Below are 121896 nucleotides of genomic sequence, written 5' to 3'. Positions count from 1 at the left end.
CTGATGTTACTTCCGCCACAGTTCGTTGACTGTTTTTTTTTACCATTCTGCCCAGCTTACAACATATGAAATGAGGGGTGGTAGCCCAATCCCACGACGTCTGGCATTGTCTCACCTTGGTTTCTGCAAGTGTTGGAGAGACTCACCACAGCACTCCCGACAAGTCGTACAGTTTCTGGAATGCTCGTACCAAGCGTCCAGGCCATCACAATCCGCCCTCGGTCAAACTCAGGTAGTTCGCGCGTTTCCCCGTTCTACACACGCTCACTGATACTACACAAAATGTGCGTGTGACTGACTGGCAGTCATTCCTCGCCAGGTGACGATGCTAGCACCTGGACGGGTTTATGTCGATACTAGGTCGGTGGTCATAAAGTTCTGGCTATCAGTGCACACAGCTCTCACACGTTTTTGCATGATGAAGGAATTTCTGCTGTTTTATTCTCGGATGGTATGGATTGAATTGGATCGTTTGAGGGAAGAGACCAAACAGCGAGGTCATCACTCTCATCAGATTAGGGAAGGGCAGGGAAGGAAGTCGGCCGCGCCCTTCAAAGGAGCCACCCCGGCATTTGCCTGGAGCAATTTTGGGAAATCACGGAAAACCTAATCAGGATGGCCGGACGCGGGATTGAACCATCGTCCTCCCAAATGTGAGTCCAGTGTGCTAACCACTACACCACCTCGCTCAGTCAGATGGTTTACCCTCAATTCAAATAACTTTTCACTTTATGAGTTTACAGGCCAAGAAATTATTCAGGTGAAAAGCTGGCTGCTTCTTATGTCAGGAAAAGATTCTGCCCAGTAGAAAAAAAGTAAAGAAAACTCTTCGAAATGTTCTGAAAGCTTTTATTTAATGAAATCATAGAATCTCCATAGTTCCACATTGGAGACTTTCGTAAATGTACAGCAACAAACTAAATTATGGGAGTATAAAGTCTACACAAATTCTGTCTTGACATAACAGGATGAAGTATTTTATTTAGAAAATTGTCTACAAACATAAAAAAGTTGCTGATTGAAACACACGTAAAAGATATTTTGGTTTTTAGAACCAGCCACTCAACCTAAAACTGTAGTTTAAATTACAGCAATGTCAATGAAGTTCACAATCGCAGTTTTTCCCACTCATAACATTATATAAATGAGATTTAAAATTTATATACATTGTATTGCACATGATACAATCATGAAAAGAGTTTTACAGATACATGTATCTGCTCCACCATTCCACTCGAGATACTCACGCAGTTTCTCAATAAATTAAAATTTAATGACACTTCTGCATAACAGAAGATTAGGTTCTCAATTACTTTTCAGTTTCTTAGATTTAAACACTTTGGAGATCATAAACCTAGCAATACTGTAGAGAGCTATACAAAAGATCACTACTACAGCCACAACGAAGGCAATGACATCTAGCAGCAGGTATTGGTACCAGGTCAGGTCTTTTGCGGCACTGCGCAGATGTGGTGCTCCGTTGTGGCGAAGTACGTATTCGATCCACCAGATGGCTTTAGGCAGGCTCTCTTCCTTATGCTCACGATAGACAGCTGAGAACTGCTTCATTTTCTCGCTGAACCTGTAGAAGGAAGGACGATAGATGGCAACGCTTTTTTTCGAAGCCTAAAAAGTGGTAACAGTAAAGAATAAATACAAGAATCAACACAACTAAGTATTGGTAAATTAGAATGAGAATTATTGAGTTTGAACGTTGCTGTGCAAACGGATAATACGAAACAGAAGATGGGTAGGAAAATATTAGAAGCTATAAGGATTTATGAATAAAACCGGGAAAACTTGTTATGGTAGAGCAATCACCATACCATGACATAACTGGGTAAGAGATGACGGAAAGCCTATGAAGACCTATTAGTTTTTACAATGACCTATCAACAACTAACGATGGAACTGGTTTTCTAGAAACCGAAGGGAGAATGTTCTAAAGTAAACAAGTACAAAAACGTATGTCCATTTTATTTAACTCACAATCATTCAAGGAACTTGGGGAGCATTCCAGGTTCCGCGATACCAATTTTGAGGAAACATGAAGTGATTTTTCATTTCCACGTAATTCTTTCATTATCAAACCTACTGAACAACATAAATTCCAGTGAAAATGAGGTGACATCATAAAGCATAAGCTACGTGAGATGGTTCTTATACAGGGTGGTCCATTGATAGTGACCAGGCCAAATATCTAACGAAATAAGCATCAAACGATGAAACTACAAAGTACGAAACTTGTCTAGCTTGAAGGGGGAAACAAGTTGGCGCTATGGTTGGCGCGCTAGACGGTGCTGCCATAGGTCAAACGGATATCAACTGCGTTTTTTTTAAGGGTATACAGAATAAGTTTTTCGATGAAAAAAGCGATTTTTGGGTAAATGCATTTTCGAAAAATTTAGACTCTCCCGTTTAATACCATGTATAAAATATTTGGATGACGTGAATAGAACTATTTTAAATAATTTTTTTAAAATAATTTCGACACACGATGTTCCGCACCTTGTATATGAGATGCGAAATATACCTGATATAGACAGCCTTGCCAGAGATATAATTGAGCACAAGAGAGTTAGCTTTTCTGTTGGCTACACTGCTAGACAGTTGACAATAGATTCTGCACCATTTGTATTGTTTCCTTTGTGAGTACATCCATGTCATCGTTGTGAAAGTCGTATGTGGAGAAGTCATTGAGTTTTCTTTCCTTCAACATGCCAAGACCTAGTCTGAAGGTATTTAGAAAGCGTGTAAATTGGCGCAAGAAAGTAAAGTGTACTAAAAATTCGTCTGATTCATCTTCATCAGTATCTAATGTCCCAGTAGCGACTAACCTCAACACTGGTAGTGATACATTGAGTGATGCTGCTGCCACTACACTGGAAAGTGCTTCAAGAAGAAAACTAGCTGGAATTGAAGAAGAATACAAGAAACTAAATGCTGGGACTACAGAATATGAGGTAATTAACGTCTCTTTGTTATCAGACGTTTTGGAGAACAATGTGTGCTGCAAACAATGTGGAAAATGTGGTGTTTCATTGAAAACAAACTTACATGTAGGACTTGCTTGTGAATTAGAGTTGATGTGCAGTTATTGCAAACACAGTATTACTTTCTTCAATTCCTCACATGTTACTGCAGATACAGGTAAACTATACGATATAAACATTATACTGGTTTATGGATTACGGTGTATAGGAAAGGGCAGGGCTGCAGGTGCCATGTTGTGGGGTGTGATGAACCTCCCTCCTCCACCTTCAAAATTTAACAAACATATAACTGCAATAGGCTCTGCTCTAGAAGATGTGGCACAGGAAAACATGAAAGATGCTGTTGAGGAAGCAGTTGTTGAAAATAATAATAGCAGAGACTTGTCCATAGCTTTTGATGGAAGCTGGCAGAAGAGAGGCCACACATTTCTGAATGGTGTAGTAACAGCTACAAGTGTGGACCCTGGTAAGGTAGTTGATGTGGCAATACTTTCCAAGCATTGCAGATGCAAGGAGAAAATGAAAAATAAACATGAAGAGGAGTTCATGGCAAATTACTGTGGGTCAAGTGGTGGTATGGAAGTTGCTGGTGTAAGAAGTATTTACCAACACTCAGTAAAATGGTACAACGTTAGATACATAAATTATGTGGTGTCACCGCCAGACACCACACTTGCTAGGTGGTAGCCTTTAAATCGGCCGCGGTCCGGTAGTATACGTCGGACCCGCGTGTCGCCACTATCAGTGATTGCAGACCGAGCGCCGCCTCACGGCAGGTCTAGAGAGACGTCCTAGCACTCGCCCCAGTTGTACAGCCGACTTTGCTATCAATGGTTCACTGACAAATGACGCTGTCATTTGCCGAGACGATAGTTAGCATAGCTTTCAGCTACGTCATTTGCTACGACCTAGCAAGGCGCCATTATCATTTGCTATTTATCTTGTGATGCATGTACCATCAGACCGATGTTTACCAATTATGGATTAAAGTTAAGTATTCCAAAAGCTACGTACTTTTCTTGCTAGTATAATTACTTTACCTGTTCCAGACCTCACGCCAGCCTGCATAAGCTTAAACGCGTGCCTTTCGGCTACCTCCTAGTGGCTTGGCTGTCTTGCCAAGTCAGAACAAATTATCTTGGAGATGGTGACTCAATGGCTTTCAAAGAAATTGAGGAACTGAGACCCTATGGTAACGATGTGAAAATTTCCAAACTGGAGTGTGTTGGCCATGTTCAGAAAAGGATGGGATCAAGACTCCGATGGCTCAAGGCTAGCATGAAAGGCAAGAAATTGAGCGATGGAAAAACTTTAGATGGGAAAAATAGACTGACAGATGATACAATAGATCATATTCAGAAGTGCTATGGTCTAGCAATAAGACAGAATACAGGAGATGCAGAATTAATGAGAAGAGCGGTCTGGGCTCTGTTTTTCCGTACAGCTTCAAACAATGAGAATCCCCAACATGGGCTATGTCCAAAAGGAGACGATAGTTGGAGCAAGTACAACAGAGGCAAGGTAACTAAGAAACAATACAATCACCCTCATCGCCTGCCACCAGCCATAATGGATGAAATAAAACCAATATTCCGAGACCTCGCAGATATTAGTCTACTAAAGAAATGTCTTCATGGCCGGACTCAAAAGCCAAATGAGTGTGTGAACCATGTGATATGGAATAGACTACCTAAAACTGTGTTTGTGGGTATAAACACACTTCACTTTGGCGTTTATGGTGCTGTTTCATCATTCAATCAGGTTAATATAACAAAGTGCAAAGTTCTGCAGAAGTTGGGGCTCTGTGTAGGACTACGAACTGCCACAGCTATGCTTTGTTTGGACAAGGAACGGCTCAGGTCTTCAGATAATGCGATAAAAGTATATTCAAAGATGGCTAGACAGCATAGCAGAGCCATCAAGAGGAAGCTGTTGGACGATTCTGATGATACAAGCTATGGAGCAGGCTTGTACTGAAGTAAAAACTTTGAAGCTAATTTCTCGTAACTTTAGTTTTTTTGTGTATAAGATACATTTTCTCAGGGCCTATTTATAGTAGAAAGATGAAATTTTCTGTAGTTGTTCCTTAAGACCTTCTAATATATCTGAATTAAAAGATATGTGGAATTATTTTGTATTAATGGATGTAAATTTTAAAATACTTGTTAAAATGTATAACTTTTTTAACATTTACAAAAAATAAAATATCTGAAAAACTATACATTATTTTTTCAAAATTAATAATTCAGCATAAAGGCAGAACATATCTCGGCGTTCTGTGAAAAAATCAAGAGTATCGTCCAAATAACAAATGAGAAAACGTTCCTAACTTTTAGCTCAATTTAACATTGTAAGCATTGGGCGTTCCGTATACCCTTAAATAGGAACCCCCATTTTTATTACATATTCGTGTAGTACGTAAAGAAATATGAATGTTTTAGTTGGACAACTTTTTTCGCTTTGTGATAGATGGCACTGTAATAGTCACTAACGTATAAGTACGTGGTATCACGTAACATTCCGCCAGTGCGGACGGTATTTGCTTCGTGATACATTACCTGTGTTAAAATGGACCGTTTACCAATTGCGGAAAAGGTCGATATCGTGTTGATGTATGGCTATCGTAATCAAAATGCCCAACGGGCGTGTGCTATGTATGCTGCTTGGTATCCTGGACGACATCATCCAAGTGTCCGGACCGTTCGCCGCATAATTACGTTATTTAAGGAAACAGGCAGTGTTCAGCCACATGTGAAACGTCAACCACGAGCTGCAACAAATGATGATGCCCAAGTAGGTGTTTTAGCTGCTGTCGCGGCTAATCCGCACTTCAGTAGCAGACAAACTGCGCGAGAATCGGGAATCTCAAAAACATCGGTTTTGAGAATGCTACATCAACATCGATTGCAAAAAAATGGCTCTGAGCACTATGGGACTTTACATCTATGGTCATCAGTCCCCTATAACTTAGAACTACTTAAACCTAACTAACCTAAGGTCATCTCACAACACCCAGTCATCACAAGGCAGAGAAAATCCCTGACCCCGCCGGGAATCGAACCCGGGAACCCGGGCGCGGGAAGCGAGAACGCTTCCGCATGACCTACTACAAGATGTGTCACTGCATGACAGAATGGCGATGTATTCGAACATGATGGATGTCCGGCACATAGGTCGCGTGCGGTTGAAGCGGTATTGAATAGCCTATTTCACGACGGGTGGATTGGTCGTCGAAGCACCATACCATGGCCCGCACGTTCACCGGATCCGACGTTCCCTGATTTCTTTCTGTAGGGAAAGTTGAAGGATATTTGCTATCGTGATCCACCGACAACGCCTGACAACATGCGTCAGCGCATTGTCAATGCATGTGCGAACATTACGGAAGGCGAATTACTCACTGTTGAGAGGAATGTCGTTATACGTATTGCCAAATGCATTGAGGTTGACGGACATCATTTTGAACATTTATTGCATTAATGTGGTATTTACAGGTAATCACGCTGTAACAGCACGCGTTCTCAGAAATGATAAGTTCACTAAGGTACATGTATCACATTGGAACAACCGAAATAAAATGTTCAAACGTACCTACGTTCGTTATTTTAATTTAAAAAACCTACCTGTTACCAACTGTTGGTGTAAAATTGAGAGCCATATGTTTGTGACTATTACAGCGCCATCTATCACAAAACGAAAAACGTGGTCCATCTAAAACATTCGTATTTCTTTACGTACTACACGAATATGTAATAAAAAAATGGGGGTTCCTATTTTAAAAAAAACGCAGTTGATATCCGTTTGACCTATGGCAGCGCCATCTAGCGGGCCAACCATAGCGCCTCCTGGTTTCCCTCTTCAAGCTAGACAAGTTTCGTTCTTTGTAGTTTTTACGTTTGACGCTTATTGCGTGAGGTATTTGGCCTGGTCACGATCAATGGACCACCCTGTACATGGTACACTAAACATATTTTGTGTCTACGCTAGAGTGTAGCTAGAGATCGCACAAAGAGGACAATCCTGGCGTTACTGGAGTTTACCTGTGACGCTTGGTATCGCTGAAGCAAAAATAGCTTCACGAGTCACAGGGCAACCCGCGACTAGACATCCTGGCAAATACGATTCTCGATATGGTAGCTACCTGTCTAGAATGATAATAAGACAATTTTGTTTTTGAGTTTTAACCAGAAATGGTGAAGATGCTGTGGGATACAAATTTCATCAGTCCATACCACCAGCCGGAGCAGCTCCCACAACAAAAACCAAACCTTTTCAGTGAGTTCTGAAGTTGTAGGCAGAATGTCCTTTGGAGTCGTTTTGTAAGTAGGCTGTTTAGGTTGTTATGTTGGTAACGCCACGTAGCGCTCTGTATAGGTTATTGTCAGTCAGGGCCATTCTTTTGTAGGGATTATTGAAAGTCCGATTGCGTTACGCTAAAAATATTGTGTGTCAGTTCAGTGATGATCAGAATAAGTAAAGAGAGAAATGTCTGAATACGTTCAGTTTTGCTCAGCTGTTTGAAAATCAAATAACGTAAGAGATATACCAGCACAGTAATTCATAAATTTTTCTAAGCAGATGTTTCATATGTCGACCCTTAGCCGAGGATACCTCACTGGAATCTTCTGATTTGTTCTTGTAATTTGTGTAAGTAGTGTAGCTATTGTTTATTGCTAGCGCGTAATTGTAGAGAGAATTTCCTTTGTAGTTGTAGTTTTTCATTGTTGTACAGTAAAACAGTTGTGGTATGCATGTAGATTTGCACCAAGTATTTCGCAGCTGTGCTTGGAATTAACTAGATATTATTTTCAGTGATATGTTCATATGTTTTACTGTTTTTGCTCTTCAAATTGTGCTTTTCTTGTTATCGTGTGAAATACGTGATAATTATGACGTGTGAAAAACGTAACACTAGGCTCCAAAGTAAATTAAGAAATGATAGTGACGACGAGCGTAGCTTATCAGCACCACCGTCTAATGAATTAACAGACATTCAAAGCAGTAATTTGGTAATTGTGCGTAGGGAAATGGAGCGAGCGCAAAATAATGGTGTAGACAGTGAAACAGTTAATGAACAGGGAAGCATTATCGATAGATCGGTCGGCAACAGCTCGCTTCAGGAATCCGAAATGACAGGACAAAATTTTGCAAATACTGTAGATTCAGGTTCTGCGTGCTCACCTTTTTCTCAATTAAGTCAAGACACATATTCTGCTTTCCAAAATGCAAATCAGCCACAGACTGCACGCAGCACAGTCAGTGATTTTCATACAGAGCGCTACGTGACGGTACCAATATAAAAACCTAAAGAGCCTACTTACAATTTCATATCCATACTAAAGCAACAGATTTTTGATGACGGTTAAATAATTTAATCAGTATGTTAACTCTGATTGTCCTCACTGCGGTTAGACTGTAACAGGCGTCCAGACTATCTAACCTCTTATTTTCGTTTCCGTTCCCATGTATTAAGATTACTGCAGGTTACACAGTGGTCAGGTCAATGACACCAGTTCTGCCTTCACGTAGAAAAACGTACAGAGATATTAACCGTGCGTCTCAATTGCGAATCGTGATATACAGAGCAGCATCGTCAAAACACAAACCACTCCTGCAGCTGCTATACAATTCACTGGAGCATTTTTATGCAAAAGACAGAAGATCATTGAGCTTAATAACCTACTGCAAATAACGCTGATTTAGTGACATGCTGTCGTATTTTACCTTTTATCTTCAATGAGCTCGCGAATGGCATCCGGAACCGAGTCTCTCGTGACGTCCCAGAATTTGAGCTCAATGCCGATGCCGGCGTCGACCATTTTCGCCACGTTGTGGTGCTGGTCACCGAAGAAAGGAATCCCCAGTAGAGGGACTCCGTAATAGGCGGCCTCATTAAAGCTCTGCAGTCCGCCCTGAGTGATGAACACGCGCACATTGGGATGTGCTGTAAGCCAGAAAACAGAGGTCACTGAAATTGCGCAATACATCAATAATCGATGGTGCAAGAGAAGATTAACAGTAAACAACCATTTGTGTACTGCTGATTTGTTTTTTCTAAATTTACTGTTATATCATCAAGAGAAATGTTCGTAGAAGTAAGGATGTATGTCTTGGATAGTCCTGGGACGAGTTCCCTCGTCATTTGAGCGTTAGCTTCTCTTGTAGTATTTGCTACTGGGGCCTGCTGACATTTTCAATTTTTCTAGCTTCAAGAGGGCCCTAAAGTGACGAAAACAACTCAAGGATTGATGGGTCGAGAGTTTTGTAAGCGACACCCGACATAGTGTATTACACTTTAACAGAAGTGTACCAGCAAACCGGATGCGGCAACTGTATCCAAGTACACTTTGCTCCCGGTATAATCGATTTCACTACTCGCGAATTCGATTGTTGTTGTTGTTTCGTCCATTAATCTTGAGGTTGGTTAGACTCAATTCACATTCCTAGCGCATGTACGATATCCTCTTCATTTCATCATTCCACGTTCTGTTAGGCCTGTCCCTGCGACTTTTGCATTCCGCTATCCCTTCAGTTTTCAGCAATGACTCATGTCACAATTCGTGTCGAACCATTGTGTATCTTCATATGACTTTGTATTTTGTTAACATTTTTTCTCGTTAACTCGTTGCAGAACGTCTGTGTTCCTTTCACACTCTATAAGTCTGATCTTTAATACTCTCCTCAAATGACACATGTCAGAAGGTTTCTAATCATTTCGTTTCCGTTTGCCTCATTGCCCACGTTTTGCACTTTTGTAGAGCAGTGCTTAACTCCTCGCGTATTTTTTTCTGATCTTAGCTTTGAATTTTCAGATGTCTGCAGCTGTTAAGTATTACAGAAAATATTTTTGCCTTGTGGAATGTCTAGCATCTTCCTTCATTGTCTACTCTACACCTCCACTCTACCCTTCCCATTCCCATTCCCGATGTCATGTGCCGATTTTCACAGAGAGAATCCGTAACTGATATCAAGTTGTCTAAAAACGGAAAATACAGGGTTATTACAAATGATTGAAGCGATTTCACAGCTCTACAATAACTTTATTATTTGAGATATTTTCACAATGCTTTGCACACACATACAAAAACCCAAAAAGTTTTTTTATGCATTCACAAATGTTCGATATGTGCCCCTTTAGTGATTTGGCAGACATCAAGCCGATAATCAAGTTCCACCCACACTCGGCGCAGCATGTCCCCATCAATGAGTTCGAAAGCATCGTTGATGCGAGCTCACAGTTCTGGCACGTTTCTTGGTAGAGGAGGTTTAAACACTGAATCTTTCACATAACCCCACAGAAAGAAATCGCATGGGGTTAAGTCGGGAGAGCGTGGAGGCCATGACATGAATTGCTGATCATGATCTCCACCACGACCGATCCATCGGTTTTCCAATCTCCTGTTTAAGAAATGCCGAACATCATGATGGAAATGCGGTGGAGCACCATCCTGCTGAAAGATGAAGTCGGCGCTGTCGGTCTCCAGTTGTGGCATGAGCCAATTTTCCAGCATGTCCAGATACACGTGTCCTGTAACGTTTTTTTCGCAGAAGAAAAAGGGGCCGTAAACTTTAAACCGTGAGATTGCACAAAACACGTTAACTTTTGGTGAATTGCGAATTTGCTGCACGAATGTGTGAGGATTCTCTACCGCCCAGATTCGCACATTGTGTCTGTTCACTTTACCATTAAGAAAAAATGTTGCTTCATCACTGAAAACAAGTTTCGCACTGAACACATCCTCTTCCATGAGCTGTTGCAACCGCGCCGAAAATTCAAAGCGTTTGACCTTGTCATCGGGGGTCAGGGCTTGTAGCAATTGCAAACGGTAGGTAAGGCTTCTGCTTTAGCCTTTTCCGTAAGATTTTCCAAACCGTCGGCTGTGGTACGTTTAGCTCCCTGCTTGCTTTATTCGTCGACTTCCGCAGGCTACGCGTGAAACTTGCCCGCACGCGTTCAACCGTCTCTTCGCTCACTGCAGGCCGACCCGTTGATTTCCCCTTACAGAGGCATCCAGAAGCTTTAAACTGCGCATACCATCGCCGAATGGAGTTAGCGGTTGCTGGATCTTTGTTGAACTTCGTCCTGAAGTGTCGTTGCACTATTATGACTGACTGATGTGAGTGCATTTCAAGCACGACATACGCTTTCTCGGCTCCTGTCGCCATTTTGTCTCACTGCGCTCTCGAGCGCTCTGGCGGCAGAAACCTGAAGTGCGGCTTCATCCGAACAAAACTTTATGAGTTTTTGTACATATCTGTAGTGTGTCGTGACCATATGTCAATGAATGGAGCTACAGTGAATTTATGAAATCGCTTCAATCATTTGTAATAGCCCTGTATTTTACTTCATTCCAAGTAATCCAAACCCTTCTTCAAATCCACAAATACAAGATATGTTTCCTTGGCTTTCCTAAATATATCCTCCATTGCTGACGGCAGCACTAATATCATTTCCCGAGTACCCCTGCCATCAGTAAAACCAAACTGTTCCTTATGACTGAACATTGTTTAGAACACATTAATATCACCTTAAATTTTTGTCTATATTTCATAACTAAGTGCACTAGTTTACTTAATTGCAACCGAGCGGGGTGACGCAGTGGTTAACACACTAGATTCGCATTTGGGAGAACGACGGCCATCCTGATTTAGGTTTTCTGTGATTTCTCCAAATCGTTCTAGGCAAATCCTGGGATGGTTCCTCCGAAAGGGTACGGCCGATTTACTTCCCCATCCCTCCATAATCCGAGCTTGTGCTCCGTCTCTAATGACTTCGTGTCGGCGGGACGTTAAACACTAATCTTGTTTTCCTCCTCTTAATTGTGAATTGAGCGTGCTTCGCACAACGCTTAGTGCTATTCGTGCTTCCGTATCATTAATCACACTCGTACAGCATCTTCTATGAACACCTTAGTTTTGACAATACAACAAGATTGCGTAGGAAAGCTTATTGACTATAATGGTTGACGCCAGAGAAAACGACATGTAACGGAGGCATATGCAAGAGAGCAAAGACGTCGCAGTTAAGAAGGGATTCTGTTGTTGGCGATGGAGAAAGCCGGATGTCCCAAAATAGGTCGAAGATAAGTTACAACGTGTACGCTGGAAATGGTGCTCCATCTTTAATGACCTCTTCGTTGATGGGGCGTTAAGTCGTTGTCTTCTTTCCTTTCTTGTGGCTTCGGACAATATTGCTCTAATTGTTTAATGTTTATATTGTGTTGTGCTGAATAAGTTTGTGCAATGTGAAATTTACTACCGCCAAGACAATAACCCTGGTAGTTTCTAAATGGAGGTTGAAATTAAGATTTTTTAAAGTTACAAAGTCATGTGGATTGTTCATACTATAGAAAAGAACAAACAGTACTAAAATTTTTATTGCCCATTAAAGGTGAAACATTCACGGAAGTGATTCAGCGTCTTCAGAATCTTGTGACACGTAGTCGGGATACAGAATGCTCGAAGGAGGGACCTGGTACTGAATACTGTGAACATTGAGTGCAGTCATAATCATGAACCTGACTGTACAACTAGTTGGTGCCTGGCAGCAGCGTTACTCTTCTGGGAGCTCACATGACGTTGCCCTTAGTCGAGGAAATCTATTTGAGGCAAATGGTACTGAACACTTTTTATCGTAACTATTTTAACATTCAGTTTGTAATAATTTAGCATCTCTTATAAATGATCTGGGACTGACAACAGTAACAATTTTTCAGAATGAAAGTGTTATATGTCTTCTCTCGACGGTTAGCTGGATAAAAGCTGTAAGTCATTTCCACATCAATTTAATCTTAGTGGTTTTTTTCTGGTTGCGAGACCGGTACCTCTGTGATGGTCCTGCTGCTGGTGTTTCTCCAGTCATTGACTCAGTAAGATGCTGAACATTGGAAGCAGTAGTACCACCATCTTTTGCGCTTTACGAAAGTGAAGCTGTGCAAAGATAGGTACGGCGTTTTCCGTGGAACGCTGTGCACTTCACTCGGTCCTCAATCGTTTTGTTTCCCAGAAGTAGTAGTCTTTTACGTTTCTTCTCTTCCTGTGCAATTACAAATCTTTAAATAGCCAAAGCACTTCTTACTTTCAAGTACCTAGCCTCGGAAAGCGAATTTGGTGGTTTAAACTCGAGACTTGGATGCCGTATTGTTTGTGCTATAGAGAGCCACGTTTGGTCTACCGAATGGTCCAAAATGATCAACTTATTGTAATGGAAACCAACAGAGGGAGAATGAAAAACAATGGAAGAACACTCCAAAGTCATGGAACATCCCAACATGTATGGATGCTATCGCTGGAAAACACGTATCATCCACCTAACTCGCAGCAAATGACTTTTTTTTAATTACAGGAGATATTCTGCAATTGATGCTTTGTATCTGTGATACAGATTACAAATTTATCATCATTTCTGTCGGAGCCTATGTTACATGCAGCGATTCGACAATTTTCAAAGACTTCCCATCCGCCAGAAATATACACGAGAAGAAGTAGGTTTGGCTGTGCTCATCTATTCATCGAATGTATCTTCCAGATTTTATCTAAGAAATGGCACATTTTGTATCGTCTACTAGATCTAAAAGTGATTTTGCAGTCGCTGTTTTGTAATACCCAATTCCATTTGCAGCAGCGATGGCATTAGGCAAGATGACGCTTTTTCCAAGATCATACGAAGCAGCTGAGCATAACACCAGAAAGTAACACATACAACATCTTATTGAGATATTCTTTGCTCGGTATTTTATTGGATATGGCAAAATGAATAAAAGTAACGAGGTTAAATCTATAGATTGATGTTAATGTGCACCTGAAAGTACACAACTAGTTTTTACTTAGAAATTGCGTACTTTTACTCCAGATCCGGTCAGTCACGTTCAAGTTTCTGCACTACTTTTTCCTATAGAACTGTTTCTTCATAGAGAAGCTACACATCTAAAGATATACCCCAGTAATAATTTCTCCTCCTATTATTTTTTCTTATTCATTGTGTTTCGCTATAAATGTCAAAACATTCAAATATTACAAGAACATATATGTTTCAGTTTATACAATTTTGCACAACAAATGACATAACACCACTGATAAATATAGACTATGAACGGAAGTCTATTGCTAAGGCAGAATAGACTATGAACGGAAGACTGCTGCTAAGGCTGAATACTTAAAGTTTCTAGGTGTGTGCATTGATGAGAAATGGAATTGACTAAAACACATCGATGATCTGCTGAAACGGTTAAGCTCAGCTACTTATGCTGTTAGGTTTATTGCAAATGTTGGTGATAAACATAACAGTAAATTTTCATTCACTGCTTTCATGTGTCATCATATTTTGGGGCGATTCGTCATTAAGAGAGAAAGTATTCATTCCACAAAAGCGTGTAGTCAGAATAATAGCTGGAGCCCACCCAAGATCACCTTGCAGACATTTATTTAAGGAACTCGGGATATTCACAGTACCTTCGCTATACATATATTCACTTATGAAATTTGTCATTAATAACCCAACCCAATTCAAAAATAACAGCGAGTTGCATAGCTACAACACTAGAAGAAATGATGATAGTCACTATTCTGGATTAAATCTCGCTTTGGCACAGAAAGGAGTGAATTATGCTGCCGCAAAAATCTTTGGTCATTTGCCAAATAGTATTAAAAGTCTGAAAGATAGCCAACCAACATTTAAAAGCAAATTAAAAGAATTTCTGAATGATAACTCCTTCTACTCAACAGATGAATTGTTAGATTAATTTTTTTTACAGTTACTACTTCAGTAGTAACTGTAAAAAAAATTAATTAATTAATTATTTTGTGTAAAGAAAACTTATGTTACGGTGCGACGTTCCACATCATTACGAAATGTCGTATTCATGATCTATAGAACAAGGATTAATGTATGAATGTATCTGTATGTATCTTTACTGTAGCTGTGATGTCACCGCAAGGCACGACACTTGCTAGGTTGTAGGTTTCAAATCGGCCGCGGTCCGTCAGCACACACCGGACCCAGCCTTCAGCTAAATCAGTAGCGCGTGCAATTAAAGGCCACACCTCGTGATCAGACTTGAGTCAAATTACGCAATTTGAGGCACATAGTTCTGCCGCATACATAACAGTAAAAGAGACTGTTTTCGACTATCGATACTGAAGAATCGAGTCATAGGGTGGTGGTGAATAAGAGACGCTGATTGTTGATACTGTCGGCTGGTGGGTTGAAGCTTCGTACGTAAAGACACGGATGAACATTTAAATTAATATGTGCGCCTTATCAATGTGAACTGCAGAAAGACAGTGATTAACACTGGACGAAATGTGAGCAGTCACTGCACTTTTATTCATGGATAAACTAAGACAGTCTTCGAGTGTCAGTGGACGCAGATCGGCTGGTTACTGGTAAAACTATGCGTGTGAACTGTATCAGATTTGAACCTTTAGATAATTGTGCTTTTATGTGAACAAGCCTTGAACCGTGTGGTATTACTGAACTGAAACCGTTTCGCAAGCGCCATGGAGTAGGCAACTGTATAGACAAACATACTCCGTAAATACGGCATTGCCGCGTCTTTCAAATAGTGCCCATTCCGAAATTCCAGTCTCATGACATCAGACTCATGACTGTGTGGGAGATGCAACAGATGTATAACGGATCTCGAGACATTATGTTCAAGCAGGATCGCCAAATACCAGAATGAGCGCAATCGTCGGAGCAGCCAAAGCGGGGATTTTTAAAACTGAAAAAAACTTTAAAGTATAATATTGTCCCAGTTGTATTGTAGTTTTTGGATTTAGAGCATTGTGGCTGCAACAGTACTACCATACAAATGTAGTGTTGCTACGCATCCTTCCCTACAACCCTTCTGTTCACTTTTCAAATAGTAATCATACTTGACAGTGTCAAATGGTGCAAGACGTTCGAAAGTCTGAGAAAAATTGGGGTAAGCTATAGGGAAAGACGGGTAATATACAGTATGTACAAGGGCCAAAATGGAACAATAAGGATGCAAGATCAGGGACGAAGTACTCGCATTAAAAAGGGTGTAAGACAGGGATGTAGTCTTTCGCCCCTGCTGTTCAGTCTATGCAGCGAAGATGCAGTGATGGAAATAAAAGAAAGGTTCAAGACTGGAACTGAAGCTGAAACTATATCTATTATAAGCTTCGCTGATGACATCGCTATCCTCAGTGAAAGTTAAGGAGAATTACAGGATCTGCTGAACGGAATGAACAGTCTGGTGAGTACAGAATATGGATTCAGAGTAAATCGAAGAAGGCGGAAGTAATAAAAAGTAGACGAAATGAGAACAGCGAGGAACTTGACTTCATAACTGGCGATTACGAAAAAGAAGAAGTTAACGATTTCTGCTACTTAGGCAGCAAAATAATCCATGATGGACGGAGCAAGAATATAAAAAGTAGAGTAACACTGGCAAACAGGGCATTCCTGGCCAAGAGAAGTCTGCTAGTGGCAGACACAAGTCATAATCTCAGGGAAAAATTTCTGAGACTGTACGTTTGGAGCACAGCATTGTATGGTAGTGAAACACGGACTGTGGCAAAACCGGAAAAGAAGACCGGCAAAGCACTTGTGATGTGGTGCTACGAAAGAGCGTTGAACATTAAGTGGACTGATAAGGTAAGGAATGAGAACATTCTCGGGATAATAGGAGAGGGAAAGAATGTACGGAAAACACTGAAAAAAATAAGGAGCAGTATGGTAGAACATCTGTTAAGACATATGGGAATAGCGTCCATCGCCGTAGAGGGAGCCTTGAAGGTAAAAACTACAGAGGAAGATACAGATTGGACTACATTTAGCAATTGACAGAGGACGTGGGCTGGAAGCGCTACTCTGAGATGATGTTGGCACAGGAGAAGAAATCGTGGCAGGCTACATCATACCGGTCAGACAGCTGACGACTCAAAAACAAAAACAAAAAATCATTATGCGTTTACCATGTTTCGAAGATCCTGACTTCTCACGTAAAATAAATAACTTTCTGAAGCGAGCAAATTTTTGAACCGATGTTATACATCATTAGCACGAACCTATAACAAAAGAATTGGTTCAGAATTGCAGCCAGCACTATATTTGAATAAGACAGTTGGTTTGACAGATGTTTTGGGCTGGTTTTTTTACAACATGACACGAGTTGCATGGGTTGCATGGGTTAGTGTATTTCGAGTAACTGAGTTCATTTTTCACGCACATACTTATTATTTAACAACATTCCTACTGTATACTTGTGGCAACTATATGTAATACCAGAATATGATAATACCAGAATATGACGTTTATTTAACTTTCTCGTTTTTGCATGCTTGAGTAAAGGTAAGGGCTATTCCTCGTATATGAGCAGAGCGTTATTTCTCTTGAGGAGCACAATAAATTGCGTTTCATTCAAAAAATGGCTCTGAGCACTATGGGACTTAACATCTGAGGTCATCAGTCCCCTAGAACTTAGAACTACTTAAACCTAACTAACCTAAGGACATCACACACATCCATGCCCGAGGCAGGATTCGAACCTGGGACCGTAGCGGTCGCGCGGTTCCAGACTGAAGCGCCTAGAACCGCTCGGCCACTCCGGCCGGCTAGTTTCATTCTGTTAACTTCGGAATCCCACACATGGAATTAAGTACTGTTAACTAACATACTTACAGGATAACAATTATTGAACTATATGAAATAAAATCGCCATAACTTCTGAACGTTTTGCGTTAGGGTGTTCAAACTGTACGGTCGGCTGCGAACCCAATGGTAATTGCGCCTTGGCGACAAAGCCCACGGCCGGCCGGTGTGGCCGAGCGGTTCTAGGCGCTACAGTCAGGAACCGCGCGACCGCTACGGTCGCAGGTTCGAATCCTGCCTCGGGCATGGATGTGTGTGACGTCCTTAGGTTAGTTAGGTCTAAGTAGTTCTAAGTTCTAGGGAACTGATGACCTCAGAAGTTAAGTCCCATAGTGCTCAGAGCCATTTGAACCATTTGAGAAAGCCCACTTTCGTCTGGATGTCCAGTCACGGAATAATCTGTGCGATATTCCTCGATGGCACAGTGACTACCGAACGGTACGTGAAGGTTTCGGAAGATGATTTCATCCCCATTATACAAAGTGACCCTGATTTCGACAAGACGTGGTTCAGACAAAATGGAGCTCGACCCCAATGAAGCAGGAGAATCTTCGATGTGCTGGAGGAGCACTTTGGTGACCGAATTGTGGTCCTGGAGTACCCACGGGCCACTGCCATGGGCCTCGATTAGCCGCCATATTCTCCATATCTGAACACACGCGACCCCTTTTTGTGGGACTATGACAAAGACAAGGTGTGCAGCAATAACCACAAAACAAATTGCTCAGCTGAAAACAGCCATTCAGGACGTCATCGACAGCATCGATGTTCCGACACTTTAGCGGGTCGCGCAGAATTTAGCTATTCGTCTGCGCCACATCATCGCCAATGAAGGCAGTCACATCGTACATGTCATAACTTAAATCCGAATATCTGTAGTGACGTTTATACGTTGAATAAAGTGCGTTCACACCGTACTTTGTAATTAATTTAGTTTTTTTTCACATAGTTCAGTAATTGTGCGCTGTAAGTTCATTCAGTGTAACATAACGAGATTAGATCTACTCGCGATTACACGGTCATCTTCAAATTTAGGTCGATCATGTTGTTCTGTTACACCAAATATGGTCTTGGTGTCGGTGCCAATGCAGTCCACGGAAGTTGCCATATCGAAAATACTTCCCATTGATTTCATGTGTCACCCCTTGTGCGACTGGCAGCAGCTGTGAATATTCTTCGATTGTTTCTTATTGTTTGTTAAGCCGCGCGTTGCTGCCTGACGCTTGTTTGGAGCGCTCGTAAAAATGGTCGCGGACGAGTCGCAGCTGTGAGCTGTGTCTCGTATTGCACGGAGCAGTCAACAGCCGCACACGGCAGGTGGTGATTAGCGGAGCACGACTGGTCGAGTCGGTGTGAACGCAGTCGAATAGGCCACCAGTGTTCGTGAGCAACAACACAGTGCGGGCTCCCCACAGGCACCATAACACTGGGTATGGGTCCAGACTCCGACCAGCCCAGGCAAACCAAATACTAAGCACAGGATACCCCAGGTTCTCAATCATTTGCCACAGAACTCCTGCTGATCTTATTAGGGTCCTCATGGTGAGATTTCTCTCCGCACATGTAACGAGCTGCTCCTGAGAACCCTATTATGTTAACAGTGCTGTAAACTTCTTCAGCTAATGTACGCCAGAGAGCAGTTGAATGGAATGGATAGTGTCTTGAAAGACGGATATAAGATGAACGTCAACAAAAGCAAAACGAGGATAATCGAATGTAGTCGAATTGAGTCGGGTGATGCTGAGGGAATTAGTTTAGGAAATGAGACACTTAAAGTAGTGAAGGAGTTTCGCTATTTTGGGAGCAAAATAACTGATGATGGTCGAAGTAGAGAGGATATAAGATGTAGACTGGCAATGGCAAGGAAAGCGTTTCCGAAGAAGAGAAATTTGTTAACACCGAGTATAGACTTAAGTGTCAGGAAGTCGTTTCTGAAATTTTTGTATGGAGTGTAGCCATGTATGGAAGTGAAACATGGACGATAAATAGTCTAGACAAGAAGAGAATAGAAGCTTTCGAAATGTGGTGCTACAGAAGAACACTGAAGATTAGATGGGTAGATCACATAACTAATGAGGAGGTATTGACTAGGATTGGGGAGAAGAGGATCGGTTGGTAGGACATGTTCTGAGGCATCAAGGGATCACCAATTTAGTATTGGAGAGCAGCGTGGAGGGTAACAATCGTACAAGGAGACCAAGAGATGAATACACCAAGCAGATTCAGAAGGATGTGGGTTGCAGTAGGTACTGGGAGATGAACAAGCTTGCACAGGATAGAGTAGCATGAAGAGCTGCATCAACCCAGTCTCAGGACTGAAGACCACAACAACAACAATGTACGCCAAATATCTTCATACAGAGGACTGGGTAGCCCACAGCTAATTTTATCAGTGAGCATTTGTATGGTCGTGAAGGGTTCTCAGATGATACTGAATCCTAAAAAGTGCGTTTCCTGACACATTAAACGACTGTTCAAGTGTGCAACACATTGCTCGTAAGTGTTAAGTCACACGACGCACATTCTGAACCTACTCACCAACGTTCCCTTTTCATTAATTAAGTGTGATCATCAAGTCATTCTAATGCTCGAAATCTGCAGGAGGCTGGCTTTGCTACTTCGCTTAAGTTTTGCTGCGAATCCAGTGACTAGATGTTCAGTACAAGTTGAGATGGTAATCATTGGGAAAACACATCTCCATGGCAACTTCAGATCTTCACCAATTAGAGAAATAATTTGTACTGTTTTCTTGAAAAGGCCATCTCGGATTTAGTTCATTAGTCTTTATTAGAACTTGGCGAATATGTCTGTGAAGTATGACGAGTGTATTTGTATCTTGTGAACGACCATTACTGGTGCTTGGCCAGTATGTGTCCTATAATGCCTTGACGCCTGAACGATTATGTAGCGAAAGAAAGGCAATGGATGAAAGCAAGTACTAACACATAGCCAAGTCGTCTCGATTAACATCGAGGTTACGGCTGGCTTAACATTCTGGTTTGATAGACGGATTACAATGTGAAATGTCACGTACCTTCACACCATGAGACAATATGGTGAAATTTTGGATTTAACGGAGGTTGGTGGACAGATATTCTACACCACTGGCCATTAAAATTGCTACACCACGAAGATGACGTGCGACAGACGCGAAATTTAACTGAGAGGAAGAAGATAATTTGATATGCAAATGATTAGCTTTTCAGAGCATTCACACAAGGTTGGCGCCGGTGGCGAAACCTACAACGTGCTGGCATGAGGAAAGCTCCCAACCGATTTCTCATACACAAATAGCAGTTGACCGGCGTTTCCTGGTGCAACGTTGTTGTGATGCCTCGTGTGAGGAGGAGAAATGCGTATCAAGACGTTTCCGTCTTTGATAAAGGTCGGATTGTAGCCTATCGCGACTGTGGATTATCGTATCACGACATTGCTGCTAGCGTTGGTCGAGATCTAATGACTATTAGCAGAATGTGGAATCGGTAGGTTCAGGTGAGTAATATGGAACGCCGTGCTGGATCCCAACGGCCTCGTGTCACTAGTTGTCGAGATGACAGGCATCTTATCCGCATGGCTGTAACGGATCGTGCAGCCACGTCTCGACCCCTGAGTCAACAGATGAGGACGTTTGCAAGACAACAACCATCTGCACGAGCAGTTCGAATACGTTTGCAGAAGCATGGACTATCAGCTCGGAGACCACGACGGCCTCGGGTACCCTTCACGCTGCATCACAGACAGGAGCTCCTGCGATGGTGTACTCAACTACGAACCTAGGTGCACGAATGCCAAAACGTCATATTTTCGGATGAATCCAGGTTCTGTTTACGGCATCATGATGGTCGCATCCGTGTTTGGCGACATCGCGGTGAACGCACATTGGAAGCGTGTATTCGTCATCACGCACATTGGAAGCGTGATGGTATGAGGTGCCATTGGTTACACGTCTCGGTCACCTCTTGTTTGCATTGACGGCACTTTTAACAGTGGACGCTACATTTCAGATGTGTTACGACCCGTGGCTCTACCCTTCACTCGATAATTGCGAAACCCTACATTTCAGCAGGATAATGCACGACCGCATGTTGCAGGTCCTGTACGGGCCTTTGGATACAGAAAATGTTTGACTGCTGCCCTGGCCAGCACATTCTCCAGATCTCTCACCAATTGAAAACGTCTCGTCAATGGCGGCCGAGCAACTGGCTCGTCACAATACGCCAGTCACTACTCTTGATGAACTGTGGTATCGTATTGAAGCTGGACGGGCAGCTGTACCTGTACACGCCTTCCAAGCTCTGTTTGACTCAATGCCCAGGCGTATCAAGGCCGTCATTACGGCCAGAGGTGGTTGTTCTGGGTACTGATTTCTCAGGATCTATGCACCCAAATTGCGTGAAAATGTAATCACATGTCAGTTCTAGTATAATATATTTGTCCAATGAATACCCGTTTATAATCTGCATTTCTTCTTGGTGTAGCAGTTTTAATGGCCAGTAGTGTAACAGTCAGTCACCTGCTGCAGACGATCAAACACTGCTGATGAAAGTTTGTTTCATGGTCAGCAAGCGAGCCGGTTATTTCCAGATAAACACGGCTACACTTGCAGGCAGCAGCAATACATTGCAAAGAACAGACAAAGTAGTTTTCACTGCCTAGACCTACAAGTGGTGTTCATACGGATATGATACATCTATGATTCTTGCAAAGTCAGTTAATCTTAAGTAAGTGAGGTACACAAACGCTGGAAAGAGATATACATATCAGACATGGTATTTGTGATGTTGATGCGTGAGCTGTGTCATACCTAGTACAGACTGCTGAGGCAGCCACTTTGAGACTTTGACGTTGGGCGGCAGGTTTTCCATGTCCTTCTCCCATTTCCACAGCACCCGCTGCGGGATTTTCTTGAAACCCTCGAGAAACTCCAGCCTCTTATCTTCTGGCATCGTACTCGCCTGCAGAGTGGAACCCAGACTGAAGTAGACGGCGCCGTGTTCTGCCCCATCCAGCCAGTCCTGTATGTCCTATTCGTAAAAGTAAACACTGAGTTGTAAACACCTAAAATAACCGAACTTTTAAGTATTATCAAAGCAATTGCAGAGCAGACGCGCCATAAACTGTAACGATACAATCATGCAAATACACGGCTCCATGAGTCAACAACCGTAAAGAATAACAAGTGAAAGAAAATTATTCATGTAACTAATAGCTCAGACTTCACTACGAATCGAGAATGTGGCATATGTGCTTTTAGAGAATAGTCTCTGCTTTCGCTATGCACATAGCGAAGATTAGGGCTTCATATCAGGTAACGATCAAGTCATTCGAGACATAGAACGAACTCGGATTTGACGTGGTCCGAAACGACGTCCGTTGTTACCTTGTCGGGGGAACCTTCCTAGAATTCAGCTTAAACGATTTAGGGAAACCACTGAAGCTCCGAATCTGGATGGCCGAATGTGGCATTGAACCATGTTCCTTCTGAATGCGAGTCCAATGACTTAACCACAGTACTCCCTCCTCTCACTCATGACTTCTTCGTCCCATCTCAGATTCGTCGTGAACAAAGGTTAGTCTCTTGTCAAAGCTGAGAACTGAATGTAGAAGTCGCTATGTGGATCCTTCTGGCAGGGCAGAATCCTTGTCAGGCAGTAACTGCATACTCAACAACATTCAATTTATCACCACATGCCATATGAAGCCCTTTAGAGGCGGACTGTAGACACAGGAAATTTTCATCGTAGGCCAGTAAACAGTTACAATTAGTAACACTCCAAACCTGTCGACATCTGACTTGAACTAAACACATGAATTCGCCTAAGGATATGGGGCAGACAGTTGCCTCAGAAGTTACAGTTTCCCAACAATCTATCTATGAGGAGCTCAGAGCAGCTGTTCAATGTCCCAGACGTCTAGCATGTGGGTTCTCCATGAGGAAGTAGACAGATAGCCTGATTTTTTATTTATCGGGCGATGAACTACGGTCTTTGCAGATGATTTCCGCTTCAGTTTTCAAAATTATTGTCGAAATAAGTTGTCGATGTAATCGCAAGAAAATCATGAGAATCAACTGGTTTGGTGGTGGTGAGATCCATCGGTTGGGGAGACAACACGTCAGATGTCCCTACAAATTGGTGGTCTTCAGAGGTACAGCTATGAAGTATTGTAGAAAATCATGGAAATCAATTGGTTTGGTGGTGGTAGAGCCATCAGGTGAGGAGGTAACACGTTAGGTGTGCTTACAGACCGCCATTGTGGTCGGAGGGGTTTCAGAGGTACAGACTTGAGGCAGTGCAGCGATATCCGTTACCTCTGAGAAGAGCGATGGGCCAAGACGCCCTGTTTCGAGACGCTAATGCTTGTCTGGATGGAGCTGGCCCAGAGGACGAAATACTCGCGGGGCTATTCAGCGAAGCAACCTCATCCGAATCCTACAAAGTTTCTGTGCCTGTCGAATTTTAGCCCTTTACCTGCCACTGAGGACTCGCCAAGACCTGCGCACAATCCTCGCTCAGAATTGCAATTAACTAACAACAGACCTCGTGAACCTCCTCATAAACAGTATTGCACATTGCTATCAAGCACGTGTTTGCAAGTGGCATACATATTCCTCTTGTTGTGGAAGTACTAGTTAATGAATGAGGCAGCAAAGAGGCTAAGACGCTGGACTCACAATCCAGAGGATGGAAATTCGGGAACGAATACAGTCGTCCAGACTGAGGTTTTCTGTGGTTTTCCTAAACAGCTGTAGGCAAATGCCAGGATGATCACTTCGAAAAGTACACTGCTTACCTAAATGGAGCTCGCGCTCCATAACTGATCGTTCCAACGTCGACTGTACAATAGACAGACTGAGGGACAAAAGTCATGGAATAACGATATGCATATAAAAATATGGCGGTACTATCATTTAGACAAGGTGTAAAAGGGCAGTGAATTCACTTCACAGAGACGTCATTTGTACTCAGGTGATTAATGTGAAATGGCTTCTGACGTGATTATGACCGACTAGATGCATGGGACATTCCATTTCGGAAATCGTTAGGGAATTCAATGTTCAGAGATCTACTGAGTAAACAGTGTGCAGAGAATACCAAATTTCAGGCATTACCTCTCACCACTGACAACTCAGTGGCCGACGGCCTTCACTTAACGATCGAGAGCAGCAGCGAATGTGTAAATTTGTCGGTGCTAACAGACAAGCAACAAGGTGTGAAATAACTGCAGAAACGTGGGACATACGACGAACGTATTCGTTAGGACAGTGCAAAGAAATTTTGTGTTAATGTTCTATGGTAGCAAAGGACCGATGTGAGGGCCTTTGTTAACAGCACGATATCGCCTGCAGCACCTCTCCTTGGTTCATGACCATATCGGTTGAACCCTAGACCACTAGAAAGCCGTGGCCTGGTCAGGTGAGCCCCAGTTTGAACCGGTAAGAGCTGATGATAGGGTTAGAGTGTGGTCCAGGCTCCACGACTCCATGGAACCAAGTTGTCAACAAGGCAATGTGCAAGCCAGTGGGGGTTCCATAATGGTGTGGGCTGTGTATACGTGAATGTGCTGGGTCCTCTGGTCCAACTGAACCGGTCATTGACTGGGAATGGTCACGTTCGACTACTTATGAGACAATTTGTAGCCAATCATGACTTCATGTTCCCAAACAGTGATGGAATTCTTATGGGAAACAATGCGCCATGTAACCAGTGAAGTATATTCTGAACAATTCGAGCGCCTGGTGTGAATTCCATCGAACATTTCTGGTACATACTCGAGAGGTCAGTTCGTGCACAAAACCCTGCACTGGCAACACTTACGCAATTGTAGACAGTTATAGAGGCAGCATGGCTCAATTTTCTGCAGGGGCTTCCAACGTCTCGAGTCCATGCCGCGTGGAGTTTCTGCACTATGCCGGGCAAAAGAAGATCCAAGACGAAATTACGAGGTATGTCATGACTTTTGCAGCTTCAGTGTGTAATCTTCTTACTTCCTTAGTTTCATTGCTAAAATTTTTGCATTACGTGCCTCGATTTTTGCCTTTCCTTATTACATATACTGGAGAAAATGTTACACTTTACCTTCTTCTGCATTTCAACCATACTTTCGGTGAAATACGAGGGCTAATCGGAAAGTGAGGAACGATCGGTCGCGAAATGGAAAGCACTGAGAAAACCCAACGAGGCTTTCCACAGACGTTTTGGGCAGTGTCTCTAGTATGCCCGTCGATCGCATTAAGACGCTCTTTTCAGTTGTGAACAAGTAAAGGTGCCTAGAACAACGACGTCTCCCGCCAAGTAGGAGGGCCCACCGAGAGGCTTCGCCTTAATGAATGCAGCCCACCTAACACAACTGCCACGCACTTCCTTCTTCATGGCAATTCTCAGCCGCACTCTGCAGGGGCAGTGAAGACGCTCCTGCAGCCCTCTTGATGGGAAGTGCTCGATCACCCACAACACAGCCCTAATTGACTCGTCCTGAGTATCATCTCTGTTCACATGAAATGCTGGATACGAACACAACACTTGGGTGCAGGGTACGCGCTATAGACCAGCGTAGTGAATTATCCCAAAACACGGGAGGCTGCCTTCTATAAGGATGGTGTTGTAAATTTGGTATAACGCTCCGACAAATGTCTAAGTCGGAGTGACGAATATGTAGAGAAGTACCTGGTAGGTGTAGCTAAATGTGCAAAGAAAACACTTTTGATTTTCACTGTCATTTCCTTTTCGAGACCGATCGTTCCTCACTTTCCGAACAACCCTCGTATACCCACATTTGTTAACTGTGATAAACTTTTGGACACTGGTGTGTTATTGTTACGTAGGTACACAATTTTAAAATTATTTATTTATGTTTATAATGCACTTTCCAGATAGTGAAGATTTCGTTATTTTGATAAATTAGGTAATATGGCTGTCGTATATGCTACTGTAACGACAGAAGCAAAAGGCGTTACCTTAGGAAGAGGTGGTGGGCTGGCTTCCACATGCAGTCCAGTCAGTTCTATCATGTTTGGCAGATTGGGTCGAGGGTAGTCTATACTGAAGTGATTGTTTATCAGCGTCAAGCTGAAATTTTTTTCAGTTTCATAAGGTGATGGACCGTCAGATCCGAAGTGTTTTCTCTGGATTTCTTCTTGATCCGGCATCATTACATAGAAATAGCGATAATTCATGTAGAGCCATACACACATCATGTAAAGTCTCTCCCAGAATGACATGCGGTGTGAAAATGCAACATGCGCGTCTGTGAGGTAGGCAGGATTGCTGGGGTTGCCATCAATCCAGTGGCTGGGGATAATCGCCCCGACGGTGACGTATCCGACGAGAGGTGGGGAGCCCACTTTATGAACCAAGCCGTAGAAACACGGCGTCAGCAGTCGTTCCATAATAACCAGGTCGAATTTTGGAGCTGACCTGTAACAGATTTGTGTATTACTGTGCTACTGCCTCTTGAAATAACTGAAGAAATATTGGATTAATCTAACAACTACAATATGCGACTTAAGATACACACCGAGACTGTCATCACGAAACCAGAAGAAAAATATGCCAGTGACTTCTTGAATGCACAGGGATGCGACGGAATAAAAGGAATACTCTGGTACAGTCACGTAATTTCTATTGCTTGTTTTATAACTCCTGTAAGCACTGATCTTGTCTGTGATGTCTGTACGCATTGCATAGCTTCGACTGGCCTCTTTCAACTCAGATAACGCGATTAGAATTATTTTTTAAATTTCACGCTTTTGCTACAACTTCTCATTTGGTTGTTACGAAAGGGGTGACATGAACAGCGGGCAGTATAGTTCACCTCCCCCCCCCCCTTTTTATCTGGTCATCGCTCGCGAGAGAGAGCATCTGGCAAATGCTGCGTCAAAGCAGATTAATAATATAAGTGAGCTTTCATTTATTGTTATGTTGTTCCAGGTATTTCAAAAATGGTTCAAATGGCTCTGAGCACTATGGGACGTGACTTCTGAGGTCATCAGTCCCCTAGAACTTAGAACTACTTAAACCTAACTAACCTAAGGACATCACACACATCCATGCCCGAGGCAGGATTCGAACCTGCGACCGTAGCGGTCGCGCGGTTCCAGACTGAAGCGCCTAGAACCATTCGGCAACACCGGCCGGCAAAAGATGTGTCTCCAGGCATACTACTCAAATTTCCTATAATTTCTTCCGTAGCGACCATGGAATGCCACTGAACCAGCAAATGCAAATCTAACCGACCCTGAATCTACACATCACTTATAGCCTCTCTCAACGCAACTTACACAGTCTGCCTGTCATAGATAACGAAATCCGCCCTAAAATTTTTCTGTCAGATTTCACCCACACCTTCCCATCAATTCTTACATTTGAGCTCTCTCCTGCTTTCCGATTTTATCCTTTTCTTTCACTTCCATAACCATGGTCTGACCTCCATCCTAGTCAAACTTACCCCAAACTCAATGCTTTCTACGATCCACTGTCCCACGCCTCACATCTCCCACATATTAGCCCACCAATTCCATTACCAGATCACTTTACAACACCACTCAAGACTTCTACTCCCGACTTACCCTTTCTCAGAGCATTCTCTACAGCTTGGTTCAGTGAACTGATTTCGTTCGCTCTTACCATAAAAACTACCATCAATTTTTGTGTTTTAATAGGCAACAAACAGTTTTTAACAGCTTCAGAGTATAATCTATATCCTAATAATTTTAAAAAATATATATACGCTTATTTTTTCTGTTTTATATTAAACATTGTATCGGTTCGATTTGTAAGATTAAAATACGGTATTAAAGATACTATAACACTTATATGTAACTATAAGTTAAGTAGGTAGAGAGTGAGTATTGCACCGTTCGTAGTGGAATTTACTGCGTGAAGATGAAGAATGTCAAGTAGGAGGAGGAAAGGAAAGACGGAAAGCAGATGAGTGAAAAGACTGAAGGCTAATAGAGCAGCTACGTACTTTATGAACTTCTGCATCTCTGGAGCATTCAGGTCGCCCTCGCAAACACCAGCCCCTAACCGCTTCCATGAAAATACCATGTCGATTCCAGTCCAACGGGCCATTACCATCCAATCAGTGGCTTGTCTCAGATACTTGTATGAGTCAGATATATCAATTTCTGTGAAGTTGGCAATGCTTTTCTGGAAGCAGAAATAATCATAATGTTATGATGGTTATTTACTCGCATTTTCAGAGAAAAAAATATTGAAAATGTTACATTTATGTAAGTTTCATAATTACAACTATTGTAGAGTTCCCTACAGTTTCAACGTATATGTAGAAAAGTGTTTGGTGTAGCGTGCATTGCGGCATTGTCGACTCATAATAAGAGTTTTCCCAGACTATGCGGCTACATATGAGGGATGTTACCCCTTAAAAATCCAATGAATTTTCATCGCACGTGGACGAGACGGTTGGCGATAATCCTTCGCAATGGAGGTAACAGTTGTCAAACGGAAAAGTATCAATGTTTAAGGTCAGTACGCGGTTCCTACAAAGTGATCGAAGCAGATTCATCGATGCATTGTGGTTGTACTTTGTGATATATCATGTGCATAAGTTGGTAGCATTTTTCCATGAGTTTAGTAAACGCAACAGACACACGTAACAGAGACTTTAGTCATCAATAATATATACTCCTTCGCTATTTAAAACTATCTGCCAAGGTTGGGATAATTTTTCGATTCCACGACTGTAGAAATCACATGGTTTTGAGGCGAACAAATCGTCGAGCCATATTCGGAGCGCATTTTCATCCGGGAAGATGGTTCCTTGAAGGTTTTTCGGCAGAGGCCGGAAAAGGGTGAAAATCTGAGGGCGCAAGATCGGGTGAATAGGGTGCGGAATGACTTCCCAACTCAACTCCTGTACAGTGTTTTTTGTCAGTCTAGCAGAAAGCGGGAGGTGTTACCGTGGGGTAGCATCGCTTCACACAGTCTCCCTGGTGGTTGTTCCTGTATACATATAGTGTTGGAAGTTCCATGCGGCTTTTCGCGGATGATGCTGCAGTATACAGAGAAGTTGCAACATTAGAAAATTGCAGCGAAATGCACGAAGATCTGCAGCGGATAGGCACTTGGTGGAGGGAGTGGCAACTGACCCTTAACATAGACAAATGTAATGTATTGCGAATACATAGAAAGAAGGATCCTTTATTGTATGATTATATGATAGCGGAACAAACACTGGAAGCAGTTATTTCTGTAAAATATTTGGGAGTATGCGTGGGGAACGATTTGAAGTGGAATGATCATATAAAATTAATTGTTGGTAAGGCGGGTGCCAGGTTGAGATTCATTGGAAGAGTCCTTAGAAAATGTAGTCCATCAACAAAGGAGGTGGCTTACAAAACACTCGTTCTACCTATACGTGAGTATTGCTCATCAGTGTGGGATCCGTACCAGGTCGGGTTGACAGAGGAGATAGAGAAGATCCAAAGAAGAGCGGCGTGTTTCGTCACAGGGTTATTTGGTAAGCGTGATAGCGTTACGGAGATGTTAACAGCAAACTAAAGTGGCAGACTCTGCAAGAAAGGCGCTGTGCATCGCGGTGTACCTTGCTGTCCAGGTTTCGAGAGGGTGCGTTTCTGGATGAGGTATCGAATATATTGATCCCCCCTACTTATACCTCCCGAGTAGATCACGAATGTAAAATTAGAGAGATTAGAGCGCGCACGGAGGCTTTCCGTCAGTCGTTCTTCCCGCGAACCATACGCGACTGGAACAGGAAAGGGAGGTAATGACAGTGGCACACCGTTGGGTGGCTTGCGGAGTATAAATGTAGATGCAGATGTAGATGTTTGCAAGACGTCTCAGTTGTTGACAGTAAATGTCAGCCGAGATGGTTACACCTCGGGGATGCATTTCGCAGTACACCACACCGTCGCTGTCCCACCAGGCGCATAAAATTATCTTTTGGGGATGCACCCAGGTCTTTGTGCGAGGGGTGCCCGCTTCGTTTGAGCTCAACCATTCCTTTCCTTTTCCAAAGACACCATTTCTCGTCACCAGTAACGATACAGGATACGAATGGTCGGTGCTGCCCATGAGCCAGTTGGTGAGCAGGTAGAGACGCACATACCCCACCCGCTGACTTTTGTGGTTTTGGCTTAAGAGCATGCGTTACCCTCACACCCGATTTTTGAACCTTCCCCACTGCATGCAAATGTCGCATCGCATTTGTCAGTTCTCGAGTGCACTGACTTGGCACCTCATTTCCTAGCGTCCACAGATCCATTCACTATCTCCAAATGACAAAATGACAGTGTGTAAACTGAAATACCAACAGCGTACAACAAACAAAAGACGACACTCGATTAATGAACCCATAGCAACCGGGATACAAACATGTAAAACAAAACCGCTACGAAATTATGCACCACTATAATAGCACAATAACATAGAACACCGTAGTAACAGAAATTTAAATTTCTGATTCGTTGCAGAAAATACAACTTTATTTGTTCTGAGCGAAGTAGTTACAACACACTGTCTCTAACAGGACGTTCGGTGTGGTAGCTAACGGCAGTAGGTAAATCGTTAGAAAGTTCGTGATGGCGGGAGGCACTGACTGCTCTCTGTCCGCTAGTAACTTTAACTAACAGAAACCTCTGCCTTTAGTGGTATTGTATTGTATGGACTGTACGTTAACCAGGGGGCGTAGAAACGACACAGTGGTCCACAACCCCACGACGACTACCCCAGTCCACTTCACCCCTCGCCGCCCCACAACGAACCACTCTTTCCGCGTTATTGTGCGGTTCAGTCCCAGGGAACGTCTCACACCAGACGAGTGTAACCCCTATGTTTGCGTGGTAGAGTAGTGGTGGTGTACGCGTACGTGGAGAACTTGTTTGCACAGCAATCGCCGACATAGTGTAGCTGAGGCGGAATAAGGGGAACCAGCCCGCATTCGCCGAGGCAGATGCAAAAACCGCCTAAAAACTATCCACAGACTGGCCGGCTCACCGGACCTCGACACAAGTGCCGGGGACGAGACGCTCCTTCCCACTCCGGAAAGTCGTGCGTTAGACCGCACGGCTAACCGGGCGGGCGTCTTTAGTGGTCGTAACACGCCATTAAATAATATTATTTTTAACTCAGTCAGATGTAGATTTTTAGCTGTCGGCACCTCCAGATGTCCCTTCTGCTTCTGTGTCGGCGTAAACACTATAAACTCATTGTTGGCTGTGAGCTCGAGTACCCAGCAAACGGAAAACAGATATTACTGTCATTCGACTAGTATCAGTTCTGTTATTCCCGACAGTCACGTCGCCGAGAGTCCCGTTGGAGTGACCGTATAGTGCCAACAAAGATGGCGACAGGCGCAGAAATCGTTTATGATGCCACGGAATTTCATCGACTTTAGTCTGTTATAACAGCACACTACCAGATATAAAGTGTTATCTGATGCATAGAAGCAGCAGGCAGGTCTTCGTGGACAGCACGATAACATCTGAGAACAGGCTTTTATAAAGATGCATCAAACGCCAACAATATGAGGCAATGGTAAAGCAGGATTTACAGACAAAAAATATCCTGTAATCACCCGTTTGAAGGCAGTACGAGGATTTTGAACCAGAAATGTTACTGCTTGCAATTACTACAATTTTAGCACCGGAGTACCAAGTGAGTCGGTTTCGCATTTCTACGAGAATGCGACAGCGAATGGAAGAGGGTGAAAAAGCATTAATGAAACAACAATTTTAATTGTATATTGAACAGATATAATGTGTTATCTGATACTTAGAAAATCCCCATGTTATCGCTCACCATGTTCACCACCCACGATAAGTTTATTGTGGTGTCACCGCCAGACACCACACTTGCTAGGTGGTTGCCTTTAAATCGGCCGCGGTCCGTTAGTATACGTCGGACCCGCGTGTCGCCACTATCAGTGATTGCAGACCCAGCGCCGCCACATGGAAGGTCTAGCGAGACTTCCTAGCACTCGCCCCAGTTGTACAACCGACTTTGCTAGCGATGGTTCACTGAAAAAATACGCTCTCATTTGCCGAGACGATAGTTAGCATAGCCTTCAGCTACGTCATTTGCTACGACCTAGCAAGGCGCCATTATTCAGTTACTGTTGATATTGTAAATAATGTACAGACAAGAGCTACGTTCAACATTAATGGATTAGAGTTAAGTATTCCACCAAGTACCACCTTTTTTCTGAAGTCTAATTTCCTTGTCCTGTTCCAGACCTCACGCCAGCCTGCGTGAGCTAAACGCGTGCCTTTCGGCAGTCGTGTGAAGTTAGCACCCCTTTTTCGAGAAATATACATTTTTTTCACAGTTCTTGTTAGATGTGCCATAGTTCTAGAGTTCTTTGTACAAAATTTCAATAGTTCTGCAAAATGTAACGAAGAAAACGACAATACTCAAAAAAATTTTCGTATCGAAAACATTCTCTGACAATTTCCGCACAACGTAAATAAGTACAAGAGTTCTGAGCACAGTTCTGAACAGAGCTCCAAGAGTTCTTTCGAAAATCCCAGTAACATTTTTTTGTGCAGCTAATAGTTTACGAGATAATTGCAATTTAAGGAGAAAATCTTTTCACTTACTGTGAAGTTGGCACCCTTTTTTTCACAAATGTATACTTTTTTCAGATTTCTTGATGGATATGCCATAGTTCTAGAGTTCTTTGTACAAAATTTCAATAGTTCTGCAAAATTTAGCGACGTAAACAATATTCGAAAAAATTTTCGTATCGAAAACATTCTTCGTCAATTTTCGCAAATTGTAAATAAGTACAACAGTTCTGAGCGCAGTTCTGAACAGAACCCCAAGAGCTCTATCGAAAATCCTAATAACATTTTTCTATGGCGATAATAGTTTGTGATAAATTGATTTAATGTGGGACACACTTTCTCTACAGAAAATATAAATATACTCGTACAACAGTTCTGATGACAGTTCTGGACACCACGTGAAGAGTTCTATCGAAATTCCTAGTAGAATTTTTTAGTGCAGGTAATAGTTTAAGAGATAATTGCAACTTAATTAAGAACCCCATAAGAGCTCCTACCGTGAAGCTGGCACCCTTTTTTTCAGAAATATATATTTTTTCAGAGTTCTTGATAGATAAGTCATAGTTATAGAGTTCTCGGTACAAAATTTCAATAGTTATGCAGAATTTAGCGAAGAAAACAACATTGTATAACAAAGTTGATTCAGGAACCCTTTCCTTCTGATACAATTCTTCCTGTTGCCACAATAAATCACTTGTGCATAGATTCCAGCTGTACTGATCATTACAAAAATACAACCATTGACCAGCGGCGCACATTTCTTGCAGCGTTGTACAAAGTATTCGGCTTATCCGCTGTGAAAATACCACACTTAACGCTATTTGAAAATTTACGGTGGATGGCTTCCGTTTATCTACAATGTCAGCATCTATCGAATTATCTTCATGCAAACGTGATGCCTGGATCACTCACTTCCCCTTTTTAAGCACGGAGGAAACTAGAGTTCAGTCTTATGGAAGCCAAAAAAGGAAATGTGGGCAGCCCTTCTTTTACTGATAGCAAACTCTAGAGAAATCTCCACGCTTGTTTTTCTTCATCATGCCAACAAAAGAAAAACTCTCCCTTCATAGCTCTATTATCATTCCAGTACTAGTAAACCAGTTGTCCGCTTTCACATTTCGACCTGACTGATATATAGGTTTACACAGTCGCAGAACAACATCAAAATGTTTATTGCTCAGTTGGTAAATCCTTCTGGTTGCAACACAGCGTATATTTCCAAACTGTAGAGGTAAAATACTTAAGAATCCACACTTAAGAATCCATACTCGTTTGTTTTGATTGATACATATTGGCGAAAACTGTACCTTCCACAGAATCCTTCCAGCTTCTTGTCTACTGTAACATTTTCTCCAAGGGTGTAAGATTTGTGGTAGTTGCGTACAAACACAGTAAATATTTCCCGAATAGCTGTTAGCTTGTCTAATTGTCTCCTTTCATCACGAATAGCGCGACTGTAAAATCTAAGGCTCTCCAGAATAAATTTGAAACGTTTTATGTTCATTTGGAAGGTGAAATTTTTCAATACCATTACCATCAGTTCCACACAGATCTTCCAGGCTTTATCTGTTGCTTTTGTTAACAACAATTAAAAACAAGAGACTGATGAAGGCTTTCAATTCAATATCATCTATTGATTTTACCCCTCTCTCACGCTGAAATGAGGCTTTGATGCTCTCAAAATTCTGATTGGAATACAAAACTACAATAGACAAATATCGTTATCTATGAGGTAATTACAGCATCACAAATGCTGCTTTGGCTGTACCTATTGGTACAGGTAAATTTCGAATAATATTATGCTCTTCGAGCAATATGCTTTGGATTTCTTCAACATTATCTAGTACTTCCCAATTACAATAATAAAATTCCTATAAAATAACGCAACCAGGCGCAGTGTATTAATCTGAAATTTGACGTTCAGACAGCGGACACTGACTATTAAACAGTTCAAACAGAATTTAAGTGCAGTTTACATTCTGGATTAGCTTTGTACTACTTACTACGTTGATAAACAAATAAATTAATCGCTGAAATGAAATACGAAAAGGCACAGTGGATAAAAACGAGCAATCGGCTCATATCTCATCAAGAGAGCATTAGCGTCGATACTGAATAATACAACAATGAAAGGCACACATGAAGTGTATATTTTTAGAATCAGGAAGAACCAGATGAATTTTATTACGTAAAACAGTAATTGTTTTGAGCTCTCATGACATCCAGGACCCACTAACAGCTAAAAATACGCCCAGGAACCTCATGGATGAAAGTTATGTGGCAACATCACCAGCCGGTAGGATATATAAAAACATGTGCTGTGTGTAATGAATAAATTTGAAATTCCTGTCGTTAATATTGTTGCAAACATTTGTTCTAGTTAGAAAGGAAGTGTGGAAGTTTGATGAGTTACACTACAGCGAGAGTTAAAAGTCTTTACAATGTATAGAAATGTAAGTATATTTACTGAATATATCGTACAAACGAACTAAGTAGTATGTTTAAATCCTAATTCAATACATGACTGATAGAGGTGTTATAATGTTGAGGGGATACAGTATTAAAGTTAATAAGAAGTTCGAAATTTGTAAATAAGAACCTCGTTTATTTGGTCCTCAGTAATCCGGATTTCCGGTTTATCCGGATTCATATTTTGTGTCCCTTGGTATTTTTCTCTTTTTTTCTTGTAACACGAAGATGTGTAGTCGGTGAGGTACATAGGCTGCTTATCACTAGGCCGGTAATTTAGTCTAGTACTGAGTGATAAGGAACTCGGAGTGTGTGAATCACATTGTTTCTCAAGTATTGTATATTAATATAACGGTGTATTGATGCCCATCAAGTAAGTTGCATAGTAACCACGCCAACAGCACTCCAACACAGCTCATTGTATCTCTGGTGCGATTCTCGACAGGTGTGACACCATCTGGTTAGTGGCGCGTGTGAATGTATCTGCTCTCTCAGCCATCTGTTTGTTTTGCACTGACGAGCCTTCTCTCCTTGAATCATCTAAGCGTGCACATCCCACGCTTCCACCTACAGTTACTACAGTCAGTCTTAAGAAGGTGTACTGGCATTTGTATAGTGCTGAACATTTAGACTTTTTGTATTTAGTAGAATATACATCCGGGTTTTCGATTTTCTGTTTTCCAAAATAAAAGTGAGAATTTACGATCGTACTCATAGCTGTACTTCCAGCAGTACTTTATCTCCTGCGTTCCCAATCTCGTAGAAGTTGTCCTACGAAAATTGCAGAAGAAGCACTCCTGGACGAAAGGATATTGTGACGATATTCTTTCGTCACAGCCTGGGGTTAGAGACCCGGTCCGGCACACAGTTTTTATCTGCCAGTAAGTTTCACATCGGCGCACACCCACTGCAAAGTGAACATACAATCTATTTCATAATCTACTGGCACCATAAAAATGTTATGAGGGTTTTTAAAAGAACTCTTTCGGTGCTATCCAGAAGTGTCAGCAAAAGGGTTGTGCCAATTTATTATAATGTAGACCAAGTGGGTCTCTCGAAAATGCTATTATCTCATTAACTGTTATCCCCACAAAAAATGTTATTACAGTTGTCGGTAGAACTCTTAGGGTCGTATTAAGAAATGCCATCAGATCTTTTGTACGAATTTATTACTTTTACATGACAAAAGTGAGTCCCACATTAATTATCTCATATAATGTCATCGTCACAAATAATGTTATTATAGTTTTTGGTAGAATTCTGTGGGTGATATTCAGAACTGTCATCAGAACTATTCTACGAATTTTGCTATATTAGATAAAGTGAGTATCAGATTAAAACAATTATTGTATAAACTATTATCGCCACAAAAATGTTCTTATCATTTTCAATGCAACTCTTCCGGTGCTATCCAGAACTACCAACAGAACTGTTATACAAATTTATTTTTTCCAAACTGACAAATAATTTTTTACCATACCAAAATTTTGCCGAGTTAATGTTTTCTTCCCGAAATTCTGTAGAACTATTCGTGTTTTGAGCAGGGAAATCTAGAACTATTGCATATAAATCAAGAACTGTGAAAAAAATTTATATTTATCGTAAAAGGGGTTCAAACTTCACGGGAAATGCTCATAAGCATTCCTTAATAAAGGCAGTTACTACGTAAACAATTACCTGCACAGAATATGTTACTAGTATTTTCGATAGAACTCTTACGATGCTATCCAGAGCTGGCATCAGAGCATACGAACAGACATAATTGTTTTTTTAGTAAGAGTGCCCCACAATTAATCAGTTACCATACAAACTATTATAACTACAAAAAATATTATTATGATTATCGATAGAAGTCCTGAGGTGTTAACCAGAACTGTTCATCAAAACTGTTGAACGAATTTACTTTTTCTGTGGAGAAAGTGGGTCTAACATCAAAGCAGTTACCGTATAAACTACCATCGCCACAAAAAGATATTATTAGGATTTTCGATGGAGCTCTTGGTGTTCTGTTCAGAACTGTTGTACGAATTTACTTTTTGCGAAAATTGACAAAGAATGTATTCGATAAGAAAAATTTTTCGAGTATTGTTGTTTTTCTCGCTAAATTCTGCAGGACTATTCCAATTTTGTACAAATAACTCTAGAACTATGACATTTCTATCAAGAACTCTGAAAAAATATATATTTCTGAAGAAAAGGATTCCAACTTCACAGTAAGTGAAGAGGTTCCCTCCTTAAATAGCAATTATCTCGTAACGTGTTAGCTGCACAAAAAATTGTAATTAGGATATTCGATAGAACTATTGGGGTTCTGTTCAGAACTGCCCTCAGAACTGTTGTCCGAATTTACTTTTTGCGATAATTAATAACGAATGTTTGCTATTCGAATTTTTTTTGAGTATTAATGTTTTCTTCGTTAAATTCTGCAGAACTATTGAAATTTTGTACAAAGAACTCTAGAACTATGCCATATCTATCAAGAACTCTGAAAAAAAACCATATTTCTGAAAAACATGGTGCCAACTTCAAGTAAGTGAAAAGATTTTCTCATTAAAATGCAATTATCTCGTAAAATATTAGCTGCAGTAAAAAATGTTACTTGGATTTTCGAAAGAACTCTTGAAGCTCTGTTCAGAACTGTGCTCAGAACTCTTGTACTTATTTACGTTTTGCGGAAATTGCCAAAGAATGTTTTCGATACGAAAATTTTTCGAGTATTGTTGTTTCTTCGCTAAATTCTGCAGAACTATTGAAATTTTGTACAAAGAACTCTAGAACTATGGCATACCTGTCAAGAACTGTGAAAGAAATATACATTTATGAAAAAAAGGGTGCCAACTTCACAGTAAGTGAAAAGATTTTCTTCTTAAATTGCAATTATCTCGTAAGCTATTAGCTGCACAAAAAAATGTTGATTGGGTTTTCGATAGAACTCTTGGAGTTCTGTTCAGAACTGTGCTCAGAACTGTTGTACTTATTTACAGTTTGCGAAAATTGGCGAAGAAATTTTCGATACGAAAATTTTTTCGAATATTGTTTACGTCGCTAAATTTTGCAGAACTATTGAAATTTTGTACAAAGAACTCTAGAACTATGGCATATCTATCAAGAAATCTGAAAAAAGTATACATTTCTGAAAAGAAGGGTGCCAACTTCACAGTAAGTGAAAAGATTTTCTCCTTAAATTGCAATTATCTCGTAAGCTATTAGCTGCACAAAAAAAATGTTACTTGGGTTTTCGATAGAACTCTTGGAGTTCTGTTCAGAACTGTTGTACTTATTTACAATTTGCGAAAATTGACGAAGAATGTTTTCGATACGAAAATTTTTTCGAATATTGTTTTCGTCGCTAAATTCTGCAGAACTATTGAAATTTTGTACAATGAACTCAAGAACTGTGGCATATCTATCAAGAAATCGGAAAAAAGTATACATTTGTGAAAAAAAGGGTGCCAACCCCACAGTAAGTGAAAAGATTTTCTCCTTAAATTGCAATTATCTCGTAAAACTGCACAAAAAAAATGTTACTTGGGTTTTCGATAGAACTCTTGGAGTTCTGTTCAGAACTGTGCTCAGAACTGTTGTACTTACTTACAGTTTGCGAAAATTGGCGAAGAAATTTTCGATACGAAAATTTTTTCGAATATTGTTTTCGTCGCTAAATTCTGCAGAACTATTGAAATTTTGTACAAAGAACTCTAGAACTATGCTACATCTATCAAGAACTGTGAAAAAAATGTATATTTCTCGAAAAAGGGGTGCTAACTTCACACGACTCCTTTCGGCATCCTCCAAACTCCGTGGGTTGGCTCCCGCCAAACGACAACATTTATCTTCTCACAATTTGAAATTTATAGTCACTTCTTCATGGAACAGAGCATTGCACTGTTATGACAAAAGTCACACATACAGATGGTGGTAGCATCGCGTGTACCAGGTATAAAAGGGCAGCGAATTGACGGAGCTATAGTTTGTAGTCAGTTGAGTCACGTGAAAAGTTTTGCGACGTGATTGTCGCCGCACGATGGCAGTCAAAAGACTTTGAACGCGAAATGGTAGTTGGAGTTATGCGCACGGGACATTCCATTTCGAAAATCGTTAGGGAATTCAATATTCTGAGATCCACAACATGAAATTTGTGCCGAGAATACCAAATTTCAGGCATTACCTCTCCAACAAGGACAACATAGGGGCAGACGGCTTTCACTTAAGGACCGAGAGCAGCGGCGTTTGTGTAGAGCTGTCAGCATTCTGAGACAAGCAACACTGTGTGAAACAGCCGCAGAAATCAATGTGGGATATACGACAAACGTGTCCGCTAGGACAGAGTGCCGAAATTTGGTGTTAATGAGCTATTGGAGCAGACGACTGACGCGAGTGCCTTTGCTACGAGTACAACACAGCGTGCAGCGCCTTTCCTGGGCTCGTGACCCTGTCGGTTGGACCCTGGACGACTGGAAAACCGTGGCGTGATCATATGAGCCCCGAATTCAGTTGTTAAGAGCTGATGCTAGGGTATGAGTATGGCGCAGACCCCACGATGCCACGGACCCAACTTGTCAACAAGGCACTGTGCAACTTCCTGGCAGATTAAAACTGTGTGCCCGACCGAGACTCGAACTCGGGACCTTTGCCTTTCGCGGGCAAGTGCTCTACCATCTGAGCTACCGAAGCACGACTCACGCCCGGTACTCACAGCTTTACTTCTGCCAGTATCTCGTCTCCTACCTTCCAAACTTCACAGAAGCTCTCCTGCGAACAGCGCACACTCCGCTGCAGAGTGAAAATCTCATTCTGGAAACGTCCCCCAGGCTGTGCTAAACCATGTCTCCGCAGTATCCTTTCTTTCAGGAGTGCTAGTTCTGCAAGGTTCGCAGGAGGACTTCTGTGAAGTTTGGAAGGCAGGAGACGACATACTGGCAGAAGTAAAGCTGTGAGTACCGGGCGTGAGTCGTGCTTCGGTACCTCAGATGGTAGAGCACTTGCCCGCGAAAGGCAAAGGTCCCGAGTTCGAGTCTCGATCGGGCACACAGTTTTAATCTGCCAGGAAGTTTCATATCAGCGCACACTCCGCTGCAGAGTGAAAATCTCATTCTGGAAACGTCCCCCAGGCTGTGGCTAAGCCATGTCTCCGCAGTATCCTTTCTTTCAGGAGTGCTAGTTCTCCAAGGTTCGCAGGAGAGCTTCTGTAAAGTTTGGAAGGTAGGAGACGAGATACTGGCAGAAGTAAAGCTGTGAGTACCGGGCGTGAGTCGTGCTTCGGTACCTCAGATGGTAGAGCACTTGCCCGCGAAAGGCAAAGGTCCCGAGTTCGAGTCTCGATCGGGCACACAGTTTTAATCTGCCAGGAAGTTTCATATCAGCGCACACTCCGCTGCAGAGTGAAAATCTCATTCTGGAAACGTCCCCCAGGCTGTGGCTAAGCCATGTCTCCGCAGTATCCTTTCTTTCAGGAGTGCTAGTTCTGCAAGGTTCGCAGGAGAGCTTCTGTAAAGTTTGGAAGGTAGGAGACGAGATACTGGCAGAAGTAAAGCTGTGAGTACCGGGCGTGAGTCGTGCTTCGGTAGCTCAGATGATAGAGCACTTGCCCGCGAAAGGCAAAGGTCCCGAGTTCGAGTCTCGGTCGGGCACACAGTTTTAATCTGCCAGGAAGTTTCATATCAGCGCACACTCCGCTGCAGAGTGAAAGTCTCATTCTGGAAAGGCACTGTGCAAGCTGCTGGTGGCTCCACAATGGTGTCGGTTGTGTTTACATGGAATGGACTGACTCCTCTGGTCTAATTTAACCGATCATTAACTAGAAATGGTTAACAGGAAGCCTGACATGGTCAGAGGGAAGAAGATGGTCTTAATGTGACTTATTATATTAAAAAAAATTTTAAACAAATCTTTTTATGCCTAGCTGCAATTTTCCTGTCACTATTAAAATTCCAAAACAAGTTTCGGGTGTATCTGCAACCATCTTCAGCTCGTTCAAAATATGAAAAGGCGGTGAATAAGCACTGAAAAGCATTATCATCTGTAGTCGTAAGTACCAAAACAATAACAGCACGTGGCTCAAAACATCACCGCGAAGAAGCCAGGTTGTTAACCGCAATTTCGATGGTTGACGCTCATAAGGGAAATTGCCCAATTGCATGAATAGAGGTTATCAAGAGCTTATTACTTGCGATAGTACAATATGTAGTATCGTGAGAAAAGTATATGTAACAGTTCCAAAACCTGTCAGCTGTCCCGTAACCTGGTTTACACTACAATAATCCTGTGTGGCGTATAACGTAGCCACCTTTACGAAATATGTACATATTGAAGGATAATATGACAACGTTGCACGCCCACCAGTCTGACAAGACACGCCAAATCCAACTTCCGTAACCGTTGCATACATTGGTCTCACGATTATACCTGTTATATTATAGCAAGTAACGAGCTTTTGATCCAGCTTCTACTCATGCAGTTGGACAATTTCCCATGTAACCGCCAACCAGCGAAATTACCGTCCACAACCTAGCCTGCTCGCGGTGACATTTGCAACCACGTACTGTTATTGTTTTGGTACTGAAACTAACTCCTTAATTATTTTTTATTAAAGACTGACCCACAGAATTTTCGCTGACAAAGACAACTCAAACTTAACCTATTCATTTATTACCCACAATATACAAGCCCAACACAATCTGACTGCTATACATTGACAACATGACTTCCAATAATTAACACAAAAGAATCACCCTGAATTGCAAGAATTCCTAACAATAATACCAATCCAAAAAATGTGAAATTAAAGAAACGTGAAACTACCTCCAACTCTCTTAATTGCCTAAATTCATTTCAATCATGAATCCCCACAGTACAAACTCCATTATTTTTCATAAGTCACTTACCTCACAGAAAATCTTCATAACACGAACTACAGCAATTATAGCAAGTAGCAACTACGCCAGCTAAATAAAAAGATCCTAACTACGATAGATTATAACTACTAGGAGACCTAAGTTGTCGAAATAAAGATTTTGTTGAAGAGCAAACAATGTATTTTGAAAATTTTACCTTATTCATGTGACATCCAGTTCCAAAAATTATATAGTTGTCAATAATTCCAAATACATGATAGTTCATAGATGTAGAGATCAATGTGATAACCAATCACATCTAATAGTCGGTGAGGACAAATTCGAGCGTGTTGAACAGCTCAAATTTCTGTCATTAGTGATAGATAAACAAGATCAGAGACAGGTAGAAACAAAAGCGAGACTACAAAATGCTAACCGAGCCTATTATGAAATACAAAATCTCTTAAGAGTCCAAACTGCTGAAAAGAAAAACTAAGTTATGTAATACAATCATCAGACCAGTTCTAATCTATGAGGCAGAAACATGGAGCCCAACGAAAAGAACAGCACCATTTACAAATGATTGAGAATAAAGTTTATAGAAAACTCTTTGGTCCATATTATGACAATGAATTACAATGTTGGAAGGGAAGACACAACATCGAAGTCCACCAGGCCGGTCGGGGTGGCCGAGCGGTTCTAGGCGCTACAGTCTGGAACCGCGCGACTGCTACGGTCGCAGGTTTGAATACTGCCTCGGGCATGGATGTGTGTGATGTCCTTAGGTTAGTTAGGTTTAAGTAGTTGTAAGTTCTAGGGGACTGTTGACCTCAGCAGTTAAGTCCCATAGTGCTCAGAGCCATTTTTCTTTGGAGTCCACGAGCTATCACAACAACCAACTATAGTAAACATAATAAATGGGCTAGACACCTGATGAGAATGAAAGAAGACCAAATTGTGTTAAGAATATCCAGGGACAATCCATATGGCAAAAGACGAAGGAAGAGACTCAGGAATACTTGGGGCAATGAAATTGATTGCATATGCGAAAGTTGGGGAATAGAAAACTGGCAACAGGCAGCACAAGACAGGAGCATCTGCATCTGGCGGAATCATGTGACATCGGCACGGGAGCTTCGAGTCCCTTAGAAGCCTACTACTACTACTACTACAATAATTCCACTGCCCAAACATTATCAACCAAAGATCCATCATCATACAGTACCTCGCGTATTTTCATCTCATTTTACAATGCATGTCTTACCAGCACAGAGTCTCCACTAAGAGTATCATGTCGGTACACATCCCTGTCCACTCGCTAATCGCTAGTCCGTCCAACCACAGAATCTCTTGCCGAGGGCGCAGAGCGCTGTCAGCGATATTAACACAGCCTTTAGCGCTGCCAACATACAAACAAGATGCTTACAGTAATTAGAATGCATGTCATCGCATGACTACAGTTAACGGCGCCCTTCAATGCTTCTTCACCCACTTTTCTTATTTTGAACGATCTGAAGATGGTTGCAGATAGCAACCGAAACTGTTCATCGAACTTTAATTGCGATAGGAAAATTGCGATCCGGGCATTAAAAGTTTTACTTGTTGTGGAATTTACAATTCCATGATATAGTAGCTCATTTTATTTTATTTCGTGGCTAGATACCATTCCCACCACCTCAAGAGGTTAGCTAAAAAAATTATTTAATAAAAGAAATGGTATGTTCCACTTCTTGGAGACCATTTGACTTCATGTTACCAAACAATGATGGAATTTTTATGGACGACAATGCGCTATGTCACCGGGCCACAATTGTTCGTGATTGGTGTGAAGAACATTCTGAACAATTCGAGCGAATGATTTGGCTACTCAGATTACGCGACAGGAATCCCATCGAACATTTATGAGACGTAATCGTGCACAAAAACCTGCACCAACAACACTTTCGCATTTATGGGCGGCTATAGGGACAGCATGGCTCAATATTTCTGCAGGATACTTCCAACGAGTTGTTGAGTCCATGCCAAGTCGGGTTGCTGCACTATGCCGGAAAAAAGGAGGTCCGAGATGATATTAGGAGGTATCCCACGACTTTTGTCACCGCACTGTATAGGCTGTGTGAATTTGGACGCGCTCCCAACTTGTCTGATGCTTCATCTAAAGACCAGTGGTGTGCACTCCACGTCATATCTAGATCGTAAGTTCGTAAACACAGTGGCGGGAAATCGATGGATTCATTGCGATGGGGATATTATTTAGTGAATGTCAGTCTCTCACCCAACTTCACGTGATTTTTCTGTGTAGGGTTATGTGGCAGATACAGTGTTTGCGCCATTTTTATCAACAGACCTGACAAAACTACCAACTCGTATCGACAAGACTTTAGAAGACAGTGGTATGAATATGTTACATAGAGTATTGCTAATCTTGATTACATATTCGATCCCTGCAGAATCCTAAAGGGAACACACATTTAGGATTAGTAACAGAAACTTTATGAGTTTACGAGTGTGACTACAAAGTTCTGTAGGTTGTCTTCTTTTTCCTAGCATAGTCCCACAAGCATTGGGTTTGCTTGTTGTGGAATTTACAATTCCATGATATAGTAGCTCATTTTATTTTATTTCGTGGCTAGATACCATTCCCACCACCTCAAGAGGTTAGCTAAGCTAAGGGACACAAATCGACAAGTCGAGTGATCCACCTGTCTAAGAATCGTCCATACTTTCTTCTGTCATCTACGGTTTTTTTTGAAAAGTTATGCAGTACTGGGTCAAATATATATATAAAATAGGTTCACTGCCTTTTTAATAACCCTGCATTGAAATTATCGAAGTTTTATTGTGATATTGAAATTGCGGTCCACCCATTACAAATTTTACTTTTAAAAAAAATTATTTAATAAAATAAATGGTTATTTTCGGCTTCTTGGAGCCCGCTTGACTTCATTTTATCAAACAATGATGGAATTTTTATGGATGACAATGCACCATGTCACCGGGCCACAATTGTTCGTGACTGGATAGAGACAATACATTCTTGAGGAACTAATTGACATTACGAGTTATGCTCAATTGTTTTTCACTATTTAACTGTTTGCTCACGCCACGACAAGTTTCATTAAAGTAGATCTGTCCAAATATTGCGTTCCACAATAACAAAATCTGGGCGCAGAATATACGAATCTGATATTTCAGATTTGCATAGTTTCAAATACACTCCTGGAAATTGAAATAAGAACACCGTGAATTCATTGTCCCAGGAAGGGGAAACTTTATTGACACATTCCTGGGGTCAGATACATCACATGATCACACTGACAGAACCACAGGTACATAGACACAGGCAACAGAGCATGCACAATGTCGGCACTAGTACAGTGTATATCCATCTTTCGCAGCAATGCAGGCTGCTATTCTCCCATGGAGACGATCGTAGAGATGCTGGATGTAGTCCTGTGGAACGGCTTGCCATGCCATTTCCACCTGGCGCCTCAGTTGGACCAGCGTTCGTGCTGGACGTGCAGACCGCGTGAGACGACGCTTCATCCAGTCCCAAACATGCTCAATGGGGGACAGATCCGGAGATCTTGCTGGCCAGGGTAGTTGACTTACACCTTCTAGAGCACGTTGGGTGGCACGGGATACATGCGGACGTGCATTGTCCTGTTGGAACAGCAAGTTCCCTTGCCGGTCTAGGAATGGTAGAACGATGGGTTCGATGACGGTTTGGATGTACCGTGCACTATTCAGTGTCCCCTCGACGATCACCAGTGGTGTACGGCCAGTGTAGGAGATCGCTCCCCACACCATGATGCCGGGTGTTGGCCCTGTGTGCCTCGGTCGTATGCAGTCCTGATTGTGGCGCTCACCTGCAGGGCGCCAAACACGCATACGACCATCATTGGCACCAAGGCAGAAGCGACTCTCATCGCTGAAGACGACACGTCTCCATTCGTCCCTCCATTCACGCCTGTCGCGACACCACTGGAGGCGGGCTGCACGATGTTGGGGCGTGAGCGGAAGACGGCCTAACGGTGTGCGGGACCATCGCCCAGCTTCATGGAGACGGTTGCGAATGGTCCTCGCCGATACCCCAGGAGCAACAGTGTCCCTAATTTGCTGGGAAGTGGCGGTGCGGTCCCCTACGGCACTGCGTAGGATCCTACGGTCTTGGCGTGCATCCGTGCGTCGCTGCGGTCCGGTCCCAGGTCGACGGGCACGTGCACCTTCCGCCGACCACTGGCGACAACATCGATGTACTGTGGAGACCTCACGCCCCACGTGTTGAGCAATTCAGCGGTACGTCCATCCGGCCTCCCGCATGCCCACTATACGCCCTCGCTCAAAGTCCGTCAACTGCACATACGGTTCACGTCCACGCTGTCGCGGCATGCTACCAGTGTTAAAGACTGCGATGGAGCTCCGTATGCCACGGCAAACTGGCTGACACTGACGGCGGCGGTGCACAAATGCTGCGCAGCTAGCGCCACTCGACGGCCAACACCGCGGTTCCTGGTGTGTCCGCTGTGCCGTGCGTGTGATCATTGCTTGTACAGCCCTCTCGCAGTGTCCGGAGCAAGTATGGTGGGTCTGACACACCGCTGTCAATGTGTTCTTTTTTCCATTTCCAGGAGTGTATATGCAATTACTGACGAAAGTAACCAAAATATGACCTGTTTGTGTCCACTCATGCCAGCATTCATTCCACCTAAATTCTACAAATATTTATGCTGGGTCGCCTTCCGCGAATGTGTGCAGGAATGGCTGCATATTCGTCTTATGTCGGAGCTCCGGAACAACTCTTCAGGAAGCTGCTAGTCCAGTCCCACTAGGTTGGTCCAGTTTGACGAAACTTGTCATCGCATCGAAGTCCCGTCCAGGACCAAAATTGGCTCTGAGCACTATGCGACTTAACTTCTGAGGTCATCAGTAGCCTATAACTTAGAACTAATTAAACCTAACTAACCTAAGGACATCACACACATCCATGCCCGACGCAGGATTCGAACCTGCGGTCGTAGCGGTCGCTCGGCTCCAGACTGTAGCGCCTAGAACCGCACGGCCACTCCGGCCAGCCGTCCAGGACCAACAGAAGGGCCACAAGAACTACTTCCTTAGCGGTGCGAGGAGGCTCTCTTCACCCTTTCCTTCAAATCACATATTTTCGTCTTTAGAGCTGTTACATTTATCTGTTATTATTGTGTGATTACAGCTGTTGCACCCGCTGTATAAGTTTAACGACAGTTTACCTGCCTTGACTTTTGAGGGACGGTAGATGAAATACGGTACCTTGGAGGGGTTGGTGGTGATGAAGGTGACCTGGTGGCCCCTCCTGGCCAGCTCGAGGCTCATCGTCCTGAGGGGTCCCTGGTGGCTGACGGCCGGGAACGGCACGACGGACAGGATCCTGGCCGCCTCTGGGGTTCCCAGAGCCGACAGCACCAGAAGCAGCAGCAGGTGGGTCTCCATGGTGACCTATCAACATCAACAGCTCTGCTGCATTCGTGACACACGCTCCTGTCGTTACGATATGATGTTCACTGTGTTGCATGCACAGTAGAAGCAGTGAAACAACTACCGTATATGTGCGGCCAGATTACACGAGTATGTCGAAGCATGAAGTATGTTGCCAGGAAACTGGTGTAGAGTAAGCAGTACAAAAGAAAGCGTAAGACTTGCGACTGGGGACAAGATTATAGGGATACATGTAGGGTCCCAAAGGTTCCATTTCAGGGCCCTTACTTTTTCTTGTGTATATCAATGACCTTTCATCAGTAACATTACCAGATTCCAAGTTCGTTTTGTCTGCCTATGATACAAACATTGCAATAAATAGCAAATCAAGTGTAGTCTTAGAAAGATCGGCTAGTAAAATATTTGTGGACGTTAATCAGTGGTTCCTAACCAATTCTTTGTCACTAAACTTTGAAAAAACACACTACATGCAATTCAGAACTTGCAAGGGGTGTGCCACGAGTATATGCCTAACATACGATGACAAGCAGAAAGAAGAAGTGGACAGTGTTAAATTCTTGGGATTACAGCATGATAATAAATTCAACTGGGAGGACCACACCACAGAACTGCTGAAGCGTGTTAACAAATCTCTATTTGCAATGCCAATTGTGTCAGACATAGGGGATATAAAAATGAAAAAGCTGGCATACTATGCTTACTTTCATTCCATAATGTCATATGGGATTATTTTTTGGGGTAATTCATCAAGCCAAGCTACAGTCTTCTGGGCACAAAAACGTGCAGTAAGAATTATATGTGGTGTGAACTCAAGAGCATCCTGCAGAAGCCTGTTTAGGGAACTAGGGATACTAACTACTGCTTCCCAACATATTTATTCCTTAATGAAATTTGTCATTAAAAATATACCACTTTTTCAAACCAACAGCTCAATTCATGGAATCAGTACTAAAAATAAGAATAATCTTCACAAGGATTTCAAGTCATTATTGTACAAAAAGGTGTGCATTATTCAGGAACACACATTTTCAATAACTTGCCAGCAGCCATAAAAAGCTTAACAACCAGTGAAATTCAGTTTAAGAGAAGCCTAAAGGATTTATTGGTGGCCAACTCCTTCTACTCCATTGAATATATATATATATATATATATATATATACATATATGTAAATTGAAAATTATATATATATATATATATATATATATATATATATATATATATATTGTGTTACAAAAAGGTACAGCCAAACTTTCAGGAAACATTCCTCACACACAAATAAAGAAAAGATGTTATGAGGACATGTGTCCGGAAACGCTTACTTTCCATGTTAGAGCTCATTTTAGTTTCGTTAGTATGTACTGTACTTCCTCGATTCACCGCCAGTTGGCCCAATTGAAGGAAGGTAATGTTGACTTCGGTGCTTGTGTTGACATGCGACTCATTGCTCTACAGTACTAGCATCAAGCACATCAGTACGTAGCATCAACAGGTTAGTGTTCATCACGAACGTGGTTTTGCAGTCAGTGCAATGTTTACAAATGCGGAGTTGGCAGATGCCCATTTAATGTATGGATTAGCACGGGGAAATAGCCGTGGCGCGGTACGTTTGTATCGAGACAGATTTCCAGAACGAAGGTGTCCCGACAGGAAGAGGTTCGAAGCAATTGATCGGCGCCTTAGGGAGCACGGAACATTCCAGCCTATAACTCGCGACTGGGGAAGACCTAGAACGACGAGGACACCTGCAATGGACGAGGCAATTCTTGGTGCAGTTGACGATAACCCTAATGTCAGCGTCAGAGAAGTTGCTGCTGTACAAGGTAACGTTGATCACGTCACTGTGTGGAGAGTGCTACGGGAGAACCAGTTGTTTCCGTACCATGTACAACGTATGCAGGCACTATCAGCAGCTGATTGGCCTCCACGGGTACACTCCTGCGAATGGTTCATCCAACAATGTGTCAATCCTCATTTCAGTGCTAATGTTCTCTTTACGGATGAGGCTTCATTCCAACGTGATCAAATTGTAAATTTTCACAATCAACATGTGTGGGCTGACGAGAATCCGCTCGCAATTGTGCAATCACGTCATCAACACAGATTTTCTGTGAACGTTTGGGCAGGCATTGTTGGTGATGTCTTGATTGGGCCCCATGTTCTTCCACCTACGCCCAATGGACCACGTTATCATGATTTCATACGGGATACTCTACCTGTGCTGCTAGAACATGTGCCTTTACAAGTACGACACAACATGTGGTCCATGCACGATGGAGCTGCTGCACATTTCAGTCGAAGTGTTCGTACGCTTCTCAACAACAGATTTCAGTGACCGATGGATTGGTAGAGGCGGACCAATTCCATGGCCTCCACGCTCTCCTGACCTCAACCCTCTTGACCTTCATTTATGGGGGCATTTGAAAGCTCTTGTCTACGCAACCCCTGTACCAAATGTAGAGACTCTTCGTGCTCGTATTGTGGACGGCTGTGATAGAATACGCCATTCTCCAGGGCTGCATCAGCGCATCAGGGATTCCATGCAACGGAGGGTGGATGCATGTATCCTCGCTAACGGAGGACATTTTGAACATTTCCTGTAACAAAGTGTTTGAAGTCACGCTGGTACGTTCTGTTGCTGTGTGTTTCCATTCCATGATTAATGTGATTTGAACAGAAGTAATAAAATGAGCTCTAAAATGAAAAGTAAGCGTTTCTGGACCCATGCCCACATAACATATTTTCTTTCTTTGTGTGTGAGGAATGTTTCCTGGAAGTTTGGCCGTACCTTTTTCTAACACGCTGTAGATATACAGGGTGTCCCAGCTATCTTGTCCACCCAAAATATCTCTCGAACAATAACAGCTATTGGAAAACGACTTTCACCGGTATCAATGTAGGGCTGGGGCCCATGAATGTACATATTTGGAAACATTCTAAAACGAAAGCATATGTGTTGTTTAACACAAACTTATGTTTTTTAAAATGGACCTCCTATATTTTTTCTTCAACAATCCATAGCATGACAAAGCACATACACAATGGCGTTGATTGCATCGCAATATTCCCATTACATCCCGAGATATTGAGACGCGAAGTTGACGCTTGAAACACCCGACTTGCGCTGCTAGCGCACGTCCTGAGGCTCAGGCGTGAACCCCATGCAGCAGACCGTATTATTCGTTTCGGACCTCTTGATAAGTATGGAAGTGTCATTACACATGTCAATCACATCGCGATTACGGGCAGCATGGGGTTCAGGCCTGAGCCTCAGGACGTGCGCTAGCAGCGCAAGTCGGGTGTTTCAAGCGTCAACTTCGCGTCTCAATATCTCGGGATGTAATGGGAATATTGCGATGCAATCAACGCCATTGTGTATCTGCTTTGTCATGCTATGGATTGCTGAAGAAAAAATATAGGAGGTCCATTTAAAAAAACATAAGTTTGTGTTAAAAAACACATATGCTTTCGTTTTAGAATGTTTCCAAATATGTACATTCATGGGCCCCAGCCCTACATTGATACCGGTGAAAGTCGTTTTCCAATAGCTGTTATTGTTCAAGAGATATATTGGGTGGACAAGATAGCTCGGACACCCTGTATATATATATATATAACTTCTGCACAATTTCAGTGCAGTAATGTGTGCATTGTTAATCCGAAGGAAAAATGTAGACCGTGTAAATGATGAAATTAGGCTGTCATAACCTCCAAAATCGCTTCTATAAAGGAGGCGAGTTCCAGGCAGAGAGTCGTCATTGAGTTGTTTTCGGTGGAAAACCCGCGAATCGCGAGTACGGTAAGTCGCTGGGCGAAGGGCCTGTCATCATCGCAACCAGGTCGCTTAAACCTGTCCCACATTCCTCCCGCCTGCCGGCCGCACACGGCTGTGACTCCTGCAATGTTGGAACGTGCGGACAGGCTCATTCAAGGTGGCCGACGGGTCGCAGTTGAAACAACACCTCCCTGCTCAACTGGACGTCTCTGTTGTTAGTGATGACACACTCGTCCACCAGCTGGTGTACTCAAAGGCGTGTGGCCGCTGGGTTCCTCACTGCCTAAGGGAAGACCATAAAGAGAAACGAAGGTCCATCTGTGCAGGATTGCTTGACCGCTACGAAGGTGATCGTGACAATTTTTTGTCGAATATCGTCACAGGCTATGAAACATGGATTCAGAACCGGAAACAAAACGGCAGTCCATGCAGTGGCGCCACACCACTGCTTCTTCCAATAAAAACTTCAAAGCTGTAGCCCCAGTCGGTAAAATTACGACGACAGTCTTCTGGGACTCTGAAGGAGATACCCTGTTTGCCTCCTTCATGGTGCAGCGATGTAACGGTCAACTCTGAAGTGTATTGTTCTACCTCAGGAAATTGAGAAAACGACTTCAGCGTGTTCGTCGCCACAAAAACGCAGACGAACGTCTCCTTTTCCATGACAGCGCAATGCCTCACATAAATCTGCGCACCCGAGAGGACTCAGAAAACTTCAATGGACTGTTCCTCGTCGACTCTACAGCTCGGATAACGCATCTTCCGATATTCATATGTTTGGCTCATTGAAACAGTACGTGGATAATGGAGAGGTTATTGATGCAGCAAGACGTTGGTCCTACGTCGACCATAGAGTGTTACCATGCCGGCATACAGGGCCTCTGTAAGGCCGTCGTATTGAACGGAGGTTTTGCTAAAAATAGGGTTTTGTAGCCAAAAGATTGGGGAATAATAACGTGTGTTGTGTAACGTCACCGGTTTCTCTAGTTGCTAGTTGATAGATTAGAAAATTGATCGGCCCTGGCTAAAACTCGGCGATAGTCGGTAGAGCGATGATACTGTTATTAGGTAAAGATGACGTTATAATAAACACTACTGAACTGAACTCTCGACTTGTGCGTGATATTTACTTCACCAATTGTGACCAATATTACGCTACTGGTCGTAATTAACTCGTTTATATTCGATGGTTTAACAGTTGTTATTAAAATATTAAATATAATTTCTATTCAGTTCCACCGACACCAACTTCCCCACAGTTTGGTTGTAATTTCAAATCCCTGATAAGGCGTAACATTGCGATTGCTTCCTAACGTCAAAGAGTTTGTATATATGCGCTGAGCGCTTCAGTCAAATATTATCGCAGCACGCCAAAGATCACACTTATGTCCCTAAACAATTTTGTAATTTGGAATCACAAATGCGTAAATTCCCACAAAAGGGTGATTTATTTCACAATAACAATCACTTCCTAACAAGGCCGTGAGGAAGAAGCTTTCCCAGGTGGTGGGCGGGATTTATAAATTATCTGCTTTAAAACTATTGCCAAGTTCCAGAGTCCATTTGCAATTACGAATAAAGTTAATTGTCTATCACTGTTTAATGCCTAACTAGAGTTGAGTTCGAGTTATTTAATTAAAAAGTTCACTTCATTCGAAAATAAGGTAGTCCTCTATCTGAATTCTAAACGATGTTGTAGTTGAAATCAATGTTTCGTTTCACTGCGTCATAATAGATCGCAATTATCAATCCTCGAAAAACAATCTAACCGCGCATATATATACGAGTATTCAAACAAGTCTGACTAGCTTCGGCAACTCTCGTAACGTAGTGACAATGGATCAAATTTTCCTTAGCCATTACTCACGATTCCCAAAGAGTACTCACACGAAGTATTCTTTGAGATCGTTGGTTCTACTTTGCTAATTTTAATTATAATGATTTTGCGATTTACTATGATTTTGAGTTTGAGTTTACTGAGATTCGATCTTTCTTTTGTAAGTTGATAAATTACTAAGTATAAGGTTCTTGTTTCAATTACTGGTTATTATCCAAATAATACTGTTAAATGGAACTTTGGTTACTTGTTCACTTCCCATGGAATTTGGAACTCGTTTTTGGGAAATTTTTGAGGTATTGGTTGCTATTTTTTTCTTTCATTTTTCGTCCGAGGAAGTGGCATTACAATTGTAATCCTGAACAAAATCGACCTGCTTTCAGAAAAAATAGTGTTGTATTAGGTCTCGTGCAAGAACGTCAGAAATTATTTGGTTACATGTGTCAGCAACTCAAGAGGAAGTAAAATACCATTATAGAAGAGGGTATCATTACCATGAGTCATTTGACATCGAATACTGCATAAAGGCCTGTTCCAGACTTCAGGTGGAAGCAACGAGGTTGTTTCTGTATATTTTCTAATCTCATCCAAACACTTTCGGTTACGTCATCTTCGTGGTCCTTTCTTATGTATTGGAAGCCATCAAGGAACTTCCTTGAGCCACCTACCGCCCATTTTTATGGCTAAGTGTTCACTTCGTCTCCACTTCATTTTAATGACTTTCAAGATTACTTGTTAGTGTTCCCGTTGCCCGCATCCTGTTTGTCTTCTTGTCTCTATTAGTAATTCCCAACATGTGTCACTCTACTGCTTGCTGAGAAACTCCCAGTTTTTGAATGTTCTTCTGGTTTACAGCCCAGATCTCCTTGCAGTTAGGTAAATCTATTAATACCCACTGATTACAAACGAAACTTTTCCGACATATAATCTTAATTTTTAAACTGTAAACAGGTTATTAAAAACACTCCAGTAAGTTTTACCATTTTCTTTATATGTTTTTGTGTCTACTCTAGTGTCGTCTTCAGCTGGCCTAAGTGCAAAAACTCATCAACTTGTTCTACAAATTCATTATTAAATTGTACTTTTTTCCTGACAAGTCTTCTTTGCACATTACATTAAATGTAACTGACTTACAGGCCTACTTACAAACTTGTTGTGTTAAGTTCTTTCACTCTCCACTGATTTTCATCTGCAACACATGCAAACACTGTAATGTCGTCAGGAAAACTAACATATTTATCTTGATTGTTTTCGCACCGCAGGAACTCCCGTCAGGACTGGTGAAAAAATTTTTGATGTTAAGGGATCTCCTTGTCTGAGTTCTCTTCAGTTATGTGTTCCCCACTATTCTGATGAAGTGTATTAGATACATTTATACACATGTTCTTCAGTGTACCAACATTGATTGACTCAAACCGTTGCTTCTCAAGGGCTATCACTATACATTTGGTTGAAAGTAGTTGAAAAGGTTTCATGAAGTTTATAGACCCCCGACATAGAAGTAATTCATACCTCTTGCTCTACTCGATAACTCCGTTCAAAATGATCCAGTGTGCTATAACATTTTATTTGTTTATTTTCGCTCTATATAACAATCAGCTTTCGGATATTGTCATAAATTTAGTTCGCATGTAAGAAGCTTACTTCACATATGTATAAATATATACATTGATAAAAAGAATTAAGATCAGAAACTATCACTTTTTGCTGCAAAAACAAGCTTATGGTTAAATTTACTGTTATACAAAGCAAGATTACAATTCGAAGTATAAATGCGTACATTGATAAAAAGAGTGAAAATCTGAAATTATCCGCTTTTTCTTGCAAAAACAAACTTAAGGCTGTATACGCTGTTACAGCTAAGAACTTGAGCCTGGTTGGATCCATCAAAGACGGCTAACAACTAAAAAAAGCGGGCGTTTACCTAATCCCCTGTGAGTGTGGTATTGCATATATAGTCCAGACGACACGAACTGTCCAGGAGCATTGTACAGAACATCAAAAGTTTACATCAGCAATAGCAGAACACTGTATTTCCACTGGACACTCAATGGAATACAATAGAACAAAAAGTTCAGCTCCATTTTCCAGTTTTTGGTATTTAGTAATCAAAGAAGCGATGGAAATACACCTTAACGAGCTAATACATCGTGACAAAGGCTTTCAACTGGATAAAAATTGGAATCCTATAATCAGAATTGTCCAGTCACAGCGGAATCGACAGGATTAGATCATTTCTCACTTCCACCACCGACGGCAGCACACACAACTCGGCTTTCCCGCGCGTGTCATCGCCTGACGCATGCGCCCAAAGACGACAGCACATTTCGGATGCGCGAGATACGGCATAAATACCCTGAATGCACCTGGGCTCTTCAGCAGTTGTCTGCTCACCTGAAGATGGCCGAATGTCTCTGGGCTGAAATGTCTTGGTAGAATGTGGACGGGATCCGGTTGCACAACCGGAAATCATTAGAAGCAGATTTTTTTCTTGCAACAACTTATGGCTGTAAACACTGTTTTAAAATCACACATTACAACTTGAAATCTTCTACTGAATAACAGCTTTTCTCGTTTAATAAATGCTTCGGTTTATTCTTTAAGGGGTTTAAGTTAGCCGTCTTGACATCACTTGGTAGTCTGTAGAAAAAAATTGTTCCTATTGTATGTGGACTATAGTCCATAGCTCCTATTTTTTACTTGCAATTCTGTGAAAATTCCTCCCCCCTCCCATTTACTGTAGATATATATTACTGTTTATTACATTATGTTCTGGATATGGTTTCACACATATGATTGCCTGCAGGACGTACATAGAGTAGATGATAAGTATTTTACATTTTCTGAAAATGTCTCTTGGTTACCCTGTCTACCATTTTTGCTGCCTTTTCTTGTATTCTAAAAAGCCTGTTTTTATATACCGCTGGTGCCCCACCTTGTATCTCGATAGCAGGCTGAAGATATGAATGTGTGTCCAAAATTTATTTGTCTTTAGCTACCATTGCCCAGGAAGGCTCAGACCCGTTTCAGTAGATACACATTCGCACTGATTTTCTTAGAGATATGATCTATGTGCTCTTTCCATGACAGGTGTTCATCAACAACAATGCCAAAAAATTTGTATTTAGTAGTACGGCTAATATATGTGCCAATGGAGGTGTAGACTGTGCATCGTTTATGTTCTGATTATAGCTAAGCATGAATTGAATTGTCACTGTCTTCTCTTTATTTACAAGCAGCTTATTTGCAGTAAGGTAAGCTGACAGAAAACTGTAGTTGATTTCACTGCTCTTGGCAGCAGTTTGTACATCACGGCCCCAGCATAACTTGCAGTTTTGTGGTTCACTTAAATCATTAACATGCACAAGGAACAGAAAGGTCCTCATATACTTCCTTGAGGCACACCAAATTGAAGTATCTTGTATTTTGATTTAGTTCTTACCAACTGTTAATTCCTTTTACAAGTTAGCTTGATGCACTATTTCCTGTCTTTCAAATAGGTGGTAAGTAGTTGTAAGGCTACCCCTCCTCCTCATGCCCTATTCTTCTAATTAGTGGGGTAGAACTGTATTATTCACAGTATCTAAAGCATTACTCATATCCAGAAAAGTGTCTGCTAACTTGTCTTCTTTGTCTGATATTACATGAATAAATAATGCTACTGCTGTTACAGTAGATCTTCCTTTTCTGAAACCATGTAGCAGATTGGTGAATGGATTGTGTTTGATGAAATATGCCTCAAATTGATTTAATATTACTTTCTCTAGTAGTTTTCCAAGTTCTGAAGTCAAACGTATTGGACTGTAGCATTTTGCCTCAGCTTTCATTCCCTCTATACACACTGATAGAATTTCAGTGATTTTCAAAGCCAGCTTTTCCATTACTTATTAAAATCCAGTTTTTTTCTGTGCGCTGGGTGAACTATTTGTAAATTACAGATAGAAGGCTGATCGGTCTGTAGTTTTTAGGTTTTGTCTGCATCTTAGGAAATGAAGATGATACAGACACAGATAAAAAGTGACAATTATTTAACAATGCCGGCCGGGGTGGCCGAGCGGTTCTAGGCGCTATAGTCTGGAACCGCGCTACCGCTACGGTCGCAGGTTCGAATCCGGCCTCGGGCATGGATGTGTGTGATGTCCTTAGGTTAGTTAGGTTTAGTTAGTTCTAAGTTATAGGGGACTGATGACCTCAGCAGTTAAGTCCCATAGTGCTCAGAGCCATTTGAACCATTTGAACAATGGTGATAGGGAAAGAACAAGAACTGTCGCATGTGCGAAAAAAGGAGAAGAAAAAACTCTCTCATGGAACAAGTCAGCTATTAATAGGAATTGAATAGACTGTAAACATCTACACAAAGTTATATGTTATATGCCTGAGAGGAAGTGAGGAGATACAACCATTTGATCACTTAAAATGGCTGGCAAGACTGTAACAACAGGAGGCAAATTGTACAAGAAAATCAATGTCTCCTATGTGTTTGTACGTTTCAGGGGATGACCAGAAACGTAGATGCGTTGTATAAAAGCATTCTACAGAAAGCCAACTGAAGATTGTTGTATCACGTGTATAGCATAACATAATATTGTCTTCCAAAAAGCCTGGTAAACAGAAGCTATGCTGGAAGATTGGAAAACAGCATTCTACATCTACATGGATACTCTGCAAATCGCATTTAAGTGACTTGCAGAGGGTTCATCTAACCACCTTCACAATTCTCTATTATTACAATCTCGTATAGCGCGCGGAAAGAATGAACACCTATATCTTTCCGTTTGAGCTCTGATTTCCCTTATGTAGGTCGGTGTCAGCAAAATATTTTCGCATTCGGAGTAGAAAGCTGGTGATTGGAATTTCGTGAGAAGATTCCGTCGCAACGAAAACGCCTTTCTTTTAATGATTTCCAGCCCAAATCCTGTATCATTTCTGTGACACTCTCTCCCACATTTCGCGATAATACAAAACGTGCTGCCTTTCTTTGAGCTTTTTCGATGTAATCCGTCAGTCCTATCTGGTAAGGATCCCACACCGCGCAGCAGTACTCTAAAAGAAGATGGACAAGCGTAGTGTAGGCAGTCTCCTTAGTAGGTCTGTCACATTTTCTAAATGTCTTGCCAATAAAACGCAATCTTTGGTTAGCCTTCCTCATAACATTTTCCTAGGTATTTAGTTGAATTTACGGCTTTTAGATTAGACTGATTTATCGTGTAACCGAAGTTCCTTTTAGCACTCATGTGGATGACCTCACACTTTTCGTTATTTAGGGTCAACTGCCACTTTTCGCACCATTCAGATATTTTTTTTCTAAATCGTTTTGGAGTTTGTTTTGACCTTCTGATGACTTTATTAGTCGATGAACGACAGCGTCATCTGCAAACAACCGAAGACGGCTGCTCATATTGTCTCCCAAGTCGTTTATATAGATAAGGAACAGCAATGGGCCTATAACACTACCTTGGGGAATGCCTGACATCTTACTTCCTTAAATATGCGGGGTGAAACTATTGCCACTTATAATAACTCCGAAAGTATGATAGTAGCTGAAAAGTTTGTGGGACAAATGTTGCATGGGACAACGGGGCCCATAATATGACGATGGCATTTTGTTTCTTGGTTCGGTCGCGTCTGAGATATGAAGGTCAACTTCGTTTTTTTAAATGGCATACTGCAGTTTGGTACTTATTTTCTGATAGCGGCTATCGAGACGAATCCAGTGTTGCGTAACAGTAAGGTCTTTTAAGGTCAACGAAGGTCAAAAAGGTGTCATGAACGTCCATTTACAGAAGGTGTTCGAAGTGATGACAATTGGTATCAGTGCAGTGCTACAGTATTGTTGTCATGGATTGTGTGGTATTCCTTATCACTTCGGCGCCTATCGAAGCACATGCTCTGACAATTCTCTCTCGTATATCGTGCAAATAGTAAATAGTCGCCGAATACAGTGTATCCATCTAACGTGCCATTGACATGTAAACACCAATCGACGGTTTCGCAATACAACACTAATAGGAACGGTAAGGCTAGTATCGTCGAATCAAGCGAATGTGAGTGATGCAGAACAAATCGATATGCTTCTCATTTACGGCGAATGCCAACGAAAGTCAGTGAGAGCTAGAGACTTACACGCTGAAAGATATCCTCAACGTACTCACGCTACACGTCGTACATTTAAATATGTGTATGTTAAATTGAGAACAACTGGATCTTTAACGCATAGGAAACTTATCCGACAGAGGAAAGTTACTAATGAGGAAACGGGAACTGGTACTATTTCCATTGTGGTTCGAGACCCTTGTGTTAGTCCGCGTCAAATCGCAAGGGAATCTGGCATGAGCCAGAGTAGCGTTGTTCGTGTTCTGCATCGCCATAAATATCATCCTTACCATATTACTCTCCACCAAGAATTAACTGGTACAGATTGTATGCGCCGCATTGAATTCTGCCGATGGGCTCAACTTCAGATTCAGACTGATGACACATTTATTAATTTGATTTTATTTACTGACGAGACTACATTCACAAACCATGGAAGTGTTAATTTGCATAACATGCATTATTGGGCAACTGAAAATCCATGCTGGCTGCGGCAAGTTGCACACCAAAACCCGTGGTCGGTAAATGTGTGGTGTGGGATTCTGGAGGTCAGAATTATAGGCCCCTATTTCATCGACGAAAATCTTATGGTAGGAAGTACACGACATTCGTGCAAGAAATATTAGGTCTGTTATTGGAAGAAATAACTTTAGGGACAAGAAACGGAATGTGGGCCGGCCGTAGTGGCCGAGCGGTTCTAGGCGCTACAGTCTGGAACCGCGCGACCGCTACTGTCACAGGTTCGAATCCTGCCTCGGGCATGGATGTGTGTGATGTCTTTAGGTTAGTTAGGTTTAAGTAGTTCTAAGTTCTAGGGGACTGATGGCCTCAGAAGTTAAGTCTCATAGTGCTCAGAGCCATTTGAACCAATTTTGAACAGAATATGGTATCAACACGATAGATGTCTGGCACATTTTTCGCTGATGGCTAGAAATGAGTTGCAGAGACAATTCCCAAATCGTTGGATTGGACGCGGAGGAGATGTGTCGTGGCCGGCTCGTTTGCCAGACTTGACGCCTCTGGATTTTTTCTTGTGGATATTCGTCAAAGACATTGTTTATAAAGACGTTCCAACTACACCTGAAGATATGCGAGGGAGAACTGTCAGAGCATGTACTTTGATAAGTGCCGATGTGATAAGGAATACGACTCAATCCATGATAACAAGATTGCAGCACAGCACTGACATCAATGGTCATCACTTCGAACCCCTTCTGTAAATGGACGTTCATGCCACGTTTGTGACCTTCGTTGACCTTCAAAGACCTTACACATAATTGGATTCGTCTCGGTAGCCACTATCAGAAAATAAGTACCAAACTATAACATCCCATTTAAAAAAAAAAAACAAAGTTGACCTTCATATCTCTGAAGCGACCCCACCTGCAGCAACAAAAAACCAACGTCATATTATGGCCCCCGTTGTGCCATGCAACTTTTGTCCCAAAAAACTTTTCACCTACTATCATAATTTCGGAGTTATTCTTGGTGGCAATAGTTAGTGACTCACCCTGTGTATCTAGCAAAATTACCACGACAGTAAAACCTGAGAAATCTGAGTATACCAACAGTCGTTGTTACGTCGTACCATTCTCGAATTAAAATGATAACACGTTGGGAGAAGAGGCAGTTATGCATGAAGTACATTTTGCCACAACCTAACATGAATTGCAGAGAATGGTTGCACATTTGATGATATTTTCATCAATCATTATGAATGTGCGTGAAGAGGAACACGTGCAGAGCATATTAACATATATTAAAATGAAGATTATTCAGATTAATAGTAACATCACACAAAAATACGAGATGGCAGTGAAGGAGTAGGGTCTAAAGGTACTGCGGGAACAAGGTGAAGTTTACAACAGAGACGGTGTTAAGCAGTTTTTCTTCAAAATGAAGTCACATAGTCACAGTGTGACAGATGTTTGTTATCTCTTCGAGGACTTCTGTCAGGTTCAGCCTTCGCTCGTTACTTGTACTTATGAAGCGTTACGTACTGCAAAGTGGTCACTAACCTCAGTAAGTAACGAGGCTTTTTCGCGCACGTCGGCTACGCACAAGATGTGAGCACGTGGAGGTGCGGCCCTGCTGTGGACTGTGTGTAGCGACTGCTCACTCTGCTGTCCGCTGGGCCACTGCCGGCTACGAAAGCTTCGCCAGCTTCTATAACTCGGAGCGACCTTGAGATGCGCAGCGTTACGTCATCGCTGCACACTCGCAATTATCACACCGCGCAAGATAGCCGAGATACGGGACTGTTCAGATATAGCGTGTTACCGTGGTCAGGGTACTGTCGATGGCCCGATGCTACGGTCTGACTGTCTAGAACACACAAGGGCTGACATGATATGACATGCTGTTGTGCAACAATATCGCGTTCTCCACTGAATAGGAACGCACTCACCATACAAACAGCAACTCTAACAACTGTCGTAGTATAGAAAATTGACGAAATGTTGCAGCTCCCAAACTGGCTGTTTAACAGAGGTAACTGTTGCAAGCCAGAGTACTAGTGCTAGATTCGGATTCAGTTGTTCCGAATCTTGCTTCTTTGCACTGTATATGTCCACCTTCCCGGAAGTAAGGAGTGACTCGTGTAAACTACGTATACTTTTTCTTTCTTCCATGTCCTAGGGTATCCCATTTACATCTTCATCTACATCTACATTTATACTCCGCAAGCCACCCAACGGTGTGTGGCGGAGGGCACTTTACGTGCCACTGTCGTTACCTACCTTTCCTGTTCCAGTCGCGTATGGTTCGCGGGAAGAACGACTGCCGGAAAACCTTCGTGCGCGCTCTAATCTCTCTAATTTTACATTCGTGATCTCCTCGGGAGGTGTAAGTAGGGGGAAGCAATATATTCGATACCTCATCCAGAAACGCACCCTCTCGAAACCTGGACAGCAAGCTGCACCGCGATGCAGAGTCTGCCACTTGGGTTTGCTAAACATTTCCGTAACGCTATCACGCTTACTAAATAACCCTGTGACGAAACGCGCCGATCTTTTTTGGATCTTCTGTATCTCCTCCGTCAACCCGATCTGGTACGCATCCCACACTGATGAGCAATACTCAAGTATAGGTCGAACGAGTGTTTTGTAAGCCACCTCCTTTGTTGATGGACTACATCTTCTAAGGACTCTCCCAATGAATCTCAACCTGGTACCCGCCTTACCAACAATTAATTTCATATGATCATTCCACTTCAAATCGTTCCGCACGCATACTCTCAGATATTTTACAGAAGTAGCTGCTACCAGTGTTTGTTCCACTATCTTCACCACCCTAAATAACTGTTTTCCAGATGCAAACTGCAAAATTTTTCAAGCAAATGTTCTTTAGCCGTCAGGAGGACACCAATAAGCATGATTGCCTTTGTTGAAGCTTTATTTTTTACAAAGATATGAACAGCCGTATGACTTTTTTAAATAGCACCCTGTACTTTTTATTCGGTAATTCATTTCCTCTCCTAAAGACCTACTCAAAAATGTATCATAGTGTACCATTCACTGAAGCACAACGTTATTGGCCGGCCGGTGTGGCCGTGCGGTTCTAGGCGCTTCAGTCTGGAACCGCGTGACCGCTACGGTCGCAGGTTCGAATCCTGCCTCGGGCATGGATGTTTGTGATGTCCTTAGGTTAGTTAGGTTTAAGTAGTTCTAAGTTCTAGGGGACTGATGACCATAGATGTTAAGTCCCATAGTGCTCAGAGCCATTTGAACCATTTTGCATACATGACTTTGAGCCCGGGATCAAAAACTCTTCCACTTGCTGGAGTTGTCAGAAAACAAATGAAAACCAAGTAAAACCATAACATAAAATTGACTTTGACTCTCCTGTACCGCTGCCCAGAAGTAGAACATTCAAAGGTGCTCAAAGTGATGACCCTGGACACCGATACACTGGTGCACTCGTTGAACGAAAGAGTTATTTACTGCTTCCAGTGTTGCTTGTTGAAGAAAATTACAAGCAAGCACGATACGTTCCCGCATGTCCTCTGGAGTTGTTGGAATATCGCGATAGACAACTTCTTTAATGCATCCCCAAAGAAAAAAATCCAGAGGATTTAAATCAGGAGACCTTGCAGGCCAAGTAACTGTTCCTCCTCGACCAATCCATCTGGCAGGATACCTTCGGTTCAGAACACGACGTGCACGCAAGGCATTATGTACTGGACATCAAATGGTTCAAATTGCTCTGAGCACTATGCGACTTAACTTCTGAGGTCATCAGTCGCCTAGAACTTAGAACTAATTAAACCTAACTAACCTAAGGACATCACACACATCCATGCCCGAGGCAGGATTCGAAACTGCGAACTTTGTGGTCGCTCGGCTCCAGACTGTAGCGCCTAGAACCGCACGGCCACTCCGGCTGGCTGCTGGACATCCGTCGTGTTGATACCACAGATCCAGAAGAGGAGGAAGAATTCGTCTGAGGAAGTTGGCATACGCTGTGCCGTTTAGACTACCATTGATGAAATAAGGGCCAATAATTGTAGTACCAAGCAACCAACACCAGACGTTAACTCTCCATTGACACTGATGTTCCACTTGTCTAAGCGATCGTGGGTTGTCACTGGACCAATAATGCATGTTTCTTGTATTTATCTGTCCTTTGTTTGAGGAGAAGTTCGGGTTGGCGAGGATTTGCTGCCGCCCCACTGACAGAACTGTACACGATTCTGGAAATCATTCTCATGCAATTCTTGATGTAGGTGTACGTGGTAAGGATGGAAGCGGTGACGTGTGAGAATACGATGTACACTGATTTCAAGAATCACAATCTCGTGTTCAAGCTCTCATGTGCTCACATGTGGAATCATAGCAACGGAAGCGAGAACAGTAACTTCGGCAGCTTCGTCTGCGCGAGTGCTGCGACGATTGCGTTGTCGTGGGTTGAAACTTCCCGTTTCCTGAAGCGTCGCAACAAGACGAGGAAACATCCGTTGTCAGGATATCGCTCTCTGTACAGTTCCGCTACCTGCTACCTGGCTCTCTGTACAGTTCCGCTACCTGCTACCTGCGTAGCGTTTCCTCTACCTTCAATAATAATAACAACAACAACAATAAAAGAAACGTTATGTCGATGCAGTTTGTAGGAAGGACAGCCTTTACTGTATGCCTACCCTACACAACAGTACTTGACTAAACTACTGTACTAAATGTACCGGTACATAAGAAAACAGTAATGCAATTACTGCTCTGCTAATTTACAAGTCCCCATAAATGCGTTGCATTTCTATCTTCTCTTCGTTGGTGTGCATTCTACTCACACAGCTCTTCAACTGACGATGGTTGACGGAATGACGGGTGTGCATTCTACTTATGTTTACGTATGTCCTCTGTCAACGTCAGCACGTGGATGTGTTCCATTACCCGAGTACCTGCACTAAGCGCTGGGAGCGTCAACGTCAATGTTGTGTTATGTAATTAATAACGTTTTGTTTCAATGAATGGTACACTTAGGAGAGGAAATGAATTACCGAATAAGAAATACAGGGCTCTATTTAAAAAAGTCATATCGATGTTCATATCTTTGTAAAAAAAAAAGAAAAAAAGAGGAAGAACCTACAACTAAGGCTGGTTGATGTCCCCCTGATGGCTAAAGAACATTTGCTTGAAACATTTTGTACTTTGCATCTGGACAAAAAGTTATTTAGGGTGGTCAACATAAATGGCATACACTGTACACTACTAGTAATATACATCCATTTTCAAGTCATAGTGTCTGGATTTATTTCAACAGTAGCTTAACACCCTGCGTTGCCAGAGTATGTATTTATTCCAGTCTAGTCCATCTCGTCCCCTCTCTCTCTCTCTGTCCACCTCTTCCCCCTCCCCCCTCTCTCTCGGTCATTCCATCTGCACCTCCACCTCTGTCCATCTGCTCCTTCCCCTCTGCCCATCTAATCCTCCCACTGTGTCTGCTTCTCCTCTATCTGTCTGCTCTTCAACGAGCTCTAATTCCATCTCCTCCTACCATTCTCCCTGTTCACTCTCCTCTGTCTCTGTCCATCTACTTTTTCTCCCTCTCCATCTGCTGCCCTTCTCTCTGTCCACATCCTCCTATCCCTCTCTGTCCATCTCTTCCTTCCCCCCTCTCTGTCTATATCCTCCACCCTCTTCGTCTCCTCCTCTTTCCTTTCTCTGTTAATCTCTTCCTACCCTCTCTCTCTGTCCATTTCCTTCTCCTTTCGTCCATTTCTCCCTGCCCCTCTCTCTGTCTGTCACCTCCTCCCCCTTCTCTGTGCATAGTACATAGTACCATCATTTTCACCCCTACCCTAATAGGAGGTGTATATATATATATATATATATATATATATATATATATATATATATATATATATATATATATATATATATTCTGATATTTTCTCTGTTAGCCATTTAAATATTCTGGTGCAAAGCAGACACATTATCCTTAGAACATTATCCTCTGCTATTTTTCATCGTCATTTTATATGAGCTAAAAAGACACTATTTATCATCTAACTCCTTAGTTCACAGTTCGGCGTGCTTCTGTATTGAAATTATGACAGTTCGGCAAATTGCGCGTCGATGATGATGATATGATGATGAGGACAACATAAATCACGTCTTCTGCTATCCACTTACTACACAGCTTACTTTCCAAAAGAATTTAGCAATTTGTTGTTCCTCGCTGAACTAGTTAAATATTAGCATGTTCCGAAACGACAAACGACTCTGTCCTTCCTTACCAAACATACTCTGTGTCTGCTGGTTCGCCTGTTTGCTTCCACCTCTTCTACGACTTCGTGTTCTTCCTTTCGTAAATGTCATTTGATAAATGTCTGCATGTCTGTTTGAAGAAAGAGACATTATAAAATAAGTATAACAAGCCTAAATGGGCAAAATGACAACAATACTACTAACAACGAACACGTTTGATTCATTAGCCCTGTTGTGCGAATCCAAGAAAAGTTGCGAGCAATGGGACTATAAACAGTGTGGTACATGCAGGTCTGGATCAGTACAGGTGTGTGTATCGATAGCCAGATGGTCAAAGCGAACGTCCGTGATATACAGGAAATCCGGTACAAACTTTCGACTGTCATCAAAAGGTAATATTTCTGTACTTAATACAGATGATTCGAAGGATCATTCGTGTTAAGCCGATAAGATTGTAGAAAAGAAGGGAGAACATAGTGAAGGTGTCACATCTCCAGTTACTTTTCCTTCGCCGGCCAGAGTGGCCGAGCAGTTCTGGGCGCTTCAGTCTGGAACCGCACGACCGCTACGGTCGCAGGTTCGAATCCTGCCTCGGGCATGGACGTGTGTGATGTCCTTAGGTTAGTTTGGTTTAAGAAGTTCTAAGTTCTAGGAGACTGATGAGCTCAGAAGTTAATTCTCATAGTGCTCAGAGCCATTTGAACCTTTTTGAACTTTTCCTTCCCTGCCAGACTACAAATAGCTGCTAGAGATAACTGCACAAGCCAAAATTATGTATAAAATGGTCACCGCTTCTCAAATATTTAGGGTGAGATGCAATAACAACAGCGTCCAGTGTGTATTTGTATGATAGTTACATTTTTACCCCTGCGACATAAAAAAGACTATGGATGTTCATTGTAAATGTTGGCATTTTATTCTTCATATCTGCCCCTAATATAATTATTAATAACCAACACATCACACGCCCAAGAACTTCAAAAGTTGATGTACAAATAGTGTTCAACAATTCAGCAGAGAAACTTTCTGTAGAACGACCATCGCTACTGTAATGAATTAATGGTTCTAAGACGTAAACACAACAGCAAGTCGGGGCCAGTAACACCTCACAGAATTGTTAATCACATCAATCTCCATATTGTCTGTGTTGTTACACTTCGGTGGAGACTGAAAATATCAAATATTTCACAAAGCAGTCCGCATTTCACACCTGCTACCATATTTCGGAGCTACTGACAATTCTTCATCTGCCAACATTTGATGGAACATTATCTTGCCTAGAAATGTTGCATATAAATCGAACTGATTATGGCGTCCTTCTGTTGACAGCTTTATCAAATCGTGTATTTTAAAGCACACAACTGTTCCAGGTACGAGGAGGCACTACCAGGCTACCTTTACTGGGCATAATATTTATGTGTGTCTTTCTTTCAAAAAATCATTTGTTGTAATCGCTCTGTCGATCTATGTGAGGTTGTGTGAGAGCTGGAAGTTGCATATTTTTTCTCGCGATTTTTTTGCAAATTTAGAAAGATCTCTTACTGGTCAAACAATAAATACTCGATCTTTTAACTAATTTCAAAACAGGTCATTATGTTATACACTCCTGGAAATTGAAATAAGAACACCGTGAATTCATTGTCCCAGGAAGGGGAAACTTTATTGACACATTCCTGGGGTCAGATACATCACATGATCACACTGACAGAACCACAGGCACATAGACACAGGCAACAGAGCATGCACAATGTCGGCACTAGTACAGTGTGTATCCACCTTTCGCAGCAATGCAGGCTGCTATTCTCCCATGGAGACGATCGTAGAGATGCTGGATGTAGTCCTGTGGAACGGCTTGCCATGCCATTTCCACCTGGCGCCTCAGTTGGACCAGCGTTCGTGCTGGACGTGCAGACCGCGTGAGACGACGCTTCATCCAGTCCCAAACATGCTCAATGGGGGACAGATCCGGAGATCTTGCTGGCCAGGGTAGTTGACTTACACCTTCTAGAGCACGTTGGGTGGCACGGGATACATGCGGACGTGCATTGTCCTGTTGGAACAGCAAGTTCCCTTGCCGGTCTAGGAATGGTAGAACGATGGGTTCGATGACAGTTTGGATGTACCGTGCACTATTCAGTGTCCCCTCGACGATCACCAGTGGTGTACGGCCAGTGTAGGAGATCGCTCCCCACACCATGATGCCGGGTGTTGGCCCTGTGTGCCTCGGTCGTATGCAGTCCTGATTGTGGCGCTCACCTGCACGACGCCAAACACGCATACGACCATCATTGGCACCAAGGCAGAAGCGACTCTCATCGCTGAAGACGACACGTCTCCATTCGTCCCTCCCTTCACGCCTGTCGCGACACCACTGGAGGCGGGCTGCACGATGTTGGGGCGTGAGCGGAAGACGGCCTAACGGTGTGCGGGACCGTAGCCCAGCTTCATGGAGACGGTTGCGAATGGTCCTCGCCGATACCCCAGGAGCAACAGTGTCCCTAATTGCTGGGAAGTGGCGGTGCGGTCCCCTACGGCACTGCGTAGGATCCTACGGTCTTGGCGTGCATCCGTGCGTCGCTGCGGTCCGGTCCCAGGTCGACAGGCACGTGCACCTTCCGCCGACCACTGGCGACAACATCGATGTACTGTGAGACCTCACGCCCCACGTGTTGAGCAATTCGGCGGTACGTCCACCCGGCCTCCCGCATGCCCACTATACGCCCTCGCTCAAAGTTCGTCAACTGCACATACGGTTCACGTCCACGCTGTCGCGGCATGCTACCAGTGTTAAAGACTGCGATGGAGCTCCGTATGCCACGGCAAACTGGCTGACATTGACGGCGGCGGTGCACAAATGCTGCGCAGCTAGCGCCATTCGACGGCCAACACCGCGGTTCCTGGTGTGTCCGCTGTGCCGTGCGTGTGATCATTGCTTGTACAGCCCTCTCGCAGTGTCCGGAGCAAGTATGGTGGGTCTGACACATCGGTGTCAATGTGTTCTTTTTTCCATTTCCAGGAGTGTACATTCAAGAACCTTCCAAGCTTAGTTACATGTTATACATTAATCTTCCCATTGCATGAGACCGCATCAGTGTTCGTATTCGACGCTCTTGAAGTTATTTACAGCATCGATCAGCCTCAAAGTACCGTTAACACTGCACGCCCGGCTAGCCGCGCGATCTAACGCGCTGATTCCCGAGAGGGTAAATGTGCCGGTCCCCGGCACGAATCCGCCCGGTGGATTAGTGTCGAAGTCCGGTGTGCCGGCCAGCCTGTGGATGGTTTTTAAAGCAGTTTTCCATCCACCTCGGCGAATGCGGACTTGTTCCCCTCATTCCACCTCAGTTACACTATGTCGGCGATCGCTGCCCAAACACTGTCTCCACGTGCGCGCACACCATAAATTGCTCTACCATGCAAACCATTTGGGGTACATTGGTCTGGTATGAGACGTTCCTGAGAGGGGGGGGGGGGGGGATGGTAGTCCACTGGGAGGCCGAACCGCACAATGACCCTGGGTTCGGTGTGGGTCGTCGGTGGGGTGGGTGGACTGATGTGGCCTATTGTGGTGGAGTTGTGAACCACGCACGGAGGGTTACGGCGGGATGAAGCCTCTCCGTTGTTTCCAGGTTCCCGGTTCAATACACACTCAAAACTATTGGAAGGCTTATCGCTGACGTTAAACAAGCTATTTCTGCAGATGATGATAAAATAAATATGAAACGACAGAAGCGAAAATATTCATTCGTGCTCTACTGCTGTTGCCAATTTAACTGGATGGCAACTGTATCTCATGAATAACTGACCAGGGAATAAACTGCCGTTACAACGCACTCTGCGTTATACCGTGATTAGCCTGTTCCTCGGTTAGCTATGCCTGAATTTATGTCAACATTGTACAACAGGTCAATAGTTGTTCAAAACTTTATTAATCTGTTATGTTTTTTTTTTCTTCTTTCAATAAGTATTGAGTGTACTAACATCTTGTGTCATTAACAAAGAGATCCAACTGGATAAAAATTAATCAAATATGAAATTAATGAGAACAAAACACGCCTTATAGCTCACACTAGGTTAAATTGATGTTCAGGCGGAAGGCACTCCCATGATAACGCAGTCTTTTTTAACCGAGTCTGACAGGTGTGGCCCCTATTACGTTTACAAACATTTTGAAGGATTTATTGCGGCTTATCATATTCACATCCAACAGATGTTTACTAACAGATTAAGCCGACTTTGTTGGAGAGAAATTGATAACGCCGCTTTCAGTACTGGTTAAATATATATACAGTGTTGAAATTCAATTAATGCATTGTATGTTTATGAACAGAATCAGAGAGGCCAAACTTAACACGCTTCTCCACCTTCTGACTAGACGTTTATGGAGAGCCAAAGAATAGCGCGTTCGCTTTGATAAATATAATGTAGCGAGACCATATCTGTACCTCAACACTGGACTGATTCTCGAAACGGCTCCCCTTAAAATCTTTTTTTCCAAATTATTTTAGGCTTGATAAGAAGGAGTGAGTGGTAAGTATGGTAAATTTCTTCGAAGTGGTGAGGAATTATATTAGACAACTTGGTTGTTGGTAAGGGTTATAACGTTTCTGCTCACATTTTCAGACAGATGCAATGTAATGTTGCTTTATGTATACAATGTTATGTGTACGATAGGCATGTTTTAGTAAATATAAGGAGCTCCAAGGGTTAGCTTGGTAATCATACAGCCAGTAGACGATCTTAAACTGAATACTATGAGTTTAGGAACATCTCACTGGTCAGATCTGAATATATCATGCGGTACGAGGTGTTACACGTATTGTGCCTGTGAACATTTTGATGACAGCTTCGTCGTGATTCTACCTCATTAACCTACAATTTATCTTTTTAAAACTGAAAAAAAGTTTTATTTACGTATTCTGTTATAGTATGATCTTCTGTACTTTATATTTACATATTCTGTTACATTATGATCTTCCGCGCTTTATTACGACTTGCGTTACAATGTTGCGAACAGTTGTTTGTTTTACATCAGTTACAAAGCTTGCCTAAAAATAGTTTGTGGATATGTAATTGCACTTAACAATGTAGGTCGCTAAGTGATACAGTCGGACAACCTCAATACACCTAAAGTCAGAAGTTAATCGTTTGTGTTATGGTCAGCGACAAGCAAGATCATTTAGTGTTGTTTTGCTGATCCTATATTACATCCTGCTTACTAATTTTAAGTTGAGTCAGTACGTCCACTCACAGTATATTTATCTATCATGTTTCAATGCTTTCTAGTGAAGTTTTCATAGATGATTTAATGTTTCACCTTTTAAGGAACACGTGTGTGCTCTTCTTCCCCTCCGAATGTTTCATTGTTAGGTTTACTGCTTCCACCGCTAAGCACAATGTCGATCTGCTTTCCTAGTCAACGTGTCATGACGTTTTGCGGTGTGGGATCTATAGAGTGTGTCTAAAAATATTGTTGTGCGAAAGATCTAAGGTTTATAAGTCTATAATAAGACTCATTTTACCGCTTAAAGTCAGGTATAACAATTCATGATCAATATCGAGTTAATCTGCATGTGCCACGATGGATAACAATTTTTCTTTTCGGTGCTTTGGTCGTAATACCATATGAATGTATGGTGGATTGCTACAAGACTGTATACACTGACGAGCCAAAGAAACTGGTACACCTGCTTAATATCGCGTACTGCCCACGCGAGCACGCAGAAGTACCGGAACACGACGTGGCATGGACTCGACTAACGTCTGAAGTAGTGCAGGAGGGAACCGACACTAAGAATCCAGCAGGGCTGTCCATAAATCCCTAAGAGTACGAGGGGGTGGAGATCTCTGAACAGCACGTTGCAAGGCATCCTAGATTTGCTCAATAATGTTCACGTCTGGGGAGTTTGACGGCCAGCGTAAGTGTTTAAACTCAGTAGAGTGTTCCTGGAGCCACTCTGTAGCAATTCTGGAGGTGGTGTCGCATTCTCCTGCTAGAACTGCCCACGCCCGCCGGAATGCACAATGGACGTGAATGGATGAAGATTATCAGACAGGATGGTTACGTACGTATCACCTGTCAGAGTCGTATCTAGACGTATCAGGGATCCCACATCACTCTAACTGCACACGCCCCGCACCATTACAGAGCCTCCATCAGCTTGAACTGTCCCCTGCTGATATGCAGTGTCCATGAATTCATGAGGCTGTCTGCATACCCTTACATGTCCATCCGCTCGATACAATTTGAAACGATAGTCGTCCGAACAGGCAACATGTTTCCAGTCATCAACAGTCTAATGTCAGTGTTGAAGGTCCCAGGCCAGGCATAAAGCTTTATGTCGTGCAGTCATCAAGGTCACACGAGTAGTCCTTCGGCTCCGAAAGCCCACATCGATGATGCTTCGTTGAATGGTTCGCGCACTGACACTTGTTGATGTCCCAGCATTGAAATCGGCTGCAATTTGCGGAAGGGTTGCACCTCTGTCACGTTGAACGATTCTCTTCAGTCGTCGTTGGTCCCGTTCTTGCAGGAAATTTTCGTGGCCACAGTGATATTTGAATTTGATGTTTTACCGGATTACTGATATTCACGGTACACTCGTGAAATGATAGTACCGGAAAATCCCCACTTCATCGCTACGTCGGAGACGTTGTGTCCCATCGCCGTGCGCCGACTATAACACTACGTTTACACCATTGTAGCAGCAGTAACCGATCTAACTGCTGCGCCAGACACTTATTGTCTTATATAGGCGTTGCCGATCGCAGCGCCCTATTCTGCCTGTTTACATATCTCTGTATTTGAATACGCATGGCTATACCTGTTTCTTGCAGAGGTTTATGATATCACTTACCAAGCTTAACTGAACGAAAATAAAGCCTTGAAGTAAATAAACAAAAAGTAAGAAACAGCTGCTTAGAGACGGTTCCAGATGAGAGATGTTGACGGAAGACCAATCGTTGGCGCTGTAAGTTTTGCGAGCGGAATTTTCACGGAGTGTGAACGTTCGTATTCAGTGACAGAGCTGGAAGCGTTAGCGCTTATTGGGGCTTTTAGAAAATTGCAGCATTATCTGTAAAGCAGACACACTAAAGATTTCTGTGTCCAAGCATTGTCATGTCTTTTCATTTGCAGGCTATTTCATGCACGACCAGCACGATGGTCTCTTTTTCCTCAACAATTTATTTTTGAAATTGCATGCGTAGGTGGAGTACAGAATACTGTTGCAGACGCTCTTTCATCTCTTTCGTGAAGTCCTAATGAGTTTGTGGAGCTTACTGAGCTAACATCTGACTTCCGCATTTTACTTATACATGATGGCACCCTCTGTTTCTATTATTTAAAGATGTGTACTATAAGATGCTGATCCCCGATGAAAAGGTATGCAGCAAAAAGTTCAAGGAAACAGTGATAATGAACTACGTAAATAGTATACCTTATAGAATGGAATATTGTTTCACCGTAGCAAACGTAAATCCTCTTGGTGGTGCATATGCTTACCTGAAACGTGTGTAAATGATTCCATTAATTATACTCATCCGGCTTGGAGACATTATGTAATTTCCAAGTGTATGAACAAAATTGTAGCCTACTGTTACTTTCCTAATGTGCAGCGTCGAGCTCAGCAAGTTTTGGAATCGTGTGTTGTTCACCAGGATGCTAAACATTCGAATCAATCTTGTGTGATTGAATTACATCCCACACATACTTCAGAATTAGTATCCTTAGATCCTATGGGATCTTTTCCCCAGACTAGAGGAGATGTGAAGTATGTGATTGCATTATATGATCTCTCCACAAAATATCTTCGGCTGTATACTACTAAGAACATAACATCAGCCACTGCCATCAAAAGTATCTCAAAAGACCACTTGCCTAGAGTTGATAAACCAGCAGTTTTCTTAACAAACAATGCCTCGAATTTTACGAATGACAAGTGGATAACCATCTTGAAAGGCAAACAAATAAAGTACATTTTAATTTCTCATTTCTATCTGGAAGGAAATCTCGTAGCAAGGATTTTCAAGAAACCCAATATGTTTATCAAGACATATGTTGCTATAAAACAGACTAAACGGGTATAATACTTAGCTTAATTTGAGCAAACTGTAGATAATCTTCCACCTTCTTTCATAGGAGTTACTCCAATAAAACTGATTCTGTGTAAGTCAGAAGTGAACGAGTGGTTTAAACACTACCTCGAATACCACCTGACGAAGTTCCTCCAGAATAAAAGGTTCGTCACGTCCTGATAACTTTAAGTAAAATGCAAGGCAGAGGAAGGAAGTATGTGATAAAAGGCTACCACTCACATCTGAATATCAGATCGGAGAAGAAGTGCTACTTAGAACACATAAAAAATCAACTAAAGTAAAGAGGTTAAAATGTAAATGGCAGTTACTGTACTCAGATCCATATGTGATCTTTGGTATTCCACACCCAGGATATCATCTATTAGCATATTTAAACTCTTTATAGACACGAGGTTCATTCCCACAAAAAGACTTAAAGAAATTTGTACGGCGAGCGCTTATGGAATGTAAGCATTATTTTAGTTGAAATGTATATATAAAATGTGAAAAATTCATCCAATTTAGACGCTGTATATAGTGACATTAGTACCTAACATACAAGGAAATGGTTGAGAGAAATTTATTTTCTGGTGATATATACTACAAAGAGGCTATGAAGAGAGCCCTTACGAAAAGACATGCATATAGAAAAATAAACTAATTTTAAACCCAAACTACAGGAAATATTACGAAATATTTATCTATCCTATAATAAAAACAGATACACTAACTGCAAAATGCATACCTTACTATTTACACGTTATTTACAGATAGGAAATTGAAAATGAAGGTAACCCGCTCCGGATGAGAAAAGGAAATCAAACCATAAATAAAAACATGCGATGTCACATTGTTAACTTGTAAGCCACTTATAACCTTAATTGCTGAGAGAATCTCCAAAAAGGTAAGTATCACTGGTAACAAATGTACCCAATATTAGAGGATACTACTAGCCTATGATAAACACAAAAATTGCCGAGTAGACTCACAAATGTAAATCTGACCCAGTATACGTTTAATTTTCATGAGTGTGTACTGTTACAGATCATTAAGGCAACATAGAGGAAGCAATGAAGAATAATGCGTACTCATACTGCACTGCTGATACTGTGCAATTATATAAATGTGATCTGGGCTGACCTGTAGGGAACCCACTGCATGAAGGTAGGATTCCTCATGTCATTAGATTGAGTAATATTTCGTAGATTATGATTATGTACCCTTTTCTATTCCTCCAATACGTCGCCATCTGTGGCGAAGCGAAGAAAATGCTTCAGACAAAACGAATGTAGATTTTGCCATAGAATCTTAATCTGCAATAAAAAATGGGGGTTCACATTGAAGATTTCAAAGTTGGCCCCCGCCATCCACCCACAGAGTAGGGGGTAGTGTGTGGTATCGTTGGATGTCCCTCTCCGAGATATACAAACTGCAATTATAGCCTTTTTTGATCTGATGTGTAGTTTTAGAGACTGTTTGGCTTTTACAGACGACATTGCCGTCTTAGCTAAATCTATAGAAGATGCTAAAGTGTAGATAAATTTTCTACAATAGACAGATTCAAAAGCAGGCCTATGTATATCTTTTTTTAAAAAAACTATATCACAAGTGGGAAGAAGGTACCGAAATACATGGAAATTGATTACGGAACAATAAAAAAGGTTAAAAAATTTAAATATCTTGGTGTAACAATACAACTAAATGCATTGGACAAAGAAGCTAACTTAGCAACGGCTAGGAAAATGGATGTAGCTATTCAATTTAAAAAGACATATATAACAAAAAATCTATTTCCACAGCTTCAGAACTCCAGCACTACAACATTCTCATTAAACCAGAATGCCTTCATGCTTCAGAATGCTTTAGGGATATTTCAATTCAATGTCATAAGTGTGTGTGTATGTGATCTTCACGTGCAACTAGTTGTTATAGTTGTGGAGGAAGAAGTTATAGTTGTTGGGCCAATTGCTACAGTTGTGGAGCAAACTGTTACAGTTGCAGAGGGCTCGTTGTTGTAGTTATGGGACAAGTTGTTACAATTGGGGGCAAGTAGTTACAGTGTCAGGGGCAAGTTGTCACAATTGTGGAGCAAGCTGATACTGTTGTGGGACATGTTGTTACACTAGGGGCTAGTTATTACAGTTGTTTAGTAAGATGTTACAGTCTCAGGTAGCAAGCTGTTACAGTTGTAGGGTAAGTGTTACAGTCGTGGGGTGTATAATTACAGTTGCAAGGCAAGTGTTACAGTTTCAGGGGATAATTTGTTACAGTTGCAAGGCAAATTATTACAGTCACAGGAAAAGTTTTTCAATTGCAGGGTAAGATGATTCAGTTTCATGAGGCAAGTTGATACAATTTGAGGTGCAGGTTGTAACAGTTGTGGGACAAATTGATACTCTTTTTGGGGGCATGTTAATACACTTTTACGGCAAGTTGTTACTCTTGTGGGACAATTTGATACAGCACTGGAACAAGCGGATGAAGTTTTGAGACAAGTTAGTACTGCTTGTGTCTCCACATACACCAAAAAATTGTATGCACTATACCTGCATTTGCCTTATGATAACCATAATTAGTATATTTTATCTCTCTGATTCATGTATCATCTATCTCTGTGTTACTGTTTCTGTAACGAGAAAACAACATTATAGTATATCACAGAGGGAATGAAAGGAATAGTTTCCTTCAGTAACTGACCGCCCTCTCCAACTCATAAATGTTGTCTTGATTAGACCCATCTTTCAGACTATTCACTTTTACTTTTTCGAACAAGTCACAACTTGCTAGAACAAGTCACACCTTCCTCAGTCGACAGAAAAACTAGATTTTATGATGTCTATGAATGGAACAACCAGCAATATTTTGCCAAGTATGGGACAATGATTATCTGTAGCTGAATATAAAATGATGACGTATGGGTCATTTGTCACAAGTTGCTGCGGTTTGCTGTAGCATAACAACCTGATTTTCCTTGTGAAAGTAGCATGACTAATTACAAAAACAGGCAATCAGAGGCACAACACCAAAAGACAGAACAAGTAATAGCTGGTTCTTCATTGAGGGAGGCTGTTAACAAATGTGGAATAAATTTCATGATGCTACTGCAGTTCTGTCAACAAATGAAAGCTGATCCCTCCAGTAATAACATTTATACATGGTGGTCCATTGATCGTGACCGGGCCAAATATCTCACGAAATAAGCGTCAAAGTAAAAAACTACAAAGAACGAAACTTGTCTGGCTTGAAGGGGGAAACCAGATGGCGCTATGGTTGGCCCCCCATTTTTTATTACATATTCGTGTAGTACGTAAAGAAATACGAATATCATTTCTGAGAACGCATGCTGTTACAGTGTGATTACCTGTAAATACCACATTAATGCAATAAACGTTCAAAATTATGTCCGTCAACCTCAATGCATTTGGCAATACGTGTAACGACATTCCTCTCAACAGCGAGTAGTTCGCCTTCCGTAATGTTCGCACAGGCATTGACAATGCGCTGACGCATGTTGTCAGGCATTGTCGGTGGATCACGATAGCAAATATCCTCCAACTTTCCCCACAGAAAGAAATCCTGGGACGTCAGATCCGGTGAACGTGCGGGCCATGGTATGGTGCTTCGACGACCAATGCACCTGTCATGAAATATGCTATTCAATACCGCTTCAACAGCACGTGAGCTATATGCCGGACATTCATCATGTTGGAAGTACATCGCGTTTCTGTCATGCAGTGAAACATCTTGTAGTAACATCGGTAGAACATTACTTAGGAAATCAGCGTACACTGCACCATTTAGATTGCCGCCGATAAAATGGGGGCCAATTATCCTTGGTTCAAATGGCTCGGAGCACTATGGGACTCAACTGCTGAGGTCATTAGTCCCCTAGAACTTAGAACTAGTTAAACCTAACTAACCTAAGGACATCACAAACATCCATGCCCGAGGCAGGATTCGAACCTGCGACCGTAGCGGTCTTGCGGTTCCAGACTGCAGCGCCTTTAACCGCACGGCCACTTCGGCCGGCCCAATTATCCTTCCTCCCATAATGTGGCACCATACATTAGCTCGCCAAGGTCGCTGATGTTCCACTTGTCGCAGCCATCATGGATATTCCGTTGCCCAATAGTGCATATTATGCCGGTTCACGTTACCGCTGTTGGTGAATGACGCTTCGTCGCTAAATAGAAAGCGTGCAAAAAATCTGTCATCGTCCCGTAATTTCTCTTGTGCCCAGTGGCAGAACTGTACACGACGTTCAAAGTCTTCGCCATGCAATTTCTGATGCGTAGAAATATGGTACGGGTGCAATCGAAGTTGATGTAGCATTCTCAACACCGACGTTTTTGAGATTCCCGATTCTCGCGCAATTTGTCTGCTACTGAAGAGCGGATTAGCCACGACAACAGCTAAAACACATACCTGGGCATCATCATTTGTTGCCGATCTTGGTTGACGTTTCACATGTGGCTGAACAGTTCCTGTTTCGTTGCCGGCCAGTATGGTCGAGCGGTTCTAGGCGCTTCAGTCTGGAACCGCGCGACCGCTACGGTCGCAGGTTCGAATCCTGCCTCGGGCATGGATGTGTGTGATGTCCTTCGGTTAGTTAGGTTTAAGTAGTTCTAAGTTCTAGGGGACTGATGACCTCAGATGTTAAGTCCCATAGTGCTCAGAGCCATTTGAACCTGTTTCGTTAAATAACGTAACTATCCGGCGAACGGTCCAGACGCTTGGATGATGTCCAGGATACCGAGCAGCATACATAGCACACGCCCGTTGGGCATTTTGATCACAATAGCCATACATCAACACGATATCGGCTTTTTTCCGCAGTTGGTAAACGGTGCATTTTAACACGGGTAATGTATCACGAAGCAAATACCGTCCGCACTGGCAGAATGTTACGTTATACCACGTACTTACACGTTTGCGACTATTACAGCGCCATCTATAACAAAGCGAAAAAAGTAGTCCAACTAAAACATTCATATTTCTTTACATACTACACGAATATGTAATAAAAGTGGGGGTTCCTATTTTTAAAAACGCAGTTGATATCCGTTTGACCTATGGCAAAGCCATATAGCGGGCCAACCATAGCGCCATCTGGTTTCCCCCTTCAAGCTAGACGAGTTTCGTACTTTGTAGTTTTTTCGTTTGATGCTTATTTCGTGCGATATTTGGCCCAGTCACTATCAATGGACCACGCTGTAGTTACATATAATTGTACAGTTTAATTCGCTAAGAAAACGTTGATGGCAGCTTGCCATTTACATCAGGTCTTGCGCCTTTCCATCTCTTTGGATCTCTCATTGTAAATTGATGTAACAAACTTTTGGGTTTATATAAATACCATGAATTATACGCAATGTGCACACTTAAAGAGCGCAATATTAACCAATTTAGAACATCTTATCAAACTGGAAAGTGTATAGAAATGAGAGAATTAGGTGAAATTCATGGTAGGAAAGTGTGAGCAGTTTCATTTTCATTTATATCTAAACAAGGACTCTTGATAACAAATTAAATGTTGCTGTTATTAAAATCTGTCCTACAATTTATGCAAAAGAAGGCTTTCTAGTCTTATAAACATTTACAATCCAATGTATCTCGAGTATCAGAGATTTACGAATGCACAACTACATTTTCTGTGTTCTAAAATAAACGAAAGTCAACGTTGGTCTTACCATTGGTCACATTCTATAAGGCTTCCGATCTTGGCACATTGATTTGAGAAATCACATATTTCAATGTTGGAATGCAGATACTACATCAGTTCATAGAATTTTTCCGTCAAAGATAGCCTTACAAGACCAAAAAGTATAATTTGTCTCCTTACTCATTTCATTCTCCACTCAGAAGGCAGCCGAAGTAGCAGTTGACACGGGGAATGTGGAAATACTAATCTCATATTCAAAGGTGGCGATATAATCTCCATCTAGCTGTCGTGAAATGTTTTCCGTGATTTTTCTAAACACTTCAGGGGCAGTGATTTTTTAAATAATGCTACAGTTGCTTCCCACATCTATCCTTGTTCAACTGAGATGTAACCTTCTAATGTACCTTCTTCGAGTTGCGTTTGGGACTGCATTCAGCAGAAAAGGAATTGGACTGAGGATGAAATAGCTTCTGTTCGCTGTTATATTTGGCTACAGTTTGAACAGTTCATGGATAACAGGTATTTACACTATGTATCTATGGTTTTTGCGCAGGATGTGGTATGTTTGGTTCGCCATGTGAATGCTCCTTGACGTCTGCATTTGAACAATTCCTCGACGGAACGGCTGATTCAATGTCCTAAACAGCTGAATGATCTAAACCATAAAGGATAGGATTACAATATCATTAATACAAAGTTATAATGGATGGCAGACTGAAACTGAAAATAAGAGTAGAAGGGATAGCATTATTTCAGAAGACAGTATTCAGTTGAATTAAATCGTTTAGGATGCTAGCCCGTTAACACTACTGCGACAGAGACAATTGAAATGAAGGTTTTTGTATAATTGCTTTAGTGTTTCACTATTAAGCGACCCGACACAAGAAAGAATTTTATTCATATACTGTATACCCAGACCGCTGAAGTCCACTGTAGGGATCTTTATTAAATTATGTATGACGTCGAGAGCATTCTCTTTGATTTTAAAATAATTCTCTTGATTCACGAAGAGTTGCAAGCTGTTACTCTTATCTTAATTGAGGTGAATCAAGCCGCGTGATACAGTTCATAGATATTAACAGATAACGGGAGCTGAAGTGAGTGTGATGTCATCACCACGAACGTGCACTTCGGTTCCGGTTACAGCACGTTGAGTGGCGAAGCGGGTTGTTCTGATATAGACCTCTTACAACAGTGACTTTATCAGCACTCTTATCACAGTGACATTGTCGGCACAAGCGAAGTAACTCTCCTTCTACGCAAAAATTGTCTAGCAGTTACTATGAGCTTGGTAGGGGAAAGGTGGTCAAATGTCCCATCTTCGAGAAGAATCAAGCAGTCATTTTCTCACTCCTAACTGAACTGTCTCTATATTTCAACATTACTTCACGATATTTTGGTGGCAAAATAAATTTAATTGAAGGGATGATGACTCTGGGAATCTTTACCCCTTTTAAAATATTGTAGAAAGACAGCCTTTCTCCCGATTGAATCATATTTGAATTCGTATTTTTCGATGCTTCCTCGCATGTTGTCAATTATGGCGTTACCTACTGAATTTGTAGGACTGTTGTCGTGGTTTCTAACTGATTGCATGGCTGATGTGCTATCATTCATTACGACAGTTGTGCTGTCTTCTGTGCAAAAATCAAGTCTTCCAGTGCGGCAGTCGTCTCTGCCATGATCACGGAAGAGTTTGGGTAGAGTTTGTGTAACCGAATCTGTGGAACATTTGTTGTTTGGATTTGGGACTCAATAGGCGCTACTGGGACCACTGCTTCACTTAGACTCAGCTTTGTGTATTATACACCTTCTGTCACGATTGCAGAGGAATTTCACTGTTGTCCTGTTTCCCATGTGGTGGTGATGTTTGGTTTGTGGGGCGCTCAATTACGCGGTCATCAGCGCCCGTACAAAGTCCCAATTTTTTCACAGTATATTCTAGCCACTGTATAAATGATGAGAATGATGATGAAATGACGAGAACAACACAAACAGCCAGTCCCCGGGCAGAGAAAATCCCCAACCAGGCCAGTAATCGAACCTGGGACCTCGTGGTCCAGAGGTAGCAATGCTACCCACTAGACTTCTCATGTGGTGGTTTTGAAATCTGATGCTCGTTCTGATATAAATTTTGACGTTTTTCAGTACAGAGACACGAGGGTTGACTAAAAAGTAATGCCTCCAACTTCGTAACTCTTCAAAAGTTGGCAGCATTGGTATATGCCAGGTACTGGCTTGTTCTGTAGCATCTTCTCTACAGCCCAGTTGGCGGGAAACCTCAGCATTGAACGGTTGTGGTGTTACAGTGTAAAGTATGAAACCCAGAAGGTGTCACCCCAAAGGAGATTCATCAGAGAATGGAAGCAGTTTATGGTGATTGTATTGATGTGAGTACTGTGCGTCGTTGGGCGAATGAGTTTAAAGATGTTGAGACGGGAACATCTGACCTGCGTGACAAACAAAGAGTTGGATGTCCTGTGACAGCAACCACCGAGTTTCACAAGCAAAATGTTGTCAGATTAATTCAGGACTATCGTCGTATCACTCAGAGAGAAACTGCAAGCACAATCGGCATTTAACAAGAACGTGTGGGTGACATTATTGATTTGCTTGGCTATCGGAAGATCTGTGCACGATGGGTCACAGGGAGCATCTATTGCGACTTATAGTATAGTTTGTGGGATACGGTCATCCTTCTACAGTACAGGCGATGCAACTTTAAACTGATTTGTGCAGTGGGTCAATACCTGTAGATTTATCATCACATGTGCTTGATGTCAGCATGCACACAGTGTTTGTTTTCGATATATGGGAGGAGAGAGATGCAGTAAAAATCGAGATCTCTATCGGATGAAGTTAGTTGAGCTCTTACAGTTCGTAATTGGATGGTACAGATAACAATGACAGCAATGATAGACTTGAATGGACCTTGAGGGACACGGATTTGCTTTGGACTGCAGTACCTGTACATGGTTTCAGGACACGCCACAATGTAGTAGCAAAATCCTCATTCATCTCCCAGTTGCCTTACTGACTGTTATACCGCCTCGTGTTGCAGGAGCAGGCTTCATTTGGCGCTGACCTTACACATCGTATACTGTTGGCAGAGCTATAACAACATGTTCCCATTTCCACCGAATAGTCAAAACACGGTCCTGTCGCACTAACTCAGGTCACTCTGTTTCTACACGGATTGCAGAAAGAGGTAGATGTAGTTCCCTCCGACTTCTGCCCAGTTCCGATTTGAACTTGAATGCCGGCCGAAGTGGCCGTGCGGTTAAAGGCGCTGCAGTCTGGAACCGCAAGACCGCTACGGTCGCAGGTTCGAACCCTGCCTCGGGCATGGATGTTTGTGATGTCCTTAGGTTAGTTAGGTTTAACTAGTTCTAAGTTCTAGGGGACTAATGACCTCAGCAGTTGAGTCCCATAGTGCTCAGAGCCATTTGAACTTGAATGATCACATGCGCAAAGCTGCAGGAATTTCAGCAGCTGCAAGAAGCATAGGGACTGCTTAAAAAGCCACATTGGAATTTTACTGTAACAGACAGGTTAGAAAAAGGTGACTCTTTTCGAGATATGAGAGTGCCAGAAATATAATTCACTAGTGGCTGTAATCATTAAAGGACTTCTCCACTGGCTACAACTCAAATATGTGGTTCAATGGAAAGAACTGATTCCAAATCATAGACATCATTTCTACCAGAAAGCTTAGCACTAGAGATCTTAAAAGTTAGTATGTATTTCTCACCTAAATCAGCACTCCATCTACTGTTTGTAATCCTTCTCAATCAACCATCGTCTTACCCCACGCATATATATCACCAAAACTCTGATGTGACACCGAGACAGAATGCACTGCAAATATTGGAGAAAGATCTAGTGGCTGCATGACGGAGCTGCAAATACCAGTTTCATACCACGTTTCTTAGCCAAATCACTTTCTAAATTTGGTAATTTTATTATGAGGTTGTACCATCGGCGTGGTGAAACCTCACTGTTGGTCTGATACTATACACTCCGGCATTCACCGTGTATATTCAGTCTCGCGGAACTTGTCTGAAAAATCAGTTCATTCGGAGGTAATGCCATAACTCGATTTATAAATCCAGTATAGCTTTTAACGTGGATACTTGTGTGCACCATGCATGGGGGCTTAATTAAATATGATTGAAAATACTTTTTATTTTTCATAGCTGTATGTCCGATTACGCTGTGTCTCGTAATCGGTTGGCCCTGACTAGTATTATTACGCTATCTGACTGCAAAGAACAACAACAAGAATGAAATGAAATTTTTCGTTAACACAATTAATTAATTAAGTCCCCAGCAACTATAAAACCTACAAAACCCCAGCACAAATGTAATTGTTCTGTGTGTGGGAGTGTGACTCAACGTACACATCTGGCACGGTTCTTCTTCAACAAGACAAGAATTTTTAAATACCAATTATACTGACGTGATAAAAGAAAATTAGAAATACGATAATTGCGTAAGGAAAGCAGAATTACACTCTAATACAAGAACACACGCCAGATGCTTTGTTGACTGGACCTGTAATGACGCATTATTTAGGATACTGAAATTAAAACAAACGGAGTTAATTACCTCATTTATATTGATGAAAATCATTCTAATCCTTACATTACATCTCAACCAGAACTCTCCAATATCACATCTCAGCAAGCACTGCCTAATAGCACAACTCAACAAACACTCTCTGCTACAACATCTCAGCACAGACTACCCCGAGTCCTCGACAGGCACTGACTACTACGAGCTCTCTCCAAGCACTGTCTGCTACGAGTTCTTAACAGGCACTGACTTCTACGAGCTCTTAACAGGCACTGTAGAGACGGCTTAATAATACTCTTTGGCGCAATCTCTGGCGCAGTGGCTCAGTGTAGCCACTTTTCATATGCCCCTCCTCCACAGGCCAGAATTTGATGGTATTTTTGCCAGCACTGGTGGTGAAAATACCACCAAATTCGTCCACAAAAATACAGACAAAAATAAAAGATAATATTAATACCTAAATATCACATAATTAGTTAAAATTTTGGCTTTGCACTGACCTTTCAATAACCTAATATATAAAATACAGTAGGCAATACAAATTCTTTTCATACATGTGGCTTTACATAATAGTTTGCACAATACACAAAAAATCAGTTTATACAAATGTTCACATAAAATACTTTTAATTATTAAAAAAAAACAAATAGTTGATAATTCCAGCCCAGCAATGGTCAACAGGTGCAAACACCAACAAGTGACATCATTTCAGCAGAAACAGTCCATCAGTTGCACCCAGCAATGTTGAGCAGGTGCAGACACCGACAAGTGACATCATTTCAGTAGAAGCAGTCCATCAGTTGCACCCAGCAATGTTGAGCAGGTGCAGACACCAACAAGTGACATCATTTCAGTAGAAGCAGTCCATCAGTTGCACCCAGCAATGTTGAGCAGATGCAGACACCAACAAGTGACATCATTTCAGTAGAAGCAGTCCATCAGTTGCACCCAGCAATGTTGAGCAGGTGCAGACACCAACAAGTGACATCATTTCAGTAGAAGCAGTTCCATCTGTGGCACCCAGTAATGTTGAGCAGGTGCAGACACCAACAAGTGACATCATTTCAGTAGAAGCAGTCCATCAGTTGCACCCAGCAATGTTGAGCAGGTGCAGACACCAACAAGTGACATCATTTCAGTAGAAGCAGTCCATCAGTTGCACCCAGCAATGTTGAGCAGGTGCAGACACCAACAAGTGACATCATTTCAGTAAAAGCAGTCCATCTGTGGCACCCAGTAATGTTGAGCAGGTGCAGACACCAACAAGTGACATCATTTCAGTAGAAGCAGTTCCATCTGTGGCACCCAGTAATGTTGAGCAGGTGCAGACACCAACAAGTGACATCATTTCAGTAGAAGCAGTCCATCAGTTGCACCCAGCAATGTTGAGCAGGTGCAGACACCAACAAGTGACATCATTTCAGTAGAAGCAGTCCATCAGTAGCACCCAGCAATGTTGAGTAGGTGCAGACAGCAACATGTGACTTCATTTCCATACAAGTAGTCCATCAGTTACACCTTCTGTCAAAATCTGATGTTCATCATGTGTATCAAGTAGTAGTGGCAGCAACGTATAACAGTCAATAATAGTTAGGTCAACGTCATAGTCATCATGTCAAGACCAATGTTTGCCAAGCCAGATCAAATGTACTGTTGTTGAACAACTGTCAGTGAGCCAAGATATGCAAATACTTCCTCTCTTCAAAAAAAAAAAAAAAATATACTGCTTAGTGATTTAACAAAGTGTGTGTATAGACTATCTTCCTTCTACTTTAGTGTTCTAGACTGCTATCTTCATCCTCCTTGTTCCATAAGACCAACAAAAAAAATATGCATCTCACTTACTTTACCTCTTATCCACCAAAAATCCAATAATCATCAACTTCACACAATCTCAATAATACCTCAATAATACCTCTTCAATACGTCGATACATATAAACCTTATTGCCAATATGTGCTCCTCACTTACTTTACCTCTTATCCGCCAAAACTCCAATAATCATCAACTTCACACAATCTCAATAATACCTCAATAATACCTCTTCAATGCGTCGATACATGTAAACCTTATTACCAATATCATTTCACTTCCATAACAACTCTTTCCTTTAGTCAGTCTCCTCGAACAAGTACAGATAAAATCCTAATGCAAACTTCAGTTCATCATCCCATACAATCTGAAGACACATTGCCAACACACAACCTCTGTGTAATCCATCTGACCCATATCTTCTGCTCATTATGAATTATAAACAAAGAAATGCATACATGACCTCTAACAGACTTAGTTCGAATAACTCTCAGTAATTAAGTACGATTACGGAGTGTGAATAATCATAATATTTCACAGTGTGTACACCACTTCAAGAATTATGGCAAACAGAAGCAAACATGTGGAGTATTTCTTGTATCAAGTGTCACTTCCTATTTCAATTGCTCACGAAAAATGCAGTGTAATAACTGTTAATGGTCTAAACCTAGTAATGGTATGTCATGTCGTTAGCTTCCTTCCTATTAGCATAAAGTTATACAGTTTCCATAAAACCTCCAGCTCATGTGACTTCTATGAAGTTTCTTGTACTAATGTCGTTCGTCGAATTATAGCAGTTCATTTTCTTATCTTAAAAATATAAGGCACTTAGCGTAAGCAAAACCATCACTAGCAAGTAAATATACCAGTAGAGAACAGAATGTCAACAAGTGGATGCAGCACAATCCTTACAACGAGGCTCTGCCAAGCGAACAATCTATAACCTATACCATAGTGTAACCTAAACTCTATGTTCGTACACTGTATATCTGCATTGCTATATACCAAATTAAAGAGTAGTTGTGACGACAAAACAGAAACGTGTAAATATGCAATCCACACGCATAGCAGCAAACATATGTTATCTAACATAATAAACAGGTCATTAGCATCATATCACCATAAGCAAATAAGTGTTCATATGTAATCTTAATAAGTAAACATGAAGGCGCAAGCAGATAAATCACAAAGTATAACTTACATACCTAAACACATCAGCACAATAAATCAGGTTACAATTATAATTTAAATAAATAAGCACAGCAGGCACATAATTAAAAAAAATATGACATCAGTGAAAGAGCATAGCAGCCAAGCGATGCATAATATACACAAGTTACAACCCAGTTCATTAATAATCATTGTCAAAATCAGTTAACGTACGCAAGCACGTCGCTTCACAAGTAAATTCATAGAACATGAAATTAGCACAAAGTATGAATCACGTAATCGCGAGCAGCAAATTACGTCTAAAGTACGTACCTAAGTGGAAATATGTTACCTGAAAAATAAACTCAATTAATAGTTACCCTTTTTAGTTTATTAGTTTCTTCTTCGAAATTACATTCTTCCTGAAAATTTCTCGATAGCAAGTCCTCTTAACGTCGGAGACACACAGAATTTACCTGAAGTTCTTAAATATTTTATAGAACCGTATCCTGAAAAATACTGAATGTTAATAACATAATTCATCAAGTCACTATAGCTTTATACTGAATTTAGTAGGAGAAATTAAACTGTGTATTTGTTTACGGCTGTCAGTGCATTCGCACCGAGCGCTCGATCAGCTGTAGGCGCTTGACGTAGGAAGCAATTGTTCGCGGTCAACGACTGCCTTGTGCGGCGCGCAGACTTGACTGTTGCTTTGAGTATGCGCCGCCGCCAAAACACAGCGCGGTATCCTTGTATTCTCCGCATGTTTACATGTAGCTGTTAGTTTCTCACAAGTATGTCATTCTACAAAAATTTTTTTTAAAAGTATATCATTCCACAAAAATTTTTACGTTAGATATATGATGTATTCCTTTCGAGCGTCGAGATTTAAGAGTTTCTACTTCGACAGTGTTATCATGAATAATTTTGCGAATTCTATATGGACCGTTATAAAGCAGAAAAATTTTGCGACACAAGCCTTTTCCTTTGTAAGACAAACGGTGGGACTTAATTAACACCTTCTGACCAACTGACAAGATTTTTGAACGACCAGGACGTTTAGCTGATCTCTCTCTTCTAGCAGCCGCAGATGCAATATTTCGTAGAGCCAGGTTGACAACTTCAGAATGTCGCAGTTTCCGTGAAGGCGGAAAAGGAAATATTTCAGAAATGCGATTTGTCGGTGCTTTATTTTTTAATGTCAGTACAGGCGGTAAAGAAGTTGAATCATTGGGGAGTTCATTCATAATGTTTTGAAAAATATGAAGATACTGATCCCACGTTCTGTGATTCTGATGACAATAAAGACGACACAATTTATTGATTTCCTTCATCCATCTCTCTGAAGCGTTAGATTGAGGGTGAAAAAGTGAAATGAAAATTGGTTTAATTTTACGACGCTGTAGAGCACGAAGCCAAATTTTAGAACGAAACTGTGATCCATTATCTGATATAACCTTATCAACATGACCAACTTCTTTAAGAAAATGTTTGATGAAAGCGTTAGATACTGAACGAGCTGTTGCTTTGCGTAAAGGTGTAAAACACACATATTTTGACGTCAACTCCACTGCTACGAAAATGTACGCAAAACCATTAGTAGAACGAACCACTGGACCGAACAAATCGACTGCAGCCATCTCCTTTAATTTCGCTGGAATGATAGGAAACAACAGTGCTCTGTGAGAAACTGTTGGCGGCTTAGCCTTTTGACATAATTTGCATTTGGCCAGAACAGATCGAATACGTTTTTCCATCTTACTGAAGTGGCAATTTTCCCGTAATTTATGAAAGCATTTTCTGGGACCAAAGTGTGCATAACTGAAATGCGTATACCAAATCAATTTATTGACCCACTCATCAGGAATACAAACTAACCAAACGGAGTTGTCGACCGATTTTCGTTTAAAAAGAATGTCACTGCGGACTAAATAATGCTGTCTAATCGCTACGCTTTCCTTTCTCCTCCACTTCTCCTTAATGTCCTTCCAGATTGGATCCTTATTTTGCTCCTTAGCGATGTGCTGGAGCGAAGACGAAATAAAGTTCTCAAACGCAACACCTTGAATATACATCAAACAATAATTGTTTTCTATGCAATCCTCTTCAGCACTTTGTTTCAAACCCACAGGTGCACGTGATAAAGCATCAGCAACAATATTTGAAGAACCCTGTATGTAAGAACCCTGTATGTAAACAATACTAAAATCAAATTCCTGTAGGTACAACGCCCATCGTGACAATCTGCCGTGAGTTAATTTTGTTGACATAAGAAATTCCAGAGCTCGATGATCGGTGTAAACCTTAGTATGTCTGCCAAACAAAAATGTGCGAAATTTTGTGAAAGCCCATACGACAGCCAAACCTTCAAGTTCCGTAATCGAATAATTCTTTTCTGATTTAGAGAGAACGCGACTTCCAAATGCAATAGTCTTCTGTACTACAACGCCGTTTTCTTCTATCTCTTGAAATAAATGTGCACCTAGGCCCTTGTATGATGAGTCCGTCGCCAAACAAAAATCTTTAGATAAATCCGGATGTGAAAGAAGTGGAGCAGCAACTAAAGCATCACGAAGCTGTTCAAATTCTGACTGAGCTTCCTCATCCCAACACCAATTAGATTTCTTTCCAGATAGTTCACATAAACGAGGTGTGGCCAATTCGTCCAATCTAACAAAGCGTCTAAGAAAATTACAGACACCAAGGAAACTACGAACATCACGTTTTGTAGTAGGAACAGCATAATTACGAATAGCGTCTAATTTCTCTGGATCAGGAAGAATACCTTCTGTAGAAATAATATGACCGAGAAATTTCACCTGAGAACGACCAAATTCAGATTTTTCCAAGTTCACAGTAATGCCAACTCTTGCAAAGATACGTAACAATGAATCCAAAATTTTGTTGTGCTCACTCCAAGAATGTTTAGCAATAAGAATATCATCAACATATGAAGTAATGTTGTCACGAAGATAAACAGGTAAAATTTCATTTAAGCTACGAATGAATGCTGCTGAAGATACAGTAAGTCCAAACGGTAATTTCCGAAACTGGTAACAGTTACCAAAGGCTAAAAAGGCCGTGTATTTTCTACAATCAGGGTGGAGTTCTATTTGCCAAAAACTTGCGCGCATATCAATCGTGGATAAAACTTTGATTCCATGGAAATGTTGAAGAAGTTCATCTAAATTTTGTGGGCGGTCAGTTTCAGGAATGATGATATTATTTATCTGTCTGGAATCCAGAACCAAACGAATTGACCCATCCTTTTTAAGAACAACGTGTAATGGACTGGTATAAGGACTGACTGCAGGCTCAATAATGCCCTGATCTAACATGTACTGAAGTTCATTCTTAACCTTGTCTCTGTAAGCCAAAGGAATAGCGTACGTTTTCCCGCGAAATGGTGTGTGTTCTTTTACTTTAAATAAATATTGTAAGCCTTGTATAGTTCCTGTGTGATGACTAAATACTGTAGCATGTGAAGTCAAAATGTGGTGCAGCTCTTCTCTTGCAACGTCATCTGGCACTTCAGCTTTCTTAACCTTTTCATTAATTAATTCTTCGCTATTAATTGTATCATCCATCGCGTCTCTGTATCTATTGTCATTGTCATGAATAAACACACTGTCGTCATAATGCTCAACGAAAACATCAGAAGTAAGAAACCTTAAACATTTTGTATCTGACTCAGATCTTGTTAAACACTCGAAAAATTTCAAACATTTCGGCATTCCGGCAACAGTCAAATTCACACTTCCTTCTTTAAAGTTCAAAATTGCCTTATGTGCGTTAAGAAACTCCATACCTAATATAATTTGGGTACTGAGTAATGGAACAATAATAAAATTAGCAGAAAATTCGTATCCTTGACAAATAAAATTTAAGTTGGTCTGTTGTTTAACTTCCACACTTTTTCCAGAAATCGCTCCTCGAATTGTAGTTTTAGAAATAGGTAACACAGGACAGGCAATAGTTCTTTCACATATACGAAAAACTGACTCACTAATGACATTCAATGGGCTCCCAGAGTCTAAAACTGATTATTGTCAAGTTCGCGCGCCTGGCGCTCTCTTGTTGCATCCCGTAAATGAAACAAATTATTTTCTTCAAACCCCTCTGGTATCTGTGATTCTAAATTTCTTTTGCCGTCTTTTCCTACGATTTCGCCCTCAATCTGTTTGACTTGCTTTTTTAAAGCCTCAAATTCCCTTTTCACGCGTTCATTAAATTTTCCCTGATTTTCAACATGCTTATTTATGTTCTGATACTCTTCGGTTTCTGCAAATGGCAATGGTGCTGTGTCATCTGAATCTCTGTCCCCATGTAAACTAAGATTTGTCAATTTATCTGAAATCTCCTCAACTCTTTCCGATAAGTCACCTAATTGTTCTTTCTGCTTATTTACGTCTTCCGTAAGTGTCGCGACTCGGGTTTCAGTATTGACACATTTGGTAGCTAGCTGTTCATATTGTTGTGTTAGGTTATTTAATCTGTCATTTGGTACAGATTCCTCGATTCTCTCAAATATTTCTTTCTTATCGTGTGCACGTTGTAAATTTAACTCTGAAAATTTCTGTACTATCACGCGATCTCTTTCTTCCTGTTCTCTATCCTGTTCCCTTTGTCTGATTTCTACTGCAATTAATGTATTATTGTGAGCATTCAAAATTGGTTGTACTTCTTCTCTGATTTCTTTCTTTAACTCATCTTTCATATTTTTGAAACACGTCCCTATTCGTGAGTCTAACTGTGTTTCCAAAGATCCCATCTCTGTTTTAAATTCAGATCCTAACCGTGTTTCCATTGTTCCCATATCAGTTTTTAATTCAGATCTCAAAGTTCCCATCTGTGAGTCTAACCGAGATCCCAAATTTAATATTGCACCCATCAACTGCTCCATATTAAATGATTCAGAATTCTTTTCGCCCCTAACATTTCCCGCAAAACTAACTTCCTTCGTCATAGCTGTAAGGCTATCTGTGTTCGATACTATTTCAGAATCTTCTGTCGTTAATCTCGTATTCTGTGAATTTTCTGATTGAGAAAAATTTTGAAATGGTTCCGGACTATTTTCCCGACTTATTAAATTGTTTTCCACTTCATTATTCTTCATACTGTTGTCCTGTGTTGGCGAGTTCGCCATGTCAACAATTTCATCATTCTCACTATTCATCATTTTCGCCTTTTTCATTGATCGCGTAATCATTTACAAAACATAAAAAAAATTCGTCACTGTACGAAAATTACACACAATGACTCTTTATCTCCAACAATACCATTTACATGAAAAGTTTCCCTCAAACACGATTAATCGAACAATTGAAATAATTGCACTAAATTGTCAAACCCGTAGACAAGACAACAATTTAAATTTTGAAAAATACCATTAGAAAAATGACAATTACCGAATCTACACATGCAATACAGACTACAATTACTAAACTCAAATTACTACAACAATACTACGGTCTACTATTTTTACAATCAGAAGAATTCCAAGGGACGATCCGAAGCAGCGGTCGCCACGTGCATGGGGGCTTAATTAAATATGATTGAAAATATTTTTTTTGTTTTTAGTTTTCGTAGCTGTATGTCCGATTACGCTGTGTCTCGTAATCGGTTGGCCCTGACTAGTATTATTACGCTATCTGACTGCAAAGAACAACAACAAGAATGAAATGAAATTTTTCGTTAACACAATTAATTAATTAAGTCCCCAGCAACTATAAAACCTACAAAACCCAAGCACAAATGTAATTGTTCTGTGTGTGGGAGTGTGACTCAACGTACACATCTGGCACGGTTCTTCTTCAACAAGACAAGAATTTTTAAATACCAATTATACTGACGTGATAAAAGAAAATTAGAAATACGATAATTGCGTAAGGAAAGCAGAATTACACTCTAATACAAGAACACACGTCAGATGCTTTGTTGACTGAACCTGTAATGACGCATTATTTAGGATACTGAAATTAAAACAAACGGAGTTAATTACCTCATTTATATTGACGAAAATCATTCTAATCCTTACATTATATCTCAACCAGAACTCTCCAATATCACATCTCAGCAAGCACTGCCTAATAGCGCAACTCAACAAACACTCTCTGCTACAACATCTCAGCACAGACTACCCCGAGTCCTCGACAGGCACTGACTACTACGAGCTCTCTCCAAGCACTGTCTGCTACGAGTTCTTAACAGGCACTGACTTCTACGAGCTCTTAACAGGCACTGTGGAGGCGGCTTAATAATACTCTTTGGCGCAATCTCTGGCGCAGTGGCTCAGTGTAGCCACCTTTCAACCTGTAGAACCAAGACCGCTTGTGACAGTAACATACAGTAGTTGTTGCGATCGTGTTTTATTAACATCTGAGGGTACGTAAGACGATTACACCTCTCTTTTTAAGACACATTGGTACCACTCGCTAGAAAAACATATGAGACATACCCACCCACCGCTGATTTTCAGCCAGTATTATTTTGTATCCCCAGCAATCAGTTATTGGTGCAGTATTATGCTCAGTAGTAGGGGATGCGTGATAGGTCCTCCTTGAGCATCAGGCTTATAAAGTATGTGTGAATGTTCCATATGTGTAAAGGAAATGACTATGTCCAGTCGTATGGATTTGACATGGAATACTGTGATAGCAAAGGGAAAAGTATGTGAAGTCATAAGAATGGTACAGATATTTCTATTTCCAGGGCCACAGCCATCAGCAGGGTGTATTTCCAATTCTTCGCTCATTGTCGAATGTTGTCGAATGGAGGCCGCGATCGTAATATTTAATTGTAAGTATAGCAATCAAATATCTATGTGGGCAGTTTCATAGGACGATTCTTTCTAGGGGTGCATGTCGTGCGACGGCGGCAGTGACCTGTTTCAGGAATGATTCACGTTTCCCGCGAACGGCAGAAGCAGTCCAAATGGAAAGGCCTGTTGGGATGCATAAATGTAGCAGACTTAACCGCGTAGCCTTCTAGACAGCCGTATTGCGAACTACTACTTAGTAAGTGTTGGACAGTCCTCATGATCGCGTGGAAATTTGAGGAGATTCAATATGGACATGTGTTCGCCCTGAACTATTATTCCCTCCCATGTAAACTGTCCGGCTGCCTGCTTCTGCACATTTCCCATCTTTATATGGTTGAGAGAACAGCGATTGTGGTGTGCGCATCTAGCAGGTGAAAGGCACGTGCAAGACACGTTTGCTGGTTCTCTATACATGAGAAACACCTTGACTTTGTAAATTATAAGGAGGATTTGGAATCAGTTATATCACCGACATCGGTATTCGCAAGTGGAAATATCAGTTTCCTCTCAATTTTTCGAGGTTTCATGTAAAGGTCTTCGCAGACGAGATCAGTTTCTAGTTACTCAGTGGTTTGCAGCACGCTGCACCTCACTCTGTTTCTAAAGAAATAATTTCCGGTCTGTATCTTCGAAATTATACTGCGCAAACGATACTGCTAATCAATCGATATTTCTACGAGCTTGATATCGAGAAGTATCGCGAAAATGGTATGATAATCTGGCGAACCATGTGAAATTCGATTTCTTGTAATCCCAGAGACTGGAGATGGGGGTAGAAAGCATGAAAACAGGTCGGACCCAGAAGCGGTGATGCCTTTGTGCCGAGTGGAACCGACCCAGCCTTTCTACAACAGTCTTTGAGGTATATGTACGAGTGTCTGGTGGGTGCTACTGTGTCTCGTGGAAAATTATGTGCGCTATACATATTGAGATTCGTTCCAGAACCACGGCTGTCAAGAGGAGACATTTCCAGTACATTGCTCGGTGTCAGGCTGCAGCAGCAATCCCAATATTTAATTGTAGTTACACTGATAAATATGTGCGTGGTTCCCAGTTTTCTTTTGAGTCTGGAGTTGGCCGTAGAAAGCACAGCAGCAAGCAAGCAGATTGGGGCCGGAAACAGCCTCTCAGCTGACGCCTTTGTTCACAACCAGGGCTTGTCCATCCTTTGTACGCTGGTTCAGAGACTCTGAGAACGCATCCGACTTATGACGATTTGACTCGCTGCTCCCCCTAGATGGGTACATAGTGAACTGATACCCAGTTTGCGTTGAGTTGCCTTTGGGACCGTGTGTATCGGGTGTATACTCTGCAGAAAATTAATTGTAGTTACACTGATAAATATGTGCGTGGTTCCCAGTTTTCTTTTGAGTCTGGAGTTGGCCGTAGAAAGCACAGCAGCAAGCAAGCAGATTGGGGCCGGAAACAGCCTCTCAGCTGACGCCTTTGTTCACAACCAGGGCTTGCCCATCCTTTGTACGCTGGTTCAGAGACTCTGAGAACGCATCCGACTTATGACGATTTGACTCGCTGCTCCCCCTAGATGGGTACATAGTGAACTGATACCCGGTTTGCGTTGAGTTGCCTTTGGGACCGTGTGTATCGGGTGTATACTCTGCAGAAATTTGAGAAGATTCAATATGACGAGTGTTTGCACTGGGATTATTGACAGCGTTTGAACTCCCACCACTCAGATCCTCCTGGGGTGGGAGGGTTAGTCCACAGCCGGCCGGCCTGTCTCTGCCTAACACACGCTTCCATGGCTGCAGTCATGGACCGCGTTTACGGTGGCATTTCTCCGGTCGGCGGTGCACTGCAGCATGGTGAGTATGTGGGGATGTATTTGATGATCTGTAGACCACGTTTGCGGGTTTCAACTGTCTGTGCAATATGGTGATCTGTACAAAATAGTTTTTTGCTGCTGAAAGTTTCATATGCAGAAAGAAAAGGCAGACAGTGCTTCCACACCAGTGGCATCAGTAACTTGGCAGGTAAATTCAGCTAGAGCCAGTCAGAATGCTCCATTCAGTCATAAGACATCCTTTTTTCTGGGAGATACGAGCCTCTACAGACTGGTTCAAACAAAATGGAGTGGGGGGGTGGGGGCGGGACAAGTTCTCTACGGAAAGTTCTGAGTGTAAGGTATTCTTTGCTCAGGTGTTCAAAGACAAGTTGAAGCAGACCATCCATCTCTGGCGTGATGCTGTCCTGCATCTGACTTTGAGGCATTAGGACATCTCCTGACCAGTAATTGTAGACACTGAATATTCCAGCCACACTACACATACTTCTCATGTCTATGCATCAACCATACCAGGCAGGTAAACACGTCCACGCAGTAGATGCATGTCTCATGTGGAATGGGATGTCCCATGAGGATTGCTATGGAGAAGGCTAGCCATGTATGGAAGTGTAACATGGACAATAAATAGTTTGGACAAGAAGAGAATAGAAGCTTTCGAAATGTCGTGCTACAGAAGAATGTTGAAGATTAGGTTGGTTGTTCACGTAACTAATGAGGAGGTATTGAATAGGATTGGGGAGAAGAGAAGGTTGGGGCACAACTTGACTAGAAGAAGGGATCGGTTGGTAGGACATGTCCTGAGGCATCAAGGGTCACAAATTTAGCATTGGAGGGCAGCGTAGAGGGTAAAAATCGTAGAGGGAGACCAAGAGATGAATACACTAAGCAGATTCAGAAGGATGTAGGTTGCAGTAGGTACTGGGAGATGAAGGAGCTTTCACAGGATAGATTAGCATGGAGAGCTGCATCAAACCAGTCTCAGGACTGAAGACCACAACAACAACAAATGGAGAAGGCACCCCATGTTATTCTAGGAAGCATTTCAACAGATTTCTATAACGCTTCCATAGGGGAACTTGGCTGTCATTTACATAGACATGTGACGTCAGTATAGCATTGAGGAACTATTAGCTGCATCTGTGAGGCTGAGCCACTATGCAAACTTCTCTCTTGGCACTCAACCCGCACCTACACGTCATCATGCCAGCAACGGTGGTTAGGTGAATACGTGCGAGTCCAGAGACATGGACATGTGACGTCAGTGTAACACTCGAAGAGCACTAACTGTGTGGTGTCACCGCCAGACACCACACTTGCTAGGTGGTAGCCTTTAAATCGGCCGCGGACCGTTAGTATACGTCGGACCCGCGTGTCGCCACTGTCAGTGATTGCAGACCGAGCCCCGCCACACGGCAGGTCTAGAGAGACTTCCTAGCACTCGCCCCAGTTGTACAGCCGACTTTGCTAGCGATGGTTCACTGACAAATTACGCTCTCATTTGCCGAGACGATAGTTAGCATAGCCTTCAGCCACGTCATTTGTTACGAACTAGCAAGGCGCCATTATCATTTGCTATTTATCTTGTGAGGCATGTACCGTCAGACCGATGTTCACCAATTATGGATTAAAGTTAAGTATTCCAGAAGCTACGTACCTTTTTTACTAGTCTCAACTCCTTTAACTGTCCCAGACCTCACGCCAGCCTGCGTGAGGTAAAACGCGTGCCTTTCGGCTTCCTCTCATAGTGGCTTGGCTGTCTTGCCAAGTCACAACAAACTGTATACCCGAAAGTAGACGCGACTTTCACCTGCTGGCGGAAAGCGACAGCAGCCTGAGAGCGATGGCTCGCACCCCTGCGTTTGTCCCCATGGCGGTGGCTTACGTCCAGAGTCGGCGCGTTGGCGCATGCACGAGTTGGAACCTTTGTAGGGAACAGTTTGCTGATACTTCGCAGTCGAATTTCTTAACGATAGTCCGAAAGTGGTTTTTATCTGCAATGAGTGTTTGTGCATGCATTATTCTTCGAAAATTTCAAGTAGTAGTGGACATGTCTGTTGCATTATTTTGTGAACAGGTCTGTAGGCGGTGCTATGCATTATTTCGGTAATTTATGAGTTGTTTGCATGTCTGTACATCGGTGTACTGCATTATTTCGATAATTTACGAGCAGCCTGCAGGTCTGTAGGCTGTGTTTTGTAAACCCATGCACATCAGAGCGAGTGTTTTGTATCAGTGTAATAAATGAACGATGTGAAACCCATCCCTAAATAAATAAACTCCTTCCTCTCTCCAATCCCGCAGAACGGGCTGAGTCCGCCATTTTCCCTCCATACCGCCATCTTGGATTATGTTGCAAAGGGACAACCACGCAGTACTGAGTACTAAGTCAGTTGTATTCCGGACCTCATGGTGAACACACTCGATTGAGCTACTTTCTCAAATTGTTTAAATAAACATTGCATGCAGACTGAAGACTTATGTCCATCCTTTCCAGCAGCCCAGCACAGGCTGAGTCTTTTCCCCACCAATTCCAAGGAAGAGTTGGCAGTCGGATGGCTTAGGTTAGTGGAGGTGGACCAAGTGACCTTTTTCTCGCCGTTTTCTTAGGTTAGTAGAAGTAGCCCATGTGACCTTTTCTCCCCGCCAAAATTTTAACTTCCTGCCATTTTCTTGGGGGGGGGGGGGGGAGGGGGGGTGCAAGGGATGGGTTAGGTTAGTGGAGGTAGCCCAATTGACCTATTTTCCCGCCAAAATTTTAGCTTCCCGCCATGATGTCATTGCAACATTGCCATATCTGTCGCCGCCATCTTGGATAAATTTGGCAACAATGCAATGTGGGGTGGTACATAGGTTGTCGCACTACTTATTTGTTTTGGCACAGATAACAATAATTGCACAGTTCACCTGTACAAACCAGATCTAAATAAGCAGATGAATTTTTGGCGTTAAGGTAGTAATCGGGCAGTATGGAATATCATGATTTCTCATCCATTGAGTGGAGCTCTCTAGCAAGAGCGGCATGATCTACTTCAAAATGTTTCCATGATGCTATGTAGAGAACCCAGTTCGTCTCCGGACGTCATGTGAGTTATGATGCAGAAAAATTTTTCTCATAGTTTGAAAACGTTTTTGAAGGTAATTTTCTAAGAATATGCTATAATATTTGAAAATGTACAGTAACGATTAAACCTATACAGTTTATATACTAATATGGCATCTGTTCTTTCGGACATGTCCGAAAGAACAAAAAAAATGGCTCTGAGCACTATGGGACTTAACATCTATGGTCATCAGTCCCCTAGAACTTAGAACTACTTAAACCTAACTAACCTAAGGACAGCGCACAACACCCAGCCATCACGAGGCAGAGAAAATCCCTGACCCCGCCGGGAATCGAACCCGGGAACCCGGGCGTGGGAAGCGAGAGCGCTACCGCACGACCACGAGATGCGGGCCCAAAAGAACAGATACCATCTTAGTACATATATAGTTAAGACTCACCGGCCACTTGACCATCTTCTTCTTCTGTGCGAATGCACAAACAGTGCCCGAACTCTTACGGGAATCGGCAACGCGCCGCGAGTAATGAGTATAATGGGCGGGGGCACTACGAATGTAGTGCGGGACAATCCGTTGAGAATGTGGATTTTGCGGGAGGCGTGCCAGAGATAAATCCCTGCAGTCGCGCTATCCTCTGTGTCCTCGGTGGCTCAGATGAGGAGCGCTGTGGTCCCGTGGTTAGCGTGAGCAGCTGTGCAACGAAAGATTCTAGGTTCAAGTCTTCCCTTGGATGAAAATTTCAGTTCGCCGGCGGACGGCGTGGAGGTAGGACGTAGTGTGGTGTGCGCTGCGCCGTCTGTGCTTCCGCGTGGTAAGTCTCGCGCTTGCTGCGGATTAAAACTCTTTTTATAGAACGCTTCGAGAAGTAATGAGTAGCATGCAGTGATGGCTCAACCAAGTCGAAAAGATACGTTGAAACTTACCTTTGATCCTCGATATGCCAGACCCAAGTCGTTTGAAGTAGAAAATTGGTTAGAAGAAGATGTGAAGCTCTCCTTTAATGATGTAATTGGGATCCACCTGTCGATTGTAACTTGTGTCGTGTTTGTTAAAATGCGTAGTTCCGAGTTGTGCGAGAAAATAGTTGAATCTTCCGGAGGTGTCATGAAATTTAAGCACTCAGATGGAAACGTTGGTGAAGTCACCGTTGCACATGCTGGTTTTGGCATTCGCACAATTCGAATCTTCGAGTTACCTTTTGAGATTACAACAGACCAAATTAATGCTGTAATTTCACCCTTCGGGAAAGTGCTCAGCAACTTTGCCGAGAAATGGTCAAGCGCGCATAAATTCCCAGTACTAAATGGCGTACGTCAGCTTCGTGTAGAGTTACAAAAGCACATCCCGTCGTACATCAATGTCTGCGGATATAGAGGGATTGTAATTTATGACGACCAACCGCGAACCTGTGCCGCCTGTAACAAGCCTGGGCACGTTCGCGCAGAATGTATACAGCGGCGCGTTGCACAGCTGCCGGCCGGCGAGGCCGCCAGGCCACCGGCGATGACAACACTGCCGGGAACCGACGCCGCCGTGGCACGCGACCGGCCGACTGTCTCCTCAGCCCCTGAATCGTGTGCAAATACAAATTCTCCAAACACTGAAATTCCGATGGACGTCAGTGCCGTCATAGCTAACGACCTACAAGAGTCCCGCCAATCTACGGAAACAGTTGAAGTTCCACCGACACAGGCACCTGCAATTGTAAAGGCAGCAGATCCGCCGGAAGCTGAAGACCGACACACCTTGCAGGAAAGCGACACTAACGTGGATACTGAAGAAAGTCCGTCGAGAGGCAATTCTCCGAAGAAAAATAAGAAACGCCGGCTGGCGCGCAAAGGTGCAGAGGAGACAGCTCCCACACTCCGACAAAAAGCGAAGGAAATAGGTAGTACCTTACGCCAACAGATCTGTAGCAACACGAAAGCGACACCAGTTTCTGTGGAGCGTTCCCCTTCTGCGCTGGAAAAACGAGACGTCCAAGGAAAGCCAACAAAGAAAGCATCCAACGACCCTCAAGAAACGAGTCACTCTCATGAAGCTTCACTCGTCCCACCCACGACGACAACCTCCACCAGCTGGGCAGACGAAAGCGACCATAACAATGCCGACGCTGAAATGACAGAAGTTTCAGAAACTCAGACAGACTGTAAGCTAGCCCCACAGGTGGCTGATTTCTTCAACGACGACGTCTCCGCGAACGAACATTCTAAAGAACAAGGACACACCGCTGAAACATTTGCTACCGGAGAATATTATTAAGATGCGTTTTAAAGCTGACGTTTGCGAGACAAAACAGAAGAATGTTTTTTAAAGTTAGATCAAGTAGAATGAAGAATGTCTGACATACAAGCATACAAAATCGCGACAGTAAACCTTAATAAGATTCACAGTTCCTTTAAACTACAGAACTTAAAAGATTTTATATATGCTTCTGACAGTGACATTATACTTTTACAAGAAGTGACAGACATTGAGCTTGGTAACGTACCTGGCTTCAACGCCATTACAAACCCAGGGCATGGAGCGGAAATGGGCACGGCTCTGCTCACAAAGGAGGGCATAGTAGTCCAAGATGTAGTAAAACTACCAAACAGTAAAGGCATAGCGGCCACAATAAACAACATACGGCTCATTAACGTGTATGCCCCTTCAGGATCCAGTAACAGGCACCGCAGAACGGAGTTCTTTAAAGAATAAATTGTCCCACTATTTGGAACTCGATATGATCACCTTATCCTAGGAGGACATTTTAATTGTGTTTTGCATGCCAAAGACCAAACTCCCAATTTTAACAAGTGTACTGAACTGGAACGTATAGTTAATGACTTAAGACTAATAGACTCATGGGAACATATGCACGGTGCAGCCCCTGGCTTCACCCACGCCACAAGTCACTCGGCGAGCCGTCTCGACAGGATATATGTAACGCACAATTTGAAACACCTCATTTTGCAGTCCGAAGTATGGCCTACCGTTTTTTCAGATCATGCTGCTTACATATGCACAATCAATCTGATAAAACAAGGGACATTCAGAGGTCGAGGCACATGGAAGCTCAATGTGTCACATCTGGAAGACCATGCTTGTCAGGAGGCATTTCACAAGGTATGGAGAGAGTGTGAAAGCAAATTTAGCTCGTACAACTCTGGCACTGACTGGTGGCTGAAACATGCCAAACCTAAAATACGGAGGTTTTTCATAAACTACTCCAAAGATAAAAACTTTTGGTACAAATCAACTATAGAATTTTACTTTCAGTGTCTAAGGGATTTGTACAAGTGCGATGCAACAGTTGTGGACAACTACGAAAGAATTAACAAAATTAAAGCAAAAATCTTAGCACTACGGCGTAAACAACTGGAAGGCTACCAAATAAGGTCGCGTGCCCAGAACACAGCCCAGCACGAGGTCACTTCCATTTATCATGTCATTCGTGAAAGCAAAAGGGCGGCTCGCAAGATATTATCTGAAATAACAACTGATGATGGAAGGAAGCTGACGAAGCAAAGAGAGATTAAAGAGGCAATCGTACAGCATTTTGAATCCTTAATGTCTAGTCAGCCGGTTGACGAACAGCTTCAAGACGAGTTAATGATTAACCTCCAGGGCAAAGTATGCCACGCGGAAGCACAAACTCTCATCTCGGAAGTGACTGAAGAAGACGTCGAAGAAGCTATATATGGAAGTACGAAAAATAAGGCTCCAGGGGCAGATGGAATTCCGGCAGAATTTTATCGCAGATTCAGTGGCCTCGTAAAAGGCAAGTTTACTCTCATCTGCAACGAACTGCTAAACCCTGAGAATGACATCCCGAAGGAAATTCGTGAGGGACTCGTAGTGCTAGTGCCAAAAACTACCAATACGAAATCTGTAAGTGCTCTGAGGCCAATTACGCTTTTAAACAGCGATTACAAAATCTTTGGCCGCATCCTCGCTCGCAGGCTGAAAACCACAATGACCAGCGTCACTGGCCCTTATCAAACAAGTGTGGGCAAAGACAGAAGAATTCTCCAGACCCTCTGTGATTACAGGGACCTAATCTCAACGGCCGACGTCTGCAAAATAAAATGTGCACTCATCTCACTCGACTTTGACAAAGCCTTCGACAGAGTTAATCATAGTTTTCTCCTTCGCACCATGGGCGCAATGGGCTTCCCACCTCTATTCATTGCGGTAGTAAGAAATACAGTAACAAACAACTCAGCCAGATTTGTCATCAATGGACACATTAGCCGCCCGATTGCCGTCACCAGCTCCATTAGGCAAGGGTGTCCAATGTCAATGGCACTCTTCGCCATCGCCATCGAGCCCCTGCTTGCCTCCCTTATGAAACATCTACAAGGACTACAAATACATGGAGAAAAGATCGTGTGCAAGGCATACGCTGATGATGTTGGCTTCCTGGTCGTGAATGGCGCTGAAGTACAGAGCGCACTACGAATAGTAACAAAATATGAACAGGCATCTGGTGCAAAACTTAATAGAACAAAGTCGGGGATTTTCAACATCGGCCGTGGAATTGGGACGCAAACGCAGGATCTGTTACGCGAGCTTGTAACCATGAAATGTCTCGGCATAGATTTTAAAAGAAATATCAAGCACACTATTGCTGCGAATTATCGAAAATTACTTAACAGCACACGCGCCTCTGTACAAGCACATAGTATTAGGGAACTCGATGAACTTCAAAAAGTAACAGTGGCAAATGTATACATTACATCCAAAGTTAATTATGTAGCACAAGTTCTGCCACCACCTGCGCCTTTGTTGAAAAGCATCGCATCTGCACTAGGACACTTTGTGAGCCGCGGACGTATTTTCAAAGTCAAATATGACATTCTGATGCTCCCTACGAAATGTGGTGGGTTAAATCTTACCGATGTCAGCAAAAAAGCGCAAGCCTTATACCTTGCTACCACATACAAACAATGGAAAGAGCCAAGTGGTACCCTTGCTGCACATTTGTTAAACGAAATAGCTCCTGCTGATGTCAGTGCACCTATAAATGTCCAACACATACCCAACGGACTATACCACTTGAAATACTTTTTCGTAGAATACAGCTATATACAGGCAAGGATTCCTGGAAAAGACATCATGAAAGTAAAAGAACTTTATAATTACTTGATGAAAGACAAACCCAGAAACGACGAAGAACAAAAGTATCCTTGTTATAACTGGGAAACAATATGGGAAAATATTCACTACCGGAACTTGCCAACGTATGTCAAATCGACCTGGTACTATGCTGTAAACAGAAACATTACGACGAACTCTAAACTTCACTCTATTCGATTGGCCGAGTCACCGCTGTGTCCATTATGTAAAATACCAGATACCGAAGAGCATAGATTGCTGTGTGACAGGGTAAAAGAAATATGGCTCTACATAAGACAAAAGATAGCGAGCATCAGCAGAACTACGCCCAATGCCGTTACGACTGCTGAATTTTTAAACCCTGACGGTATACCTTACCCTAAAACAAAACGAAATGCAATTAACTGGTTGAAAGGCCAAACGATGCATTACGTCCTAACAAAAGAATCAAGCAATAGGGAGGACTTCTGGGTATACCTTACAACTGAGCACCACAAGTTGATGTGTACTAAAAAATACAAAGAAAATTACGCAAACTTTTTAACTAAAACAATCCTGTAACCATTAGAAATGCGTAATTTACATTGCACATTCAAGCATTTCATATATTAGACGAATGATTTTTGGTTAAAGTTTGTTCTTCACGTAGCAGGAGGAGGATTTCCAACAGAAAGTAGTCAGAGAAGATCATCAGTATAGACCAATTAAGCCTATGTGTATCTCTTTGGTTTCGGAGAAACACAGTGATGAAACTGGTATATGCCATTTATTTAGTTTCTGTTTTTCTTTCCTTTTCTTTTCACAAGAAGACACATTTATGTTAATTAAGTGTAAAATCAAGCAGCAGAAGCCTATTTTACTTCATTACCTTCTGAAAAAGGAAATTATACTTATCAGCAATAATGAGTCTGCTTCTTTCCGTTTTTCCACGCACGGAGAACGAAATCTACAGATGCAGTTACATTTCCACAACAATTATGAGACTGCCTTCTCAATGGAATTTACATTTATTTTTATTCAAGCCATGTTGCAAACAAAGGCAACAGAAGGGGCATACTTCGTTCGTCGTTCAGAAGAAGCGCGTTTCCACATCATCAAGTTACTTTCATTCTTAAAGGCGGAGAAGCCGGGCCGAGAAGGCAACACTTGGCGAGCGTAAAGGATGGGTTGAAGGGGAGGAAGGAGACCCAATTAAAAAAAATAAAAAAAAAAAGATGGATACAGCGACTGCCACGTAAGCAGGAGATCCCGGGCTCGAGTCCCGGTTGGGGCACACATTTTCATCTGTCCCCGCTGACGTCTGTCAACGCCTGTAAGCAGCTAATGGTGTTCTTTTCATTATAATTTCGTCCTATACAGTTTACCAAGTAAAAGAATAGTAGATCGTTTTGTATTCCTCGGTGTTTGGTTATGGGAATTAACGATTCTGTTGTTATTAGTGAAGTCCAAGACAGCATGTCAGGCAACATAGAATACCTTGTTTTGCATAACGCCAGCTAGACTGTGCAGGAACTGGAAACGGAAATTAGATTTGTCACTTATGCAACTAGAGGAATGTGAAACGATTCACCTATACTACAAGAACAAATAATTGTTTCAGAACTTTGTTTTGAAATTATTAAATGTAACAGATTTATTATCGAATACACTTATATTTTCTGTTTTTGATAGGTAATTGTTTTAAGAATTTAAATTAAAATCAATCTCAGAACTGTATTTTATGCTCATGAAATATGTTTTTGCTCACCTCACTTCATATTTCCCGACTATGCATATAAGCCTCGAAGTGTTTGTAGGTTTTTTTACATTTTATTCAGAAACGTAGAAATACTTATTACCAAAGGGTGGGAGTTTATGATAAACTGTGTTTGAAAGCCAAGAATTAGTTCAATTTTGGGATATAAATACAAAAGTAAATGGTATTCCATAATACCTGAAATTCATCAACCACAAAAATACATTGTGCGTCTCAAAGTGTACAGAACTGTTGTTGAAACACGCCCCAAACCTAGCCACCGCAAAATTGTTCAAGTAGCTGATGCACATGATTAGCAAACTTTGCTGGAGCTCCATCCCACTGTAAGTCCATATCATCCACTATTGCCTTGATTTACTTTCAGCTGAATCATTGACCACGTTTGGCCATTCCTAAATAATTATTGTTACTCACATGCGTTTAAAGTAAATTGGAGTCTGAAAAGGTATTGTGATGACATCCTGGATCACATCATAACATCGCTTGCTAATTTTCCTAAGACCAAGAAACTGCGTTCCTCCTGTGTTGGCTGCAATATTTGATACATGAACCAGAAAAAAACTCTTGTGAGCGAGACACTGCATTTGCAAATTATGGCAAATAAGCACAGCAGCCTGCCCACTCGCTACTCCATGTCGCTATCGGGTAATTGATTCGGAAACATCTAGCTTACATCCTTTCAACAAAATGTTCAAATGTATGTGAAATCTTATGGGACTTAACTGGTAAGGTCATCAGTCCCTAAGCGCACACACTACTTAACCTGAATTATCGTAAGGACAAACACACACACCCACGCTCGAGGGAGGACTCGAACCTCCGCCGGGACCAGCCGACATCCTTTCATTTTAAGTTCTTCTTTACCGTGCTCATGCACTTTTGATTGCATTACTTGAAGTTCAGTTAGCCTGTTACGAATAGATTTCCCTGGAAACTATTCACTTGATTGAGCGATGGCGACTGGCGTTTCGTCTCTCGCTATATTACGTCGACTATGCGGCCTGTATTTGACACTATTTGAAAAAAAAAAAAAAACGCGTTTCTCCTGTTCAAGCATATTTACAGAGTGAGTCAAAAGTACTTTACAACTTTGAAATTTATTGAGGTAACTTACAGAATCGTGGTTCATGGTGTGGGTTCCTGTAGTCATGTCCTAGTTCACGAACCACGGGCAACGTATGAGTGGCCAAGTAAGTGGTCCCGACAGTCGGGATACCAGTTACTTTGGAATAAGGCTGGGCATCTCGGACATATTCTGAGTCGTGGTCACCTTTGTGTTCATACGGCAAAGACTACCAAATCCACCGGCTAGTCCCTCAGCCGTTAGGGGTAAAACCCAATGGGACTCGGGGCAAGTAAGGCTAGCAACCTGCTTCCCTGGTGCTTTAAATATGATGCTGGCAATAATCGGAGCAAAATGCCTCGGACCTTTGGAGGTGACGGAGTCCCACCTCAAACTGACAAACCAGGGACTCCTAAGATACGACTTGGCAAACACATGGTAATGAGATGGGGAGCTATTAATATCAATGGGGGCTACTCGGGGAAGAAGGTAGAGCTGGCAGAGGCTGCAAGTAAGATGGGACTGGACGTTTTAGCTGTTAGTGACATTCGGGTAAGGGGTGAGAAAGAAGAGGAAGTGGGAGAATACAAGGTCTACCTGTCAGGAGTCAAAGCAGGAATAGCACAATGGGGTGTAGGGCTTTACATCAGGAAAGAAATGGAACCCAGCGTAGTTGCAATAAGGTATGTAACCGAACGACTGATGTGGATAGATTTGACAGTGTCTAACAAGAAAATTAGGATTGTGTCAGTATATTCGCATTGTGAAGGGACAGATCAAGATAAGATGTATAGTTTTTATGAGGCACTCAGTGATGTAGTTGTTAGAGTAAAGGACAAGGACAGTGTTCTGCTCATGGGTGATTTTAACGCCAGGATTGGAAATAGAACAGAAGGGTATGAAAAGGTTATGGGTAAATTTGGAGAGGATATGCAGGCCAACAGGAACGGGAAACAACTCTTGAATTTCTGTGCCAGTATGGGCTTAGTAATCACAAACTCATTTTTTAAACATAAGAACATTCACCGGTACACTTGGGAAGGCAGGGGAACCAGATCTGTCATTGACTATATAATAACAGATCAGGAATTCAGGAAGGCTGTGAGGGACACACGTGTATTCAGGGGATTCTTTGATGACACTGATCATTATTTAATCTGCAGTGAAATTGGGATTGTGAGGCCGAAAGTGCAGGAGGTCAGGTCCATTTGTAGGAGGATAAGAGTGGAGAAACTTCAGGATAAGGAAATCAGGCACAAGTACATAACAGCGATCTCAGAAAGGTACCAGTTAGTTGAATGTAGTCAATTACAGTCATTGGAAAAGGAATGGACAAGGTACAGGGACACAGTACTAGAAGTGGCTAAAGAATGTCTTGGAACAGTAGTGTGTAAAAGTAGGATGAAGCAAACAGCTTGGTGGAATGATACAGTCAAGGCAGCCTGTAAAAGGAAAAAGAAGGCGTATCAAAAATGGCTACAAACCAGAACCCAGGTAGACAGAGAAAGTTATGTTGAAGAAAGAAACAAAGCCAAACAGATAATTGCAGCATCGAAGAAGAAATCGTGGGAAGACTTTGGAAACAGGTTGGAGACTATGGGTCAAGCTGCTGGAAAACCATTCTGGAGTGTAATTAGCAGTCTTCGAAAGAGAGGTAAGAAGGAAATGACAAGTATTTTGGACAGGTCAGGAGAACTGCTGGTGAATCCTGTGGATGCCTTGGGCAGTGGGAGGGAATATTGTGAAGAGTTGCTCAATGTAGGTGAAAATGCGATCAGTAATGTTTCAGATTTCGAGGTAGAATGGGATAGGAATGATGATGGAAATAGGATCACATTTGAGGAAGTGGAAAAAATGGTCAATAGATTGCAGTGCAATAAAGCGGCTGGGGTGGATGAAATTAAGTCGGAACTCATCAAATACAGTGGAATGTCAGGTCTTAAATGGCTACACAGGATAATTGAAATGGCCTGGGAGTCGGGACAGGTTCCATCAGACTGGACAAAAGCAGTAATCACACCAATCTTTAAACATGGAAACAGAAAAGATTGTAACAACTACAGAGGTATCTCTTTAATCAGCGTTGTGGGTAAAATCTTCGCAGCTATTGTTGAAAGGAAAGTGCGAGTATTAGTTGAGGACCAATTGGATGAAAATCAGTGTGGGTTTAGGCCTCTTACAGGTTGTCAGGACCAGATCTTTAGCTTACGGCAAATAATGGAGAAGCGTTATGAGTGGAACAGGGAACTGTATCTATGCTTTATAGATCTAGAAAAGGCATATGACCGGGTTCCTAGGAGGAAGTTATTGTCTGTTCTACAAGATTATGGAATAGGAGGCAAACTTTTGCAAGCAATTAAAGGTCTTTACATGGATAGTCAGGCAGCAGTTAGAGTTGACGGTAAATTGAGTTCATGGTTCAGAGTAGTTTCAGGGGTAAGACAAGGCTGCAACCTGTCTCGACTGTTGTTCATATTATTTATGGATCATATGTTGAAAACAATAGACTGGCTGGGTGAGATTAAGATATGTGAACACAAAATAAGCAGTCTTGCATATGCGGATGACTTAGTTGTGATGGCAGATTCGATTGAAAGTTTGCAAAGTAATATTTCAGAGCTAGATCAGAAATGTAAGGACTATGGTATGAAGATTAGCATCTCCAAAACGAAAGTAATGTCAGTGGGAAAGAAATATAAACGGATTGAGTGCCAAATAGGAGGAACAAAGTTAGAACAGGTAGACGGTTTCAAGTACTTAGGATGCATATTCTCACAGGATGGCAACATAGTGAAAGAACTGGAAGCGAGGTGTAGCAAAGCTAATGCAGTGAGCGCTCAGCTACGATCTACTCTCTTCTGCAAGAAGGAAGTCAGTACCAAGACTAAGTTATCTGTGCACCGTTCAATCTTTCGACCAACTTTGTTGTATGGGAGCGAAAGCTGGGTGGATTCAGGTTACCTTATCAACAAGGTTGAGGTTACGGATATGAAAGTAGCTAGGATGATTGCAGGTACTAGTAGATGGGAACAATGGCAGGAGGGTGTCCACAATGAGGAAATCAAAGAAAAACTGGGAATGAACTCTATAGATGTAGCAGTCAGGGCAAAACAGGCTTAGTAGTGGGGTCATGTTACACGCATGGGAGAAGCAAGGTTACCCAAGAGACTCATGGATTCAGCAGTAGAGGGTAGGAGGAGTCGGGGCAGACCGAGGAGAAGGTACCTGGATTCGGTTAAGAATGATTTTGAAGTAATAGGTTTAACATCAGAAGAGGCACCAATGTTAGCACTGAATAGGGGATCATGGAGGAACTGTATAAGGGGGGCTATGCTCCAGACTGAACGCTGAAAGGCATAATCAGTCTTAAATGATGATGATGATGATGATGATGACTTACAGAATCGGCAGTGCGTCATTTTAAGTAGCAAACAACATGCACTTCGATTCATGAAGTGCATCAGTACGCTATTCTGCCAACAGGAAGCGCCAGGGTACCGCACAGTTAAAATGGTTACTTTCACTGGAGTGGAGCTGTGTGTTTTCGTTTCATTAAACGAACTCTGCAACAACTGTTCGGCCTAAATTCTGCACCGAATTACTTTAAATAACCTCCGAGCAGGCCTACAATTTGATGTTGGCTCAAGAACAAGAGACAGGTTGTTCACTGCGGCATGATAAATCATCAAATCCCTGGCATGTCGGTCAGATTAGGGACAGCTTTGCCCACGGTTCACAAAAATCAACGCGACGTGCTTCTCGCGTCCTGGCATTCCATAAAACACTATCTGGTGAGTATTGCATAGAGGTTTACATTTGAAACCATACAGATTCACACTACATTCAGAGTACATTACTGATTCAGATAAGATTGTTCGTGGGGAATTCTTTGCGGAAATGCATCGGATAGAGAACGACGAGATACTCCTGAATATAATAGTCTTCACCTATGAGGCAACGTTGCATATCAGTGGTGTGGCGAACACCTGCAGCTGCAGAAAATGGACAGCGAAAATCCACGTGCAACCCTGGAAAACGTTCTTGATAGCCCCAGAGTTAATGTGTTTTGTGTCCTTAGCAAATTGAAAGTGTACGGGCCTTTCTTCTTCACATAGAAAACCGTCACTGGTATAGCTTATCTGAATATGCTTGAAAATTTTTTAATTCCACAGGTCGATGAAGATGTGCACCACCTCATTTCCTCATGGAAGTCCAAGCTTTACTCGATAATCACTTCCCAGGTAACTGGAGTTTCAATAAAGACTGTGCGTTTGATCCTCTCCCACCAAACAGTTTATCCAACATGAAAATTCGAATCTACTTTGCCATTGCACAAGTTATGGCCGATTTGCTGCAACGAGTGTGCGAAGAAATTGTTTCCGCATCACAAATGGTATTCACATCGAACCAAAATGAGGCTTTTATATGGAACTTGTTTTTACAAAATGACACATTTACCGGTTCAGTAGGTTATCTCAATACATTTCTACATCATTTCAAAATTATAAAATCCTTTTTGAGTAACCCCGTACTTCAAGATGCGAGGCGTCGCTAAACCAGTCTATAAACGCATTCGAATCCGTAGTTGTTATCGTGTCTGTGGACTTTCGTAACACCACTCCACACGGACCGTAATAGGAGATCTGATTCGAAGGCCTTCCTAAACATCCTGTCAACTCGATAATTCGTCATAGTGAGTTATCTAGCTTGGTTATGAGTAGCTGCATCCGCCCACATCAACCATGGCTTCACAAATGACAGCAATACTAAAAAATACTAAAAACTGAAACGCACGTCATATACTGCGTATGCATTTCAGTTATTAATATGTGTATATTCTTCCAAGTAACGACAGAATATTCCATAAACTGAAAGCAATACTTTTCGTCATTAGCATCGGAAGCATACGAATAAAACAATAATTTATTTTCTTATTTGTAAGAGGTCAAGAGGCCTACAGGGACTTCTTGGACACGCTGCACTAACTGGTCGGACTTCTGCAGGTATGCATAAACGAGGATGTGCGGAAAAGTAATGACTGAATTTTTTGTGCGAAAAATTAAATTTTTTTAAATGAAACAAATGTTATTAACATTCTACCTCTTTATTCTTCATGTCTATTGTATTTTTCGGACTACACGACGCTACTGATTATATTACGCTCCTTAATTTTTAAAAAAAACAACATTTTTACTATTTTTATTATTAGATTGCAAAGCCATACTAAAAAAATTCTTAGTTTATAAAACTGAACTGACTTTTAAAATCCCTGAAAATCGTCATCTATACTTTCTTCTTCTTCTTCTTCCTCTTCATCACCATATTGTCTTCTCCATACAGAAGATGGTCTCCTCTGGCATCGAAGCGTTACTTACGCCCCACGTCTTGCAAGATTTAACAAACGTCTTCTCTCGCTCTAGACCGCGGCTGTTCTATCCACTGACGCACTTGTTTGACTGTAGGTCGTTTTAAACCTCTCTCCAGTGTGAATTCATGTTGGGTTTCATCCATCATCGATTTGATCCAGTCCTCTCTCATATACACTTTAAATGGTTTACTTATCGAGACATCAACAGTTTGTAATTGTAAAGAAGTCCTGCTGAAATAACATCGGGCTCTGTATTTCCCTGTCTCGATTCCTCTTTCACGGAATTTTTCAAATGATTACTAAACTGATCTAGCACAAGAAGAGAAATCTTCTTCAAGAAAACACCTTTACTTCCCTCCCACACTCTGTTAATCCATAATCTCACACCAGCCTAGTCCGTCCAACCGTTGTCATGTATGTGAACAACATCTGGCGGTATTTCAGAAGGTTTTGGCATTATTTTGCGAGTGTAAATGATCATTGGATTAAGTTAAGTACCGTCAGCACGGCATGAAAGGACAAAAGTGTAGTGCATTTTTCCATGTCCACTTGTTTCCACTGTTACAGTTTTAGCGCCTTTCACGGCAACAGTTCTGTTACTCGGAACATCAAATGCAGGAGGAGATTCGTCCATATCCGCTATTTCAATTCAAGTTCACTCGCACCGTAGACTACAATGACGCATCATACGCTAGACAGGGATCTGGGTTTGTGATGGCGGGGCGGTAGGGAAATAGTGTTGGCAAGCTTGTGAATCCCTGCAACTTATGTTCGTCGCATTGGTGCACTGCTGCTGCCAATTGAATCCAGTTTTGCCAGATAGAGATAGACTTCCCACGGCATCGAATATGTACACCTACATCTACGTGGATGCTCTGCAAATCATATTTATGCGCCTGGCAGAGGGTTCATCAAACCACCTTCACAATCCTCTATAATTCCAACCTCGCACAGCGCGCTGAAAAAACTAACAACTATAACTTTCCGTGCAACCTCTGATTTCCATTATTTTATTATGGTGATCGTTTCTCCCTATGGTGGTCGGTGCCAACAAAATATTTTCGTATTCGGAGGAGAAAGATGGTGATTGAAATTTAGTGAGATGATTCCGCCGCAACGAAAAACGCCTTTGATTTAATTATGTCCACCCCAAATCCTGTATCATTTCAGTGATACTCTCTCCCCTATTTCGCGATAATACAAAACGTACTGCCTTCCTTTGAACTTTTTCGATGTACTCGGTCAGTCCTATCTGGTAAGAATCCCACATCGAGCAGCAGTATTCTAAAAGAGGACGGACCAAGCGTAGTGTACGCAGTCTCCTTAGTAGGTCTGTTACATTTTCTAAGTGTCATGCCAATAAAACGAAGTCTTTGGTTAGCCTTCCACACAACATTTTCTATGTGTTCCTTCCAATTTAAGTTGTTCGTAATTGTAATTCCTAGGTATTTATTTGAATTTACGGCCTTCAGATTTGACTGATTTATCGTGTAACCGAAGTTTAACGGATCCCTTTTAGCATTCGTGTGGATGACCTCACACTTTTCGTTATTTCGGGTCGATTGTCAATTTTCGCACAATACAAATATCTTTTCTAAATCGTTTTGCAATTTGTTTTGATCTTCTGATGACTTAACTAGTCGATAAATGACAGCGTGATCTGCAAACAACCTAAGACGGCTGCTCAAATTGCCTCCCAAATCGTTTATATAGATAAGCAACAGCAGAGGACCTATAACACTACATTGGGGAACTCCAGAAATCACATCTGTTTTGCTCGATGACTTACCGTCAGTTACTACGAACTGTTACCTCTCTGACAGGAAATCACGAATCCAATCACGTAACTGAGACGATATTCCATATCAAAAGCCTTCCGGAAATCCAGAAATACGGGATCAATTTGAAATCCCCTGACAACAGCACTCAACACTTCCTGCAAGTAAAGAGCTAGTTGTGTTTCAGAAGAACGATGTCTAAATACGTGTTGACTGTGTCAATAGACCGTTTTCTTCGAGGTAATTAATAAAGTTCGAACATAACATACGTTCCAGAATCCTGCTGCATATCGACGCTAACGATATGGGCCAGTAAATTTAGTGTATTACTCCTACTACCTTTCTTGAATATTGGTGTGATCTGTGAAGCTTTCCAGTCTTTGGGTACAGATCTTCCGTCGAGCGAACGGCTGTATATGATTGTTAAGTATGGAGTTATTGTATCAGAATAGTCTGAAAGGAACCTAACTGTTATACAATCTGGACCGGAAGACTTTCTTTTGTTAAGTGATTTAAATTGCTTCGCTATTCCGAAGATATTTACTTCTACGTTACTCATGTTGGCAGCTGTTCTTGATTCGAATTCTGGAGTATTTACTTCGCCTTCTTTGGTGAACGAATTTCGGAAGGTTGTGTTTAGTAACTCTGATTTGGCAGCACTATCTTCGATAGTATATTCATTGCTATCGCGCAGAGATGGCATTGTGTTTTGCGCTAGCATACTTCACATACGACCAGAATTTCTTTGGATTTTCTGCCAGGATTCGAGACAAAGTTTGGTAGTGGAAATTATTAAAAGCATCTCGCATTGAAATCCGCGTTAAATTTCGAGCATTTTTAAGACTGGCGGGAATTTTAAATCAAACAGTGGACATTTTTTAAATTAATTTCAAGTATAAGATGCGCCTGAATTCTGGAGGCAATTTTCCGAAGAAAAAAAGTGCGTCTTATAGTCCCTAAAATACGGTACACATTTATTTCTCAACATAGTTATCCTAGCGACGAATACATTTCTTCCAATGAGAGACCAGTTTGTTGATACCATCAATTGAGAATGTTTGACTTTGTTGACGGAGCCACAACCTCACCTATGCTGGCATCGCTTCTTCACTGAGAAAGTGGAGTCCTCGGACGTCTTTTATGTTCAGGAAACAGACGAGAATCAGATGGGGTCAAGTCGGAACTGTATAGAGGATGATTGATGATAGTGAAGCTAAGGCGTCGGATTGTTGAATATGTCACAGCTCTCGTGTGTGAGTTGACATTGTCATGCTGAAGGAGAGAACTCGATTACAGGACGCTTTGTCTGGCGCACCGACATACCGCCATGTTACACGCTACATTTCGGAGCACTCTGGCGGAAAAGGGCTGAAAATACCTAAATATGAATGATAAGAATATAGACTGCTAGTAACGTTTGTCTTATTCAAAAAACTTTAAGAGTGTGTAAATAAAAAATTCGGAGGTGCTACTTTACAGAATGCCCTCGGTACTATAGATTTAGATATAGAAGCGTGGATGTGTGGATGCGGTTGTGGCGAACCAACAAAATCCAGAAGCTTTTGCTTATTTTATTTTGTTTTTGCTGAGAATCCAGACTAATAAAAGATTTGTTTCATCTGGTGGCGCAACATGATGCTATGTTATGCAATGCTGTTCTATTTATAGCGAACGTTTCAGCACTTACAGGTGAGATAGCTACACAGCACTGCGATAAGGCGCCTGCACAGTGAGAGGAGAAGAGAATGATTACCAAACAGCGATAACGGTGTGATCGGATGCACTTTGTGTCAGGGATCTACGACGATAGCGTGTCTCTTGACTAACACATGCGGTGCCCATGGAGGTGATATAATAAGACTTGCGATGGCTAGAGCGAGAGAGAAGCAGCAGGCGCTGTTTGTCTGTGGCGGACTCTTAAGGTAGACAGCTGTAAGCTCAGACTTCGTAAGTATAGCTGCGTTCATAACGATGTGCGCTTTCCATTAAACGGCTGTGTTACTATATTGTCTTTTTCAAACAAAAGGAGGTTTTAATGTTAGAGGTAACAGTAGTAATATCACGTTTTTAGTCACCTTCTTGGCTGAAGTTTTACATTACAAATGCACTAAAGCGCCAAAGATACTGTTATAGTTATGCGTATTCAACTACAGAGGTATGTAAACAGGTAGGATACGGCGCTGCGGCCGGGAACGCCTGTATAAGACAATAAGTGTCTACCACAGTTGTTAGGTCGGTTGCTGCTGCTACAGCGGCAGGTTATCAAAATTTAAGTTAGTTTGAATGTGATGTTATAGTTGTCGCACGAGCTTTGGAGTACAGGATCTCTGAGATATGAAGTGGGGATTTTCCCGTACGACCATTGCTCGAGTGTACTGCGAATATTAGCAGTCCGGTAAAACATCAAATCTCCGACATCGCTGCGGCCGGAAAGAGATCCTGCAAGAGTGGGGTCAACGACGACTGAAGACAATAGTCCAACGTCACAGAAGTGCAACCCTTTCCGCAAATTGCTACAGTTTTCAATGTTGGGTCATCAACAAGTGTCAGCGTGCGAACCATTCAACGAAACTTCATCGATATGAGCTTTCGGAGCCGAAGGCCCACTCGTGTACCCTTGATGACTGCACAACGCAAAGCCTTACGCCTTGTCTGGGCCCGTCAGCAGTGTCATTGGACTGTTGATCACTGGAAACATGTTTCCTGGTCGGACGAGTCTCGTTTCAAATTGTATCGAGCAGATGGACGTGTACGGGTATCGAGACAACCTGATGAATCCATGGAACGTGCATATCAGCAGGAGACTGTTCAAGCTGATGGAGGCTCTGTAATGGTGTGGAACGTGTGCAGTTGGAATGATATGGGACCCGTGATACATCTTGATACGACTCTGACAGGTTACACGTACTTAAGCCCCCTGTCTGATCACTTGCATCCATTCATGTCGATTGTGCATTTCGACGGAATTGGGCAATTCCAGCGGAACAATGCGACACCCCACACGTCCAGAATTGCTACAGAGTGTGTCCAGGAATACTCTTCTGAGTTTAAACACATTCGCTGGCCACCGAACTCCACAGACATGAGCATTATTGAGCATATCTGGGATGCCTTGCAACGTGCTGTTCAGAAGAGATCTCCACCCCTCGTACTCTTACGGATTTATGGACAGTCCTGCAGGATTCATGGTGTCAGTTCCCTCCAGTACTACTGCAGACATTAGTCGACTCCATGCCACGTCGTGTTGCGGCACTTCTGCGTGCTCGCGGCGGCACTACATGATATTAGGCAGGTGTACCAGATTCTCTGGCTCTTCAGTGTATTTTTCGATTCAATATTATTTTATTATTTTCATCATGGCAGTGACAACAGCAACCATTACGAAATTGTCTCGAATGAAAAACAGCCCACAGTTGCACTAAATTATGTTTATTTTAAACTTTGGCCATGGTTTCTGCTATAATAATATAGCCTTCTTCAGAAGTCATACATGCTAATAAATGAAACATGTCTTAGCCCAGCGGCTGTGTATACAAACTTACTAAAGCACTCTGTGTATGCAGTCTCTCTACAGGATCCTCTGTATAGAGGCATCTGTGTATATAGGCTCTCAGAGCCCCTGTATGTACAGCCTCTACAGGCACCCAGGTATACAGGCTCTCTGTAGGTCCCTGTGGATACAAGCTCTCTACAGGTGCCTGTGTATACAGGCTCTCTACAGACCCTCGCTTGTACATGTTCTCTACACGTGACTATGTACACAGACTCTATTCAGGCCGCTGTGTGCACAGGCTCTCTACAGACTCCTTTGTGAAAAGCCTCTCTGGGGGGCACCGTCTAACCAGACACTCTACAGTCTCCTGTGTACACAGGCTCTCTACAGATGCCTATGTATACAAGCTCTCGAAACTCCTGTGTACACAGGCTCTCTGCATATCGCTATGTGTGCAAGCTCTCTATGAGTGCCCACATATGCAGGCTCTCTAGGCACTGTGTGGAGACTGGTATCATAAGCAATGAATACCACGCAGGAGGCATCGTATTGCTGTTTGGAGTTGGCAATAAGGGTTATGCAGGTTACCGCGGGAGGCAACCAAGGGCGACCACCTCCACTGACAGCCAGTTGCTTGAGGGACATGCCCCCTTGGACTGGCGTCGACAATGTCAAGCACCACACCAATAAGAGGCCTTTGCAAGGAGCCTGCAGTCTCCAGTATTCAGGCTCCATTGCTCAGACTCCATCGTCCTGGATACAGTGATCTCGTCTCCATAATCTACAATATTTGGTTTATATCCGAAGTCAGCTTACGTGAGACAGAGCTGCGAGTTCAAATGTAATCGACTCAGACCTCTTCTTCTTATTAGACACTGAGTAAAGTGGAATTAGCAATTGTTGTTAGTCGCAGTTTTTGTACATACTTCAGGCTACTATCTGGATTTCTATCACAGCATTCAATATAATCACTGTACCTAGTTAAGTATACAGTTATATTAAAATTTTACCAGTGTATGTGTTTCTCAAAACCCCTGCATACATAACCCTGCCGTGTTTCTTGACTTCCGCAAGGCGTTTGATACAGTTCTCCACAGTCGTTTAGTGAGCAAAGTAAGAGCATATGGACTATCAGACCAATTGTGTGATTGGATTGAAGAGTTCCTAGATAACAGAACGCAGCATGTCATTCTCAATGGAGAGACGTCTTCCGAAGTAAGAGTGATTTCAGGTGTGCCGCAGCGGAGTCGTAGGACCGTTGCTATTCACAATATAGATATAAATGACCTTGTCGATAACATCGGAAGTTCACTGAGGCTTTTTGTGGATGATGCTGTAGTATATCGAGAGGTAGTAACAATGGAAAATTGTACTGAAATGCAGGAGGATCTGCAACGAATTGACGCATGGTGCAAGGAAAGGCAATTGAATTTCAATGTAGACAAGTGTAATGTGCTGCAAATACATAGAAAGAAAGGTCCTTTATCATTTAGCTACAATATAGCAGGTCAACAACAGGTAGCAGTTAATTACATAAATTATCTGGGAGTAGGCATTAGGAGCGATTTAAAATGGAATAACCATATAAAATTAATCGTCGGTAAAGCAGATGCCAGACTGAGATTCCTTGGAAGAATCCTAAGGAAATGCAGTCCGAAAACAAAGGAAGTAGGTTACAGTACACTTGTTCGCCCACTGCTTGAATACTGCTCACCGGTGTGGGATTCGTACCAGATAGGGTTGATAGAAGAGATAGAGAGGAGCCAACGGAGGGCAGCGCTTTGTTGAAGTTTCGAGAACATACCTTCACCGAGGTGTCAAGCAGTATATTGCTCCCTCCTACGTATATCTCGCGAAGAGACCATGAGGATAAAATCAGAGAGATTAGAGCCTACACGGGGGCATACCGACAATCTTTCTTTCCACGAACAATACGAGACTGGAATAGAAGGTAGAACCAATAGAGGTACTCAAGGTACCCTCCGCCACACACCGTCAGATAGCTTGCGCAGTATGGATGCAGGTGTAGATGTAGATCTCTACAGGGGCCTGTATCTACAGGCTCACCGCCCTACTCTTAATTTTAGCTACATTTACTCTGTTATACTCTTTCTTTTTTGTAAAATATAATACATGTTTGATCTTCAGTTTTGTGTAATATGATATATGATTACTGTGCCACCCGGCTTTCTTCGCTTTTTCCTCACCTCCACTCTTCACCATAAGTTTCGGTTTTACATTCATTGTAATTCTCTTTTTTCGGGATATCTGTAATGACGTTGTATTACTTCCTCTTTAATATTCTTTGTTTTTAATGCCTTTACATCTGTGTTTAATCTGTCGAACGTCTTCAGCGCCATACAATGCTACCTTCCAAGCCACCTGGTGGCCATTCCGTAATATCAAATCGAACTAAACAAACACTGTTTTTTAGCCTTGTTTCACATTTTATTATTAATGTTATTGCAGAACCTAGGTTTCGGGTATCATCTTTGAGAATCAGTAATAACATTAATAATAAATTGTTAAACAAGGCTGAAAACAGTGTTTGTTTAGTTACTTTACTATTTGTTAACTGTCTGAAACAGCGTGTTACTCAGGTCTTTTGTAGCCTTTCTGCACATATTCTGAAGACGAATTTACTCGAAACGCGTAAATAAAGTTGAGTTGCTGAACGCCAAGTGAATGAAATTTTTCCAGCTACCATACCAGCAGTGCATAAATAAAAAAGATTTCAAAAATATCGAGGAACGCAAGTTTCTGCATGATGTGCAGGTTCCAAACGTATTGAAGGAGGTGCAATACTCGCCAGTCACATGAGAAAACATCGGTAGGTAAATGGAAACCACAGCGAAAATCAGAAACATTCTATTTGCAAGAGTTAGCAACACTTTCCAGATACTTCTCTACATAGTCGCCGCTCCGACTTAGACATTTTTGTCAGAGCGTTATACCAAATTTCCAACACCATCGTCATAGAAAGCAGCCGCCTGTGCTTTCCGATAATTCACTACGCTGGTCTATAGCGCGTAACCTGCTCCCAAGTGTTGTACGCTTTTGTGCTGCACGTGTCCCTTCACGTTTCCACTTCACTATCACATCGGAAACAGTGAACGCAGGAGTGTTCAGGAGTGTGGAAATCTCGGGTACAGACGTATGACACAAATGACACCCAATCATCTGGCCACATTCCAAGTCCGTGAGTTCCGCGGAGCGCCCCATTCTGCTCTATCACGATGTCTTATGACTACTGAGGTCGCTGATATGGAGTACCTGGCAGTAGATGGCAGCACAATGCACCTAATATGAAAAACTATGTTTTTGTGGGTGTCCGGATACTTTTGGTCACATAGTGTTATATCCTAGCCAGTAATGCCACCCGAGCCCGCTGCCAAAAGGTTGGCAGCATCAAAGTCCGGACGCCGTCCGCATAAGCAGCGCCAGCGAGACAGGAAATGCCGCAAGTCTGCGCGCGCCACCGCTGGCTTCTGGGTTCTTAAGCGCTGGAGTCGCGAGCGCTAGGACAGTTCTGTATTCGCCGCTCAGTTGTATACTCGCCACCGAATTGTGTACTTGCTAGTCAGTTGTGTGTTCATCGCAGCAGAGTTGTTGTTTGTAGTCAGTCGACGCTGACCTATCCGCTCCGACTCGAACTAGACAGATTTCTGTAGACACGGAGTTCACTACTGTCTGTATCTTCGTTAATAAAGATAAGTACCGACTTTTATTTAATCAGAGTGTTTGGGTTTTCATCTTTCTGTTCACTGTTCCAGCGGACCGGTCGGCCCGCTATTAAAAGTGTGGCGGTGACTTCGTAAGCCGTTTCTACAGTGAATTGTTTGTCGCTACGAACACCGCCACAAAACATAGCGTATAACAGTTGATTATAAATACAAACGATATCAACAAAAATACAAAACCGTTGACTGTATCCAAACTCTTTGGTAAGCAACAACGTCGCAATATCTTTGTACCGAGCTGCAATTTAAAACAAGGAAACTCTCTGAATGATGTGTCCCTATGTGCGAATTTCTGTGT

General features: G+C 42.1%; 1 protein-coding gene across 1 annotated transcript; it reads right to left on the bottom strand.

Annotated features, from left to right (window-relative positions):
• Positions 1-833: 833 nt before the first annotated feature.
• Positions 834-61763, bottom strand: LOC124788005 (UDP-glucosyltransferase 2-like). The gene is made up of 7 exons (XM_047255047.1): positions 61657-61763; positions 47749-47934; positions 28582-28763; positions 26570-27029; positions 22418-22637; positions 8718-8937; positions 834-1582 (listed from the first exon to the last, which is right to left on the bottom strand). Exons 2-7 carry the CDS (start codon positions 47926-47928, stop codon positions 1306-1308), a joined length of 1539 nt encoding a protein of 512 aa, XP_047111003.1. The 5' UTR covers positions 47929-47934; positions 61657-61763; the 3' UTR covers positions 834-1305.
• Positions 61764-121896: the final 60133 nt, after the last annotated feature.

The sequence above is a fragment of the Schistocerca piceifrons genome, chromosome 3 (assembly GCF_021461385.2).
Source record: "Schistocerca piceifrons isolate TAMUIC-IGC-003096 chromosome 3, iqSchPice1.1, whole genome shotgun sequence".
NCBI classification, from domain to species: Eukaryota; Metazoa; Arthropoda; class Insecta; order Orthoptera; family Acrididae; genus Schistocerca; species Schistocerca piceifrons.
This window is presented reverse-complemented; position numbering and strand designations above follow the sequence as displayed.

Coding starts and splice junctions, on each gene's coding strand:
- LOC124788005 (XM_047255047.1), bottom strand. CDS start 47,928: ATGGAGACCCACCTGCTGCTGCTTCTGGTGCTGTCGGCTCTGGGAACC. Junction 28,764..47,748: donor TCACCACCAACCCCTCCAAG/GTACCGTATTTC, acceptor TTCTGCTTCCAG/AAAAGCATTGCCAACTTCAC. Junction 22,638..26,569: donor GCCCACCACCTCTTCCTAAG/GTAACGCCTTTT, acceptor TTTTACGAATAG/GACATACAGGACTGGCTGGA.